Here is a 144,179-nt window from a genome sequence, read left to right as displayed (position 1 = left end):
TAGCTGTTCCAGTCCGGGAGACGAGAGTGGTGAGACCATCCTATGTGTTAGTTAATACGGGATCAATCAGTGGTTTGCTACTATCATGTCTGCTTGGAATGGAAAAGGTGAACTCACATTCCGAGATTTGGATTTCATAACTCCAGTCATTCTCCCAATAGTGGAACACCTTAACTTATAATCAAGACACATTTCCAGTCTCATATCATGTCTCTCACCGTTCAGAACATAGATATGGGGAGACTGAGGCACAAATTTGTTACCTTATCCTTAGCAGTCCAGATTCAACAACTATACAAATTAGACATGATTGTTTGGCTTGGCAGTAATAGACCTAAACTACAGACTTATTTGCACTAAGTCCTATTAACCGCAGTCATTTTCAACTTTCACTGCATCTCTTTTCCTAGACTCTAAAGCACAGTTGTCATCCTGGGAGTAAATTAGTTTAAGTTTGAACTGTCTGTCATTCGACAACAATTTTCAGGAGAAGGTTTTGTGTGATGGAATAGTAAGCAGTATTCCACAAAAATTTTTTTTAAAAAAAATGGCATAATACAAAACCCCACAAAAAAAACACCCAATTCACTTGTGCACTAAAACATATTTTTATTTGTAGCTATCCAGTGCTGTTTAGTTGTTTTTCTTTAAAAAAAAAAAATCAGTACTTTTGTTGTTGTTGTTGTTGTTATTGGCCACAAAAGGAAATATCATAATGCAAAACAAACCTGAAGCAATTACATGAAGTCCTGCTGTGGTGGAAAGTGAATGCCTTTCAAACATCAGAAGACGTCTGTGGGTTCCATCTATATCTTAAGCTTTCAATGCACCATGCCGATTCAAATCACATCAAAAGAAAATTCATTACTGGAGGGACCTTATAGATGTGTCAGCTGACCACCGTAGACATCACAGCATCTATTAAAACAGTATTTCGAATTCCATTAATGCCAACACAGGACAGAGCTGCTTTTCAGCTGGTATTCAGTTTGTAACATTTCTGTTCAGTAGCTGGTTACGATACTGAACTACTCATTCAGATGACATTTTATGTTATAAATGGTAGATAGTTGCACTTAGAGATATTATATTCAAAAGCAGCCAGTGTGTTGAAAATATGACAGCTTTCTGCATAGCATTGTTGTTTTCTACAGTTCTTGTGTAAAGGGGCTTGACAAAACAACTTTTAGATTGATTGTTTTATTTAAAAGTATGCATAAGGTGACAATTGCATAAGTGATTTTTACATTGTAGTAATTTGAGAGAGCAACTGTCAGTTATTATGCTTTGTAGAAGAAACGTCTGTTGAAAACAGATTGTGTTGACAGTTTTTACAGTTGCTGCATCTATTTGTATACAGTAAATGATCGACAACTGTGTTCGTTTGGGTTCTTCCAAGTGGGTGTCTGTGTCTTAATTAAATTAGTCGAGTCAAAATACATAGGACAGTGACATTATAAAACAACAGTACTGTACCGAGGTTAAATCCTACAGCTTTCATGTGTCTATCCATGTAGATATCTACTGTGTATTCTCTAGAACAGTCATGCTGTATCCACTCAAGGATCAATTTAATTAAAAGATGCTGCTTGAGTGAAAATTATGGGGATATAACAAATGTGTGCCATAGTGTCTAATTTGCAGGGTTTCAGGGTGACGTGAAGATAAGGTTTTCCGGATTTTTGTTGTGAATTCTACTCTCAAAAGCAGAATGCTGTAGAGTCTGCACCCCACGGGCAGTGAAGCCAAGCCTGACAGATGACACGATCCAGAAGTTCTGAAATGTGCTTAGAACACACACAAAAATAAAAGACAAAGAAAGGTTGCAGTGGTATACCTTTAGATATGCATTTGGTATTTCAAACTGTTTTGCCAGTAAAATATGGAATGTGAAGCAATTATTGTCAAGATGTAGAGGGTAGACATTTTAGGTCAAAGGCTTTTTGAGTACTGCGTATACTCACAAAAAGACCCTTCCCTCTAAAGACCTCAGACCACTCTATAAAACAGATATAAAACTATATGTTGGAGTGAAAGGAAAAGAGGGACCACCCAAAAAGTTTTTTGGTCTGTTTTTTTTATTTTTTATTCCCCAACAATAATAAATAGTTGGTGTGATCTAGCTGTGGTAGAAGAGTTAATAACTCAGTATACTGTAGATGGAACCAGTGATTAGGTACACCCACCCCTGTGTGTGTGTGTGTGTGTGTGTGTGTGTGTGTGTGTGTGTGTGTGTGTGTGTGTGTGTGTGTGTGTGTGTGTGTGTGTGTGTGTGTGTGTGTGTGTGTGTGTGTGTGTATATATATATATATATATATATATATATATATATATATATAATTATTTGTCTTTGTTGCATTGTTATGTATGGTTTGTTATTTTAAAACACATTGTTTTATTAGATGGGGTTAAAATTCTCCATCCATGCTAAACTCGTGTAGAATGTGACCATCTTCAGATTGAATCATTTATTGATTATCTGGAAATGGTAAAAGCCTGCAGCTTTGGTTGAGCGAGGTTGGTGTTCAGAGTGGAGAACAAGAGAAATGAGTCGTGAGATAAAGAAAGTAAGAATAAAAACAATTGCTACTCATGCTGGCTATAAACCAGCATGTTACTTGTTTTTTATCTGTTTGTTTTGGCCATGTGCCTTTTTGTTTATGAAAAGTGTTTTGTTTAAACATTTTATTTAATAAATAAATATGAGCGCATTAGCGACTCACCCCCACAGTCCTTGTGTGCGCTTGTATTTCCTGGTCTGTGATGTCACCACTAAGCCCAACTGTGACAGAACCCCATATTTAGCACTATTTGATGAAAACCGCAGCACATGAATATGAGTAAGGAATGGGCTTTTAAATTTTTATCAACATCTGTTTAGGAGATGATGGCAATGGATCTAAGAGTAATTCTTCTGAAAGGAAATCCCCCAAAACCACAACCCCCTTAAATCACATTAGTCTTTAAAGCTGTGTGCAGGTGATGTCTGTCAACACATCATTAGTGCTGGTAAAGAGAACAGAGAGGAGGATAAATTTATCTGTGGACAAAGTCTTCAAAAGCACTTGGTCTTAAGGGCAGTGGGTCCCAGTTTTGGTTACCTTATTGGTCTTGCTGTACATTCTCATGTGTTTCTTGAAAGATGCATTTAAAGTCAAGCGTACTTTCATTCAGAAACGGTTATGAATATTCCAACAACAACCTTGCTTAATGAGAAAACAGGTTTGTATATTTAGACTATGAGAGTGAACCTATAGCCTGTGTTCCTAAATTCAATGCTGAGAAGCAACAACTCTTAAAATTGTTCCTAAACTCACCATTGAGAGCTAGTGATACACAGCGTTGGCTCAACGCTGACTCAACAAACTCATCAACTCTCAGAGCTGGTGAGCTGCTCAACAGAAAGATGGTGACAACCACGATTAAGCCGCTTTATAAAAATTATGAATGTGATTTAAATGTAGATACTGATACCATTGTCCGATTTCAAAATGGTAATTGTTAATATACACACATGATTTAATTTATTTATGTATTATTGTATAACAAATAAGACGCAGCAAATACAGCATATTTAATAAAAACTTGTATTTAAGATTTTGTAATATTCTTTTTAGATTCTGAAGCTGCAGGTCGATATGCAGAATTGCTAATTTTAAATTTTACTGTTTACTTTAGGAATGCAACAAGAGTGCCTAAATACCCGGCAGTGTTGTGACAATAGCGACATTTTTGTTGAGTCAGCGCTCAACTGTACCGTTGAATTTAGGTACACAGTAATACTTACAGTACTAATTTGCAGATTAGTTTGAATTGGTGTGCCAGTCAACTATATAACACTTACACTGCAAATAATAATATAATAATTGTATTTAAATCCAATATTATTATGGTACATACTTTCAGCATGATTTCCTTTTATTTACACTTTACATTTCAGTGTTTAAATATCTAATTAGTTTTGAAATATAGAAACTGGCTATCACTTTGTTAGGCGTAATTAAGTGTGGACTCATATTCTTTACAGAAAGGTCTTAATGCAAAATAATAAATCATTATTTTAAATGGTTCTATAAATCTGTTTCTGAATACAATTTTCAAATGTTTTATTATTATTCATCCCTATTTGTAGGTTTGTTTTGTCTCAAAAATCAGTGGAGGTAGGGAAGGTAGGGAAATTATTTTGTCTTTTTGGGCTTTTTCAAACAAACACCAGAACATACCATATTAAACAGTAAGACAAACCTTATTTCCACTTGTCGTATGGCTGGCAAATTGCCTTAAGTTTTAATGTTCTGGAAAACCAATAATGCTGTGTCATTGTGAGACAAAGACACATATACAGTAGAACAGGGTTTCCTAAGCCAAAATATTTGATTTGACTCTTTACGATAATTGCTAATGGTAGGTAACATACTTTAAAGCAGTGGGGGTGGGGGGTAGGAATGAAGTTGCATAGCAGTAATCGTTACCAGCACTATTGTAAGTTTAATTGAGAGTGGATGTTGGAGTTCTAGAGCTGGGGGATTACTGGGATCACCCTGGTGGCAGCAATCAGAATAAATGCCTAGTTAGGTGATACGGGTCTGTGATCCAAAAAAATACCTTAATCAGTGAGACTGTACGGTACTTTCAACTTTTCCAGTGCATGTGTGAAAGCTGACGTCAGTTCGAGACTCTTCTATGTGCAAACGGTTTAAAATGGAGTCTTACAATTGCCTGGGTTAAAAGTCAAGTGTTGACAGTCAGGTTATCATGTTATTTATGATGGCTGGCTAATATTATCCAAATTACTGAAATATTGAAGGAACCTTGCAAAGTAAAGTACATGTACAGTAACTGAATTTGTGAAACAAGGGAGGATGTACACCTTGATTTTGCTGAGTAGAAAATATTTTAGCTTTATAAAAGACATCCTGACAGTAGGTATCAGGTATCATGTTACAATTATGCAATTTTCCATTGTTGTACATTTTTATTATAAGAAAAATGAAACCAATGAAAATATTTGTACAACGGACTCAATGGTGTGGTTTGATATGTGTCTTATATCTTAGAGCCACATTATACTGTCCTGAAAGGTTACTTTGAATGATGCTGCTTTTCTCTAGTATAAGGCAACAATCTTACAGTTTTTGAGCATTTATTTACATTTTATTTTATTACTCCCTTTGTATAGTGCTTTTTAATGTGCTAGTAATAAATTGTGCACTGCCCAACTGTGAAAAACATAAATAATAATTTGTATAACTATTACATCATTTGTTTATGGTCTGTGAATTGCAGTGTTTCTGTGGGTCCACATTAACATATTGTCTTGTTACTATTGTGGTTTAGTTCGGTAGTACATGCACATGTGTTATTGTTTAAGGCACTCCCACTGTTTATTGTATTATTATTATTATTTTTATGACAACATGCAGACTTTTCCTATATTCATTAATAAGGCAATTTTTCTACTTTTTGTTATGTTCAGAGCAGGATAAGTACTCTAAACTGTTTTTGTAAAATATACTAATCAGATCATAGAAAATTGTCTAAAGATGGCACAACAGGATGAAATCGTGCACAATTCTTGAGTTTTAAAAGAGCATACAGTATATACTTTGGTAATGCTAGTCTATATAGTATGGTTATGGTAAGATATTTTGTGAATTTGGTTAGATGTGTGTATTATAAAAGGTAAGTAACCCAAAGCTACTCTGTCACCTGCATTAAACACAGGGTGAATGTTTTATACAGGCATGTGTTATGTTATTATACATATACCATGTATGGAAATATCTTTAACCTCTGTTCTAGCTAGTCAATTCCTAAATCACTTAATTTCCACCTTAAATGACCTTAATTTTATCATTTTATCAATGTTAAGGTCAATTTCTCAATTGACTTTAATGCTGTTTTTAAGGGGAAACCAAGTGATTTTTTCTTTACTTTTCACGTTTAAAAGAGGGGTTTAACCCTTAACCACCCCTTAACCGTGGGTTCAGTGAGGGTTTAAGAGGTTTATTAAAGTATATGGTGCTAACAAAATAATTCCAGTGCTCTTACCTAATAGATATTGCAATAATGTTGTTGGTATCAGATTTTCCTATATGAAAAACACACACACACACATTATGGTAAAGGGGAATGCAATTTTAAACTGTTGGAAAGGAATATTTATCAAAAATTCCTTGCAGATACTTCAGTGCTGTACTTCTTGTCAACTTCTTAAAGTCTCAGGAAGGAATTAACTCGGCATTGAAAACACATCAGTCATACTCAAATGCAAGCCAATGCATCTAGCTTCTGGGAGATTTAGTTATTTTAAAGGAAGTAAATGGCAAACATTTAGTGTACTTTGTTTTATTTTGTAAGTTAGTTTTTTTTTGTTTTTTTTGTGGAGAAATGTACATTTAAAAAATGCGCTCAGGTCATCGTCACAATTGTTTTTCCTACAAGCACTCAAACTCCCAAAAGCAACTGTTGTGTGTCTGATGCGTTCCTTTAACAGGAAGTACAGTATGAAGATTGCAACAATTTTAACAGCATTATTACATTTGTGGGCAGACTTTGATCCCAATTGCAGCTAGTATTGTATCATGTTGGCAGACTCTGCACACATCAAACTCCTAACCAACATTGCATAGCTGAGAATCACTGCATAGCAAACAGATGGGTGGAAGACATTTGATCAAGTCATTATTTGTAACTCACCGGAAAGCATTTTCTTGTGGTGGAACCCTTGGAATAAACCTAATTTGTATTACTGGAATAATAACAGTAAGCGAGTTCATTCTAGGCACTGTGGGGAAGAGTATTAAAGACCAGGGTTTGGCCACAGTTTAACAATTTAATAATATTATTTTATTGCCAGGATCAAGTTTTTTACCAAATCAAAAAGAAAAAAATAAACAAACAAGCGTTCTATCTTCCATGCACCTTTATCAGCAAGGCAAGCACAAGCACACTCAACTCCTGCATAACACCAGGCCCTTCTCTCACTCTTTCAGCTTTTATACCATGATCAATCAGATCAACTAGTTGCTCCCTAACAAGTAACTAGCGCTGCCTTTGCAAATTCACCAATTCGCCAATTAAGTCCCCTAAAGACGTAACCCTTGTGATTTTACCATGAAACCATAACCTTCTCACGCCTGGACTCCAAGCTTATTAAGCCAATTAAGCGTCAAAAGCTTGCAGAGAGGGAAACACAGTGAAAAACAACTTAAATTACCATGACACATATTAATAGGTTTGCTATGAACCAGGTTGGTAGACAGGGTCCTATACCCTGTCACAATTACATTACATTGTATTATTTTGTGTGTGTGTTCTGTGTGTGTTTTAAAAGACACTTCTGCATTTTTTGTTTAATAACACTTGTATGGCTATTTTTGAGTAGATAGTGTATCTCAGAACAGGGCTCTGGTTTGACAAACAGATAGCATCTAGTTGGCAGGGAAGCGTTCGGGACATCTAGTAGTATATTCCTGTTATTCTGCAACTAGACTATTGATTATAGACTAATAAAGTTTATATGTGGTTGCAATCTTATACACTGTCGGGCCCATATATATATATATTATATATATATATAATATATAGATATATATATATATATATATATAGTGTTTTTTGATTGATTGTTGGTATAATAAAGTGGCCTGAACCTACTACAACTACTATGAGTGATGATCTGTTCTTCTGTTTTTTATGCTTGCAAGTGATTTGATTCTGATTATTTTATATTACTGTTTTTTACTGTAGTCTGATAAATCATGGTAGATTATAATTGGATGAATATTAAATTACTGTTTATCGTACCTGATTAAGCAGCTGTCCCAATTAAACAAGAGGCATTTGAGACGCCCTTAGTCACACTTTTTTATGCAATTTACGCAAGTCACAGTGTAATCACGTACACTGCACTGTGCTTTGCAAACCTGTCTTGCTCTGAAAAGCGATCTCCGTTCATCATTTCATAATACTGTACTTCATCTTGAAGCTAACAACAGCACTTTGGCAGAAACATTTTGATAAGAAAACTGCAAAGCAGCAGCTCAACCTGGATTCAGTGCTGCACCGAGTGACACACGCAAGAGAAAACAAATGTTACTTTTGTTTTAAATTTGTGTATGTACATACACCTGTTTACACACTAGTTTCTTTTGAAATGTTTCTTTTATTATAGTTTTTTTTTTCATTTTTTGAAGTAGTGCTTTATATGTGGTAAGTTAGAAAATAAACCCTTTTATGTTTAATTGCTCAGAGTTTCGGCTATGCAGATGACGTGCTTGAATAAAACTTTTGAGTTGTATCCCATAGTTTGTCTTTCATTTTAATATTGATGTTGTTTAAAATGTAACCATCATAATGACTGCTGCTGCGGTTTTAGGTATGAGTATAACCACAGTGGTTCTAGTGTTAAATGAAGTGATGTCCCACTTAAATGACATAAATAGCATTGGGGAAAATCCTTCTCCCAGAGTTATATACCATTTAAGCATAAAAACCCTGATTATCAGTATCCCGATTAGGCAGCGCCAACTGTATGTTGAACGGGGCTAATCATTACAGAGAATAGAACATTTATTTAATAAATCCAGCATTTTCACTGGCTAAAACAGCTGTAAAGAATAGGGAAGCTGGGCAGTTGACCAACAGGCTAGTAGGAGAAACAGTCAAATGTCAATTTGCTCTTAATTAAGCATCTGGCTCCTTCTTTCTGATAAACATTTTTATGTGGAATGTGGCTGGTTGGTATTTTTTCAAATGGATGTTATAATCCCCACATCTAAAACAGGTCACATAAAATACAAACAGCAGCAGCTTTAATTCTAACCAGCTGCTGGGAAAAACTTTACAAGTACTGGATTAAACCATTTCCTATTTTGTTTCTGCGGTTTACATTTTGGGCGCATGCTGCATAGTGCTTTCTAAATTAAAAAAATGCAACCCAAAAGACTTGAAGTGTTCTCTTTACTTTAATACAGTGGAACTTCATATAGCCAAGAAACAGAATGTTTGCTTGGCTGTTTAAATTTATAATATATATATATATATATAAAATATATATATATATATAAATATATATATATATATATATATATATATATATATATATATATATATAGCAGGGCAGGAGCCCTGCACATGAAGAGTGGGTTTTGTGTGTTTATATTGTAAATAAGTGGGTAAATTGTTGTGATTAATTTAATATAGTACCTGATGCTCCTGGGATAGCCTGCCTGCTGTGTGTGATTGCCAGCTGTGGATAATCAGCAGGTAGGTGTGTTCCAGCACGGCATCGGGTATAAAGAGGTCCTGTTTGTTCACCTCGGGGCTGCTGCAAAGCCACGGACAACGGGCAAAAGATCGTCCACGCTACCCGGACATGGAGACCTGACTGTGTAATCCTGATCGCCGTGAGAGTAACCTGGGATCAGAAGTGAAACCACTGACGGCCCTGCTAGTAGTCGGAGTCGGGGTTTGTTTATGATTGAACAGAAAAGATTAGTTCAGGGATTGTAAATCCCACTAATGTACAGTGAGCGAGGTGTATAGAGTGGGACCTCCATGTCTTAGGGAGTAGCGCACGCCGTTGTTACGGCACCTTTATTTTGATAGTTTTTTGTGCTGTTTTATTTGGCATTATTTTTTGTACAGCTTGCTGTAGCAGTCCTCTGTGCGTTACCATTGTTGGTAACATCACATGACCATTTCTATTTACTTTCACTTTCTGTTTGTGTTAATAAATCCTGCGCGCCTGTGCCAGCGTTTCAACCGACAGAACTAGAGGACGCCAGTCAGTGAAGTCGCTTACGTGTGTGGAAGCAAGACCCTGTTACAATGTATATATATATATATATTATATATATATATATATATATATATATATATATATATATATAATATATATATATTGTATTATAAATGTATTTGTGTTCATCAGCTGTGTCTAAGACATGCAACCAGGCTATGCACAAGAATGTCAGGGAAATACATACTAATCATACAATAACACCTAACACCAACCTGACAAAGCATAATATGTTCAGGTACCTGTAAATTCTGTAATGTTGTCCCAAAAATGTATTTGTGTGTCTGGGGTCTCTGAATGGCTCATGTGGTAAAGACATGACCTGCGAGTCATACAACCAGAGGAGTACAGGTTTGTGTACTGGCTGTGCAAAGTTAGGGATGTAAAATCGACTGGGACTCGTTGACCTCACAACAGCGGTCCATACTGGCCATGCAGTCTGGGAAGCTCATGCCCACACTTACAGGGCTGATCGTTGTCCTACAGAAGCTGGTAGTTTGCAGACATCTACTGTTGAGCTACTGGGTATAAAGAAGCAATTGACTTGGTGGTGGGTTCAGAGGATGCCCATTGACCTTCAGTTCTCCTGAGTTGTAATGTAGTGTAACATAAATTATGTAACATAAGAAGTAAAACAATTCCCATCTTCTGTTTTAAATGCTGTAGTTGTTTTAGCTTTGCATGCACACTGTCCTTTTTACATTTTTAAAAAAATATTTATGTGAGGGATTTTTGCCATTGGTTTTATTGTAAAAATAGTATAACCTGTTGTAAGCTTGTAAATGTATTTAATTACAAGAAACTGAGAGACATAAAGCTTGTTGCGTGTAGTACTTGAACATTCGGCATTTGTTTGATATTTTGAACTTAAGGTGGCATTGTTATTATACTGTATACTTGACTTGTTTATCTGCTTTGAGATTTTTCTTAAACCAATTATATTACTTTTTTAAAAAAAGTTTATAAAAACTTTTTAAAACTATTTTGATGTATGGTTGCTTGGCTTCTCCCAGATAAAAGAGCTTGTGCTGGAATCAACCACTCAAGGTCCTTGCCCTCAGTAAACACAAGGTGGCGAAGTCAAATTATCATTATAGTTGTAGCTTATTTAAATACCTGTACACTACATACTTGTGGCAGGGAAGAAGAGCCCTTCATGTAATCAGGTGGCAGGGCAAAACAGCCCTGCTGGTAAATATATTACTGTGGGTTTATTTAAAAGGGAATGGTATTGTTGTACAAAGGGACTTATTTCCATAAAATGAATGTCCATATTTTTTCTTTAAGTACATTAACCAGCCCATGCTGTAGTTTCTTTTTGTATTTGTTTATGTTTTTTTTCAATCTTTGTTTTCTTCCATTTCATTTCGTTCCTCATCTACTGTTATGTGTCTATTCTTGCTGATGCACTTATTTTATTTATTTATTTATTTTCAGGTGGACTGCTGTCTTCACTCAGAAAGTTGGTGTTGTACAAGTTATGTGGGTGGAATTTCATCCCCAAATATATTAAATGAAATAGGTGAAATGTCACTCATTTTTGGCAGTGGTTTTGTAACTAATAACAAATAAAATGGCAGTTTGTCATGGAATTTAGAATGTAATGATATTATGTATATATATATATATATATATATATATATATATATATATATATATATATATATATATATATATATATATATACATATATACGTGTGCCATGCAGGTTGTGATGCTGTTCAGCCAAACAGAGTTTGTTATTTTGTGATCACACCATGTAACAATTTTTTTTGTTTGTTTGTTCTTGGGTAGTAAGTGTTATTTCCTAATTGCTTATGCCTCAAAAGTATAGAAAATGGCTATTATTCCCCACAAAGTTTGCTTTTGTGACCAGGGCAGGTAAATTTCAAAATATCACTATTTCCAATGAGAAAACGGGCGAATTTGTGTCTTTTCGTTCATATAAAGTCAGAAAAAAACAACATATGAATCCAAATTAACATGTATTTATACTAAACTAATACAAAAATGACTACAAAAGATTTAGAAGTGAGTAGTTTTTCGAGATTTACGATTATACTGTAAATTTACAGTGTAATCGTAAATCTCGAAAAACTCAAATAAAATAGTGATATTTTGAAATTTACCTGTCCTGGTCACAAAAGCAAAGTTTGTGGGGAATAATAGCCATTTTCTATACTTTTGAGGCATAAGCAATTAAGAAATAACACTTACTACCCAGGAACAAAAATTGTGTTACATAGTGTCATCACTGTTGAAGTGATGGGCTACTGGAAATGCAGTGGTGTTAATGCTTCTTAAGTGTTCTACAAACCGGTCTGCTAAATCCCCTTTAGTTTCTCCAATATATAATTGGTTGCATTTCTTGCAGATAATGCAGTAGACTATTCCTTTAGAGGTACATGTAAAATGTTCATGAATGTTGAATGTCTAATCTCTGTTTCAGAATGCATGTATTTACAGGTGTTACATCGTGGTCTACTATATGGATATGTGCCTTTCAAAGGTACCCCAGAAGGACGAATAGCACTGTGTACCACATATTCTCTTATATTCGTGTCTCTTCTATATGACATCAAGGAGGGGTCTTGAAATAGGCGATGTAAATGGGTCTTGTTGTAAAGTTTCTTTGCACAATTGTCTGTATCTTTCTTTTGGTATGGTGGTAAGTGAGGACCAGAGGGATTCTATCATTGTCACACAATTGAATGGCTTGATTATATTTACCTTAGATCAGTGTTTCAGAAAAAAGGAAAAGCAGTTTTACATTAATATTCTTTTTTTCCCTTTTTAACGCATAGTATATAATACTGGAAAGCAAGAAAAGAATGGAAGGAATAGACAGATACACTGTAGTCACTGCTTTATCAGCTGCCTAGACATTCTCTAAATGCTTGCCTCAGCAGCAAATTATATTGCTCTTTGTGCAGATTTAAAGAAAGGTCAGTATTGAAGTCTAGGTGCGGCTGCAGGCCATTAACCTCTGGAGGGTTGGCTTTCAATCAGTTTAGGTCACAAGTGAAAGGATTTTGGTGGCCTACACAGGTAGAGAAGGTGTAGAAAGTCCTCAATTAGGCTGTGATTATATTATTTTAAGAAAAAATATGTTAAAAAGCTGTTTACCAGCATCAAAAGTATGTGCTATATGGTATTTAAAATATATGAGACTACTTTATAACAACATTCCTTAAGGGAATGTTTTTCAAAGCTAGCCTTGTATCCCTTTATTACCAAACTCACTGATGAAGTACACTTTCATCCCCACTGGTCGGAGGTCAACATCTTTCAGGTCAGGTCAGGTCTTTCCATCACTTAAAAGATTTTTTAATCATTTCTGATCCACCACAATTGTATTAGAGAGCTCATGCTAGAAGATTCCAGTTTGCACTGTAGAGTTTCAATACTCACCTGAAAACTGGTACATAGGCTTTGCGAATAACATTTTCTTTTAAGTTTTTCAAGAATAGCTTACAAAGAACATTGATATGGAGGACAGTTTTTATGTTTATTTTTTGTAAGGAGAGGATAACAGGTTTAAAGGTTGGTCTGTTGGATGATCACAGGCTTAAGCCATTAACCTGAAAAATAAACCATTAATTTGTTTTGCCACTGGGTTTGCTTATTAAAAGCGGACAAGCTAAATGTTGCAAAAAAAACATTCTGACTGAACAACCAACTCCTTTATAAAAAATAAAAAATAGATTCATAAATAAACATACAAAGCTTTTAACTCCAGTTGAAACTTTTGTTTGCTGAAACTTCTTCAAATATTTAGTTTGAATTTTACTCCCATAGTAAAATGATTGTGCAAAACTACCTGACAGCACAGTAAGGCTTGCAAGCAGAACTTTCTTTAACCTAGTTTAGTACCAGATACCATTTTAAAAGGAATATATATATATATATATATATATATATATATATATATATATATATATATATATATATATATATATATATATATACATGTGTGTGTTTATATATATTGTGATGTGATGAATTCTATATTGAGTTCATGGAGTGGACAAGCAAGTATAGTGTTAGCTACAACCATTTTAAAGCAAATGTCTCTTTAAAAACACATTTTTATTTCCATTAAAATCCCTTTCCAAAGATTTTGTTTAATTTTACTGAATATTATGATAGATCACGGGTGGTTACCTTTTAATGAATCTTAAATAGAGAGCCCTTTCTCTGTTGAAAAATTTACATTTATGTGTATAAAGGTGTTAAACATTACATATACATTGTCAGTGACAATACTGTAACACCCACTTTTGTAGAAGTGTACATATACCCAGATATTTTGAGTACATTTCCTTTTCATATATTTAGGTCCCCTGGATGGTGCTTGGACAATTGTGTGCCGCCCCCTAGGAACCCCCAGTCATGGCTGACAATGACATAGCCTGGAACTTTTAATAGAAGAAGTTTGTAAACATTCACATTTATATAACCCCTCACTTAAAGAATATAGAGATGCCCAAATAATAGAAACCGCTTTGGTGTGTATTACCGGTATTCTGAAAAAATAGAAAAGGACTTGAAAGAATGTATAGCCCAGTGGAGTGTGACTTGTGAAGAACAAGACAACCCTGAAGTAAAGAGTGGAGTTGGAAGCTTGTGGCCACACTTTGCTGAGAATTGCCAGTTACTATGTGCAGTGTGACTGCAAGCCTTTCTGCAGTTGTCACTGGCATCGCATGTGTGTTTTTGCATTGAAGCAAAGGCCTGTTTAACAGATTGTTAAATATTTCACCTGTCATTCTAAAATACCTAAAATATCACTCACTGTCATATACCCGCATTTCTCTAATTAATGTATAAAATTCTCTTTTTTGCATTCTCTGTTGTTTGAGAGGATGGATGAACCAACAACGTTGCCTGATTTATTTTAAGCCTCTTATGTAAGAGGTACAGTTCAAACTCATCACATCTCCAAAAATGTAATTTTTGTTCAATTTCGTGAATGCAATTTGTATTTAAAGTATGTACGACAGCAGGGCATTCAAAGTGCTGCGATCAAATGCTTCCTTCGTGCAGAAAATAGTGAATCTGCACAGCTTTTATAGCTGTCTGCAGCCGATGTATCGCATTCATCTGCGACAGAAATATGAACCGGCCCTAACTCCCTTGAGCTATTAATCATTACTGATACACAATGAAATCAGTTGCACTGTAATTTAACAAATAATCATAAACACAATTCCATATATTAGGCCAAACTATTTTTTTTTTTTCAGATTTATTTTTCTTGTAATACTTCGTAACCCCAAAAAATAGAATGGAGTTTGTAGCATGATTATATGCTGAAATTAACACCATACAATTTTGTATTGCTAATGCATAACTAGAAGATATGCTTGTCTAGTTCCCATTGATTTATATGAGCAGTTTATAAGGCCGTATCTTTATCATCACTTACAGGATAGCATGTTGTCAAGGTTTGCACCGGGGAAATAAATCAAAGAGTCCTGGCGCAACATAAGAAATGCCATTGGCAATAATCTGTGGAGGGTCCAGACTGAATTTAAATCAGAAGGCTGTCATGAATTGTTCAGGTGAGACTATTTTAATGGAATCAAAGAACCAACTAAATAGCATTAATCCTTTGCCACGTATATAAAGCAACCATAATTTCTGTACTAAACCTCTGTCGCTATGCCCTAGAATGGGGTCATTCCATGTTATATTCAACATTCTATTCTGTATATTGTATGATGTTTTGTGGACTAAGGAGTACATTGTGGTCTATTAAATGCACTGCGCATTTCGAATGAGAGTATCAATGACTGATTCCCATTGTTCGAAGGGCTGTGAGTAGGTGTTGGTAGTATTCACTTTATAATAAAAATATACCATATTCCTATTTAGCAGTGAACCTATATATATATATATATATATATATATATATATATATATATATATATATATATATATGTATGCTATATGCTGTATTACCCTGTTGATCCATCCATCAATTTACGTATTATTTTGGTTTAAAATATCATTTTACAAGCCCATCAAAAAATAAAACTGGATGTATGGTAAGAATTGAGTTGCCATTTTTAGACATCATTTATAGCTGTCATTCATTTTTTTGATAAGCTGTGACATGGCTAAAAGTTATATGGCCCATGTGTAATCTGTCACATTTAAACATGTAAATTCTTCTGTCTCAATTACAGCTACTAAGCATTTAGAATATCCATAAACTATAAACATTTAAAATCTCTTGTATTTATTGTTTTTGTATCATATTTCAATTGCATATTGTTTCAATTCCCATCCAATATTAAACAATCCAATATATGTATAATGTGCCAGCACCAGTATGTGTGTGCATTCAAACACCTGACTGGGTTCCAGCAACTTTCTGCCAAATATAGGCTCATGTGGAGAATGTAATACAGAGATTGTGTTGCTTGTTTTTCAAGATGCAATCGTCAACATTAGTGATTTTTTTTTTTTATTTGGTATTATTTATTTTTATTTTGTAATACTTTATACTCCTTACAAAATGAAAATGTACATGTAATGGCTTTGCAGCACACCCCTATGAAGACCATTAAAAAGAGTGATCACCTTTTTAATTAGTTTTGCTTTTGAATGTAACATAGGTTGGAGAAAAATATGTAAGCTGATTGTTGGACAAAAAATCCTGGGATGTATATGAGTGAAATCTAAGGTTAACTTTAAATGTGATAGGATAGGATATTTAAATGTGATCATCCCAACCCAAGGGCACTGTCCTTTAGAGTTGTAATATATAGGAAACTCTTGTCATATGAGGGAGGCCTTCCTCTCAGTTGTATCTAAAGCATCTTGTTGATTAAAAACATGCCTGCGGACTTTAAGATGTCTATATCTTAATGGCTGTTTTATTCAGGGCACAATACGCAGAATGTCATCAGGGTTTGGAAGTCAGACAAGGTACTAATGAATATTGCATAGATACCAAAATAGAGCTTAGAGTGTCATGGCTTAATACGCTTGGTGATTTGAGCAGTTCATCACCTATGCTTGTTAACTGTCTTCTGTTAGACAGATAGAAAATGATCCAGGAAATCACAGGCTCACTGAAATGAATAGGTTTTCACTGCATCGTAAGTCTTGGAGAGATCAGTAAAAGTCACATCAAGAACCTGCTTACATAGGGTAACAGCTGAGGCAGGAAGATTTAGATTTAAAGTGGGGTTGATAAAGTTTAATTAAACTTTATTCGTACAAATGACTAGTGATTTGTGGAATACATTTTCAAGTATCTTGTCAAAAGCTAGAAGCAAAATAAATAAGCCTGCAGTTCAACACTCTTGTAAGTGGGTGTGGCAGGACGAAAGCCCTAAATGTAAATAGTCTCTGTGTGTGGTATATATAGGGTTGGGAGGGAGGGGGTTAAAATTAAAGGGTGTGGGACCACCACAGATGCGTGATTACAGACAGCAAATCGGACATGCACAATCTGTATTGTAAAAACCTTTAACAAACCTGTAGCATTGAAACACTTTGTTTACTCGCAGTTTACTGCTTCTTACTGTTTGTCAGGGTCAAAACTGGAGGACTGACTCTTAACTTTGCAGTTATCCGTTATTAAGGTAAACCATCCAAAACTTTAAACTACAGGGATTAAATCAAGGGCCTTCATCAGTAATGGTAAACCAATAGAGTCAGTGGTCCAAGTCATTATGATAATTAATATTTTGAATCTGGCATTAGCATGAAGTTGTTATGGAGAGTCACAGCAGCTTGGGCAGAGCCTGTTAAACATATGTTTAGAAATTCAATCACTTAAACAGAGCCACCAAAAAACTATGGATAATAACATAGCCTCATAGAACTATAGGGCATAATTTTCAAATGTTTGTAAATGATAACTCCAGTGTTAATCAACAAATCGTTATGTAGCATTGATTTTGGCATTTTCAAGAGGTCCTTACGCCTATCTCGTTATTAAATAATCTCGCTAACGTGATTTCCGAAATTATGTTGATTGAAGAAATAATGTTAATATCTTAACAAGCATTTATTTTGTTTGCGTGGGAATTTAAAAGCAAATCTGTGTTAATTGTCATATTTATCAGGAGTTAATTTGCACTTGGAAAATGAGGGCTTAATTAAAGAAAGAGTATATAACTCACCTTGAAACAGACATTTAACAGACCACGGCTGTGACGCCGACGATACAGAGAGAGTGTACAGGACCAGGGTTAATTTCTTACAGACTACCTTGATAATTAAATATTTGTAGTTATGAAAATAGTTTAGCATTTTCTGTACTTGTGGTTATGAAGGAGATTTGTTCATTTGTTTTAAAAATTTGTAACCTTAAGCCCAGAACACACTGCCGATAGCATCGCAGGAAGGGATGCATGGATGCATAAAGTACAGTGGCAATGGGCAAATCAATAGGTGTAAAGATAAGGCTATGGCAGTAATAAATATCTACAATTTTGCCTAGAACTTAAGGCGACGTGATTGTGAAAACCACATATGACTGGAGACATGCATGTATTCTCTCTCTCTATTAAACACACACACACACACACACATACATACATACACACACGGCATTCATTTGGTTTGTATATAATGTGTATGCCAATATTTTTTGAAAACAAGACATGACAGCCCCACATTGTACCTTTTAACCATTGGACAAAATATTTACAGAATACTTAAAAACTGCTGCTATAATCATGTTTCATTTATTATCCTTGTCATTAAATTATACTTTTTTTTCCATTTTCAATTAAGGTAACCTATACTGCGTCACCCAAATGCTTATAAAGTCTGCAAAAACATCGCAGAGACAGCAAACAGTAGCAGAGAAAATGCATAATTAAAGGAATTCACCAAACAATAAACTAGAAGCAAATTGTGTATTGGGTTAGGAAGTTATATCAGAATTTTAAAAGCTTAGTAAATGTATAATGAAGTGTTACATACATGGTATGTATGTATAATAACTTACAATTACAAACACAAATGGTACTTCAGACATATTTATTGATAGTCTACAATCGTACATACTAAAATACATACAAAAATAGATGTCAACATACGAAAATAAATTCCATCCAATATTCATAAGAACATTTGGCCCATCTTGCTCGTTTGGTTGTTAGTAGCTTGTTGAACCCAGAATTTCATCAAGCAGCTTCTTGAAGGATCCCAGGGTGTCAGCTTCAACAACATTACAGGGAGTTGATTCCAGACCCTCACAATTCTCTGTGTAAAAAAGTACCTCCTATTTTCTGTTCTGAATGCCCCTTTGTCTAATCTCCATTTGTGACCCCATGTTCTTGTTTCCTTTTTTAGGTTGAAAAAGTCTCTTGGGTCGGCACTGTCAATACCTTTTAGAATTTTGAATGGTCGCCACATAGTCTTCTTTGTTCAAGACTGAATAGATTCAATTCTTTTAGCCTTTCTGCATATGACATGCCTTTTAAACCCGGAATAATTCTGGTCGCTCTTCTTTGCACTCTTTCTAGAGCAGCAATATCCTTTTTGTAGCGAGGTGACCAGAACTGAACACAATATTCAAGATGAGGTCTTACTAATGCATTGTACAGTTTTAACATTACTTCCCTTGATTTAAATTCAACACTTGTATATCACAATGTATCCGAGCATCTTGTTAGCCTTTTTTATAGCTTCCCCACATTGTCTAGATGAAGACATTTCTGAGTCAACAAAAACTCCTAGGTCTTTTTCATAGATTCCTTCTCCAATTTCTGTATCTCCCATATGATATTTATAATGCACATTTTTATTGCCTGCATGCAGTACCTTATACTTTTCTCTATTAAATGTAATTTGCCATGTGTCGGCGCAGTTCTGAATCTTGTCTAGATCATTTTGAATGACCTTTGCTGCTGCAACAGTGTTTGTCACTCCTCCTGGTAATGGCTCATGGTATTTCTTTTCTTTTTAACCAAAAAAAGATTGCAAAATGCACATTAAAATAGTTGCATATAATACACTGTGGCAAAATATCCCCTTGAGGGTAAGTGACTAGTGGGGTTTATTTTGTATTTATTTATTATTATTTTTAATCCATGCAGTGTGATTTTTACTCACATGCCAGATCGTAAATCAGCATTTTATATGTGAAGTGTTTTTAATAAATGGCTAACACTGTATATTAAGATATTGCTTATGTTTTATAAAGGTATAATATATGCTTAATAACTATATTATAGAATGCTAATAAAGCATTATAGATGATTTATAACCATGTAATAGCCATAGATAGAATTACATTTTTATAAAGGGAACAGTTTTTAGCCATATAATCTACTTTGGGATGTTTAATCATAATTTTGTCTATGGCTATTGCATGGTTATAAACAATCTATAATGCTTTATTAATACTCCATAACATGATTCCTAAGCGTCTATTATACATTTATAAAATATTAATAAGCAGCACCTTAATATAAAGTGTTACCAGTAAGGGTGCATTCTGGATGACAAAATGCACAATTTTAAATAAAGTTTACAAACTATACACAACATAGATATTCCCATTATTTTTTATTCCCATTTGACTGCTGCTCGCTCATTGGAAAGCCACCTCCCTGTTCGCTAGTAGTTTCCATAACAGCGAATTATGCTTCCATTCAGTTTTTGAAAATCCTTCCCTTAATTTCCTCTGTTAACCTTGCATTAAAAAAAAATGTAATAATGCTTTTATTTTTTTTTTTAACTTACTAAATAATGTGTTGAAATGGAACAAGCAATATATTACATCAGCATATCAAAGTGTGGTTGCTACTTGAACTGTAAGGCTTAAAAAAAAAAAAATTACTAAATTCCCACCACTATATAAAGCCACCTTTTAAGAGTTCACTTTTCCTCAATGCATTATGGGTTCAGACAGTTCACTTGACATTCTGAAACTGGCTCATCCACCACTTTAATGCAAATCTCCAAAAAGCCCACTGTAGCGACAAACAGGAAATTGTGCCTAGAAATATTAACAGCAGAAGGATATGAGATACCACTGCATACCGGGGAAACAGAAGCCTCACATGTAATGCCTTTTTTAATTAAACATAAGAAAAAGATCATCAACAGGGGCTATAAATGTCAGAGTTTCACCCCTTTAAGCTGACATTTCCTCAACAGATTAAGACAGCAATCACATGCAGTTCTGTGAAAAGAAAAATAGTTTTGAAAAATACCAAACAAGAAAACAAATAAAATATCAAACAAGGAAAGAATGAAACACATAAGAGTTTGAGTAAAGACAGCTTGAGTAAAGCGATATAATCAAATTGCAAAATGTGGTTTGAGCAAATGCACGGTTCCCCAACAGATTTTAAAGATGCTACTCAATATACGAATATCAATTAATTGCATGGTGTTGAAAATGGGCATCACATTAAATACAAACATTTTAATACAATATTTTTTTTTTTTATTGCATGAACATAAAATCAGTAAATTATATCTATATCGTTATTTTTATATAGCACCTTTCATAGTGGACCATCATCACAAAATGCATTACAGAGGTAGGCTGTGAACTGTGTAGTATATGCTGAGTCACTTACAATAGGACATTGATTTAACATCTCATCCGCAGGATGGAGCACAAGGAGGTTAAGTGACTTGCTCAGGGTCACACAGTGAGTCAATCAGATTTGAACCAATGACCTTCTGAGTACAAGCCCTGGACTTTAACCAATGGACCACACTGCCTCCTTAAACAAAAACACATTGGAAATGTGAATTTATCAAAAGTCCCCAGTTATTTAAAGTGGAGATAAAAACACATGCCAAGTTTCAAGAAAACATTGGGGCAACCTTGCCCAGCACCAAGCAAATAGGCACAACTGTAAAAGCGGTGGGGGTCAAGGTACCTGAAAAACACAAGCCAAGCTAGGGGTAACCTTGGCCCCCATCAGTTTTACAGTTCTGCCTATTTGGTGTGTGCTGGCCAAGGTTGCGCCCAATGGTTTCTTGAAACTTGGCTTTTGTTTTTGATATCTCCACTTTTTTCACATTTCCAATGTGTTTTTGTTTCAGATATCACTTATTTTTTCACTTAATGGATATGTATATAATGTGTGTGTGTGTGAGTGTGTGTGTTTGTGTGTTTGTGTGTGTGTTTAAGTATAATGGCAAAAGCATTTGAGTGCAAACTTATAAGATTTTGATAGAAATGGTGCTTTTGACTGATTTACTTTTGCTGCATCAATACCCTGAACGCACATGAACTATCCTTGCTGTATAGAGAGTCAGGCAGTTCTCATGCTTTGCTGACAACTCGGTGCAAGGAACTACCGTTCCTCTCAATTTATAACATACACGTTATTGATTCATTATTTATGCAGGAAGTTAACCAATTGACCGTGGCCTCATTTGCAAGGGGGTTGTGGTAAGCAATTTAGCAGGATAGTGAACTCAAACATTAAACTTCAGGAGAGTTTGAAATAAAATTCCTAATGTTCTCGGCTTGTTACTTAGAAAATACAGTTTTTGAGGGAAAAACTAACACAATTAAAAATAGTTTGTTTTATTCATATTATAAGACTACTGTATACCCAGCATTTAAACAGCAAAATGTCATTCCATGTTTGTTTAATCGCTGTTTTATAAGTGAAAGAAAGAAAAGTACTTTGTCCAAATTAGAAATAATCGGACAATTGAAATTCATTCCGACTGTAAAGGTGCTCCAGAGATGGTCCAGAGATGCTCCAGCAGACGGAAGACCAAAAAAGCTGTCTCTTCTTTTGTGTTTCGCTCTTTGCTTTTTGATATTTTCCATTTCGCAATTTGAGCAAAATAATTTATTAAATAACCTTTCATTTCGTTCTTTTGATAATTTGTCAATGCCCAAATCCCCAAATGATTATTTGTGTCGGTCATTGACCGAATCCTAACTATGAGTGTAACATTATATATACAGTAGGTCAGACCGATTATTCAACTAAAGATATGATTGCACATTAATTATTTTAATAATTTAATCATGCATTCTGGGTAGAAAGGGAAATGCATGCTGCTATTTAGGGAAGTGCTGATTTGCAGTACGCGCTCTCTCTTCCCAGAAGTGCTAGGACACTGTGGTTTTAATAAAAAGGGGTTCTAGAAGAAGTAGCCAGATTTGCCACAGAAAAAGAGCTTTTGCATGAATCATTCAGCCTATAAGCACATGGGATCTAAGACTTGTAGTGCAGAAGCAATTATCAATCTAATATATAAAGCTACTTTAATTAAAGAAGTCTTCAATTTTCAGTGGTTGCTGCACATATAGCATTTCTGCACATACTGTGCTGTAAACTGATCACGTCTGTCAGCTCTGGTAAAGCGTCAGGATGATCTTGGTATATTTTCCATTTAACCAAAATAATTCCATTTAAAGACTTCCATAGGCTTATGAATTGATAATATAACTTCCCAAACATAACACAAAGCACATTCCCAACCCAGCAAACTAAATTGGCTTTAAGACTGGTGTTCAGCTCCAACAAGTACTGTTTCCTCAGACGTCATACATATCTTCTGTCTCTGTTCATTTCTCCTGGGCATTAATAGCTTTGACTCTATAGCCTGTATCGTTCAGGGCAGACGGTAATTGAGTTACACCATAAATTGTAATCTTCACAGGGGTAAAAGTTAGTCTGGGCTTTGTTCAAAACACAGATTTCCAACTGAACCAAATTGTGTGGGTTTGTTGTGAGGACTAATGTCTAATATGGACAAAGATGAGACCAAACTCATTAGATGGAAGACCACTGCATTATGCCACTGCATGCAACAAGGGGTTTGTGGTCAACACTTATATTATTATTGAACAGGTGTTGTGGGAACACCCATAAAACACACCTTGATTTTATGTATATGCTGAAATACCTTTTCAAGCACTTTAGTTAAGAAAACACGCACACGCTATTCTTAACTTTTTAAGTGACGCAGCTTTTGTGTTCCACCAAGCAGGATTTGAAATGTGTCACCTTTTGACCAAGAAGGAGGTGACACTTATTTAACCAGTAATATAAACTTCCCCAGTTCATAAAAGACATTAGAGCATCCTGTAGAAGTCAGCCAAATCCTATTTACACAACGAGACAGCAAACTGTGGCTGTTTTATTGTGCTAACCACTTTTTCAATGAGGATACCAAAGAGGATTGCACTCCTATCATATATCATGCTTTCTGTTCATTCAGGGATTTTTATGGGACCACATGGAAAGTATATAATTGAAAGAAGAGATATTTTCCAAGGATTTTGCAGCAATTGAAAGATGTTTTTTGTAGCTTTGATCACCCGCCACTGGACAGTTAACTCTTCATTAACTTTCAAAGAGGAGTGCTGTAATGCAAAATCACAATAATACTGCTATGACTAATAATAATAACAACAATTGGAAGGGATCAATGGTCATATTTTGGATGGGCAGATCTTCAAGGCAATTCCATCAGTTTCATTTTAAACAACAATGTTTTCCTTCTGTTGTTAACGTATGTTAAACAAGCAAACAATTAGCAAACAAACTCTGTTAGTCTAATAAAGTCCTACACGCTTGGAGCAGGAAAAATTACAGTTGTGCATAATTTCAATTGAGAGAATAAATAGATACAAACTCAAAGGGACTTTATCTAACACAGCAACTTACATGACTTTAAAACACCCAAATAAAAAAAAATGTTAAGGTAAAATATAAGTTCTCTATTGTAGTTATATCATTGTGAAGGCACAAGCCAAAACGTTTATTTACTTGTATTGTTTTATCACTTTTACCCTATCATTTATTTGGTAGAGTACTTAGCAAATAGGTATTCAGCCCCAGTAATAAACACATTCATGTACAGTATATACTTATGCAGTGGCAAATTCAAATGGAATTTCTATTCGCTACTAAAATAAACTGAAGACTTTGGAAAGACTTCTAGTCAAAACCTTTGTCAGTGAATGTTCTAAGTTTCTTTTAGAATAGTGAAATGTAATATAAGAGAGACTGGTGTTTCTAAATGTGTTTCACAGCCTGTGCATTTCTTTGTTTGCTGAGACATCACTTATTTTAAAGCTTCAGTGTCCCACAATCTGTCACTCAGTGTCACAATAAAACTGGGTGACCATTTACAAGATTCTTCTGTAATTTACCCTTCTGTTCACTGTTGGCTGTCCAGCTGGTTAGGATGCTGAAGATACAGTTTCAGCAGTAGGGGTATATGTTTTCTTACCTCTCAATAGCCGCCTTGTCATTTTGTCACTGTAATTTAAACAGCTGTGCTTCTGATAACACATGCAGCAGCATGAGGTTATTTATATCACCTGCACACTTTGCTGTAGCCCAGGAAGCTTAACGCAAATGGTAACAATGTTGTCAGAATTGTGTTTTTGTTACATTTACCAGAAATGTACAATGTTGATCGTTTTAACACAAGCTTATAATATAACAACCTTCCTAAATAATAATAAATAAATAAATAAATAAATGACTATATAAATAAGGCACTGCAGCTTAAAATGGCAGTATTGTGGCAAAGCATCCCACATTTGCAAATATTTTCCATCTAGTATACACTACCTGCTAGGAGTATACAATCTATAAAGGGGAATGGAACCCTTCAAAATTAGTACTACCCATCTAGAAAAAATTGAGATGTAATGGATGCTTACAGAAACCATTTAATCTAACTGCCACCATTATCATTACAATATGGTGCTCAGATATGGAGATTTCTTGTGACCAACTGTAGTTTCACTCAAGAATTTCCAATAAAATTGCTTGTTATCATGTGGATTACAGGCACTTGGTTTTAGCTAACATTGGTCAAGTCTCCCTTCAAAAGTGAGGGAGATAAAGGCAGTGAAACTGTGGACATGTAATATATATATATATATATATATATATATATATATATATATATATATATATATGTGTGTGTGTGTGTGTGTGTGTGTGTGTGTGTGTGTGTGTGTGTGTGTGTGTGTGTAAAGGCTCAGCAGCCGCCGTCCGTATACGTCGAATATATAAATGCAGATAAAGACATTCTCACAAAATACCCAGGCCTCACTGACGATTGAAAAGGAGCTGCTTAGGAATCTGTACTGCCTACCAGATTTCTACAGTTTATACACTGAGGTGTTTCTGAAAAAAGATTTCAGTAGTAAATTAAGGTAAGCACATGTCTTTTATAATCGCAGTGCATGTTAGAAAATGTTTTTATGCAATGTGAAAAGTAGTTGCATGCCTTGCTAAAGAAGTCATGGCACGTCACTGTATACTACTGTAATTCATTATAGGGCCTTATACAACCTGAGTAAAGTAGTTTGCATCAGTGCATTCTACACCTTCAAGAGTGGTATTGTGCTTATAACGTGGCTTCATGTTTAGTAAAATTAAACATATTCAATTATTTTTTTATTTAACTTTGTGTGTCTCTCAACCCTTATAAAACGTTACCTTTGTAAAGTTGTTGTATAATTTTACAGTACAGTAATACCATGGTTCGTCAAGTCTGTTGAACAGCTTGAGGTTGAGATTCAAAACCAGTCCAAGAAATGTATTAATATTCAAATTTGAATAATAAGTAGCTATGAAAAAGTGAAGGATCTCTAAATGCCAGTGGATAGTCAGTTATTTCAGCTATTGGCAGTATAGCGCTTTAATGTTTGAAGGTGATATATACTTGGCAGTGCAGCTGTAGTGAATTAATACACACCTTATGATGAAGCAGGGTCCATTGAAATGAACAGAAGGTCAGTCCTTAGCATTTTATAAAATACTAATGGGCTATCCTGAAACCTTATCAGAGTTTTTGGTAGAGTACAGCATTACCCCCTTTAAGAAATTACTTTCAAGACATGGTTAGTATCCCTTTAATGTGCAAAATATTTGATGTTTTATTACAATTTGCAGAAAAATCACTTTCTATTCAATAATTCCATTTGTTTAAATAATTTAATTAGCACATATTGAATATACAAGAAAATAGATCAAAGCATAGTACAGTTTCAGACAGTTTTCAGTCTGCTCTTAGTTATGAGTGATTCTTGCTAGAACAAAGAAATGAAAGTGTTCAGGACTACACAGCAGAGAAGGCAGCCAGCCCCACTCATTCTTAAAATAACTGCTTTAATCATGCTTGTTGGCTGGCCTGTGTGTGTGAGTGTTCTTTCTGCCATTCCTTGCAAAAATAGATTAGTGCTGGGAAAAATAACTGAATATTTGAAAAAAAACGTTTGATATATATTCTGTGGTAAATGTGCCATGTTCATATTCATTCATATAACAGAATAACAAAAATGCTTGCCAAAACTTATGTCTGAAATAAATAACACACATTCTACTGCAGATGGGTAATTTGTAATGACGTGTCTGGTTTATTTATTTTTAAAAGAATATTTTCATAATATGGTTGGAATAATATTTTTTTGTTTTCCAGTTAGTTGAAAATGTAAGAATATTTGTTCAAAATTTGAAAGAATATTCAAACATAAAAAATCACGTTTGTCCCATAACTAAAATAAATTAAGTGCTATTTAGGTAAGTTCTTTATAGTAAGGACATAAAAAATTAAACTACATAATAATTAAGAGAAGAATGCAAAACAGTCCTATCCTGGGTCAGATCTTATCTTTCTGACAGGTTTCAGTTTATCTCTATTGGAGAGGCATTATCAGAAGTTGTCTGTGGTGTTCCACAGGGCTTCATTCTAGGTCCCTTGATGTTTTCATTATATCTGCTATAATTAGGTGATATTATCCACAGACACGGAATGAACTTCCATTGCTATGCTGATGATACCCAGCTATATCTGTCTCTAAAGCCAGGAATTTATTCTGCCTGGGTGTTATTAGCTACTTGCCTTACAGACATCAAGCATTATGCTTGTGGGTTTACAGAACCAACTAAAAGGAAATGTAGGATTACATGAGCTTGACCCTTGCAGTCTCTCATCAAAACTTAAACATCTTTAATCCTGATTTCTCATTTGAGACTCACATTAGGGAAGTTACTAAAGTATATTTTTACCATTTGAGAAATATAACCAAACTTAGACTAATTATTTTTGTATCCGATCCCAAGAAACTAATGAATGCCTTTATTTTATGTAGAATTGAATATTGTAATGCACTTTTTCTGGTGTCCCAAAATGTGTGGTATCCCGTTTGCAGCTTGTTCAGAATACCACTGCTAGAATTGACTAAAACCAGGAAAAGTAAACATATTACCCCTGTTTTGGCCTTTTTACACTGGCTCCCAGTGCAGTATAGAATTGATTTTAAGATTTTACTGTTAACTTACAAGGCCCTGAATGGATTAGCAGCTAGTTATTTGCAGGAGTTACTGACTGTATCTTCCAAACCCGACTCTGAGATCACAGGATGCGGGGCTACTGATTACACTATGTAACACAATTTTTGTTCCTGGGTAGTAAGTGTTATTTCCTAATTGCTTATGCCTCAAAAGTATAGAAAATGGCTATTATTCCCCACAAACTTTGCTTTTGTGACCAGGACAGTGATATTTCAAAATATCACTATTTTCAATGGGAAAACGGGCAAATGTGTGTCTTTTCATTCACATAAAGTAAAAAAAAAAAAACATATTAATAAATTTATAGTATAATCGTAAATCTCGAAAAAATACTCACTTCTAAATCTTTTGTAGTCATTTTTGTATTACTTTATTATAAATACATGTTAATTTGGATTCATATGTTGTTTTTTTCTGACTTTATGTGAATGAAAAGACACACATTTGCCCTTTTTCCCATTGGAAATAGTGATATTTTGAAATATCACTGTCCTGTCTGTCGATGTTCAGTAAGCTCTTCTAGACAGTTATTAATGAAGTAAACTACAGTCTAACCAGTGTTTTGAAACTATTCCTTTTTTAATTGTAAAAAGAGAAAATGACTACATGTCTGATTTATTTCAGTCAAATACATCTATTTTCTTCATTTTAAGCCACTCCAGTGTTGCTCTGGCAGTGTGCTTTGGATCATTGTCCTGTTGAAAGACAAATTTCTTCAGCAGTTTGAGTTTTTTGGGGTGCAGGTTTTTATCCAGGATTTCTCTGTATTGTGCGCCATTCATCCTCCCATCAATCCTGACAATATTGACAGTCCCTGCTGCTGAAAAGCATCCCCATATGATGCCACCACCACCATACTTTACGGTGGGGATGGTGTTACCCCGCTGGTGTGCAGTGTTTAATTTGCACCACACATACCGCTCAGCATTCAGGCCAAAAATTTCCACTTTAGTCTCATCAGACCACAAAACGTTCTGCCACCTAAGTGCAGTATCTTCTAGGTGACGTTTTGCAAACTCTTTGGGGGAAAGGATATGTTTTTTTTTCAGCCAGGGCTTCTTCCTTGCCACTCTCCCATAAAGGCCATTTTTGTGGAATACCTTGGAGATGCATGTTTGCAAGATGCATCTACCTGTTACAAGTCAGTTTCAATCACTAACGGCAAGATACATCACCAAAGGGCCAGTAGTCTAAACTGTGGTAGTCCAAACAAGGACAGGCCAATGTGGGCTGGCTGCAAAGTCTTCTGTCAAGTATCGAATGTGAGTGATCCAGCTCCAGACCAGGTTTGCATACATTTCTTTCTTTTCTTTTTATTAATTAATGCTTTCACTCATCCTCTCCCTCTCATCACCACCCTCTCCTGTAGGCTTTTCTACTTAATTTCCTCTACTGCTCCCAATCATGACTAACTTTAATATCCTCTCGTTCCTGTCCTCTGGCTTCTCCCTGCCTCCCCCCCTGCACTCTCTCTGGCACCCTCTGGAATTGGTGCTCAGCATCCAACAAAGCTGATGCTATCTTTGCCTTTGCCTCACCTCTCTCTTGACTTCCTAGCTCTCACTGAAACCTGGCTCACCCCTGATAACACTACCATTCGGCCACCCTTTCCTCTCTCTATGTCCTGTCCCACTCAACTCACCCCTCTTGATCGGGTGGGGGAACAGGATTTCTGCTCTTTCCCTCCCTGCTCTTTTCTGTCTCCCCTGCTCTCCCTCTCTCTCTGTTAGCACCATTGAGTCTCACACCGTTGAAATCACCTCTCCTTCTCGTCTCTTCCTCATTGTTCTATACCACTCTCCTGGACCACTTACTCACTTTCTTGATGAACTTGACTTCCTCCTCTCCATCCACCCCTGTTGTTCTATTAGGTGACTTCAACATCTGCTATTATCTTTCTTCACCCCCCCCCCCCCCCCCCCCAGTCCCCACTGCAGGCCATCAACTGGCCCGCTTCTTCACCAGAGACTGCTTTCCCCCTGTCCTCTCTGTCACTCCTCTCGATAGCTCTGCTCACTAGAGCTCCTTCTCTCTGTCATTCCCATCCCTTCTTGCTCTGCCGACCCCCTCTGTCACCTTCTGTCGAAACTTCCTTTCTCTCTCCCTTGGTCTTCTCCTCTGCTGGTCTCACACCTCTCCTTTATAAACTCCTTCTCCCAACTCTGTAGACTTGGCTACGTCTACCCTCTTCTCCTCCTTCACCTCCTGACTCGACTCTCAGCACATCTCTACTATGGCACACTCCTGTCGCTTCTTCCTCAGCAACATACACTGAATTCAAATTCAAAACTGTTGTACTCACCTATCGCTGTCTCAACCTTTCTGCTACCCCCTATCTCATTTCTCCTTACACCCCCTCTCACCCCCTCTGCTCCTCCACCACCTGCAGATTATCCCCCCCTCCTCCGCTCCCCCGCTCCCCCGCTTCCAGATCCCACTCTTTCTCCACCCTTGCCCTAGTGGTGGAACGATCTATCCATAGCTATCCAGACTACTCAGTCCCTGACCACCTTGCGGCGCCTCTTCAAGACACAGCTGTGTAGACCACATCTTTAAACCTCACAATGCTCGACTATACTGGACTATATGGTACCCACTTAATTTTAAGTGCTTCCTGTATCTTGTACTTGATTTTACACTTCTAGGTATCCATATTCACATTTTTTTTGTAACTGCTCTTATTTGAAATCATTCTCATCCACTTTTCATACTTACTACCTGCTCTTAATGGGCTTTACTCATATAAGCAAATACTTTTAGTCGAACTTGCGCTTAAATATCAGTATTTACTGTATTCTTTATTTTGCGCTTATTTGAATTTGACCTTATTTTCTACTGATTTTACTGAACCTTATTTATACTGCGACCTAGAGTCTAGGGAGAGTCACTTACAACAACATATCACCCAAAAGACAGAGCACAAGGAGGCAAGTGACTTGCTCAGGGTCAGTGAGTGAGACAGGATTTGAACCAGGGACCTCCTAGGTACAAGCCCTTTTCTTTAACCACTGGACCACACAGCTTCCTTATAACTGTTTATCTGTAATGTGATTTTCTGTAATGTTTATATTATTGAAAATTGCTATATACCATTTAGAAGGGTACTGTATAATATATATGTATAAGCCTGTGTTGGAAACATCAGGTAGCAGAATGTCTTTTTGATCATATGACAACACAACACAGGCAGATTGTGTACCAATAGCTAAAAATATATAAATAAATAAAAACGAATATTGGCAAGATCTGCTATATGTAGACACCAATTATGTAAATTAAATTAAGTTTAACAATGTTCTATTACTATTCTGGGAAGTGTGAAAACTGTAAGAATTAACACACTTATCATGACAGCCAGTGTGCCTCAGAGGTTTAGGAAAAAGCATGTACTAATCTGAACAGAGAACAGATGGGAGAAATTGGCAAAGATTAATGTCAATAAAAATAAATTAGATCTGCAAAAAAGAGATTAAACATGTACATGTCTTTTAAATTGGGCTTGTTTTCCCAATTAATTACAAATCCCTCCTTTGCCACTGATTAAACTGAATATAGAATATAGCACATTGCATGTGAACTTCTAAAACCTTGTGCATTAACAGAATGCGTGCTGCTGCAGTACCTGTTCCACTGTGTGTTTATTTATTGCATTATAAACCAATGGTTTGCGAATAAGAGACGTGCCATCTGCTGCAATGGACAAATCATATCAAAACATTATAGAGAGCAATTTGTTGTCTTTTGAGTAACTAAAGTGTAAAAGTATTAAAGTACTGCATAGCAAGCATTACTCTTTATAAATATATTATACCCCATGAATTTATTTTTGTAGCAAATTGCTAAGTTAAAAATTGTATTCATAAACACTGCAACTTGCCATTAATATATAATTTAAAGACTTACATTTCTAAAAATAATAGTTTTGTTTGCAATATGTAAATACCTTATTGCATTTGAAGATGACTGAAGTGTTATATCTGTGTAATTTGTTTCAAGAGATCAATTACTAAAATATAATGATATACAATATGATACAACTATCAAGAGAATCCTGTCGCTTCAGAAATTATGTATTGATACAGAAATAAAAACTTTACAATACAGTAGCAATACTGTTGTGCAGTTTGATTAGATTTTTATTCTGGTTGAATATTGTCTTCCCTCAGAGCCCCTCTCAGGTCTCTCCTATAAGACAAAGAAATGTTGGATGCTGTGGTCATTACCTGCTAGATAACTGGCCACAATGGTAATATGGTGTCCCGTGCTGATGGAAAGGGCCTGTGAGGTGTCCCCTGTCACATTTTATTTTGTTTTAGTTTAGCAGGAATAAAGCAGAAATCCATATCTCTGTAAGCAGTGGTTAGTTTGTAAACTGAAAGGTACTGAATCTTATAATTAAGGAAGAGGGGTATTATTTTTGTTTCTAGAATGAATGTACTGACCTTGATTTGCAGTAGCTCCCATAATACAGTACCCTTCAAATTATTATCGGCTAGGGTTTTGTGCCTTATTTTTGGTGTCGGTTACCATGTTTTATCAACATCTTTAGGTCTGAACAATACCAGTGGCAGGCCTGTTAATCTCATGAACAAGCTTTGTTGTTAACACTGTTGTTGTTAAGGTTAGTTTTTTGGTGTTTTGCCATTGGGATATAAAAACAAAACTGGTCATTGTCTTACATATATACTTGCGTCCTAAGGTATATCGTTGCAGTACACTTTTGACATGACATTCATGGTACAGGAAAGCATTTATTTATTTATTTATTTTGTACATCATATATAGTACATTTCTGCAAAAAAAAAAACTTGGTAGTGGTAAGATTAAAGGAGAAGATGTGCCAGCATTGATTGAAATGTTTGTGTAAAATGTAATTGTAGCAGGGAAATCTGTCTTCCCAGTCTTCAAGCCTGAAGACCATGTTTTTGTTTCATTATTTTGTTTGTTTAATTGTTAACACTAAACATGTGCAAAAGCACTGAAATCAACAACTTATTCGCATGACTGCTACCTTTGCCTGCCTGACTATCAACTGCCAGGTTATAAGGCCTTTAACAAAAAGCTAATTATCCGACTGCTGCAGAGGCTATCAATGTCATTAAAATTGTTTTTGTGTATGAAAGCTTTTTCATTTGCATTATATTTTGGACTGGGTAGCTTAGGCTGCTTGAAATCAATGTCACTGTTTAAGTTTCTAGATTCCAAAGCAGTGCTTTTAGAGGGCACCTATTCAGAACCCGACTGGTTGAGATGATTTGTGAAGTATATGAAGGGGTGCTGGTCAACTTTTACCTAGCTAGCCCAACTAGCCTTTATGCTACTTCAGATATCTTCCCCAAGACAACTGAGACTACGTGATTTCATAAGTTGACTTTCAAAGACAATCAGCTACAAAAATTGACTTCATGTTTTTTTCCCATATTGAGTAGGAGCTGCATAGCTGTGTATATTCAGTTCCTCGGAACCATTTAATTTACAGCTGAAACAGTTTGTTTATATTTGAGTCTCTTTTGTCATTCCAATTCATTCATTATATAAATGTAACTATAGTAATTTTCAGTACAACAGCAGCTTATCTAAATACGGAAATAAGAACACATTTATAAATGAATATGAAGAGTCTGTGTCATGCAAGTGCGACTTAATTCCTGGGTCGCACCAAGTAGCTGTTTTTGGAAGTTAAACAGCATTGGTCTTTACAATCTTGTTGCATTAGAGAGGAAATTTGGCTTGGATAGTTCTCATTAAGCCTTACTGTACTCTAGTACCCCTACTGTCTAGGTATCTAATTAATCAAGACAGTGACTTCCCAGGTTGGTTCCTTGCCTTGTTCAGTTGCTTGGTCAACCTGATCAGTAAGTAAGTTGCTGAAATGAGTCAGTCGAGACACTTAACTGCAGCTGAGATCAGGAGTGGAAATACAAAATAAAATAATTCTATAAATCTTACCTGTTGTGCACCTCCGTTCCTTATGTAGCTCTCCTCCATGTGTCGTTTTGAAAGAAGCACATGTTAAAGTACTTTTATTAAAAAAATGTATTATATCTCACACCATATTAGATAAAATAATGATCTCAGTTTGCACAACTTTCTTCCAGATAGTTTGTTATACTTTCCCCTGTATAAGGCCACTTTTCCTCTAATACTGTGTCTTCTAAGCTTCTTCAGCAGACTGAATGTGTACCAGTTATCCAAGGTCATTTTAGTTTTTAAAGTGACATCACTTTAATGATGTTTATATAAAGTTAACATGACAATTACAGTATTGCCAAGGATTATTATTTTTTACTCCTGGGCAATTCATTGGCGATTTTAGTACAAGAAATTATTTCTGATCCCTTATGTAAACTGACCTTTAGACCAAAGTCATCTATGCCAAGCACAAACAGATCTGAGACTTGTTACGACATGGTGGTATGACATCTGGCTTTTGGGTGCAGTGAAGCCTTAGTTTGATCCCAGACGCCTGGTAGAATTCACATGCTGGGTTGGGAGTTGTAGGGATTGTATGAGATTAAGGGAGGAAATAATTAGCAAGAATAAAACATGATAAATATAAAATCCCTTCAATTTGACTGGTGATAGACTATTTTTTTACAGAGGTTTCATTTATGTGTGGGTGCACTGGTCATAAAATGACATATATAACAGTTTGGCTTATCCCCATTGTAAATGGCCACATTGCAAGAATGTTGTTCCAATTTGTAAGATACAGTACTTCACAGAACACATGAAGAAGGAAACCCTAAGCAGCACATTTGAAGAAAAAGTCTGGATTGTCTCAATGTATATTATGAGTTTACGAAATGAATAAGGAAACTTTGATGCACATTTTTGGTTGTAAATCAAATATAACTGGAAATAAATTCAAGTCAAACAGCTGCATACGATTATTTACCCTTTGCTATTTAATGATAAAATATAGGCTGCAGTTGGATATCTTTTGATGGTGACCAGGTCTCATTGCCTAATAGGGATGTCACATTTGGCTGCAGAACAAAGTCAACCAAGTTTTGAAGACAAACTTCAGATTGTAATTGTAAATTATGTTAAATTCAAGTGGACCCGCTAGGATACTACACATTTAAAAAAAAAAAAACACAAAGTCTGAAGCTTTGTACAAGAACACTGTTTTTTATGATCACATAGTCCTGTTTCAATATTGTTGGTAAATCTTGGAAGACATTTCAAGTGGACCAAATTCTTGGGAGACTAAATTACAGATGAGTATACATAAACCACATGAGGCAGAAAAGGGCCCTAGGGTACAAGTCATGTGCATGCAAGAGAAGAGCAGAGTAACTCATGTCCACAGTGAGAGTATATCAAAAGCCTTTGACATCAATTTTCTCTATGTTGAGGATGATCTTGTATGATTTTAAAACTTGTTTCAAGGTCTTTCCATCAATAACTTGATGTAATCTCCCCCCTTGGTCCACTTCAGCTGAATGACCCAAGAACAAAATGAAGATTGTTGTTAATAGTTCACAGTGATGGAGATTTTTATTTAGAAGTCTGATAAAACCATCCCATAACTGTAACCCTTTAAAATTATTTTAAACACATTTTACAATATATATTATAATATAACAGTGTTTTTAAGCACACACAAAGGCACATTTTCGGAGAGATATAATGCTAACAATATAATGTGAAAAAATATATAATTATCAAGAAACTACTCAAAATAATAATGTTACTGCTCATTGCTGCAGCTATGTTTATGTTGACTGTTGCATGGTTTCATTGCTCTCAGAAAATGTGCTTTTGCACTCTCTTCAATATGAGGTCCAAGCTGTTATATTTATTTGAATGCTTTCTGTCTAAAACCAAGGATGCCACCATACAAAATGTATATTTTGTTGCAGTACCAAAGCGTTTTCTGTGAGATGATAAAGCTGTTTTAATGCTGTTTGGTTGTAAAACGTTTAATCAAAGACATTATAATAATAATAATAATAATAATAATAATAATAATAATAATAATAATAATAATAATAATAATAATAATAACAACAACAACAATAATAATAATTTAATTCAAATGTGAAAGGGTTCATGACAGCCATTTTAATGATGTCTATAAAGATTGTAATTTATTTTTAATGCAATTGTAATGCAATTTTTTAAGTGATTTTATTATAGAAATCAACATACATAGTAATTGTTTTAATTGAGAGGATATTTTTAAGCTGATAAATACTAAATCAAAATAAAAGATTATGCAGGAAAGGGTAAATAGTTCCATATAATCCCACCTAAAAGATTTTAAATGCATTTCAAATCAAAACACATGTGTCTATTGGCTAGTCATCATTTTGCCATAGAGAGGCAATACCTTATAAAAAGCAATTAAAAGGTATTCATTATTAGACCCATTAAAAGGACAACTAATTTGAAGATGACCCCCTGTGTACAGTCCCAGTAATGACAGTATGTGAGTGGAACAGCACATGTTGCAATGTGTCCAGGTTTACAATTTGGATGTATTTTGTTGCCCCTACTGTTCTAGTTTAAAAATCACTCTTCAACCACCCCAGACTGATCTACAGTACTACTGTAGATTAATCTACTATAGTTTGTAAAAAAAAATAATGTTTTCTACTTACTATTGGAAATGACCGTTCGTGATTACAATTGAAGAGTGCAAGTACATATCATCCCTAATTATCAGGAGTTCAGACTTTTCTTCCCCCTCCTGAATGCTGGGGAGGTTTGGGTCTCTGCTGTTCATGAAGTTACCAGTGCTATCAACTGGTACTTTTTGGATAAACTACATTAATTGGCAATAAAAAAAAAAACAAAAAAAAAAAAACACTTGATACTAACAAAACCTTTAGGATTATTTAACTTTTAATGAATGGTATGTGGAAGCAGGGCACGTCTTTTTCTGAATCTGGTAAATGCTGGGAAAGATGTCCATCTTCTTGTGGATATGCTCTGTAAGAATGCAAAAGTGTACTGCTGCTATCCGAGCGGCTCATTTGCTTTCTTTAGCGTTCTCTCTCAGATTGATTTTGTCTGCCTTTGTTTTGTAGTGTTCCTCTGGCAAGTTCCGTAATTGCTCAGCTGCCTGGAATGAAATTGAGAGAATGAACAAAATAAAAAGTGCAGCTGTTAGTTTTTAACCTTTATAAAGCAACTGCTTCCTGAAAATATAGCTTCCTTGTAGAAATACCAGCCATGCAGTTGACAAATACCTATTTTCATTGGAACATTTTTTTTTTTGCATTTAGTTTTCTACTGACTTTTAATTGTGGATTCACGAACACGTAGTCAAAAGCCAATATTGTTACCTGGTAAATGTCAAAAGCAAGTAATGAGAGGGCGTAATTAAAAAAAATAAAAACTACTGTTTTGCAAGTTATGCATTGTTGATATAATAATGGCTCAGTAATTCCTAAATTCTTATGAACGATTCACTCATTAGGGATTCCCCAGAAGATAATCCCTCTCCTATATTGTACATATTTGAATCTCACTGGGTAATCCTAGTATGACGAGACAACACAAGTCCTCTAATCAGCGGCAAGGAACCGTTGAGCTTAGATGAGCCGAGCGGTCTCTTCTCGTTGCTAAATGTTCTGATATTTTTAAATCCTTTTTGCAAAATGTGTTTCTCCACACACATTCAGAAATACAGAACTCTTAGAAAGTACATTCAAAACAAATCTTTCAGCCACCACACTCCAGCTGGAATAAATGACCAATGAAAATTCCAACTGCCTGTCAGCTTATCTCCCATTCATGTGCAAAATAATTTATTACTAAAGATAACGGATGGAGAAATTAAAATAGTTTGAACATGTCTTTGTTTGACCCATGTAAGCTGTTTGCCTGATATAAAAGACAATGAACTATGAATGAGCTATCTGCAGACAATGTATCTCACGTAATGTCACACAAGTAGCAAAAGACATATGAATACGTATGGTGTGATGCAGCATCATTGCCAAACTCAAAACAGCAAGAAGCATTTATATTATCGGCTATCATCCCACTGATTAATTTCCTATTGCAGTTTAGAGTGTGTTTTGAATCATTTCTTCATCATCAAGTCATGTTTTGTTTTGTTTGAAAATTTCAGTTCTTCCACTGCAAGTTGTACTTCTTTTAAAAACTTTCTGACATCTTTATGGAAGAAAGCGACCTTCTTAAACATTCATCTCTCCTACTATAATTCTGTCTATTGTACTGAATTTCCTACCAAGACACAAACACAATTCAGTAGAGTCAATTATCCAATCTTTGATCAACCATTCACGTGATGAATTACGTGTGGTGTATTACACACACAGCTTCTGCTGCTAAAACTGCTACGAGATTTAGCTGCCAATAAAAGGACCAGCAAACTCAGGCAAATGAAAGTTACAGAATTATTAAATTGTTGCAGTTAAACAAATTAAAACAGTAACCTCTTCTTGATTTTTCTTCTATTTCCTCAATAAGGACTGGAGATCCTGTCTATGTTATTGATTTACTTTCCAACAATCAAGACTTATTTGACAAGCATGATAAAGCCTCATTATCATAACGTCTACTATTATCATAATGCCCATTATAATTATAAGATTTTAAACCATCAAATATGAAACCTGCTAAACCGCCACATAAAAAGAAACACAAATCTGAATGCCGAACACAGAAGGAAAAGACTACAAATAGAAAAGAAAAAAATGCAATAAGTACACTGTCACATTTTCTATGTACATTAAAAATATATATTCTTTATATATTTTTAAAATATTATATTAAAAATATTTCTGTAAAGTGGGTGTTCTGTTTTCTGTTAATTATGCACAAAGCAGGCAACAGCAAAAAAGGAAATGTGCTAAAGTAATTTAGTTTTAATTAAAAATCATCTTTTACAATTTTCACACTGTACAGTAATGTGTAAAATGCAGCAGCATGGTTTATTTTGTGTTACTGGTAGGCTAAAGTAAAAACAAAGTGTGCTACAGGTATTCATTTGATTTTACTACTGTATAGGCCTACTGTACAGATTTATTACAAAATGTTGTTTTCTTTGTTTTCAAATCAGACAACTCCTGTGTCCAGACAAATCCGGTTTAGCGAGCGAGACAACTGATTACGAAAAAAAATTTTATTGATTTATATATATATATATAGTATATATATATATATATATATATATATATATATATATATATATATATTTTTTTTTTTTTTTTTTTTTTTTTGAGTGACCAATTATTATTTTTATTTATTTTCCCCCTAATTTGGAATGTCCAAGTATGTTATTTTTCTCCCCACACAGCACTGACATTCTAAGGGTGTGTGAGCGTCCTCTGATCTCACAAGCCTAAAGCCAGAATCTCTTTTACGCAGTGCAATCCGGAGCCGAGGTGGGCACGTTACTTTTTATTCATTCTTAATGTGCTTGGTGTGTGGCCAGTAGGGTTTGGTGTTGCGTGATAAGGATAAACAATCCCTGCCGGTTTCCCATCCCCCAACCCTCGGGGGCCCCACCAGTTTGGCCGTCAAAACTGTGTGACTCATCCTGCTCTCCGAGCGGCAGAGCTTTAACTGGAAGAGCCCCTCGGGGACCTGATGACAACCTTATTGATAGAAAATCAATATTTCTGATTTGGGGGTGAAGGTGGGGGGGTTGGAAAATCATCCGAGCAGTTAAAAAAAGATTAATACAGAAGAGTTGTATGCACATAGACCTCTCTACAAACCACTTTTAAAGAACAAACCATCTAAAACTTGTCCAAGAAATATGAACAGGAATCTGAAGCATTCTTCAACAGAATTATCAGGTCCAATGAGTCTAAAATAGAACTTTTCCTAAATGGACCACAGCATCTTTGGAGAAAAAGAAAAGGGAAAGCCTTTAATGAAGAAAACCTTGTACCTACAATTAACCAAGGAGGTGATTTGATCATGATATGAGTATGTTTTAGACACTCATGTGATTGAAGATTGAATGAATGTAGCCATGTATCAAAACATTCCACAAAGTATAATGATACCATCTGCTTGTGTGCTGATACAGACAGTTTATCTTCCAACACGACAACGGCCCAAAGCATACGGCTAAGTCAACTCTGGAGTTCTTAAAGAAAATGAAGACAAAAGTTCTACAATGGCCTTCACAATCACTAGTTCCCTTTCAAGTCGAAAATAACCATGAAGGTATGGGACATTGCCGTCAGGCAGTAGGGATTGGCTGAGCTTTATAGCAAAGCTGCCGATAGGCCTCTGCACGAGCTGACGTGTAAGCCCGTCCCCCTGGGAGCTTACTATACGCAGTGCGCGGAGACTCTCTTCCTCTTTTGTCTTCAGCATTAGTAGCAGTAGGTTATTAGAGCTTGTCACTGATTGTACTCATTAAGCTTAGGCTTGAGAAGCTGGTTTTTGGCCCCTTCAACGAGTTTTTTTCAGTTGCACTCATTATTTGTATTTTTGGTTTATATAATTGTGTATATATATTTTATATTACATTATATATTCCTACACGCTTTGCTTCGGCATCGCGTTTTTGTTTACTCTCATGGTCTTTGTCTTTCCTTATTAATATAATTATTCTAAATATTTATTGTGTGTTTTTTGGGTTCTGTATATATTATATATTTGTTATATATATATTTTTGTTTAGGACGCGCGTTGTTGGCTTTGGCCATGCATGCATTGCAGCCTCGGTCTTGCCTCTGGCTAGACCGTGTGTGTGTGGAGTCTGCTCTGCAGCCCTATATATATATATATATATATATATATATATATATATATATATATATATATATATATATATATATATATATATGATGGGGTATATATCTATATATATTATATCTATATATATATACTGCTGTGGGTTCCCCACCGCGTGGTAGCTGTACGGCCTGCCCTACAGTCACTAAGCACTTGCTGCAGCATCCCCAAAATAAATAAATAAATAATCCCTTTTTTTCACCATTAGGAAGACTACCACCAAACACATACTCCCTTAAACACCAAGGTAAGTATTCACCAATAAGATACTGTACCAGCACTAGCGTCTCCGCTCTGCGGGTCAGCTGACGCTTAGGAGTCTCGTGCTAGCGTCTCAACGCTTGGTACTCACACTCCACGTGGTGTCAGCACTTCGGTGCTTGGTGCAGCGCTTCCTCGCTTGGGACTCGGTGCTCTGTGCTCGGAACTCTACAATTCGCCGCTCGGTGCGCGCACCTCGGTGCTCGGCACGTCACTGCTAGACGCTTTGCCGCTCAACGCGTCGCCGCTCGACGCACGCACCTCGACGCGTCGCTGCTCGACGCACGCACCTCGACGCGTCGGTGCTCAGTGCTTGACGCACGCACCCTCGATGCACGCACCTTAGGTGCTTAGCGCTCGTGCTTCGACGCTCGACGCACCTTCAGCGTTCGTTGAGCCACGCTTGACGGAGATGTCGGGCTTTCATCGCTGCGTGATCCATCAGGCAAAGCTGCCTGCCAGCGATCCATACGATGATGGCGTGTCTCGGACCAGAGCACACCGCATCCGCGTTGACGGGTAGGGCTTTTTGCCATCTCTGTGCTGGCTTCCAGGCACGCACCCTCCCACCAAAGGGCGAAGAAAGCAGTGGGTGGGCACTCTCCTTCCTCTGGGTCGTCCCACACCATTTCTGCCCCGCCGTCGTCTACGGCGACGCTGCCAGGGCGGCTGTAGCTCTCCAGGAGCCCGTCCTCCCAACTAACATCTGGTCAGAGGTCCCCCACCAGACGCGCTAAGGAACGCAGCCCCTCCCCTTGTAGGGTACGCCCCCGTTGGGAGTCTAGGTCGCATTCCAGATCGCCTTGACGGAGAGGACGCTCTCGCTCCTCTCGTCGGGATACTGACCTTGAAGTGCTGGATACCGATGACCCGACGTGGTCTGTGGTGGACAGAGCAACCCGCTACTTGGGCATCGAATGGCCTATGATAGAACTTCCACGGCGATCATTGTTCGAGTCGCCTTCAGCCCAGCCCCATCAGTCCAGGGTGCTTCTGGCATTCCCAGACTTTATTAAGAAGGTGCAGTCCACCTCGGGGGCTCCAGCCTCTGCTCCTGCGACTTCTCGCAAGGCTTCGGCCTTACCATGCAGGGGGCAAGTGAAGCTGGGTTGGCGTCCTTCCCAACGGTGGATGCTGCGTTCGCCGCGTTGGTGAAGACGCCAACATTATCGGGGCTGACAAAAGATCCTGCATGCCCCAATAAGCAGTGCAGGATGACAGAGGTACGCCTCAAAAAGGGGTACACTGCGGCCACGGAGGTGGTCAGATTGTCAAATGTGGCCAGCCTGCTGACAGTCTACCAGGCGGCACTCATTAGAGACCTGCCTGAGTGCCCTTCTGCGGCCCTCAGAAGTGAGTTGGGAACGGTCAGTCAGATGCTGGTAAAGCTGGCCCAGCTCAACGTGCGGGCTCAGGGCAGGAGCATCACGTCACTGGTGGTGGCCAGAAGGCAGCTCTGGCTCTCGCAGGCGAGAGTGCAGGAACCTGATAAGGCCCCATTGCTGGATGCCTCAATTACACCGAGACACATATTCAGTCCGGCGGTGGAGGAGATGCTGCAATGATCCGTCAAGGCGCGGGAGGCATCACAGCAAATGGCAAAAATGTGGCCAAATAAGCCGTTCCAGCCTAAGCGGCCTCAGGAACACGAATGGCGCAGGACATCGACACAGCAGCAGGCGCAACCACGGAGTAGTAAGACCTCCCCTTTAGGTCCATCAGTGCGCGGCCAACCCGCGTTTGTAAGACCGCAGCGCGGACAGTGGCACCGTAGAGGGGGTGGCAGGCCATGCCCTTGTGGCTCTGGCCAGGCCCCACGTGAACGAGCGCAGCTAAAACAGTCCTGAAAACTCCAGGCAGCTGTTAACCCTCCCCTACACTGTCCCACAGCTACAGTTCTGGCAACAATGCACCAATGACACCTGGATGCGCAAAACTGTGGTCGTAACTGCAGTGAAGGACTCGGTTCAGTCCTTAGCTCTGAATGTGGAAATACAGGCATTGCTCAGGAAGCGTGCCATTCAACAAGTAGACCCTGCTCTAATCGACCAGGGGTTCTATTCCAAATAATAATAATATTTTGTGTCCTCCCATTAGGTCTGTCACTAGCTCCTCGAACCATTTCGAAATGTATGGATGCCATCCTAGCTCCCTTTGCAGGCTTAAGGCTTCCGACTGCTGAACTATCTGGACGACTGGCTCGTCTGCGCGCAGTTGAAGGAGTAGTTGGCACAGCACACAGTGATGGTTACAGACCATCTTCAGCGGCTAGGTCTGAAGGTCAATTCAGAGAAGAGCCGCCTCGTGCCAAGCCAACAGACCGAATTCTTGGGTCTGCATCTGGACTCAGTGTCCACGGAAGCGACCTTGTCGACACAAAGCGTTGCCTCGCTGGAGTGGTGTCTCTCCCTAGTCAGGTTAAGAGAAACAGTCAGCATGGAGCTGTGTCAGCGCATGCTGGGATTGATGGCTGCCGCCTCGCAAGCCCTTCCCTTGGGCTTATTACACCAGAGACCTCTACAGGCCTGGTTCAATGCCTTCGCGTTGCATCCGCGGAAAGACTGGGCCCTCTTAGAGGGGTGCCGGTGTCGGACATTTGCGCGGCAGCCAGTTGGGCTGCATCACATACTTTTATGAGGTTTTACCGGTTAAACGTACTGGATTCCTCTGCTCGACTATTTGGAGCATCTGTACTACACTCTGTGGCACCTCAGGATGCCAACATGGTGTTGACTATTCCACCTTAGGACAGGTGTCATTGCGAGCATAGACGCTGAGGCGCAGCTCTGCATATGCATAGATTTATTGCATACGCAGTTGCGTTATGACGTAAGTCTGTCCTACTGCCGAGAATCCTCCCTCGCAACGGCTTGGGTACACTGTTCCCATACCTTGATGGTTACTTTCGACTTGAAAAGGAACGATAGGTTGCGGATTGACCCAGTTTTCCCCAACAAGACTTAACATACTGGTTAGGAATTATCATATGTGCCCGAAAGCCGTAATAAAAGCAAAAGAAGAACACACGAAATTCTAAAGCAGGGGTGCCAATACTTTTTATTGAATACTTTAAATGAAATACGTTTCTTGTTTGTTTTAAAAATATTATAGTAAAATCGCTAGATATTGCTTTTTGTTTTATTAAAAAGTGGTTCAAGTTTATTAAATGCTTGTCCTTCATCTGGTACCTTGAATTATGATATAATAAGCATAGAGTGCCCATAATTTTTATTCGCCGACTGTAACAGGTAAGGAAGGCATTCAATAGCTGTGGGTTGAGCTATTGTACTAGATGCACAATTGTTAAATGGGTGGAAGCATGAAATGGTAAGGTGTGTGTAAAGTGCAATCCCTTCCCCTACCTGCTCTGGAGTAAGGTCCCTCTGTTCCTGAGCCAGCATCTCATATCCCACCATGAACTTCCGAATGGTGGAAGAGCGGAGGAGGGGTGGGTAGTAGTGAGCGTGGAGCTGCCAGTGGCTCATATCTTCTGCCAGCTGATGGCCTGTGGGTGCTCCTGTAGAAACAAGGATAAATACTTTTTAAGGCAATGGGTTGCATTGACTTGGGAGAGCCTCAAACACAGGAAAGGAACACCACAAAAGGTACAAACAAAAAACTTCATGCAGAGGACATTTGGCTCCTGTTCAAGCCCAAATCCACTTCCAACTTCAAAATGAAAGGGATATCATGTGATTTAAATGTGTTCTTTCCTGCCGCAGTCCGTAGTGCAGAATAATGTACCATATATCACAGGACAGCTCTGCAATTTAATGGCTGAATCACAGACTGTAAATCACAGCTCAGCCACTGACTCACTGTGACCCTGAGAAATAACTTGGCAGCAGGGTCACCACTGGTAATGCGACACTATCTCAGCAAGGCTATTTTGTTATTCACAGGAACGAACAATACAGGAGTACCATAGATGTCATTTAAAAACAAAGCAGCGCATCACATTTTAAAGTTAATTTGTCAGTTTCACAATTTTAAAATGTATATTCTTACATTTTTCTGCAAATCAAAATGTCCCCGTACAGGAAGCAGTAAGCTTAATAGACAAATAAAATACGTTTTGTTATGCAAGGCTCTTGAGAGCTCTATAGACTGTCTGCTGAGAAATTACAAACAAATATTTTCTCAAACCTCTTGCAGAAACATGCAACTTATGAACCTGAGATAATAATGAAGTACATACATGCATGAAGCTAAATTCATTTGGCAGGGGAAAAAAACCGTTACCATAACAATGACAAAGGTACAGTGTTGTCTGTACTAAAGTATGGATTCAATTACAACTTCCAGTGGGGAGAAAAAAAAATCTGTAAATACAGATTTCCATCCGCTTTAAATTGGACAGCAGGATTTCTCCTTATTCAATTACACAGTTGACAGGAGTTTCATGTGGAGTTACAGTCTGCGTTTTAATATGGACTGTAACCAAGGGAATTAACCGTTAAGTAATCCAATATCTCCCAATCACACTTCATGTTTTCAGGATATAAATGAGGGTACATGATCACCCCTCACATAACCACAAGGGCAAAAAAGGAGAGCAGTTGGGGGGAGCTCTTGCCAAAAAAAGCAAACACAAACAGTGCTCTTCACATGGCACAGTTAGCTCTAGTTACTGGTAACAGACCAATTAATAATAACGTGAAATCTCATGCACTAAAAAAAAAAAATCCAGCCTAACAACTTAAAATACACATTTTAAAAAGTAACTGCATTTTGCATTTTTAATTTACAATTAAACTAAAATATTGTTTCGAACAAATGTTATTATCATAACCATGGTTCCATGAAATAGAGATGTAACCATTACAGAATGGGTATTTACCTCCTAAAGACCAGAATCCTGAAAATTGTATACTAAAGCTGCTCACCGAGCCTGTGACGCAGTCATGACTCCGCCCCTGAGGTATCAAAAGGACTACGCTCACAGATCGCAGCGTAATTTTTTCATCAAGCCTGCTGCAACCATGGACACAGCGACCTTGAAGGTTAATGGATACATTTCTATTTCAGGGAACCGGGGTTATGATAATAACCTAAGATTCCTTTTCAAGTACAAAATGTAACGACTACCAAATGGATCTGTATACCCATGTCGCAAGGGCAAGATTTCCGAACGACCAGAATGCTACAACGCTAAGCCAAGAGGCTTCCCTGTGTGTTACCATTTGGAACCCCAGTAACAAGTAGCTAGGGGGAAAAAAGCTAGAAGGATCCACGACGTTAAGTCTGTAGAACCAAGTGAATGCATGGGAAGTAGTCCACACTGCTGCATAGCAAATGTCCTTGACCGATGCACCTTGGAGTAAAGCCCACAAAGTTGTCATGCCCCTAATGGAATAGGTACTTAGCTTTTCTGAGATGGCAAGTTGGCCAGCTCATAGGCAGTCCTGACCGTGTCCATTTGGACAGCTGCTGCTTAGACAGGGCTTGGCCATAGGACACTGTACCATAGCAGACATAAAACTGTTTGGACGCCTCCAACTTTTCGTCCTGTCAACATAGTATGCCAGGGCCCGAAATGGCACAGCGTATGGAGCTGTCACTCTGTCAGACTGGAAAGGAGGTGGATGGAAAGCCTCCAATTCCACAGACTGGTTGATGTGGAACACCTGCAAAAAGGCAGGATTGGTACAGAGCATGACCTTTATCCTGGCAGACTTTTGTTGTAGTGACGGCCTGCATCTCCAGAGGTGATAGCAAGCAAGAAAGCCGCTTTAAATTATAAAAAAAAATCATCCAAGCTGAATGCAGGGACTCAGATGGAGGCTTCATGAGTGCATTAAGCACCACGTTTAGCCTCCAGCGAGGAACAATGTCCTTCACAGGCTGCCTAAGCCGGCGAGCCCCGCCAGGAGGTGAGCTCCTGGGGAGACAGAATCAATCTTAACATGGCAAGCTGAAATAGCTGCCAGAATCCTCCACTCTGAGCACGCCCCTTGTAACGATAGGTAAATGTGCCGGTCTATAAAATATATTAGCTACGTGTAAATAAATAAATAAATAAATAAATAAGAAAAAATAAAAACGTCATCGCAAAATATGGGCAGTGACATAATGACTTATTGGGATTTCCGGCATTGCATGAATAAAGCTAGCACTGTTGCATGGCCGGGGTAGATGTTGCTTGGAAGGTGTATTGCTGGAGGCGTGTTTGAGCTGAGCAAGAGAGAGACGGAAAAAGAAAGAAGTTTTGAAAATATGGCAGTTCGCTACTGAAGACAGTGAGTTTAGCTGCGTTTTGCTTAGTTGTGCAAGTATAGCTGCCAGCTGTTTTAAAATGGAGTAAAGATTAATAAAGCACTATTCGAGTGAGCTGTGTTGTGGTGTTGCGGTGAGGGCTGTGGCCGGAGCTCGTGTGGAACCAGGGGGAGGCGTGTTGCTGCCGAATTTACATTGGGTTTGAGAAAATAAACTGTTCGATTTTTCCTTTCTCTTGACTGGTGAAAAAAAAATAAAAAAAATAGCCCAACTGCTCTTAAACAAATGGAAATAAGCTACTTTGGGGTGTTCCTATGCACAGATGCACTTTACTTCCTTCACTTTACTGCCTTTGACTAGTTTTTTATTGAATATTGTAAGTTAAGAATAGTGGTAGTAGTGTTAATTAAGGACAAATTATAAACAATATAGCATAATGAATGGTCTTTCTTAAATCATAATTAATTGATCACTTGGAATGCTGCTTGTGATTGAAATTAGTTGTTGGAGACAAATCATTATAGCTGTGTTATTTATTTATTTATTTGATGGATAACTAATCTATTATATGCTAAACTTATGTGCAATATATTCAGTTAGCTACTTATGTGCAATAGCTAATTATATATAATTATATATATATATATATATATATATATATATATATATATATATATATATATATATATATATATATATATATAGATAGATAGATAGATAGATAGATATATAAAACTTATTGTGTTTAATAACTTATATGAGTGCAATATAACCGGTGGTGCAATATATGACAATGGTGTGCAATATATGTATTTACTGGGTGCAATATAACCAATTAACAATGTGATTGGTCAATTGATTTAATTAACTGCAGTATATTTTAATTAATTTGTTTGTGCAACCGAGTCAGAAACCAAGAGGTCTGCTTATTATCTGTAGTACCTACATGAGACTGAGGGAAGCCTGCTTGTTAGAATGGACTAACAGCCTTCGCAATGGTGATGTTACAAAGCTTTCACCAAAACGGCATCAAGATACTGGGGTTCAAATTGCATACGGCAACAACTGAAGTGAGTATATCGGTCCTGTGCAGTGCTGCTGAACCCAGCAGCTGCTCTTGTTAGACATGTGCTGAGACAGGCCTTGCACAGTATCAGAAATAATGATAAAAGACTTTCTCAACAAAAAACAATAATTACACAATTAGATAAATGATATAAAACTTCTCATAGTACTAAATAGCAGAAACGAAAAAGAAAATAAGATCCAGCCATTCACATATCATATCACCTATTATCAAATTAAAATGTCTCCCACAACAATATAATGGGAGTCAATGGAAACAAGCTCCTGATAATATCACTTTGGTAATATATACTGTTATTTTAACGGCTTCAAGGTTAAAACAGCGTCAGTGAATTGAAGATTATGTCAACTCTGCTTATTGTCATAATGTATGTGCAGTCACTTTGAAATGATATTAAGCTTAATTGTATATTTAAAAAAAAAAAAAAAACACCTTGCATAACCAACCACAATAGAGCTTTCAGGTTCAGAGTCCTCCATACTTGTATACACCCTGATTCAGAAACAATAGCTTGTTGAAAACATATATATGTAAAAAGCTGTGGTTCTCAAACTTTTTATAGACCCCTTTTAAGTGAGATTTTGTTCTGGTTTGACCTTCCTATTAAAAAAGCATACTCAGTAATAAATGACAGAAATAAAATATATATTCATACTGCAGTTTTCCTTTTTATAAAAGCCCAGCAGTGCTGCTCTAGTCATTACATATCATAGGTCTAGCTTGTGATTTGGTTGTTTCGCGACCCCCCCCCCCCCCCATGTTTACCTGTTTGAGAGCCACTGAAGAGTCACCAGTAGGGGAGAATATGCAGCAAAGTCACCTACTGGGCATTTAATATTGAAAATGACCGGTGTGGGGCACAAAAGCTTGACTGACAGTGTACAGAGTGAGAGTCAGCAAGCCAACAAATGAATCACAGCATGGGAAACTGAACAGGGCACAACATTACTGATAGAAAAAGACTACTATTTTGTAACAAAAAGAGGTGTGTGTATGTATGTGAAGAACTATTTAAACCAGGGCGACTAATGTGACAGCCTGTTGTTTAAGTTGGCAAATGCCATTGGTGCAGTTAACAAATGTACCTCAATCACTTTTTATTTCTAAAGTGTACAATCACAAAAAATTGTATGTGGCTGCCAAACACTTGAAATAGCGAAACGTAAGGTCCACTTTGTCTTGCATTCAAAACATGAACTGCATGTTCAACTGGAGGCCTGTCAAGACATATATGACTATGTTTAGTATTACTGTTTATCAACATTTCACAGCAGCTTGATTATGTGTGTAATAGGTTTTTACAGAAATATCTTGCTTGAGAAAATACCCATTGCTGCAGTAACTGAAACCACTGATTAAAAGTCAGCCACAGCAATAGCAGATACGCATCATTTTTACATTATAAAAACACAGTACATGTTTAGCATGTACATTTACAGGGCAGTACTATCATTCCATTTTTATTCGTTTCATTGCAGTTTAGTTCATTTTTCTGTTTCAAGGAGCTGGAAGCAATGTATTATGCTTCTGTGATTTACAGTCATTATTTCTCTTGTATTGTTTTTGTTATCAATGTGTTCGATATTTCATTTTGTATGTAATTGCTCTCGTGTTATCCCTTTGTGGTACTTTTATTTGTTGATATTGCTTTAGTTTATTGATTTTTCAACTTCTGCCTTGTGTAGCTTTATCTTATGCTTTTTTGTGGTTACATTCTGTATTTAAGTAGTTAATTGCCTTATATATCTTTATGGATCGGCCAGTATATTTAATAAAATCTTTTTTTTTTTTAATTACTGAATGACTAATGTGACCTTTCCACTCTGCCTGAATAAATGATAGGTCACAATGTAACATGATTTGAACAGAATGAGGAAGGGTGTCCATTCTTAGGATTCTCTAGACAATATCAAAGCAGCTGAAATCCAGGTAGAGGCAGATTTTGATCAAAATTATTATAACTTAATATTAGAGCAACAGAACCCAGGACCATCAAATTGATTGTACCCCTCACACTGTAACAGTATGATAAAAAAAAAAAAAAAAAAAAAAAAAAAAACAGTTAAGACATTTTAAGCTAAGACTAACAGGGGAGATCTGTGCTGACTGTTTGGTGCATGTGTGGTACTGCAGAAAGGGGGCAGCAGCCTCATAGATCCGCCCATCAGTCATGGTAGTGACATGGAGAGGTGGGGGAAGAGGGTGTGTTGGCTTTCCCTCTCTCTGAGTGGCTGAGAGGCAGGCCTTGGGGGATTGTTGACCCTATAAAATAATGCTCTGTTGTTCCCTTAAGATAAAACGAGCCAGCTGGCGGAAGCTCTGCTGCTGGACCGAGCACGGCCGGAGAAGAACGAGCACTACGACAAATGAATTAAAAAGAAAAGGAATTTTTAGTAGCGAGCGTAGGACGGAGACCCGAGCCGTTCGGATAGAGACAGTCGGGTTACTGCTACCGAGTGCAGCACCTTTGTTTTGTAGTTTTATTACTGTGTTTTATTTTCTCTTTTCCTTTCGCCTTTTGTTTTCATTAATCTTTTGAGCACCTGCTAGTACGCCAGTGAATACCTGTGTTGGTAACCATATGCTCATAATTACTGTTGCCGGTATCCAGGCCACAGACAACAGCGCCCTCTGCGGGCTAAAGAGAAAATAAGGAAAACATGAAAATAATTAAACTGGGCACCAGTGCGATGTTGCAAAGAAATGTTCCATCTCCCATGTGTGTCAGTGAATTGCCCACAATGATCATATTCAATTTTGTAATTTAAAAATGACTGCCTTTAAAAACTTACAGAATGTAGGGACCACTCTGTATGAACCACATTTGTTTTTTTTTTTGTTGTTTGTTTTTTTATTATTATTATTAGATGGCCAGTCTGTAAAACCAGTTTTTCCTTCCAGTTTTCTCTTCTGTGCAATGTCAGATATTCAAAAGAACCCCATAGGCATTGTTTTGTGTCTGCTGACGACAATGCAAAATAATAACCTACTGTTCATACTCTAGCAGTTAGTGAGAGAGCCTGATGTAATAATATACTGTATTTTATAAATATTAATGCATATGGTCATTTTGAATATTGGATATATTAAAGCCTAGTGGTTACAGCCAAGAAGCAGAAGTCAAATGATCCTGGGTTCAAATCAGGGGCGCCACTATGCTGCTTGTTTATTGGGGTGCAAAAGCAATCCTTTCTCTATCAGTGGTTTGTTCTTCAGTTTATAAATCTTGCTTAAGAAAAACCTCCTAACACTGAAATATGTACATTAATCTAATAACTCATCAACAACAAATATGATCATCGTTAGTCAACTTCTTTTCTTTTCTGATTTCAAACAAAACCCATTAAGCAACTGAGTGAAAAATACTGGTCCTTTTTTCTTTTGTGGTTTTCCCAAAATGCAACATAACACATGATTGAAAACAGATTGGAAATGTTTCTTCAGATGGGTTTTATCAAGCGGTATACTATAGGCTTTTAGAAAATGAGCTGGAAAGAACATCTTTCACAAGTACAAGGAGGTAGAATATTCAACTGTACAAAAATAGCACTGAAATTGTATTGATGAATACTCATCAGATATGTAAATCAAAATACTGATGTCTCATTTGTCTGACTTGAATAAACTACCAGCATACAACAAGAAACAAACTTTTGCCTTTTCCTTGTAATATGGGTGCATAATATTACTGGCATCCCAAAACTATAATGATATTGTTTTTTTGTGCAATTGTTCCTGCTAGTGTCCATAAATACATGACTATGATGACATACAAAAGTAAAGCAACTAGGCCTGCAAATAAACTCTCAGCCCTGAATTGATTCACACAATGTCAGTTTACTGCAGGTTTGATTTTTAATTTTATTATTTTAAATAACGGCTTTGGCTTTTTTTGTAGGTCTGTGTAAACATTTCTATGATGAGGGTAAAAAAAAAAAAAGAGAATACACACAAAAAAAAAGCTTCTAAAAGTAAAAAGTTTTATTTCAACAAACTACCAGTGGGTCATTCAATAACACATGGACTGAATGTTGTCATCTTCCCCACTTCAAAATGTCTTTTGAGATCACATATGGAAGTACCTAAAAGTGTTTTAGGATGAATTCCAAAATAGCTCTCTCAATATATACACACACACACACACACACACACACACACTCATTGCTCGCCCGTTACAACATGCCTCGTTATAGTGCAGAATTATAACACGGTACTGTCGTGGCTCCCATTTCCTCCATAATGCCATTACAGTAGCCCTTTTATACTCACTATAAGGCACAACACAAAAAGGTACGGTCTCGTAACTACTGCTCCCAACTATAGCGTTATAAAGCACTGTACTATATGTAGTAGGTACAGCACTTGGTTTGCATACTGCCAATTTACATTGGCCAACATTTCTTCTGTTGCAGCTGAAATGTCTTGGCACCAAAGATTCAATTTCTCAATCCAGCTGGTAGTCTATAGTAAGCTTGTTGTACTCCTGTATCATACAGCAGGAGCCGTCGGCTGCGCTACAGTTCAGTCTGATACTTTGTGTTAAAATTTGAGGTGTCCTTTTGTTTTAATCTTTTGTTTATGCATTGTCAGTCTGATAACTGTAACTGCCTGACAATCACAGAAAATCAGTTAAGGGACTAAAAATAAAAATATTAAATACTTGCAAAATTGTTCTCCCTGATATTGCACATTTACAGTTTGTAAGATTCTTTGTTTTATCCCTGTGTGGGCAAAATGCCAAATGCACTTGTAACTAATCTGTTTCCTTTGGGAACAATTCAGGTCTTTATATAAAAAGATTACACTATTCCAATAAATCTCTTGTAGAGATCAACACTGTTGAATGAGTAAGAGAGACTCTCCAGGTAAGTGTTATCACAGAAAATATTAAGGCTTTTTATATTAGGTTTTAATGGCTTTTCATCAATGCACAGAAAACAGTATACTTTTAATACAATCAATTAAATTCAATGTTTGCCCCTCTATTCATTCTTCATTTTTAGATAATGACCTCATTAAAGTCTACTTAAGGGCACCAAGTAGGATGTCTGCATGTCTGAATGTGGGTAAAACCCCTACGGCCGGTTTCACAGACTCTGATTAGCAGTAATCTTGGCCTGCTTTAAATTAACATTAGGTGGTCCAAGATCTGTGCTTACCGATGTCTGTGAAGCTAGCTACTATTTATTTATTCATCTGACTGTATACTTGTTCATAGGCAATTTGCATATCTCATTTACAGAGAAAATAGCAAATGGCCCTTTAAAATGGTAAGCATTAAGTAATCACACAGTGGAGATGTAGCAAGCAAATTATAAAATCGCTACACTGTAAAAACAAAACAACACTAAAATACAGAGAATATGAAATATTAGAAAAAAAAAAAAAGGTAAGTATCTTAGACTCACAGAAAGTTTTTAATAATGAGTGGACAGGCACAGGTGGTCTTGGAATTCTAAAAATGGGTAGACTTAAGTGTTCTAGGATTTATATTAAGCAACCAGAATGGGCAGGCAAATCTTTCCTTGGTTAAATAAATATTTTTCTAAAGACCAAATACCAGTAAACTGCTTTACATTATTAGAAATGCGGGAAACAAGCTACTGTTGGTTGATGATTTTATAAAACATCAACAAATATAGTCTGACCTATATATCTATCTATCTATCTATCTGTATATATATATATATAAATTATTTCAAAATCTCTGGTTGCTTTGGACCTTAACAATGAAGACACTGCATATGATTTTTTAGGTGTCTTTATAACATCAGTGGCTAAAGATCTGGAACACATGTTAATCTAATTAACTAATTAAGCCAGTCATTTGTTCAATTAGGTAACTGAGAGGTCAGCTGAAGTGAAAACCAGAAGACCCTGTAGCTCTCCAGGTCCAGGGTTAGAGACTCCTGCTCTAGGGTGCGCACTTGGCTTCACCTCCTCGTGACTCACAACACACCATTTTATAACTACTGCACACTAGGGTTGGACAATAATGACATTTTCAGCTATCGATTAATGTCTGTAATTTATCATCTAATAAAATATTTTAAATTCTTGTAAGTTATCAAATGTATACTTATGCAGCATGACAATCACCAGTCTTTTGAGTTTAGCAGAAAAAATATACAGTTATCAGCAGGATTTTCAAAAGAGGCAAAACAAAGTCGCAAGTGATATCTAAAACTAGGTCGCAAGTGATTTCTAAAAGCTGATTTGGGTCACTAAGTAAAAGGCTTTCAAATGGTTTAGATAAAAGGAGTAGTGATATCCACTTGTTGACAGTGAAGTGGTTACATTAATCAGGCTTTAAAAATCACTTTGCGGCCTAGTTCTTATTTTGCCCCTTTTGAAAAATCATGCTCTATATCGGTTTTAAATTTCTGGTGGGTGCCCAGAACAAACATGATTATAAAAATACACCTATGGTAATTTGTATATATTAAAGCATTATTTAGTTTTTTCCTACAAAATGATACAAATATGTTTTTCTTATTTAAACATTTATGTTAAGAACATTTACTTTCATTAAAAAAAAAAAAAAAAAAAAAAAAAAAAAAAAATGCTAACAAATGTATTAATATAACAAAACAAAATTGCTTACATCACCTGGAAGCATTTGGTTTCTTTAATTGTGTGGCAAATCTGCCATTAAGAGAATCAAACTGGGTTTTAAAAAAAAAAAAAAAAAATACTATTAAGAACATACTGAGATGTTCATGGCTGCTTGTAACTCTCTGCTATTTATGCACCTACCCTTTTGTTACTATAGCAACGCCATAGGAACAGATATGCAGATGGTGCTGCGCACCCACTTATTTTTCCCCATGCTGTGCATAGACTGCAGTATAGGACTCATGTCATGTCTATACTGTAGTTTCAAATAAAGAAGCAACACATTGTTTAGGCCATATTACATGTTTCCATATGGTTGTGTGTTGTTTTTTTTTTTTTTGCAATCCTGTGTCAAGATATTTAATATTCAAAGTTCTACTTTTTTACAGTAATTTTACAGTGACCAAACTTTTGTGTTTTTATGTTAGAAAATGAATCATGCTTTGCCAGTGTACAACTTATTATCAAAATGAAACCATGACAGTTCAACGCATATTGTTTTCAAACATTACATAACTTCCCAATGTATGCAGTGCTCACTCAGACCATGTTTTACACCTCACACAGACAGTTCAGTGCCGCTTCCTGCTCATTGAGTCATGGACGATAATTAAGATTAATCGACAATTTGTCAATGCAATCAAATTATCGCTGCAAAAAAATTATCGTGATTATTGATATTATCAATTATTGTTACAACCCTACTGCACACCCTGTCGTGTGTTATAGCTTACACATAATAGGCATATTAGCTTTGAAACATATTAGTTTTGTTTTTGTTTTTTATCCTGTGTGTATTGTTACCATATAAAAAAATAATAATTCAGATACCAATTTGCTGCAATGCCATGTAGACATCTGTAGAACCACAGTGCGATACCCTTAGAGCAGTGTTCCTCAAAGTGGTGCCCGTGAAGCCAGGCCATCATACCCGCGGCAGCTGTTCTTAAATTATGGGTTGTGAACACATTTCTAGCGGGTCGTAACGTGGGAAAATAAATAAAGCTTTAAACACATTTTCCAACAAAAGCATCACAACAGTCTGCTGACAGTGCTACTCGCTTAATCTGGGCTTGTATGTACTCAACATATTTTCTTTTCCTCAAGGGCCTCTGTGATACAATCAAACAAAATGAATATCTGCATTTTCTCTTTGGTAGCCCAATAGTTAGATGGGTGGGACATAAAATGTGTCTGTTTCAGTTGCAGGTATTGACAGTAAGTTTAACCAATAGGAGAGTCAAATATCTGGCAAGTTTTACGCAGCTGTCCAATCATAAGCAAGCAGAAGCCGAGCACTTTGGATGACTGTTATTGTGAAAAAGAATATATTATAAATATATTATAATATTAAATTTTAATTTTTATATTATATATATATATATATATATATATATATATATATATATATATATATATATATATATATATATATATATATATATAATTTTCACCAGACAAGGGGAACACTGTAGTACATCTGGTTATGAATCCACTTTCCTTGAATAACTGTACTCCAGATGAGCGACCTTTAAACAGAGTAATGCTGATCTATATATATCCTATTTTATTTTAGTTTATTCATGGTTATCTGCGTAAACATGCTATTTAAAAATATTCACCTTGCGGATTTTATAGAAATTATTTAAAAGAATAAGCGCAGCATTCTAAGACACTGCCTGTGTCTTAGCCTTATCAGAGTGATTCAAAGAATAACTCCCTTTAATATATATATATATATATATATATTATATATATATATATATAATATATATATATATATATATATAAAGTTGTGGGGTAGGGTGTGTAGATAAATGAAAAAAAAAAAAAAAATATTTGAATGCATTTTAACTCCAGGCTATAAGGCAACAAAAGGTGAAAATTTTGTAAGGCGGTGTGTACTTTCTATAGGCACTAATACTATTTTTACAGTGCCTTGCAAAAGTATTCAGACCCCTGACCAATTCTCTCATATTACTGAATTACAAATGGTACATTGAAATTTCGTTCTGTTTGATATTTTATTTTTAAACCCTGAAACTCAGAATCAATTATTGTAAAGTGACATTGGTTTTATGTTGGGAAATATTTTTAAGAAAAATAAAAAACTGAAATATCTTGCTTGCATAAGTATTCAACCCCCACACATTAATATTTGGTAGAGCCACCTTTCGCTGCAATAACAGCTTTAAGTCTTTTGGGGTAAGTATGTACCAGCTTTGCACACAGTGTCGGAGTGATTTTGGCCCATTCTTCTTGGCAGATTTGCTCCAGGTTGTTCAGGTTGGTTGGACGACGCTTGTGGACCGCAATTTTCAAATAGTGCCACAGATTCTCAATGGGATTGAGATCAGGACTTTGTCTTGACTCTTGTTTTAGCGCTAAGTTTTGAGGGACGGCCTTTTCTTGGCAACGCCCGGGTGGTGTGATGCAGCTTCCACTTCCTGATTATTGATCCAACTGTGCTCACTGGGATATCCAAACACTTGGATATTATTTTGTATCCTTTCCCTAATCTATGCATTTGTATTACTTTATCTCTAATTTCTGTAGAATGCTCTTTGGTCTTCATTTTCCTTCAGATTCACAGCCTTACCAATGATCCTTCAACAGTGGGGTTTTTATCCAGAAAATGTGGCAGCAACTTTAATGGTTCACAGGTGGAGGCCAATGGTAAGGTAATTGTGTCCTCGTTAGGGCAATTTCTTTCATCGGTGCAAACTGGGAGCTTCCACAGCACAGGGGTTGAATACTTATGCAAGCAAGATATTTCAGTTTTTTATTTTTCTTAAAAATATTTCCCAACATAAAACCAATGTCACCTTACAATAATTGATTCTGAGTTTCAGTGTTTAAAAATAAAATATCAAACAGAATGAAATTTCAATGTACCATTTGTAATTCAGTAATATGAGAGAATTGGTCAGGGGTCTGAATACTTTTACAAGGCACTAATATATATATATATATATATATATATATATATATATATATATATATATATATATATATATATATATATACACACACACACACACACACACACACACACAGTATCAGTCAAAAGTTTGAGTACACCTGCTTGAAACCAGGTTTTTCATGATTATCTATGCTTTTAACTGCATAAACTTGTCTACAAACACTTAATATTTCATTATATGGTACATCTACTAATATATAAGCCGATAATCATAACTGAATTCCATTCAAAAATGTCATTTTTAAATGAAAATGTAAATCTTGTCAATTTCAATGAAATGGTCACCCAAAGCAAGGGGATTTCAGTCTGAAGCCCAAGTCAGTTAAAAGTCTGAAATGTGTATAACACGGTGTTAGAACACTGGCCTAAGTATTAAAGTGTCTTTGTTAGATGTCCTCTGAGTTAACTAGCATGTTACCTAATCAACCTTTTGTCACCAATTATTGTTAACAGGTGATGGTCCATGATTACTATACATATAGGTAGCACAGGCACAAGTTTGTCATTCCCCAATGTAAGGAAGCAGAAAATAGCAAAATACGCTGAGTTAAGCAAAGAAAAAAAAGACCGTCTAATTACTTTAAGAAATGAAGGTCAATCTTTAAGACAAATCACAAGAACTTTGCAAGTGTCTGTAACTGCTGTGGCCAAGACCATCAAACGATTTGAAGAAACTGGCACTTGCGAGGCCCGAACAAGGTCAGGCAGGCCAAGGGTCAGAATTAGAGAACAAGTTCATTCGAGTCTGAGAAACCGGCGATTAACTGCCCCTGAAATACAAGCTCAGCTAAAAGCTACTAGAAGTAGAAGAGATTGTGTGAAGCTGACCTAACTGGAAGAATTACTGCAAAGAAACTATTGTTAAGAGTGCAGAATAAGAGGAAGAGACTTGCCTGGGCCAAAAAACAAAGAAACTGGACATTTGAGGAGTGGAAGTCGTTCTTATGGACCGAGGAGTCAATATCTGAAATATTTGGGTCCAACTGCCGAGTATTTGTAAGACGCACAGAGGTTGAGCGCATGAGTTCACCATTTGTGGTTCCCACTATCAAGCATAGAGGATTCAAGTGTCTGGGGTTGCTTTGCTTGTGACAGAGTTGGTGATCTTTATCAAGTCCATGGCAAGCTCAACCAGCATGGCTATCATAGCATACTTCAGAGGTGTGCCATTCCATCAGGATTACGGCTATTTGGCCATCTTCAGCAAGATAATGACCCGAAACACACCTCAAAGTTGTGCAAGAACTATCTGGCGAAGAAGAAAAGTGAAGGACAACTCAATCTAATGACCTGGCCTGCCCAGTCTCCAGACCTCAATCCCATAGAACTTGTATGGGACGAACTGGACAGAAGAGACAAAGAAAAGCTACCCACAATTGCCCTGCATCTCTGGGAATTGCTGCAGAAGAGCTGGGAAGACATGCCGCGTGATTTCCTGCTGAATCTCGTTAATAGAATGCCTCGTGTTTGTGAGGCTGTTATTAAGGCAAAGGGTGGCTATTTTGAGGAATCCAAGATTTAGAAACAATTTTCAGTTTTCTTGAACATTTCTTTGATACTCCTTATGTTTTGTTTTGTATATTGTAACATGTATTTTCATTTTCAAGTATTTACAGAAATGGATTATGAAAAAAACCTAGTTTCCAGCAAGTGACCTCAAACTTTTGACTGGTACTAATATATATATAATTTGGGAACGGGCATAAATTGATTTTACTAGGCTATTTGCTGGCACGCTGACTATTGCATTTGCACGCTGACTTATCTTAAACACTGCCTTCCCGTGATTATATATATATATATATATATATATATATATATATATATATATATATATATATATATATATAAGTCAGCGTGCAATATGCAATAGTATATATATATATATATATATATATAATCAGGGAAGGCAGTGTTTAAGATAAGTCAGCGTGCAATATGCAATAGTCAGCGTGCCAGCAAATAGCCTAGTAAGATCAATTTATGCCCGTTCCCAAATTACTTTGAGGACCCCTGCCTTAGAGTAATCTTGCATGCAGAAGTTATGTGCTGTACACCATGTATTTTGTATGGAAAGTAGAAACATATACTGTTGTTAAACAGTGTTCAAGCGTCTCTTTCCAATTTCCTCCTTCAGTGATTCAACACCTGAAAAAAATCATGCAGGGTCCTCAGAGATTTTTAATTTACAATGCTCTGTAGCATCACAGCAAACTCTGAGCTTAAAATATTTTTGAAGGTACTGTGTGCACTGCATCAGCATTTTGGAAAAAAAGGATTTAGAAGTAGGATTCAATTTCTAATTAATTTAGCTGCCATTCACAGGGGTTGAGCAAATTTGAAACATTATACTGATGAAAGCATTAGTGGAAACATCTGTCTTGCCTTTTAAGTTTTACCTTACAAATGAGAACTCCATTAAGATTACATAAGACTGTTATCTCCTTGAAGTGTCCTGTAGTTATTGCCTAATAATGGAGTGAAATCTCTCTGCCATTCATCTATATTGGGATTTCAAGTCTGTTATCCTGCTATACAGTTTAAAAAAATAAAAGGTCACAAAGGCTCCCATTCACATGATACATACTGTCACTGAATGACTGTCATCAGAACTGATCCAGGACCATCAATAAGGAAACAGCTTTAACAAGAGAATGCATTGAGTGTATAGTACTGGGAAACAACAGTCTCCCAAGCTGATACAAAAACATTAACCTGCATTGGATTTGATCCATTCAGAAGATTGTCCTTGTACCTTTGGTGCTCCCTGTAGTTAATTGAAATGTCCCTTAGGCAGTTGTTTTCATGGAAAAGACTGCAAATCTAATACATTCTGATATGTTGTAGGAAGAGGTAGTGAACAAACCACATAGTGTTCCCAAAGCCAGCATATTAAAACTTGTATAAAAGGATCAATCCCCCTGAAGGAGTGACTTTTTTTTTTATTTTTATTTTTTTTATTGAGCATCACACAAAACAATCCATTACAGCGGGCAGCACTACTTGGAAGAATTCTATTAAAAGAATGCTGGACGGTAGCAGCGTTGCAGGCATATTATTCATGTCAAGTTTCAAACCACAGGAAGTACTTCCAATGCTTGAAACACTGGTCATCTCCTAACACCAGTGGAAGAAGCATCTTACATTCAGAATAAGGCAATTGGAGAGTGCAGCTCAAGGGGGGTTGCATGACTGCTAATGCAGTCCTTCCATTTTGTAGAGGTGTCCCTCTAGAGCAGTGGTCCTCAAAGTAAGGTCAAAGGTAAGACATTTTTTCTCACCTGACGTATTTATTCCAAAATGTAAAATAAAATTACACTAAAATACAGATTAATCAAATGCAACAACAGAAGAGATTGAGAGCACAGAGCAGTAGATTGTAATGACTACTACAACAATACTGCAGTGTTACAGAATATGTCAGCTGCTGCTGCTGCTGGAGCAAAATCTGGTCCCACAGGCACAACTGTGCCTATAGGCATCACAAATCAGTATGGTGACTGCCAACAAATGGAAAGACAGATCCTTTAAACCATCCTGAACATGTATTGTGTCAGTGTTTGAGTGTAGTGTGCAAATGAGTGCCTCCACTATTGCAGAACTCCAATGCTGAGGATATTCATTCCCTATGAGGATAACAACCCTAGTATACTTCAATTCCATCCACTAAACCAAGTGCAAACCAGTCTATCAGCCCTCCTATTCAGCATAACTGCTTTTTCTGTAATCTGGCATTGCATGCGTTTCTTACCGTGCCACCCCATTGAGTATGGAAACGACATCTCAAACAAATTGTCATATTTTGTCAGGAGCCTTTTCATTAGAGATGCCAGACCTAAAAAGGAAAAATCAAAATATATCAAATTACTTTCGCATTGCATCAATTTAGAATTACATTATCTGGTCTGATGTTTTCTGGGTTTTGTATTACCAGCACAAGCCACTTTGGCAGCTCTATATAATTTTCATATAATCGAAGAAAAAACTAAATATGAAAGAAACCAATTTATTTTGCAATAACAGTGTGTCTTTTTCTGTAACAGCAAAACACTTACCTGATTTAATAACATTTGCAGCTCGTATCACAGCCAAATTACATGTTTTTCAAGCACACCATTTATTTAAATCTATTTATATAGGCACAGAAAAAGGCTTTCTAGACCTATATTAGGATAGCTGTAGACCAAAGGTGTTGCTGGCTTCACTTAAATAAAATACCTATATAAAACTGATTTACATTTCATACCAACCTGGCATAAGACACATATTTTCCTTGCTGATCATTAAACAGTCTTTTCTGCCTGTGTCTCCTACTTCATAGGAACAACACAAGTGCTGCAGCTTGAAACAGATCCAAACTGTACCCAAAACAAGGACCAGGACTCTTTGTTCTTGTTGTGGCCAATACTGCAGTCTCCAGTGTTTATGTCCTGCCCAGGTGTGAATTGTGACATTAAAGTTGGTATAGCTAACAAAGGAAACCTATATGAACCTTTTATATAGGTCTTGTGTATTTTTGAAAAAGACACACGTAGGAAACATGGATTGAAATTTGAAACATGTGCTACACTAGGAGCACTTGGTTAAAGAACACTGGGAGCACTACATTAAACAATGTTCCTAGTGTTCTCGTCTTACCTTTAATAAACAGGTAAAGAAAGCAATTGCCAGATGGTGAAGATGTTAATAAAGAAAGTCACAAGCATGTTAACATATCGATTGTAATTTGCATTTACAGTTTATTTGCCAGCATGTTAAAGTAATCACTTTATAAAATAACAGCTTTTAACAGTTTTAAATACAAAAGACAAAAATGACACCCTATCAGGTAGAACAGCACCTCAACAGTCCAATGACCGTATATGCCAATGGACAAGCCCACCTTCATCTTTTGGTCAAACACAAATAGATATTTAAATATTTTTGTAGTCTTGCAGCAAATATGCAAACTGAGCACTTAATTGCTTTTTTTCAAATAGCTGTTCTCATTGGCTACTGAAGATTCTGCTGATGGGAGCCGCTCATGAATGTCAAACCCTGTCATTTCTTTACAGTCCTGATTATAGTTGTCAGAGTGAGACATATATGACTGGTGAGATAAAAGAACAATTTACAATGTAAATATTTTAAATTTACCGCAGATATTTCTCAAGCTGAATCTGCCAGAAAAAAAAAAAAAAAAAAAAAAAAAAAAAAAAAACAGAAAGACACTGGAAGATCCATCACAAGAAAGTGAGTAAAGAGAATATTTAGATTTACACACCAAAAACATGACAATATAATGTATGTAGAAAAACTGTTGTGTTTAATGTGTGCGGAGAAAAAAAAAAAAAAATTGAGCTTGTTCATAAAATACTTGGAAAATAAATACAACTTCCTCATGGATGTAAAATCCATGTATATAATTTGTTTTGACCCCGCTTGTACTACAGCAAACTACAACAGAATGATTGAGTTGAAACTTTAGAGCTGCAGTGCTCCTCTATTAAAGATGCACAAATGAATCGATCGCCGTGGCTTTATTTTGCAAGTCTCAATTAAACACTAATGGCCCTTGTGCCCACTGTGAGGCTCTCATCTCACTATATATATCAAATTACAGGTGCCTGTTTTCAGTTGCATTTAAAGTCTGTCCAATATTCCATTTGCCAAAGGTTTACTGATTGCCTACCAAGCTTAGAGATCAAAGGGCCTGCATTTCTACTAACCTGTATCTGAGTCAACCTGGGATTGTTTTATAAAAATGTGTTATTAAATATACAACGTCTTCTGAAAGGGTACAGTGGAAGTGATAAAAAAATGGGTTAATTAGGAAACTCAGTTGGCTGGTGGTGGGGATCACACCCCTTCCCACCACAATCATGTTCAGGTGCTATTTTAGCTTTCTCACAATATCAATCTAAGGAGATTGGTGTTTCATCTGTCCAATGAGGTGCAGTCTGTAAATGTGTCTGCAAGTACCAGCGGTACCAGAACGTAAAACTGCCAGCTGTAGTGGTGCATTGTATTTCGATTCAATTCTGTTTTCAATTCCAAACAAATAGGTTTAATGAGCAATGTTACCGCATTTAGACGAATACTGGATGGGGAACAATGTGGGCAGATAAACCATATTACAGGACCTGTTAATATGTATCTTTAAATCAAAGGTGATTTAACAGAGTGGTCACTATAGGCAGGTGGTCTGTCTATAATTTTTGAGGCTTACTGTGGATATATGTAGTGGTATCGGCGTTATGCTTTAGTGCAAAAGGTCCATGGTTCACGCCCACCCTCCTCCTGTGTGTGGACTGCCTCGCCCTGTGTGAGGCGCCTGGCTGTAGGAGCCGGGATCACTTCATTGGTGTCAGAAGTGGACGCAGGTACCCCGGCACGCACTCGTCTTGCTCTAGCTTGGTGAGCAAGTCCAGGGCGGACTTGAGGCTGGCAGGGGAGAGTGTAGCGTGCACGATGGAAGGCAGCAGCAGGGCTGGTAGGTTACATAATCACACACAAAGACATAAGCCCAACATACGCTCCTTGCAAAGGAACCGGCTCTTTTGTACAGCGGTATCGTCGCTATGCTTTAGTGCGAGAGGTCATGGGTTCCACCTGTGTGTGGATTGCCTCACCCTGTGTGATGCGCCTGCCTGCGGGAACCAGGATCACTAAAATATATATATATATATATATATATTAGTATCCAATATGTATATTGGCTCTTTGAGCAATAAATATATATGCAATAAAATGTTGCACGTTTCAAAAGGCACATTGTAATTTAATAAGAAATGTAATACAGTAATACAGTATACGCAGTACATAAGGCAAGCAACTGAGTATAGCAAAAACATTGCGGACTTACTTTATTGATAAATCATGAGTGATGTCATTTGTAGAAAAATATATTTTTACAGCCCGTGGGAGATTTTTTAAATCACTGTAGCCCACAAAAATCCGCTGGAAAGATGAAGAGCTGATTTAAAAAAAACAAAACTGCGAATACTTGCAGTCAATCATTTAATTTTTCCGTACCATGAGCAATTAAAAAGGCAATTTTGTTTTAGTCCTCCCTGTTGAAGGGCCAATTTAGTCCTTGGACGACCTTTATTGCTATTTTTTATTCTTATTTTTTCCTCAACGGAAAGCGAGGAAGATGACATAGGAATTCAAACAATCTACACACGTACCCATAACTTGCCTGGCAACAAATACGTCAAGATTAACTATAATTCTGAGTGGCAGAGGCTAGCCGCAAACTTTTATCATGTAGCCAATACAAATACATTGCAACTTGACAGACAGAGGTTGATTACAGGTTGAAGACACACAGAATTCCAACCATTCTGAGGCTACATTAGCCAATAGCAATAATGTATACCTTGGAAAGCATGACATAAGTTAGGTTTTTATTACTTTTACAAAATGACATGTAAGCTTTGCCTCTGTAGCCTCTTATGAGAAGCCGCCATTGATTACATTATTTAAAAAATGATGTACCAAATAAAGTTTTGCTTCTCAATACTATAATGTCTCTTATAAAACGTTCACTTGGTATGCAAAGGCTGCTTGGTTCCTGCATCTGTTAATGCAAATTTTTCTTTAATATGATTTATTTGATAAACAGACGCGTACATCTCAATGTGCCCTATATACTACAGAAGTTTCTAATTATGATAGGATATGGTTTTCATTTTTGTATTATGGATGGGTATGTGTAATCGTTTATTTGAATAATCAATTTGAAAATTCCTGATTGTTTAGAAAATTACTAATCATATAACCTATCTTGTATTGCAACAAATATAAATGATCTGAAGACACATTAAACACACTAAGCTTGCCGCTGCAGCCCAGCGTATTACAATGAATAAATATTAAATAAATAATTATTTCTTTCTATGGCTCTAAAAAAAAGCGTTCTTAAAAAGTGCAGGGTGATACCAATACTGTAGCTATGGGTAACAGAGATGGCTGGACTGCACCATTGCACATATTAAAACCACATTAAAATTATTCAATTTAATTTATACAATAGACTACAAAATAGAGGTCAATCACTCAGTCATGTCATGATCAAGGATGAATGATAGACAGATTAAAAAGAAACCAAAAATGTCCATTTTTGTCAATGTCCATCATTTATATACCTTATTTTTTTCCCCAAAATAAATGTGTTATAATAGTTAATAGTGATAAGTTTCTTTTGATGCTCGGTATAAATATGTCTTGTTGCAAATGTTATGTGCATTACAAGAAGACAGGGACCTAGGCATGTTGAGCATTACAAGACTGCTGGTTATTAAGTGGGTTTTTTTTTTTTTTCTGTGCAATATCAGCCAGCTTTGTCTACGCCTTTGCAAGTGAACTTCAGTAGTAATACAAACACTTAACATTTCATGTCTGCTTAGTGGTCATCAAGATGCAGGAAATATAAATCCCTGCAGCTACAGTTTACGAATATGTATTACATGGAAAACAAAGGGCAATGCAGCAGTACCCCCAAAAAGAGCAGACAAAGCTATCAGAGTCGAAAAGCCACCCTGAAGGAATGATTTTTAATTAACACTCTCTTACTTTGTCGCTCCTCGTTGGAGAGGTCGTTCAAACGCAGCACATGCCTCCTGGGCAGAAGCAATGTTTGGAAAGGCCATGTTGCCCAGTAAGGAACAACTACCAGCCAGTCTTCATTCTCAACCACAATTCGCTCCTGAGAAGACAAGAAAAATCACTATAAAATATACAAGTTGTTAAAAAAAAAAAAAAAAAAAAGAACACAGAGAATACTTGAGTCAACTACAGAAAATATTGGGTTATTAAGAACATAAGAAAGCTTACAAACGAGAGGAGGCCATTCGGCCCATCTTGCTCGTTTGGTTGTTAGTAGCTTATTGATCCCAGAATCTCATCAAGCAGCTTCTTGAAGGATCCCAGGGTGTCAGCTTCAACAACATTACTGTGAAGTTGATTCCAGACCCTCACAATTCTCTGTGTAAAAAAGTGCCTCCTATTTTCTGTTCTGAATGCCCCTTTGTCTAATCTCCATTTGTGACCCTTGGTCCTTGTTTCTTTTTTCAGGTCGAAAAAGTCCCTTGTGTCGACATTGTCAATACCTTTTCGAATTTTGAATGCTTGAATTAGTTGAATTTCTGAGTCAACAAAAACTCCTAGGTCTCTTTCATAGATTCCTTCTCCAATTTCAGTATCTCCCATATGATATTTATAATGTACTTTTTTTTTTTCCTGCGTGCAGTACCTTACACTTCTCTATTAAATGTCATTTGCCATGTGTCTGCCCAGTTCTGAATCTTGTCTAGATCATTTTGAATGACCTTTGCTGCTGCAACAGTGTTTGCCACTCCTACTTTTGTGTCGTCTGCAAATTTAACAAGTTTGCTTACTATACCAGAATCTAAATCATTTATGTAGATTAGGAATAGCAGAGGACCCAAGATTGATCCCTGTGGTACACCACTGGTTACCACACTCCATTCTGAGGTTTTTCCTCTAATCAGTACTTTCTGTTTTCTACCTGTTAACCACTCCCTAATCCATGTACATGTGTTCCCTTGAATCCCAACTGCGTTCAGTTAGAGAATTAATCTTTTGTGCGGAACTTTGTCAAAAGCTTTCTGGAAATCTAAATAAACCATGTCATATGCTTTGCAATTATCCATTATCGATGTTGCATCCTCAAAAAAATCAAGCAAGTTAGTTAGACACGATCTCCCTTTCCTAAAACCATGTTGACTGTCTCCCAGGACCCTGTTACCATATAGGTAATTTTCCATTTTGGATCTTATTATAGTTTCCATAAGTTTGCATATAATAGAAGTCAGGCTTACTGGTCTGTAGTTACCTGGTTCAGTTTTGTTTCCCTTTTTGTGGATCTGTATTATGTTTGCAATTTTCCAGTCTGTCGGTACCACCCCTGTGTCAAGAGACTGCTGCATGATCTTGGTTAGTGGTTTATAAAGAACTTCTTTCAGTTCTTTGAGTACTATTGGGAGGATCTCATCCGGCCCAGGGGATTTGTTTATTTTAAGAGCTCCTAGTCCCTTTAACACTTCTGCCTCAGTTATGCTAAAGTTATTTAAAACTGGACAGGAACTGGATGACATGTGGGGCATGTTGTCTGTATCTTCCTTTGTAAAAACTTCTCAAAAGTAATCTTTTTTTTTTGCTATTTTTTTTCTTCATCTACGATTTTGTCATTTGTATCTCTTAAACATTTAACCTTCTCTTTGAATGTTCTCTTGCTGTTGTAATATTGGAAAAACATTTTGGAATTGGTTTTAGCTCCCTTAGCAATGTTCATTTCTATTTCTCTCTTGGCCTTTCTAACTTCCTTTTTGACTTGCGTTTGCAGTTCTGTGTACTCTTTCTGCGTACTTTCTTTTTGGTCCCTTTTTAATGCTCTGTAAAGTGCCTTTTTTCGCTGAATATTTTTTTTTAATTGATCTATTAAACCATTTTGGCAATTTAGTTTTACATTTAGATTTGTCTATTTTAGGGATGTAATTGTTTTGCGCCTCTAGTACTACATTTTTGAAGAACAGCCATCCTTTTTCTGTGGATGTTTACTCCAATCTACTTCTGTTAGTGTCTGTTTCATACCTTCATAGTTTGCTTTTCTAAAATTGTAAACCTTAGCTTTAGTCCTTACTTTTGGGGTTTTAAAAAAACACTTCAAGTGAGACCAAGTTGTGGTCTGAGTTTGTTAGTGGTTCTCTGACCTCTGTTTTAGTTATTCTGTCTTCATTATTTGAAAAGACTAAATCAAGACATGCCTCCCCTCTAGTCGGTGCCTTGATATGATTATTTGTAGTGTGCCGCATACAATAAACTTGGTTGCTATGTCTCTCTTGTAAAACACCTTTCGAATTTCAACTGGTCAGTAAAAGAGAAAAATTGGGAAGACTTTGAATAATATTGTATTATATTATTTCTTGTCTGTTGTACTGTGCTTGTTGTAGCAAGAGTAATAATGGCGGCAGTTTCTTTTTATATGCTTTAAGAAACATTACAGGCAGTTTAGAAACTCCAAATATGACTTAGTGCGCACATGTTATGCACATTCCTCACACTATAGGACGTATGCAGCCAAAACATGGTCTGCCTAAAAAGGGTAGATAAATTGCCTTTTCACTCAAAAAAAACCCCACTCAAATTGAATACGTTTTTTTTTTTTTTTTTTTTTTTTTTTTTTTGCATGGTAACAACTTAAAAAAAGTGTACCATATGTTCACATGACTTCAGCAGTGAAGATCCAGTTTTGATGTAACCTTGCGCAATTTTCTATTACACATAAAGGCCGTACCAAGCAATTCTTTATTAACAACTGAGATCTGCTGAAAGTAGCCCTGGAGAACTGTGACCAAATAGACAAAAAGCATGCATACGGTTTAGAGACATCTTCATTCAGTATGTTCTTTTGTGAGTGTGTTATTGTGACACCTTTATTCAACTTATTGGCATATAACATTATAACTCTTTATAATTAATCTGTTTTATAAGCAAGGTTTTATCCTTGATTGCTTTAAGCTTAGATGTTTTGGTATCTTAGCAGCAAGATAAAATTCAATTCAGGTTGGTTCCACAAAGGGTTCAAAAAGGCAAATAGGGGGATTAATATCAGCTTGCTGCAAGACTAACAGAATCAATTGTTACAGAAATGCAGGAGTGGATTAGCATCTACAGAAGAATTTGTTGAACTTGTATGAGCTACCAGCATACTGGATCCAATAACAAAAACATGTAACAACATTCTACTGCCAAGAGTCTTGTACTGTCCCTGTCCCGGTATTTATTATTATTATTATTATTATTATTATTATTATTATTATTATTATTATTATTATTATTATTATGTGGGTAATGTTGTAGGGTAGCCTATTCTAAGGAGAATTTCTCTCCCTAAAAGAAAACTACATGTAAACTTAAATTCCCCCGAAAGGCACTACAATATAGCATGACAAAAAGATGAGACTTTATTTTTGCATGTAAACCAAGCCATAGAGTAAATAAAATAACATATGGGTCAGAATATAATCTTATCACACAATAATATTGTTGGTTTTGAGCTGGTAATGCACTCATGGTGGCGCCACTTACTGCCCAAAACCAACTTCAGGTTTCAGTGTGGAATTTAAGCTTGCATGTCTGCAGCTAAAATTAAACTGTGTACGTTTTCATTATAGTAACAAATCACAATCCAAAAATCAAGCATAGAAAGAAAGCCACAGATTTTGCAAATCTCAAGAGTGGTTCTGAAAATACAGCTAAAAAAATATGACATAGGTCGTAGATATGAGAATTTGTGCTAATGCATGTCTCATTACAATTGGACAGCTAGTTCTATAGATGCAAAATAATATATAAGTGACATACAGTACATATAAATGCCTCTATTGTGCCCATTGGCAAGTGATTAAAGAAAACCCAATTCAAGACAAATAAAACATATTTATTGCTACCAATGGCAAAACTCCAGAGCATTTTCAGATCACATCTGCTCTATAAAATCAAAAATGAGAGTGGTTTGAAAAAAGGTTCCAATTTGAAAATGAGATGTGTGTATGCTGTATCGTCTCCCTTTTTTGTGGCATTATTTCAAGGAACTGCTCAGAAAAAAAAAGACCAACTAACAGCGATCATCATGAGTATTCGCTGTCAGTGTTCAATAATCCTTTTCCTGACATTTTACCATTAGACGTGCTTGATAAAAAAAAAAAAAGAGCTCAGGCATTCGATATTAAAGATCCTTGAATGTCATCTATCAATCTTTCCTGCTGCTAGACAAAACCGCTTGGGAGTAATCTGTATTGGTGGGAGTGGGGGGTGTTAGCTGTCACCTAAGAGCAGTGCCAAGCTGTGCAAGCTACTAATTATTACAAATCTGAAGACTGTTATGACATGCAATTAAAATCATTAGCATATTATTTAAGTTAGTCTGCATTCTTTGATGAAATGAACTCAGTCTGGCCATCTGGAAGGCCTCCAAATGAAATAGTTTCTTCAAACATGACAATCTGACCAAATATCAACCTGCTTAAAACACTCTAGATTTATCTATACATTTCAATCACCAACTGCAAAGAAAACAACCACTTTAAGCAGAAGATGCATAAAAATGGGGGTGGTATGTAAACCAAAGAAACTGATGTTCTGAAAATAGGAAACTCAAAAACAACATTAAAACAAACCTTCAAACAAGAAATTATTAAGCCTAGTCTAGGCTAAAAATTGGACATATGAGAGGCAACAATGGATAAAAAATAACTGATTTAGTCGTGTCAACCACTAAAACAGACACTACCAGACCTTTTAACTAAATGTGGCCGTGTGGCTTTGAAGACAAGGGGAGTGTGGGGCAGATACATTGTTGATTAACAAATCCACAGTAAGAACAATTCTACAGAAACGCAAATACCATTTCATTGCTCAACAATCATTTCAACAATTTGTTAATCATAGTCTATAAAAAGGCTTGAGATTCCAGTTTAGAATTTCATCTTTGCTAAAAGTAATGAAATTATACATTAACATAATGTAAAAACAAAACATTTTCATAATTGCAAATTCACTTCCACATAAACATCCCCCTTTCTAATTTTCTGGACTGGTTCAGGAACAACAGGATTTTCATCATCACTTCAATCTCCATCAATTACCCAGACGTTAGATGTAAACTCAGCTTTTGCATTGCTGTTGTTGAACTGTTGTTCAAACAAGCTTAAAGCCCACTAAACTAGGAACTAAAGGTAAAATTACCCACAATGAGAGACAAACATTTTAACTGTTTGAACTAAGAGGAACAAAAAAAGCAAAGACCAAATCCAATTACCAAATTAACAATCAATTAGGAAGTTGTATAAACAACTGAAAATGTTGAAATTGGTAAGAAAATAATTCACAAATAAATAATTTTTGCAGATTCAACACTTACCGTTATTTATCCCTTATTTAGTTTGAAAGTGCTATTCAAGTGTCCCAGAAGGTGTTCTTGATAATTTCAACTAAAAAGTTGAATTTATTCATGTTAATTACTGTAGTTAGGGTATTTATATTGCAGCATATCACCATGGGTCGGCACTTTTTCAAAAACAGGCAAATTACTGGCAGATATCCATACGCTAGAATCTAAAAACAAAAACAGCAGACATGGAATTTATCGTAATTAACATGACCAACAAGATTTATGTAAATGTTGAGCTTTTCGGAAACCGAAGTGTATGTGAGATATTGAATGAATCTGAATCAGACACCAATGATTAATTAAAGTAGTGGAGGCAAAAAAGCAAAACTCCCTATTCTGATCGCTCTGTTCCTTCTCCCTGAACTACAGCGTTTCCCTAAATCATTTTGAAAATAAACAGTTTAAAAAAATCTCTCAAACTATTTGGGTCCCTCTTAAAAGACTTTGGGGTTAAAAGATGTTTTGTTGCTTCGCCTCATGACTTAATGCACCGGGGGTGTGTGGATATTAAAGTAGATCTCACACCCTGTCGTGCCTTATTGCTTACGTATAGTAAAGCATTGTAAAAAAAAAAAAATCTGGTTAACCATAGTAAAGGGTAGACAATGCGCTATATAGAAAAGCATGGGATGTTGCAAATGTACTGTTAAAATGTACTTTAGTAAACTTTTATATTGGTATTGTCTGGTTCATGTTTTTGTTGTTTGCAATTGGCAAATTTGTCTTTGAAATATATTTATGTTACATAATGCTGGATCACTTTCAAAAGTAAACCTGTTATGGCAACTTGTGGTGCATTTGTTTCTGCATTTGTTTTTTGTTTTTTTGTTTTTTTTAATTATTCAATAGGCAAACACCAGTCGTGGTTGGTGTTCTATCCTGGATCCTGGAAACTGCATTCCAAAATAAAAAATTAAACTTTGTAAATTCAATGACAGATGTTGACGATAAGTCTTTTCAAGACACTGAGAAAGACTTGTGGTCTAAATCAGGGGTTCTCAAACCCCCCAACTCCAACCCAACTCGCAGTGCAATATCATATGAAATTACTGTACATACTACATAGGAACGCTAAATGAAGCATGGGCACGCAAGTCAATTGCGCCAGAGCGTTTCTAAAAGAGGGGGGCAAGATCCAAGGGAGAGGGGGCTTGGGGGTCGGAATGGGTTTCAGGAATAAAGAAAAATTATATTTGTAGCCAATATAAAATGCACTTTTATTTTGAGCAAACATCTCAACTGTAAAATAAATAAACAGATTACAAAATGAAACCATGGCATAATACTACACCCACAGAGGCGAAAGTATTTAAATCATTTCATGTAAGTCATTTGTGGCACTTGTTTGTGTCTGCTTCAAGATGTTCGTTCTTTGTGAATTAAGATTTAATTTTGCCATCGGAAATGGAGCGCAGCATCGAAAACTTACACAGTCTCGGTACCACTGTCACAGGAAATTGGTAGGCCCATACTGCGTTTTGAGTACATTTCTGAAATTAAAAGGGAAGGTTAGCTGGAAATTCAATGAAGACAGAGGACCGAAGCGCCACTTTATTTATTTTTTCACATACGTAACAAATGTGACATGTGTCATCTTATATATCTATGTATAAAGTAAATTCATGTTTAAATTTATTTTTATCTTCAAGAGATCGATCGTGCCGTTTTTTTTTTTTTATTCACAATTTGAATATTTAATGAAATGTGATTTTAGCACTCCTTGACAAACATGTGCAATGCACTTTCTACAGTAAACGTTTGGAAGAGCTGTACTAACTGTGATTAATGTTCACTAAATAATAATTCAGCAGGATAGCGCTGCAGATGAAACATGATTGTATTTCTTTGGCACGCATGTTTGTTTTAAATCCACGATAATAAGCTAATTTGATTGCCATATACGTGTAATACATATAACGGGAATAATTAATACGGTTTCAGTGTTGATATACAGACTATATTACAACTGTACTGAAAAGGGGTCATACAAATTCCTGTTGCATTTTTATAACAAGAGAACACATTAACAAATGTAATTGCACTTAAAAATAAATCGTACAACAAATGCATGTCACATATACAAAATAATGCATGTATTAATTTTATTAATACATAATAATTTACAGTTCCTGGCGTTTAGAAATGTAATTTTACCTTACCACCCTCTGCAAATTACGCTATGTCATATTAAAAAGTGTTATTATTAAAATGATGTGATTTATGTCAACATTAGCAAAATACTTTTTCAGGTAAAATGTAGCTTTTAATAATGATTCTGACAACATTTTTAAGTTTAAAGCAGTTTTCTATATTTTACAATTTTATGGTAACAAATTTAAAACAAATACTGCGATCAGCCACAGTCAGATATACAGGGTATTCAAAGATTACATTTAACAGAGAGAAAATGCCAATTGGTGCAGTGAACCCTCCCTTTAAGCTCAGAAATTTGTGCATGTGCAGTAAGGAGACATCTACTTTTTAGACTCCATCTGCTTGTAGACTCAGAAACACGTGTTACTGTCTGAAAAATGTGCGTCTTACCTTTCCCACTCAACAGGATGCAGTTCTGCCAGCTGGAAGTACTATGCAAACAAACAGAGTTCACCAATGATAGTGGCAATAATCATAACATTATCCAAGGATTGTGGCAAATTGAGAAACATTGTAAAACACACTATATACAAATACAAACAAGCATCTGGAGACTTAGTAAACACGGTGGGAGGTCTGGCTTCATATTACATCCTTTACTGTTAAGGATTAAGTGTATATGCGCTGTAATGTAATGCTAAGGATCTAAAGGTCATGTAAATATATATATATATATATATATATATATATATATATATATATATATATATATATATATATATATATATATATATTTATTTTTTTTTTTAAGTATTTCTAAATGGAATGTTTTAAAGCTGTTGCTTAATCCTGAATGTACCTGTCACCAAAGGGACTGAACATTACTTATTGAAGATGCCACGCTCCCCACCTGATTTTAAATAAATGTTTAGGAGCTTACGGGCTGGTAAAAGCAGGAGACTGTCAAAGTACCTCCAGCAAGAAAAACCTTCAACCTCCTCTGCCCTTTGAGCTGAACTACCGTGAACAGTCTCTTAAAGAACTGCTTGAAAGATTTTGTCAGGGAGTCAAAATTCCTTGGTCCATTAATAAAGCCATTCAGTCAGACTCAACTGGCACCGCCAGCAAATAATCTTGGCAGTTCAAATCAGTCAAATCAATTGAAAAGCAGTTCCAGGTGAGGCTTTCCACAGTAAACTGCAGTATAAATAAACAGCAGCATGGTGGTGGAGGCATATATGTGTCATAATAAGGGAGACAGCATAAAAAACACACCAAGAAAAAGGTACAAGAAAATGAAATCCAATGTTTGTACATATTTTAAGTACAGTATGACTATACTGCCCTGCCTAAAGTCTTGAGACACCAGCCCATTGTAGCCATGCACTCCCTGTATTTACTAACTATCTTGGGATCCCAAAATAGATAATAGTCCACTCTTTAGAAATAAGCAACATTTGAATTTTTTATATTTAGGAAAAGATTTTTTATAGCCAAGGTGCTACTAATGTGAAACCAGAACATCCTCATACTTGCACAGTACAAGGACTCGCTTATAACAGATCAAATTCCCTTATATATAATTTATTACACCTTTAATATTGTTTGTATTGCTCAGCAAGGTAGAGTTTGACTGCAAGCACACATGTAAGAATGAGAGAGTGAATGCAATTAGGTGTGAATGAGGATTCATGGGCGTAGCACTTCCAATCAATACAGGGCGCCAGCTTTGAAATCTAATCAGCCTTTACATTAATGGTGAAGGGGGGGGGGGGGGGGGGGGGGGCCATTACCTGCATACAACACTTTACTTGACAGTAGAAAGGGTGCCTTCAAATGTGATTTTATTCATTATAGCATTTACTTAGCTCAGGAACAGTGCTTTGCAATCTTTAACAACCTGCTGTCAACATACCCCTAAATGAAGACATATTACGATTGTATGCTAACCAGTTATAATGCTGATGTTAATCTTTGAAGCCAAAGTTAAGACTCCTGCAATCTATACATTGTTCTGCTAAATGTTTTTCTCACGTGAATGGCTCTATGAAAAAGGTTAGAGTAATGATAACGCAGGAACAACAGGTCATGAAGCAAAAATACAGGGCTAGGTTAAAGTGTCAGTAGCGGGGTTCCAAAAAATACAGCGTTACACATCCCCAAGTGCTGCTACAACTGTTTTACACATCCCCAAATACAGCGTTACACATCCCCACGTGCTGCTACAACTGTTTAAATACAGCGTTACACATCCCCACGTGCTGCTACAACTGTTTAAATACAGCGTTACACATCCCCACGTGCTGCTACAACTGTTTAAATACAGCGTTACACATCCCCATGCGCTGCTACAACAATACAGCGTTACACATCCCCACGTGCTGCTACAACTGTTTAAATACAGCGTTACACATCCCCACGTGCTGCTACAACTGTTTAAATACAGCGTTACACATCCCCACGTGCTGCTACAACTGTTTAAATACAGCGTTACACATCCCCACGTGCTGCTACAACTGTTTAAATACAGCGTTACACATCCCCACGTGCTGCTACAACTGTTTAAATACAGCGTTACACATCCCCACGTGCTGCTACAACTGTTTAAATACAGCGTTACACATCCCCACGTGCTGCTACAACTGTTTAAATACAGCGTTACACATCCCCACGTGCTGCTACAACTGTTTAAATACAGCGTTACACATCCCCACGTGCTGCTACAACTGTTTAAATACAGCGTTACACATCCCCACGTGCTGCTACAACTGTTTAAATACAGCGTTACACATCCCCACGTGCTGCTACAACTGTTTAAATACAGCGTTACACATCCCCACATGCTGCTACAACTGTTTAAATACAGCGTTACACATCTCCACATGCTGCTACAACTGTTTAAATACAGCGTTACACATCTCCACGCGCTGCTACAACTGTTTAAATATAGCATTACACATGTAATTTTTTTTTTTTACTTTTTACACTTACAATTTTAAAATCTGTTTCAAAGCTCTTTTCAAAATGTCCACTCTAGTGCGCTAATAGCGTAAGGATTATTGCCCATATTGTCAAACAAGTAACACAACAATAGCGATCCATGATGTGGTACGGAACAGAAAAGCCAGAGCACTTGTTATGTTTTTTTTTTTTTTTTTTTTTTTTAAATCGCTCTTCCTGCAGTGATTTAGAGGACAGATCTTAAACCCCAGTGCACTAGAGCGGCCATTTTGAAAATAGCTTTGAAACAGATTCTAAACTTAAGTGTAAAAAGTTGTCAGGATGTTAACAATGAAAAGAAACATTACAGGTACTTTAAACAGTTGTAGCAACTCGTTCTTATATTTTTCGCTATGTTTTTCAGAATCACGCTCTCTACTAGTTCTTTAAGAAAATAAGAAACATAAAGCATAATAGATGCTGTTTGTAGCTTCACTGTCACTGACAGACCATTGGTCTGTGTATCAACAATATAATTATAACATGAAATTCAATAAGGACAGCCTGTCAAGGACTAAAGGTTATGTTTGTATAATGATGTACAGTTTGGGTGAGGAAATCGCAAACCGAATAGAACAGTTCGGTGTGCTCCAACTGGTAAAATAAGAGACACCCTACACACAACGTATTCACTTATATTATACAAATGTCAGACTCTGCTCTCCCATTGTTTTCTATGAAGATCAGCCGTTCTGTTATTACGCAACAACAAAACGTCAAATAAAAAGTGGCCGAGAGATAACAATAATTAATGGCACCTGCTCTAAAATCATTGCTTACTGATAAAAATGCTTCACATGGACACTCGAGCCCTTCTTTAAAAAAATAAAATAAATATTACAATGATCGTTTCGGACAAACAAAAGTAAATAAACCTATTTATTTAAAATATTCCTTTATCCCTTAAAAATCACATCTGTTGATGCCAGGAGCAACTGTTAAACATAAAAAAAGAGTTGTTTTTTTTAAAGTTCGAATTGAGCCGTATGTTTTATGCACAAGACGACATCTGTACACAGGAGAAGACGTACTGGGATCTCTACAAACACTTTAAACTCATTTCACGTACGTGAATTCTAATGCTTAAATAATGTGCAATAAACATGTGTTGCCAATATGTGATTGTCATTCACAAGGCAAAGCAAGATGGAGTCATTGGAGGAGAAGGCAACTATTTTCTGTTTTAGTATTTGAATATGAAGCTATAACATGAGGGCCATGATTTACATTGCCTCTTAGTATTCTGTATAAGGACAACAGAAGGATAATCTAGAACATTTGTATCTGTTCTCATTTCAGTACTCCCCACTGAATAATGAGTAAAACAAGCACACACAAACAATAGTTGCCCCATTAATATCAGCAACATCTGGCAGGTTTGATCAGAATCCTGGGAAGGTAATCTCATTATTTCGCAATGGCAGATTGCCAGCTGTATAAGCATGTCATTTTTTTCTTTAAGCTATCTAATTACTTATACCAGGAAAGACATCTCAGATGGCCAAAACATTTTTTGTGTTGTGTGTTACTTAAAGTGGTCTAATGGATTTTCAATGCATGCTGAATGACAGCAAAGAGCAAAGAAGAACAAAGGGTATCAAAGCAGGTACAGTCACAGACTAAATTATTGGCACCCTATGCTTATTATGCCATAATTCAGGGTAATAGATTAAGGATAAGCATTTCGTAAACTTTAACCACTTAAATAAAACAAAAAGCAAAATACACAATTTCTAGTAATTTTAACAAATAATCTTTATCATAAAACAACACAACTAATTGAAAGTATTTGTTCATGAGAAAAATAGTCACCCCTGCTTTAGTATTTATTTTTATTATGGCTTTTAAAAGTTTATGATAAGGTACCTTATTTCAGGTACATTATTTCAGTTAAAACAGATTGGATACACACTGCTTTTTTCAGATCAGTCAAAGGCTTTACCAAATCTTTGTTTTCTTCAAGAGTTGATTTAGCCATATGCTTTGGGTCATTGTCATGTTGGAAGATAAACTGTCTGCGTATCAGCCTACGAGCAGATGGTATCATTGTACTCTGTGGAATGTTTTGATACATGGCTGCATTCATTCAATCTTCAAATCACATGAGTGTCTAAAACATCCTCAAATCATGATCAAACTGTGGGTACAAGGTTTTCTTCATTAAAGGCTTTCCCTTTTTTTCTCTAAACTATGGTCCATTTTTGGGAAAGAAAGTTATATTTTAGTCTCATTGGACCAGATAATTTTTAATGCTTCAGAGTCATATTTCTTGGCAAATTTTAGATGGTTTATTTTATGATTAAACTTTGATGAAAATTGTTTAACCCTTCAAAAAGGTACAAGAGTCATATGTGCCCCACAAAGAAAATGAAGGTAAGTTTCTTATTTTTGCAATGAGGTGCACAAAACAGGGTGTAAAATGTATTGACAGGTTGGATCTTTCTTTGAGTCACTCTCAAATGTATTTTAAGAAGAAACCGTTTAAACAACCGCTCATTTCCTTGGTACATTAAGGGGTGCTTGTATTAAACATGTTTTCTTGAATTATCTTATAGTAAATGTAAAGTACCAATACTTTTGTCTGTGACTGCAAGCATTGCAAAATTAGGCCAAAGCCATAAAAAACTACGGCTCTAACTTTGCATTAAACAGAACATTATTTTTGCTTTTAAATGGCTTGCAAAATGCCAGAGGGCTTTGTTTTTTTAATTATAAGATTGATGCCAAAAACACAATCAGCTTAGAAGTGTTAGCAGAAGAGAGACAACTTACAGCCAAGCTCCCATGGTGCAATTTAGAGCCAAGCTCCTGTTCAGTTTTTGTATAGTGCAATTTCTGGCTGGAACAGTAACTTGTCCCTGCTTTAAACTAGCCGCATGGATAAAATCAGTGTGCTCTCAAGTGTTTACCTTCTGGGTTTAAATGCAGTCAGGTTGAATTCCAGTGACACCAGATAAGTTTAAATCATCCCTGTAGTTCTTCTTTTGAGATATTAATATGAATTTTCTTAATATGGATGCTAATGGATTTCAGGTAATATCAGCAGAGTTAGTAATTCAGAAATCAGCTCCCTAGTATTGTAGTTCACTCATCACAGAGTACTCATACTACTGGCTACCTGTATATCAGATTTCTGAAATTCAGGCTTAAGGCATGAGCACTTTCCTTTGCTTCCTACTTACCAAATCTACTTTCACCAAAAGTACAAGATGGCAGAACTTTGCAATTGGTGATCAGATTCGGATAGTACTTACTTCCTTTGAATTGGTTACAGGCTTACTTCCTTTGAGCTGCTGTACGGCGCCTAGAGATGCCTTTGGTGTGAATGGCGCTTTCTAAATAAAATTTGATTTTATTTCATGCAACGTAAATGTAACCACATTTGCATGTACAAAGTAAGCCATAGCTTGGGGTATAGCTGGTTCAAAACAGTTAAAATAGTGTACAGGCTTCTGGACAGTTGTTTGCGAACAAAAAACTAATAATTTGAATGAAATATATTAAATAAGAATATTGCTATTTAAAGTAAATGAAGATCTTCAACTATATATGCAAGTGTTCGTGAAAGCTTTCCCTAATGTACAATACTTGAATGGCATTTCTCACAAATTCAGTTTTTTAATGGGTGTGGTTTGGTTTGTTTTTTTTTTTTTTTTTTTTTTTTTTTTTTTTTTTTTACTTTGTAGTAGCTTAAAAAACAACTAAATTATGAAGCTCTGTCATTTTAGGAGTCACTTGCAAATGGCAATAATTTGAAACACGGAATAAATGATCTCTTTTCCATTAAGTATGCTTATTTTTGTTCCATTTGGTCAAAGTGTCAGGCTTTCAGTAGTTCCTTGGAACAGCCTTTACTAATAGTAGAAAATTGTGAGAGGTTACATCAAAAACAGGATTTTCACTGTTGAAGTCTTGTGCAGATATGGTACAGCTTTCAAACTTGTCGCCATGCAACAAAAAAAAAATAAAAAAAACTTAATTTGCATGCCTTTTTAGAGTGAGGCAATTTACCCACCCTTTACTGCTGAACCATGCTTTGGCTGTGCAATTTCTATAGCTTGAAGAATATGCATGACATGTGCGGCCTACGTCATATTCTCATGACACTATAGAGAGAATTTAGTTAGAATCTCCATGAAAACCAAGCCAATGAGTCCTTGCCCTATTTCCTTCAATAATATACATTTTTACCTGTGCCTCTGATATGCATACAGATACTGAGAAAATAGTAGTACTAAAATGAAACTTAGTTAAAAAAAATAAACAAAAAAAAACAACGGGAAGTGTTTTTCAATTTCCTCATGTAAGATATTGGGAAGAACAAAGATGGTACAATAGCCTACATTTTGACATCTGGAATTTGTGTGTTATACAAATGGTATACAAAGCCTACATTCTTATCAGATACACTTTCCAAACAAATATATAATTATCAGCATAGGCTCAGGTTCCCATGTAAAAATTCTGCTTCTGAGGATCATCATTTCTATTACAAGACAAAAAGTCCTGAAGAAGGCACCACTGGTAGCAAGTCAGAACCATTCTCTCCCAGCAGCAGCTGCTTCAGGCAATAATGAGCTCAACACTTTACTGATCGAGATTTAGGAGAACACAAAGGGATAATAGTCTCTAAAACCAAAGGGCTGTCAGTGATGGCGTTATCAAGCGAAGGCTCTGACTGCAGCACCTATATAAATCAATACGTACCACTGACAGGCGGCAGGATGAAAACACTGCCCTCAAGGGTTTGTGAGTGAAAGAGACATGAATCAAATGCAAGCCATTACAGCCTTTCTCTGAGATAGCACTGCGGCTAGAAAGATAACCACCGATACATATTAACTATATTTTAAAATTGCTAAAAGCTAATTTTTCTTATAATTTATTTATTTATTTATTTATTTTGTCAACTGCCATTATGTGAGACTTGAATTCTTCTTATTATTACTGGATGATAAACTTCACCCCGAGGAAGTCTAGATTACTTTCCACAAGTTTTTACAAAGGAGGATACGGACAACATGCCCCATGTCTACCTGTTCCTATCCGGTTTAAACAACTTTAGCATAACTGAGGCAAAGGGACTAGGAGCTCTTAAAATAAACAAATCCCCTGCATTTAAAAGGCATGTCATATGCAGGTAGGCTAAAATAAATGTAGTCTATTCAGTCTTGAACAAAGAAGACTATGCGGCGATCTGATTCAAGCATTCAAAATTCTAAAAGGTACACAGTGTCGACCCAGAAGGACCAGGGGTCACAAATGCAGATTAGATAAAGGGGCATTCAGAACAGAAAATAGGAGGTACTTTTTTACACAGATAATTGTGGGAGTCTGGAACCAACTCCCCAGTAATGTTGTTGAAGCTGACATCCTGGGATCCTTTAAGAAGCTGCTTAATGAGATTCTGGGATCAATAAGCTACTTACAACCAAATGAGCAAGCTGGGCCGAATGGCCTCCTCTCGTTTATAAAGTTCTTATGTTCTAAATATGAAGGAGTAGAATTTTGATATGAGCCATCAATCTCAACAAGTCTTGTAGTCCTTGTATTACAAATGCACAATCTAAAACAGCATTGACAGTACTGACTCCACAGACCGATACAGCCAGACTCACTGTTACCTATCTAACCACACTGCACACCTTGTTTCCAGACCATGGACACCAGATCAAAACGCAATGGAAACATATGCCAGGCCAAGTTAGTGTTTACTACTGCATTTCAAAATGGTGTTTAATTATTGTATTTTCTTATAGAGAAAGGGAACTAGGAATAATGACCTGGGTAAAAGTAGAAACTAAGGTTACTGATAATAAATCCAAAGTAATGTGTGAAGGCAAACACAAATCAATATACTGGTTCAGGTGCCATATGAACAAGCACCATTGTCCCTTACAGCCTCCCACTAGTAGCCCTCAGAAAGGTACCTTTCTCTGGATCTCCTGCTTGGCATACTCCAGCAGCATTGGCACGCCTTTATCCCTGTAGTATTCTCGTTGGCAGTGGTCCGCCAGTCTTGGCTCATTGGGAAGAAAATTACTGGCCCACACCTACAAAATAAAAATAGGTTATAGCTCATTCAGTCTGGTAACGGATTACGGGTTCAGTTAGAGGTTTGAGGTTTGGCAGGAATGCAGGCCGCATCACTGTGCGGTCAAAAATAAAGACATGCACTATTTAATTTCTTCTTTCATTCATATGGTAATGTAACCCCTTAAAACAAATAATTATATATCCTTGTCAGACTGCAAGGATTTGGCATATATTTATATAAATACAGATTGTGTGCAACTTAGTTTGTACTATTGCCCGCTAAACTGCTCTGTGGTTCCTAGACACATGCAAGTCAGCAGTAGACCGTGAAGTTAATGAGAAGCAGTCCTATTAACCCTTTCAGTGACGAGCCCCTGTGATTTTATATAGCGTTTTCCAATGTGCCAATCACAATAGCTCTCAGTATGATTTATGTTGATAAAAACAAGTATGTCAGTAACATACATAGCCTCGTTCAAAATTACAGCTATTAGTACGATGAAAATGAATAGTATAGAATATGAATTGGCAATTAAATGTTTTATCACAATTAGATAAGCAATCCTCAAGGTTAATGCAAAAATGGAGTGTGACATACAGATGGATGGGCAGACAGACAAGCTCCTATATCTCCAGAATCTGATACTCATTAACGTTTGTTAAATAGTGTTAATACCAAGATTACAATTGGGTAAGTCGTTCTCCAGATATATGCACAAATGCAAGTGCAATAAAGATGGACCGATGTACGATATGCCAGAATCGTAAGTACGACAGTCTCCATCTCCACTACATTTCCTTATAAAACAGCCAAGTGCTTTCTAACCAGCAGATCTCCCCTCCTTTCAAAGGATGATTTATTATCTATAGCAGTGGTTCCCAAGCCTGGTCCTGGTGACCCCCTGTGTCTGCTGGTTTTCATTCCAACTGAGCACTCAGTTACTTAACTAAACACTTAATTGAATTGATAATTTACTTAATTTGACCTTTTTCATTGTTTTCAGCTCAGAAACAGATTTCAAGTTAGCTACAACCCATTTTATAAGTAACTTGAACTCTGCAACTGTTTAAGAGCTGACAAGTAAAAAGGTCAAATTAAGCAAATTATCAGTTCAATTAAAGATCTAGTTAAGTAATTGAGAGCTCAGTTGGAATAAAAACCAGCAGACACAGGGGGTCCCCGGGACCAGGGTTGGGAGCCTCTGGTCTAAGCATGGGTGTTGAAGCAGACAATACATTTGGTGCCACATTCTCTAGTCATTCATACAAATATGACACTTTTAAATGTGTATCCTTACTGTGTTGGCAAGCAAATCTGTTATCTTTTGTTGCAGAGTTTGATCTACTATCACTTAACGTAATGAAAAAATACGAAAAAATAAAAATAAAAAAGGTTCCTCCTTGGCTCCAGCACTTTACAAAGACATGTACTGGTGGTTAATTTCAATACATATCTCTGCTGTCTGACACATGCCCTCTTCTCACTATTACTGATTGGTTAAACTGCAAAACAGTCCTTGCATTGTCTCAGGCACTTGCCTTTCTGACTAAAGAGTAGTGAAACTGGCAAACAGGGCCGATACACCACACGTGTACATAAACTAAAGATTTAGTCACTAAACTCAGGTGTTAGACTTGAAATTCATTCATTACATTATTAATTTTCTTTGTTGTTGCTGGCCAAGTTTATTTTAGTACATTTGGGGAAAACAGATTTACCAATGCAGAGCTTTATTACAGAACTGTCTATACTCTATGGTGTGTGACGATAAATCGTGTACCATGCTTGATAGCATACTTGAACAAAATAGTCATTTAAAAATACATCTTAAATAGTGTTTATCATAAACTCTCCAATGAAATTCAAATCCCCATTTAAAAAAAAAAACCAAAAAAGTCAAATAACATTTGATAATTGCTATAAGCTTTTAGCGCCAAACACGTAATGTAATAAAAGAGCATGTGCCTGTAGCAGTAAGCCACAAAATTATAGGTTTTTTTCAATATATTGACCAAGTCTTCTATTTGCTTGCAGTGCAATTCTATACATTGAACAACTTATAGAAAGTATCCTTTTTTGACAAAATAAAAGATTATGACTACACTAAAAAGGCAACTTTTTACATTAAATTATCAGGACCTTTTTTTATGAATATAGTTCTTATAGAACGCCACAAATTGCTGACAGTGTCAGACAGAGGTGGGAAGACAAGTTTGGGCTTGCCCCCACAAAGGTTCTGCTAAAAAAACAATCATACGATCTTGCAGGATGTCACAGTTAAGACAAATATTTGGTCTTTTTGGACAACCTCTGAAAACCTAATCCACCTGCTGCACTACCACATTTTATACTAGTGATATTTTCTGATAGTGTGTGGTAAGACATACCTTACCCACGTGGGAAGCATGTGAGACACGAGGCCATAAGCAGTCTTGCCCATCATGACTGAAACTAACTTGCAAAACAGCGATTCTGCTTTAGAGAAATTACATAATATCAGGGGTTTCAGTTTTTATAACAAATGAACAAGTCAGATGAGAAAAGGCCCACTTATACAAAAAAGTATGAACTATATATGGCAGGTGTTGATTTATTTTGTCCAACCTCTGTATTTCTGCTTCAGTACCTAAAAGCGGCATACTGAGAAATAAAACAATCACTGGAGTTTATTAATAAAATAAGCCATGCTTTAAAATGTGGTTATCATAATAATAATTTACTGTTTTGGAAATATATGTTATGCAGAAGTCCCATGGGTATATTCACGTTGCTGCATGTTTTACTGTAACTTAATACAACCTACCAGCAAGTGTTTACCAAGCAAACACTAGTTGCAATGTGAAAAGATTAACTAATATTTACATTATTTAGTATTATGCACACCCATTTATGAAGAGAATCATTGAGAAATACAATAATTGGCATAAACTAAAGGCCAAGTGTAGATTATTTAACCAACATAATTTTATGAAATTGGAATTAAATCACAAACTATTCTGAAAAGTGCTTAACACCGGAAACAGACAATCACACCGAGGGGGGTAGAGAACATTTCCTTGGCGTGCTATCTAGTTGATGCAAACATGTTATTTTAATAATCTACAGTGAAGGATTATGTGTCTGCCATTTAACTATATGAATTCCTCTGATGTGTCGTCGCCACCCCCTCCACCCCAGGGGTGAAATATCGTCCCACTTATTATACTGTAGACTGTAGGCTTTAAAACACATTGTTTTCCCTAGCTTGCCGCTTTGTTGTACGTATTCATAAATCTGTTCCTGCCCTTTTGAACCTTTGCCGGAGGGGGCTGGTACAGTCAAGAAATAATTAAATGTTTCTGATTGAACATATTTAATTCAGCCAGGTGATGTTTTGAATTCAGGTGACATTTTGACAGGAAGACCTGATGCATAACCAATGTAACACGAAAATAGCCACTCAAAACTGACTTCGGACCAGGGATACGTTAATAAAAATAGCAAAACAAATCGAAAAAAATACGTACAACAAAGCAGGTAGCTAGGGAAGGTAATGCGTAGTGTTTGACCCTAACACCTGTTCAGTAACAGACACAGACACAGTGGAAAGAAATCTGCAATTGACTTTTCGGGTGTTTCCATTGTGATTTGCAACGGTTTCAATTAATAAATAAGAGTCGAAAGGAATTCAATAAATATGTGTCAAACAAAAGAATAAAAGTGAGTAAAGGACTCTATACACCAGACACGATATGACAAACGAATGTGTCACACGACACACAGCACCACGACAAAACAAATAAAACATGTATTTTTTATACGAGCCGTTCACACTGCCTGCAAAGCGGCGGGTGACACTGAAGTGACACAAAATAAATAGGATTGGTGTCTATTTTTGCAGTTTTGTCGCGTGGCAGCTAAGGTACTGACTAATGAGGAACAGCTTCCCTTGCATGCCTTCAGTAAACAATGGCATAAGAAAAGATCATTCTTGCAGTATCAAAATACCTGGAGCTGTACAATAAAGGGCACACAAATGATAAAGTGTCAATGAGGGAGAACATCTGGCAGTGCATTTCCAGGAAACTGGATATAGCTGGTATGGATGATTTGTTTATCTTTACTGAAATAAATATTCTGAAAAGTTATTATGTGGACTAAATTTTTATTAGCTGTATAACAGGACTATCATACGTGTGATTTTTTCCAGCTGATGATACAATAACATTGTGCATACCTGTCACCACTAGTGTGAAAGGTAAGTGTCGCAGCGAAAGTACCATTTTATCACAGGGCAAACTGCATCAAGTCCAGTGTGTGCAGACCTTAACTGTGGTAAAGGTTGGATAATAATGACATTTCCAACTATCGATTGTTACCTAAAAAATGATTGCTAACATTAATTGCAACTTGTTCTCTGTTTTTCCTACATTTTGCTTATTGGCTTTTTAAAATAAAGTCGTACCGCTGTTCTCTCAACCACCACTTTCTATGGATAACCATTTTGTCTACAGGAGACAGAAGAATGAGACATCTCTTAGTATCAGTGACACTGATCCTTTTTAGCTTTAGATGGCTTAAGATACACGATTATTGCCAACAATATGATTACCACTAAGCATTTTTCAGTACAATAAATAATCAAGACTAAACTAATTGTTAATAATTTCACTATCATGTGTTGATCCAGCACTAGATGAGGTCTAAATAGACAGTTTGTATGTTCAGTATAGTTCTTGTATAGTGATATTGAACAGATTTTACTGTATTATTCTGTATAATGGTTATTGACTGGTTTTCAAAAACCAAATTTCCACATAAGATGCTTTAGTGGACTACCCTACTTAAATTGTCAATCCATATAGACATTCTGTGTGACAGAATATATAAGAAAAGCACCCTTTTACTTGTACCTTCTTTCAGTGACAGGAATAAAAATGAATTTCCAGACTGATAGAAAGGCTATTAAACTGAACTCTGCATGATGACTGTGCCATTGAGCTGGGAGGGAAAGCGATACTGGGCATCAGACAGCTTGTTTTCTCCTTCTATTTACATGTGGGCTCATATCTAAACTAAATTAAGTGACTTCAGATGTGACAGGTAACATTAAAGGCATACAGATTGGTTCACGCTCATTCAATAGACATGGAAACTGCTATTTCACACATCCTGAGTGTCTAGCAGTGCCTTGCTCAGGGGAAATGACAATGTTCCAGGGAAATGAGGCCCTGGTACTTGTTATTATTTTTGCCAGTATGAAGATGAAAAAAAAATTGAAGTTGGGAATGAGCGGAAGACAGAAATAATTTAATGGAGATTAAAGGGGAGCAACAGTACAATAGTCTTATTTCATGGACGTCTAGTCTTTGAAAACTCACCACATTTTACAAATATCTAGAAGCCCCAAACTAGAGCAGGGCTTCTAGATATTTGGCAAAACATTCATGTTTACCACTAAACATACCATCAAAGGAAAAAGTAGTACACTCTTTCATAGGAGAAGTAATGGGAAATCCAACGATCGTGACTAGGGACATCACACATTGGCAGTATAAACACGAAGAACTGGATGTGGTTAAAACTCACCACGTTAGGGTCGTAACATATCACCTCCGTGCTAGAGTCATTGTTGGCTAAGAGCAAGGTCTTAAATTGTTGATAAGGCTTTAAAAGCCCTTTCCCCATGTAGCTGTATTTATTTCTGTCTCCTCGTGTCCCAGGCTGCAGTTCCAGTTCTTGGGATGAAAGTCTGCTGCAGCTGCCTAGAGTCAAAATGTTAAAAGGGCGCTTTGGGAAGATGTGTCCTAAAGGCTCTATATAAATACAATTCTGTTGTTGTTGTTGCAAATTTCTTTTTAAACACAACTGGGATTGTAATTTCACATATGTTTAGGTACAGTATGTGTGTATATTTGTAGATTATTTCATTTTACCTTTTTAATCACAATTGTGTTTCAAATTGATTTTTGCAATAATACATATGCAGTACACAAGTGGCAGCCACAGTAATTACTACCAAAGACCATTAAAAAATAAATGGGTGAAACAATAAATTACTCTTGCTTATAATTAAAAAACAAAACATGTTAACCACATGCTAGAAACGTAACTACAAATCAATTTATGGTCAAATATCAATATGTTATTGTTCATCAAACTTCTGGTTTCAGTGTATAATTTAGGCACCCACTGCAGAGCTGTCTGAACAATTCCAGCTTTTCATGTGTGCTTAATTAGACAAACCACACTCTGTGTACAATTAAGGCTCACAGAAAAAACCTAAATGGCTTTAACAGCTCCTCGATGGGAGTCTTAAATTGTTCCCTGGGTTTAAACATCTTGCGGTATTAAAATATAATTTATCAAGGTCTTTACAGCAAAATGCAATTTGCCCCAATTATCTTTTAAACTAATCTCACACAACAAGATGGTTAATTTAAGGACCAAAAAGTGAGATTTTTTTGTCTGTTCTTAATCTTGAAACATTAATATCTTTAATAAAAGGACAATGACTATATATATATTATATATATATATATATATATATATATATATATATATATATATATATATATATATATAATGCAATTAATGATTTTTGTGACAGATCTTTTAAATAGAAAAAAGGGAGGATGGTAATTTTCCAAATAAAAGTCAGCCAGGACACTAGAGGTTGATCATGACTCAACCGTTCCTGCCCGAGCTCCATATGATTTGGTCCCAAGGAAAGATCCAACCCTTGAAAATTTACTTTTGTGCCGGTGTCAAGCCTACCAAAAAAATATTATGATGTATCCTTGATAGATTAAGTGAATAGACATCATTTAAAAGAAATAAACAAGGCTCTGCTTTAACCTGTGAACCAATGAAATTACTGTGCATTACATTATTAAGGATTCAGCAGTGCAAACATGTACTGATCTTACTTGTAAGTTGTGTTACACATCAACTTTATTTCAAATATTGTTGCAAAACTGAATTCATGTAAGCAGATATTGTTGAGTTTTGGGAATATTTTTAAGAGGCTGGTTACATGCGTTATGGATTAACTATTTCCTGTTTGCGTACAATATGATTTTTTCAGATTTGGGGAATGTTTTTTATCTTCTTATCCATTGCTGCAGGTTTACGAGCCAAGCGCTCGTAATGAAGCTGCTGAGTCAATCATTTAAGGAACTTCACATCTTATAATGAAAGTTGTGCTTATGAGTCACATGTTTATATTTTGGATTCAATTGGAAAACAAAAATCGCAATTCTGCAAAAGCAGTAACATTCTAATAAATATGTGCCCATGTTTTTATTTTTCAGTATTCAACAATGCAACTATTTAATGAATTATCCTAGGGTAGGTTTTCTATTAAGTTACTAGCGCTGAAAGGTTCATTTTGCTATAAAAGTCATGTACTCTAACATTCAGTTTCCCTATTAATTGCTGTTGTTTGCTTGTGTTTCCCTTTCAAAATTCTACCTGACGCAGTTACTACGTGCAGTACATTCCACTGAATTACAATATTTTCAAGTCTCCATGTCTGTACAATAACCTTGAGAATCCAGATCACTTAAAAGTCCTCAGTGCATTTCCAGTTCCTACTACAATTGTAAGCCATTAGAAAATTCAGCATGGTTATAATTAACTTCTCCAACCTACAAACAAAGGGCTATTTGCACAATTGATTGGTTTGTATGTTACTGTTTAAAGTTATAGAAAACCTGAATAACAGAGAATGCCTGTATTATAGCATCATCTTTCAAATACTATATCACTGTGCCACCCAGTGGTCTATTTTTTTTTATTTCAACCTTATTTAAAAACATGCTTTTAATGTCCCCATCTGTTCATTCCAGTAGTAATAACAAATGGCTGGTAGCATGGGTAGAACAACAACAACAACAAAAATCCTACAAGAATAACGCTCAAATAAATGTGTGATTTTTTTTTACTCAGAATAGTCCAACTGGGACGTGCAAGTCATTTTCAGTCACTGCCTGTATCCTACACTGTGTAATACTGGGTTAAACTGAGGCAGAAATAAAGGAAGTGACTTAAGCTTAACAAGTGTTAAGTCAGTCTGAATGGAGTTTGCCGTAGGGGTTGAACAACTACTAATTTGACAAAGTTGAACAGATCACCGCTTTAAAAAATAAATAAATAAATCATGTATTTGATCATATCTGGTGATCTATTTGAACTGTGTATGTACAGTTATACAGTTTTAAAATAAATACAGTATTTTGAAACTGCATAAAATGTCGTAAACCATAGCCACGGCCCATCCAGTTAGCACATAGGCCCACCCAAATCTACGCCTATGTGAATGCCAAGGTTAAGTAAATGTATATTTTATTTATTTATTTATTTATTTATTTATTTAAACTGTGCCCCTGAAGGTGAGAGCTGAAATTGGGACAAATAGGCTATAGAGAAAATGTTGCAGGCTTTAGCCAATCAAAGCAAAGTAATCATTGTGACGCAATGTTTGGGTGGGATCTTACACAACGAATCATGTGCAAGCTGAGTTTGATTGTCAGCTTGCGAGGCAGTTGGTTTAGATCTGTTAAGTCCCAGACATTTCCATATTCCAACTTTATTTAAAATGTGCAGTTTTTTAAGCAAACTTGCAGGTTAATTAGTATTTTTTTTTTGAAGCCACAAAAGCAACTGACATATCGTCCTCTTCCTCCGAATCTGCAAATTATTCATTTACATCCACTTCAGCCATGGGAATGGCAACATGTGAAAATAAATGTCAGAAGAGAAAATTACCAAACTGACTGTATAATTAATTTGTTACTTCATCTTTGGGAAAGTCAACCAGGGAGCACTCTAATGAAGATTTGAGAGTAATGTGGAATCATATTTTACTAGATTGTCAACTTTTGCAAATTGAACAGCCGCTTTCAAAATGATACATATGATATGGCCTCACGAAAGCCATGTCTGCATGCTTGCCAACACCGGACACATTCGGCAATAGAGAAAGTCTACTACTGGCATGTACTTGTACGTTGTACAGCGTTAATATAGATGAAGCTGAAGTTTTTAGTCTTTGTTCAACAAATAAAGCGCAAATCGACTGTGGGGAAAAATGACCCAACACTAATTTAAGTTTGAGATGATTGCCACTTGATTATCTTTCCAAATATCCACGCACTTTTAAGGCTCTTTTCCACTATGAACAGGATTAAGACAGCTGTGCTAGCCTCAATGCTGACAAGTCGCTTGAACATGCGCTCTCCTGTCGTTTGAAAGAGACCTGTGCGATTCTCTGGACTATGACTATAATTGCAATATTCAGCAGCAAGCCTTGTCGCCTTACCCTGTTGGTAAGTCATTTGCAAGCTTTCATTTTGTTTAATAATTGCTTAATGCAATATGACTGTGTTCTTGCTGGTTTGGAGACACTGCCCATTTAGCTTTTTAAAGCACATTCACTGTGCATATATATGTAAATGTATTTATGTGTCTACTTCAAACATGGGAAACATTTGACGTATTCAGGGTTTTAATGGATTTAAATCATTTTTGCAAACTATTTCTTGTGATGTCAGACTTTTAGTCTTTGCCCATCCACCCTAAGTTGGGGCCCAATGGTAAATAATCATTACCTGTGTGTCAGGTGAATCATACTCCAGTGCTCTAGCTAAAAGCAGACCTACTGAACACGAAGTGAGTAGGTACTGGGAATCAGCAGTTTATTTATTATTTTACTTTAAAAAGTCTGTAAATTCCAACTTGCACTAGTATTTAAAATGTGAGAGAAATTACAGTGCACAGGCTAATAAGACATTATTTAAATGATAAACTACAGGGTACATCACAAGGATAACAGTCCTCCTAATCTGATTTCCCAGCTCTGCTGCAACCGCAACTGCACTTCGGTTCATCTGAAACAGCACAATGACTTCACAATCACGCGACTGGCAACAGTCACTTTTGTATTTGACCAGTTGACTAATCAACCATTCATTTCTACCCGTTTGTCAAACGCCATCATTACATCCTTGAACACTCACCTGAGAATGAGGGTGTGGATTCGAGCAGCCCATCATGGCCCCTTTATTTTCAAAAATCTGAAAAGAAAGAATATTACAAAATACATATAAATTAGTGAGACCCATTAAGTTGTTTTTTTTGTTTGTTTTTTTTTTTAGTCTGTTTTGAATGGTCAAAACCCAATTTGGTTCAAAAATGTTTTATTTTTCAAAAGTAACTGTTTATTTTTTGTGTGTGTCAAGAAACCAGAATGAAAATCAGATACCCTAAACTAAATTCAACAATTCCTCTGCAGTCCAATGGGAGTGAAGCTTTTCCTTTTAGTACGGAGATGAATGCCCGTGTTCATGCTGGAGTACAAATATTTCAACACATCGGTCAGGAATGTCTGACGTCTAGTGGGCTGAGAGCACATAGGCATCACTCTTGATTGATTAAAGAAAGATGAGATGTAGGGAACAAACCTGACTTACTGCTGTAGTGTCCTGCAGGTTCCAGTAGAGGGAGCTGATGCTCCAGAGAACTGACCATGAAGATCTATTTTAATGATCTGATTAAATACTGCTGCCGTTTCCTGGTAAATAATCATTACCTGTGTGTCAGGTGAATCATACTCCAGTGCTCTAGCTAAAAGCAGACCTACTGAACACGAAGTGAGTAGGTACTGGGAATCAGCAGTTTATTTATTATTTTACTTTAAAAAGTCTGTAAATTCCAACTTGCACTAGTATTTAAAATGTGAGAGAAATTAGAGTGCACAGGCTAATAAGACATTATTTAAATGATAAACTACAGGGTACATCACAAGGATAACAGTCCTCCTAATCTGACTGCAAGGGAATGAGTCAGCGACAGTCAGTGTATTGCTGAGAATGGCATTGTGAGGTTTGTTTATCAAACCTGTCCTGTTATGGTGTGATAATATTACACTTCTCATATAATATTGGTTTGAATTAATTTTTTGGTACCTAAAATGCTGAATTAAATGGCACCAGAGAATCGAGTCCTTTGTATCCACTCTGTACAGCTGGGGCAACAGAGATGTTTGATTTGGTCAATGTGCCTTTAGTCTAATTCTGACTTTATGAACATCAAATCCTTAGTCTCTTTGAAGGGCCACCAGAAAAATTACCAAAGTACCTATGGGTCAATGATGCATTTTTTTTTGGTCCTCTAGCAACCACTAGGCTAAAACCATCAACATTCTTTGTACATAGGCCCCATTTCTAACATAATGAAATGACTTTCAATCACTGACGTCCTTGAGATTAAAAGCTTCATGTACCATTTCCAATTTTAAGCCCTGGCATTTACCTGAACCCACGGGTATGTTGCCCCCAGATCTACCACCAGCTCAGCCCATTTGTCAATGACATTTTTTATCTCAGAGACCTGCATCAGTGGGAGGGTGATATCTGACCAGGGATGGAAGCACATCACTTTACTGAAAAAAAGAAATCAGGTTCAACTGACAGCTGCAAACAGATGTATTCTTTGACTGTAAAATGATAACACTGCTTTTATCCAGGGGAAATACAAAAACACTGTAAACAGTGTAGGTGCAAGCTGGAGCCGATAATTTTTGAAGACTGATGTAGTTTGGGACAGTCTTTGAAATCAGATGTCTCCTAACAGGTTCTTAAAGTTCTTAAGATGGTCTATGGTTATCCTTTAGATTGTGCTGCCATCTTGTGGGAATGCATTGTTAAACCATTTGAGATGTTGGTGTACTTTGGGCCATATTCACAAAGAATTTACCACCTTTAAAGAAAACAAAACATTGATATTAAAACGTAATACTTTTAAATAATGGATTTGCTTTTGACTGTTCCAGTAGCATTATATCTAATTTATTAAATGTTGTACTTTTACCTATTAATAAATATAACTATCAGCTGTGGAAACAACTGTATAAAGCAAAACTCCAACCATCCAACTGGAGGAACAGAGATTTAAATTTCACTGTCACATAAATTCAGAGATAAAATGGTTTAATAATGATAAAGACATGATCAACCAATTCACAGGCCAGACACCCAAATGCATTCTATACCCTGCACAAGAGTATAAATGAAAACTATTGTGGTTATTTTTAAATGTGATTGTGAAAATGATTTTAATTATAAATAATTAATATAATAAATAAAGCCAGTAAAAATAAACTTTGCTTAAAGCTTTTAAAAAATAAATTACACATTGTACAATTAGAGTCAAAGGAGGCTAGATTTGCTTTGAAATTACATCCGGTGTTTAACATGTGGTTACATTTAAGAGAATGTTTTTTTAAAGGGAGTCCTAAAATTGAAAGTGTCAAAAAAAAAAAAAAAAGTTAAACAATAAAATGCCCTTAAGGTGACGATTATTTACTTTTTGAAGTAATATCTCAGATCTCTCTGGTGAACTTTCATGCAATAACAACCCAATTATCCTGTTGTATTTTTTTTTTTTTTTTTTTTTTTTTTAATAAGAAATGTAGATTTTTGACAGGCTACTGAATTGTCAACAAGCCTCCCCCTCCTATTTTAAATTGCAAACTGAATTGCATTGCCACTTCAAAAGATACATGTGAAGTATGTGTCCCTTGAAATATGGCAAATCATTTGATCAAAGAACTGGAACATACTGGCAAAAAGTTGCTTGGAGTAATAACTCACACCTATGCCCTTTGTGCTACTTTAAATCATGTCCATTTTAAATGTTACTATATTCCAAAAACAAATTACTAACAAATATGACGTTGGAAACTTGTCACTGCACTGTATATATGTTGAACAAAATTACATTACATACTGGTGATGTTATTTATAATATGGCCTATAGAAGCCTAGTGATGAAACCAGATGTCTTATACCATTCTGCTACAAGATTTGCCCCTACAGAATTCACCATGTCGACCTTAACAATCTGATGAATTGGCCCTCTTTATATACAAGTCTACTGAAACACTGGTATATGTTAATCTACCGAACCTTAATTGGGTAAACGGCTGCTTATTTGCGTAGTTTACTGGATTACCCTTCTATATTGTATAACTTCAGATTCAATCATTTTATTAAACTTCTTGTTCCCTGGGTATCAACAGTTTTTGTTCGTCTCTCAATTCAGTTTGCAACAGCCATATGAGTTTCAACAAAAATGTACAATTTGAACAGTTCATATCCAAGGTCACGTTAAGCCATAGGGTTGACTCATTGCTGACTGGCACTAAGTTGCTGCTGAGTTTTATGTGTTATGATTGAATGTGTTTTTTGCTCCTTATTTATTGTGTTATATGTTGTTTGCTGTGGTGTTGTGAGCCCCCTACCAGGTCATCATTGTAAATGAGAATTTATTCTCAATTGGCTCATCGGGATAAATAAAGGTTCTGATTGATTGGTTGATGATGTACATGGGACCCCTGACATTTATTCTGTAATAAAAAATAAAAAAAAAACACTGCATATGCTTGTTGCGTGTCAGTGTAAGCAGCAAGTAGCTTACATTTGCTTTAAATGTTTGCTATTACTGTTAGTGGTTCTTATTGCAATTACTCAAATACTTTTTATTTCCGCAGTAAAGGTACTTTCACTAGGAGTTCAGGAGTTGATCTTTAGTTCATGTCAACCTTTACTGCATTGAACTAAACACAACAGCAAATGTTTGGGAGTATAGTTAGCTAGTAATTAGAATTTAACAAACCATATCGATACGCTCTCAAAAAACTACATTTGAAATGGTTATTTTTGTAGACATAAATCTGTTTCTTTCAGAACTAGAAAACAACTGATGTGGAGTACATTTTTTGCCTCTGACTGACTATGGTGACATTGTTTATACAGCATCTACTTCCACTGTCTTAAAAATACTGCATTGAGGTTTATAACCAACCTGGGTTATTCTGTTCATCACTGTGATTCGTATAGATTTGCTGGTCTGACTTCATCATTTTTTATAAGGCTATCCTTGACAAAACCCCAAAATATCTTAATAAAGTGTTAACTACCTCTAATAGTACTTATAATCTTAGATCTCAGACTGTTCAAAGTTTTTCAAACAAAAAATGGACCTCAATGCAGGCAAGACATGTTTTTGTTTGGGCTGGTGATCCTAAATTGTTTCATGTAATTTAATTGACTAGTTTTTATTGGTTGTGCTCATTTGAATGTGTGTGTATGTGGTTTTTTAAGCTAAATCAGCCAAAGTGTCTTAATGTTAGTAAGCAACAGCACAATCTAGTGCTCAGCTGTGTATTACCAGCAAAAATAAAGGAAATGTGTTTCCTAAGTGGCAGATCACAAGACGGCACTGGCTCTTACTTCTAGAAAGACACAGGCTGACAACATATATCTATGGCAGGAAAGTAGAACTAAACAGGGAGCTGACAATAGTTGACACTAAGTTAGCGGGTGATTTGGTATCTAAGAAAAAAAACAGTCTCAACAGTGATGTTTGTTTAGGAGACTTCAGCAGATTTCCAACAACTTTCATGAAGAAAGTCACAAATCTTTCAGATTCAACACATCAAATCTACGCCACCCTCGCTGCCCTATGCCATGACTATATTTTGACAGGTGGTTTTTCATGTTTCAAGTACATTTTGAATAAGAAAACCTTTTTTACACTGAATGAAATAAATGAAACCTACGACATTATGACGTTCTGGTGACTACATGATTTGGGCTAAGACATTTCAGATAATGGCCAGCAATAAGACTATCCTTCTGAATATCAATATCTCAAGACCCTGCCAAAAAATCATGTAACTAAAATTAGCAGTAAGTCGCAGAGGGTTGGGGGAGCTACTGGGTCAAAACTTCTAAAACTTGTTGCACAAAACAGGTTTCACAATGAGGTATCCAGCTAAAAATACATTAAGAAATCATGTAAAAAAATGTACACCAAAAAAATCAATCTCTAACATACAATAACAGTTATTATTTTGCAGTCTCAAAGAGATGAAAGCCATTGTCAAGATCAGAAATAATAATGGTATTCCTCCTCTATGTTATTTAACTTATAAACACAAATGTAATTAGGATTGCTAATTTAATTAATTCATTTCTTATTACCATACACCCTTGGCTGCTTTCATTTGAAACAGTGAATGGTCGCCAACTCCTAAAAGAGAAAAAAATGATTCAGAAAAAACATATTTGAGTTAATGGCTACTTAACAGATTGTCATCTGCTTGCACAAACTATCAAACTAGAAATATGAGTTTTTGTTAACAAAAACAAAGCATCCCAGCAAGCACAATTTAAGAGAATTTGTCGTATCAAAGAGAATGGTTTGGAGGGATGAAAAGAAGGAAATATGAAAAAGATTGAATCGTTAATATATTCAGAGGTTAAAAACAATGTGGCACTGAAACACTTAGTCTTCAAAAGGACTCCAACTGTACTAGAACTTTGCGAGAATCACAGAATACGGTGTACAAACTTCATATACCCTTTGTCAAAGGTCTGTATCATTGATTTGGCCAGAGTTTAAACCAATGTGGCAGTAAAATAGTTCCATTTTACTGGGCACCACAGGTAATGGAACTGAAGTAAGAAAATAAAAGAATACCAGACATTAAGACAATAAATCAAAGTGTTCTTTCTCTATTCAGCTGTACCTTCAAAAGCCCCATGGCCTCAAGCCATATTGGTCAGAGATCAATTTAATTGTCAGCAACACATGTAACATCACAGGTTTATGTAATCCTGCAAATTTCAAATCAATATGTCAAATGTTTCTGAGATACAACCTTTTGTCACAGTGGAGGCAGCAGCTTTGCAAAAAAAAAACTATTTTAAAAAGGGTTAATTGTTCTTGTACTTGACCTATACATTTACAGAATATCCTCTGTGTAATGAGTAGGCGATATTTTGAAGCGTATACCCCAATATGGTGGCCATCTTAGGTCATTTTGCCCGCATAGTGTCCACAACACTGAAAATATTAAATTGTCATCTTAAAGGCTTAATGAGATATCAGCAGTAGTAGGTGTGACAGTGGATTGCTGACCCCATACAAACTCCCATTACCGAGGTGCTTATTAAACTGAATATGTGACTGTATGTGCTACACGATATATTACTCAAAATAGACTGTAAAATGCATGGTGGATATACACTGCTTCTCCTCTTTCTTTTGGACCTGTCTACACAAATGGATTTAGCATTGCTCTGGGCGGGACAGGGAATTCCTTGATTACTCTAGAAGGCTAAATGAATGTTGCATTTACTTGTGGGTCAAGTCCACCCAACAATGTTGCACTTGGGGACCTGCCAAATCTGTTTTTGTTATAACATTTTACACTAAATGCAAATTCTCCCTAGGTCACCATTATAAACATGAATATATTTAAAGCTGGTTCCAACAAAAAGAAAGGATTTCACTTTTGATTTGACCTTGTTAACAATTTATTCCGTGATCCAAAAATGATCGTTGTTTATCTAGGATAATTTAGCTGCACACATTACATCCAGAACAAAAAATATCAAAACTATAATAAAATGCTCTCACATCTTTTTATATCAAATCGTCCGCAGGAGACCGACTTTATGGACAATAATACATCTTGTTGTGAGAACATTAAAAAGAAATAGAGTTGTGTAATGAGTTCTGGGTATAATAGAGATACTAAAAGCAGTTGGAGATTGACTAACATTTCTACTTCCCCTACCAAAATCCAATTGCTACAATTTGAAAAATTAGAGATGGTGATTACCTAAGTATAGCAAAAACAGAGAACATTCACTGGATAGTCATTATACCGACCTTCTCATCTTATGTAATAAGCCTACCATTTGATTACTACATTTCCATGTATACAATAATACAATGCAATTGACAAGCAGGGTACTCTTGAGACAACAAACTGGAACCCTCTTTTAACAAATCACTCCAACAGTATAATTTAACAAAACTCGTTATATTGAAGATAAGTGAAGACATTAGGTGTATGTATTTACAGAAGGACATACAAACAGACAGACACAGGGATGCATATCCTTTCCAAAGGAGAAGTAGAGGCGATATACTGTACATACTTTTAGAGTTTTGCGTATAGCACAATAACTGCTTGGTTAAGGACCTTCTTTGCAGTTAAAAAGTATATAAAATATCTGCTTATGGCAGGCTATAATTCTAATTATCCATCAGTCATTGACAAAAGTTAACTAATTCCAGTAATCTCTCAAAAAATAAAACATAATATAATAATACAGAAACAACAATGACCCACCTGGCTCAGGAGCATCTGGCTGCAGTGCAGGGAAGTCATTATCAAACAGAAAAGTACTGTCATATTCTGGGTTTACCTTAGAATAAAAGATGAAAGCCACTCAAATAAGAAATGGTTTTGCAATTCTGAAGAAAGAACAGTTAGAGTAAACATAATTTAAGATCTCAGTTAAGATCAATGACTAAGATTTAGTTTTTAAATTATAATGTTTCTGTCTTTATAGGTTACTATAACGACTTGACAATCAAAGAGCACATGAATAGCTTTCTCAGATGATCAAGTAGGCTGCAAAAATAATTACTTGGCCACTAACAACAAAAGAATTAATCTAACCACCAACACACAAGTATGTGGCTCCATATCAAGCACCTTCTGTATACCCAGCCCTACTGAAGGCATGATTAGTTGAGTCTACTGTACCATCCCATTTGCCCTTGTGGCTCCAGGACAGAGTGGGTTAGAGAGATCATGTCGGGGGACATATTCTTCTGAGGGCTTCTCTACTTGACCCTTCCAGGGTCTTTTCATCCGGTGAGCTGAGACAAGGACCCACATATCCCTCAGGGGGTTATAGCGAATGTGCTGGTGCTCTGCAAATAGGTAGAGGAATACATTGTTGGAAAAAAAAGAAAGACACCTGCTACCTGTGCCACCACTGGCACCACTGATTAAACGTAACAATTGTTTTGGAAAGATTGCGTGACCATTCGTCAATGGCCTCTAGTCTAATTCCTGTAAAGAATATGGGGTTGGAAACTTCCACAACGTCTTGTCCATTGGATTTGACACTGACTTGAAACAGGGAAAAACTTTTAGTTATTATATAAACTCTCACTGAGTTTATATTATTATTTAGTTTATAGTATTATTTATAGTATTATTTAGTTTCTCAGAGACGTCGGGTTTAGTGGCCAAGAGTTGCGTCGCACAGTGAAGAACTTATCTGAAGCAGCAGAAAGGAGCAGCAACTGGCTGTGGTTGAGACGAAAAGATTCTGGATGGTGATCTCAAGCACAATAGAAACAAAGCAACGCTGATGTACAGGTAAGTAAGCTGGGCTGAGCTGAGTGGGGGATGGAGGGGGGTGATGCTGGGATGCCAGAATCACTGTTGAGCCCTCTTGAGGTGTTGTGGGCTAGTCAACAAAACACCAAGGATGGAAAGTGCCCAATTGAAGATCCAATCCAGATCTTCAATCCAGACGGTTGTCATGCTGATGCGCTGGGGAGACCCCACTGGGTTGATCCCCGGAGCCAGCATCACAGCCATTGTGTATGCTGATGCGCTTGGGGGGGGGGGGCAAAATGAGCTGATCCCTGGAGCCACGTTTACACTTCAGCAATCAACACCAGATAGAAGGATATCTACATCATCAGATGGATAACAACGCAAATGGATGGAGATGCAGATGGATCACATTAGTTTACTGCAAAGCTACATCTTAGTTGGTGCTTATCTTAGCGAGAGCCAAGTTCAAATCATCATGAAGTTCAACATCTACTCTCATGTAATGGAAAGCTTTCCTAAATTACACAGGAATGGTTTAAACTGTTCCAACAGTAGATTAAACAAAATTGTATAAACATGCTACATTTTTATTACTGGATATAAGTATGTAGGTGTGTACATATATCAGAAAAAACTTTTCATTCAATTGGAACGAGACCTGTCTACATTTTTAAGCACAGGTTATATTGGTAGTATCAGATATTGGGGACAGGTGCCTCCATTACACCCGTTTGTATGTAACACACATATTTTTACATGTACCTTGAAAACGCAAATTTGTCATTTAATATACTGTATCATGATTTGTTAACCTAATGACATATTGGTCTTAAATGGCACTCACAACAACTATCCTAAACTAGTTTGCATGGCCATTTCTTATGTTATACAATACTATACATATTGTTGCTATACATTGTCACCACCTTATTCGTCATACTGATTATTTTAATGTTGGGAAAATGTGTTACTGACATACTGGTACGTATTTGTTCCTGAATCATGGTTAATTTTTTTTTTTTTTTTTTTTTGCAGACCAACCCGTACAATCAATGTTTTGTTTCGTCAACTTCCACATTTTAGTCAAGGTACTGGGTGCGTTCACGGAGTCATTCTACACAGATTATGTGCAGAACCTGACCAATGGAGCCAACGACCTTCCAAGAATGATCTCCGTGAACTCATCCACTTGTATTTATTTACTTCCCAGCATTCCGAGTACACACACACATCACGAGTTTTACAAAAACAAACGTATACATAATATAAGACTGTAACCCATAACAGAAAAAAAAAACCACAACGGAAAAAAAAAATTATTTGCCCATTGCTGATTATTGTGGTGGGTGTCACTAATTTCTCGAGAAACATTCAAAGAACCTTAACGCAACAATTTAACGCAAGCACTTCCTTGTTGTACTGGTTTAATGTAAATTAAGGAATTTAGCGTAAATAAATAAAAAAAAGACGTACCTGTTTGATCAAAACTTGGTGTTTGTTTATTGCCGTCCATGTCTTGGCGGTAGACAAACTTGTCTTCTAAAGACTAGATAAAAGTTGCTCATAAAACGTATTTCTCTCGTTAATAGCAATTTGAAGCCCAGTAAAACACGACTGCTAGACTAGTTTGGTTATCCTGTCGGCGTGCAGGAAGTCACTTGAACCACTTTTTGTAGTGTGCAAAGGTTCTGGTAGAACTGCTAATTATGTTACAGTAAACAAGTGGGGCTTTGCAGGTGGATTGAGATGCACTCTAAAAAATTAGCCAATACAATAAATACGACGGTTCTAAAACCATTTTACAGCACCAGAGAATCCACTTATATTGCTGTAAAATGCCCTAAAAGGCTCCAAATGTAATTTACGGTACAATGAATAGGCAATGAAAAAAACTACTGATGTCAAGGTACCAGATTAGTGAAGCTACCAAACCATTATATAACACAGAGTGTAATGCTAAGCTATAATGGTACTAAAAAGGTATGGAATTAAATAATACATTTTAATACAATACAATTTCAACTTATTATGCGCACAACTGTCCTCATTTGATTCTTATAAAACACCGTCACTACTGCTTGTATAAGAAATGTAACATTACTGGGTACAGTTTCAGATACTTCTTCAAAAAACAAACAAAAACAAAAAAAAACATTGTAAACGATTGATAGTAAACTTTGTCACTCCTAATGTAATATAACCTATAGATTTAAAGGGGGAGGGGGGTCTCTACAGCTAGATCTACATTTGGGGAATGTTAGCAAACTGGACTGTCAACAAGAGGTTTTGGGATAAACTACATTATGAAGTCAAACGTGGAACAGTGCAGTTTTTAAGCATTTGAGCTAAAGCTGTTTCAACTTCGGGAAATAATTTGTTTGGCCTTCCAACCAGGAAGGAAAGTTGTCGCATCAGGTTCAGGGCGCTACCATTGAAAGAACCTTCACACGAGCTCCCCGCTATTGGTGGTTTTAGAAATCAGTCTTGAATCATGCTTCAGCGCCAGTCGGCGTGTAGAGGGTTACTGAAATATTGCTCAATGTTTAGACTGAAGAAGTAGGCTTTTGTGATACTTAAAGGGTTTATACTTTTGATTAATTACCGCTCCCTCGCTGTTTACACGTGACTTGTCTTAGTTGCAGCCATGACTTTTATTTCAAAAGTGTTAAAACTCGTGGTGGTGCTCGGAGTGCTGACATTGCTTGTTCTGTACATGCAGTACTGGTTGGGGAACAAACAGTATGTGTTCAACAAGGACGATGTTGCAAAGCTGGCCAAGCAGTATGCAGGCAAGTATTTAATTAACACGTTTAGATTATGGGCTAATTTTAATATGGTCGGCATTTAAATAACACAGAAACTTAACACAGTTTTTAACACGGTGTTGAGTGGTAGCCTAATCTCACAATGTTTAGTTTTTCAAACCAAGTTATAACAGTACTGTATCACATTTTTGCTACAGTGGAAAATGACGTCTCTGTACAAAGTGGCAGTAGTGGTGCAACTAAGTTTTGTCAGTTAGGACAATGCTAAACAAGTCGACTATTAAAATCTGTTAACATTAAGTAAAGTGGCAATCTGTGTTTCAGTTTAAAAGATTTAATCGTTTTAATTCTGTCAAAATTTAAATGTGTTTCCCAACACAGGCGATGTACACAGCAGATCGTAACTACTTAAATAAAGTCAGATAAAAACAATTTTAAAAAATCAGTTGTGCATTTTATGATTGTTTTGACCTTTCAATTCAATACTTGCTGGCAGAAGTGAAAGTGAAACCAAGATCTCCTTTGTGAAACCAAGATGTGAAAAAAAAATTAAATGTGTATAAACTGACTGAAAACATTTGTTGGGGCTTTCTGTTCTTTTTAGTACTTAAAAAAATAAATAAATAAGGACCCATATCGTGTCCACGCACACAATACCGGATGATAACGATAATTGCTTCGGTTTTGCACCGGTTTTCACCAGACTATTATCAGTTAAAGTAAACGTACATAGCTTTTTTTTTTTTTTTTTCTTCTAGTCATTAAAGGGTCTGCTGCAAGAGCCCTTGGGGGAAACATGTGCACGCTGCTGTTGTATTCAGATGCTGTACTGAATTGTTTCCGACTTCAATCAATATGATAATTAGCTGAGTAGTCGTTGCAGTCCATCAGAGTCAGGTATCACTGCTAAATACTGTGATTTAAAATGATCGATAAATGCTTACTTGTGCTTTGGGTTGTATGCACTGCTTTATAAATGAGCACAACCTTATAATTGAATCAGTTTTCAGTGGAAGTGGCCAGGTCTTTTATGAGCCCCCATTTAATTCACTCCAAAATTTCCGTATTTTAATAGGACTGGATCATGAGATGGCTTTCTCCAAAGTTGTGGTGGAGTTGAGGAAGAAGTATCCTGGCCATATACTTCCAGATGAGGACCTGCAATGGGTATTTGTAAATGCTGGTGGTTGGATGGGCTCCATGTGTCTGCTCCATGCTTCCCTCACAGAATACGTCTTGCTTTTTGGAACTGCAGTGGACACTGGCGGTCATTCAGGTAGGGCTGCCAGAGGCTGCTTCTCAAACAGATTTATTAATGGCCGGGTTCCCCAAGAGCTGACAAAATATCTGGTCTCTAGAATAAAGCAGAAGCGCTCCTTATATGGCCCTTTCTGGATTATATTGGGTTCAAATAATAGTGCTCTTTGCATTTATTTTAATAATATGATTTTGTTTTGGCATTCCCACTTAAGACATTGATTTTAAAACATGGGGAAGATCACTTGTGTTTTATAAATTTAAAATGGGTTAAAAGGACCAATGTGTAAATTGATAAATAGATATTTAAAAATTATATACATAATACTGGTTGGGGAAAACTTGATTACTATGTCAGACTGCAGAACTGTTTACAGTAAATTGAGGGTTTTCTACATTTTTAAACAAATTATCCTTAAATATTTTTCTGTAACATTTTGTTCATTTAGGAAAATGCATCTGTTTACAAGTTTTTTTCCTGTTGTAGAAAATCGCAAATTTAGAATGTAAAAATGTACACTGCTGTGCAAAAGTCTTAGACACATTCAGGAGTTATTAAGAAGTAGAAGGTGTAAGGCATCACCAAGACCCTGCCTAGATCAGGGCGTCCCTCCAAACTGGATGACAAAGCAAGAAGGAGACTGATCAGTGAGGCTACCAAGAGGCCAATGGCAACTTTGCAAGAGCTACAGGCATTTATGGCCAAGACTGGTCAAAGTGTGTGTGTAACAACAATATCCCAAGCACTCCACAAATCTGGCCTGTATGGTAGGGTGGCAAGAAGGAAGCCATTACTCAAGAAAGCCCACCTTGAATCCGTTTGAAGTATGCAAAAAAACACCTAGATTTTGTAGCCATGTGGCATAAAGTTTTGTGGGCTGACGAAACTAAAATGGAACTTTTTGGCCTATTGCAAAGAATTATGTTTGGCGCAAACCCAACACAGTGCATCACCCAAAGAACACTATCCCTACTGTGAAGCATGGTGGTGGCAGCATCATATTATGGGGATGTTTCTCCTCGTCAGGGACTAGGGCACTTGTCAGGATAGAAGGGAAAATGAATGGTGCAAAGTACAGAGAGGTCCTTGAGGAAAACCTGCTGCCCTCTGCAAGAAAGCTGAAACTGGGACGGAAGTTCACCTTTCAGCATGACAACGACCCAAAACACACAGCGAAAGCTACACTGGTAAATGTCCTTGAGTGGCCTAGTCAGAGCTGCGACCTAAATCCAATTGAAAATTTGTGGCGTGACTTGAAGATTGCTGTCTATCAACGCTCCGCAAGGTACTTGATAGAGCTTAAACAGTTTTGTAAAGAAGATTGGTCAAGGTGTACAATGTTGGTAGAGACCTGTCCCAACACACTCACAGCTGTAATTGCTGCCAAAGGTGCGTCCACCAAGTATTAACTCAGAGGGGTGGAGACTTATCCAATTATGATCTTTCAGTTTTATATTTTTAAAATGTAATTTTTTCCTCAATAAAAACTTTTTCCCCTTAACAGTGTGGAGTATGGTTTGTAGATAAGTGGGAAAAAAAAACCTCATTTAAATGCATGAAACACTGAGGCACTGACACAACAAAATGTGAAAAAAGTTCAAGTGGTGTAGACTTTCTATAGGCGCTGTATATTGGGGAAAAATACATGACTTACAAATTAATGAGGTCATTAATTTCCAGGTCGCTACTGGGCTGAAATCTCTGACACCATTATCTCTGGTACTTTCAGACAGTGGAAAGAGGGGACGACAAAAAGTGAAGTTTATTATCCAGGTAAGTGTTATGATAACACTTTAATTCATATGAGTTTCATGGGGTTGCATAAGAGTAACATCTGAATATTTTTTTTGTTATTTTTGTAAGTTTTTTTTTTTTTTTTTAGTCCTAAAGATAATTTTTAAAATGCACAATGAATTCAAGTGGATCACCACTGGAACAACAGGAAATGCATTGGAATTCACAGGAATTTACAAACACTATTTTAATGTGTTTTTATTGAGAGGTGCTGGACCTGTGAAGTCAGGTTGCAGGAACGTACCTGCTGAGTGTATTCAGAGTAAGTTTCTGTGACAGACATTCTGCATGAGAGCACATCTACAGTAATAATAAAAATAATAATTTTAATTAATTCAAAACTAGCTTTCAAGTAGGAGTTATCCAGACAAGGTTTTACACCAGTGTTAAAGTCCATAAAGGGGTGGAACTGCACATAAGTAAATGCTTATGACTGGCAAACTGCATAAAACATACAATAATATACACAAGTGAACATGAGTTTTGAAGACTTAGTGAGCCAGAAGCAGGGATGCTCAGCAGAATCTCATGCTATTGAATTCCTTTTTGTCCCTACAGGTGATACTGTTGTTCATGCAGTAGGTAAAGCTACATCAGTCCAGTGGAGTGCTGGTACCTGGATGGTGGAATATGGCCGAGGATTCATTCCTTCCACATTAGGATTTGCACTAGCTGATACAGTCTTTAGCACTCAGGACTTCCTCACTTTGTTTTACACGGTTCGGGTTTATGTGAAAGGAGTGCTGCTACAAGCGAATACATTGCTAACTGAGACTCTGTGGTAAAATTAAGTTTCTAGCAGACAGTGGTTTGCAATGTGTATGATAACTACTGGTATTCTTGGGATCTGCGCATTTTGTAGACAAACATGGGCAGTCTGATTGTTTTCAAGGGTAGTATGATGAACACCCTACTCTGCCAAACGATACATTTAAATACAAATTAAGAATGTTTACAGCTTCATTTTTTAAAATTTGAAGTTTTAGTTAATTTAGTTATTCAATTAAAAATGTTGAATGTGGAATATCTGGCATATCCAAAACATAAAACTGGGTGAACTCAGTTCAGTTATAAGTTGTGTATGTGGAAATATTTACTGTGTATTTTCATCTAACATTTATACTTTGGCCATGCAACATACTTTATGTTCTGGACCCTGAGCATTTCTGGGTTGCTTTAATAACATAACTGGTAACATTTTTACTAATTTTAATCAATGTATTTTTGTCTCTATTAGTATATGTTAAAGTATTACTTCCCAGTAACAGTTTGAAAGATGATTGAATAATGCATCAGACTTGTTCTACATAAATCAAAATTGTAATGTTTTGCAAATAAAGTGATGCTAATAAAATATTTGTATTACTTCCAGTGGGTAGTGCATTAATGTGGTTTTACTTCTGGCTTCCTGGGTTAAGATTTAGAAACAAATTAAATCTGTATCATGGTGTTAAATAACAATTCACACAATTCTTCATTCAGTGTGCATGGAAACTAACCCACGAGAAGGGTTGCTCTGGGATGGTCCTTTAGCAATGTGGGAAATCCCAACGGCAGCGCAGTTATCCCTAAGTTCCTCTCATACATATTTAGAATTATAACACTAAACACACAGTAATTATAGGTTTAGAGGAAAGTTTATTATGAAATATGTTGGCTTTCAACAAATATGTTACGGGGAAAAAACACAAAACATTAGTGGTGCTCATCTGATGAACCCTGAAATTACCGCAGACCTTGAAAATGTCTAGCAAGGGTAGATGGCTAGATAGACAGGAAGCATCTATGTATGGTCTTGTACGGTAAAGATGGTCACTTTCATAAGCCCTGTGTATATTTTCAAGTGTATATTAAAATCAAATCCCCCTGGATTTTAAGCACAGTTTCATCAATCTGATCAATTACTCAAGGGGAAAAAAAAAAAAATGTTTAAAATTTGTCAAGGCACTGCAATGGGCTGCCTTATTCCAATAGAAACATTGGTGCAGTTACTGCCAGCACTAAAACTGCAATAACCATGAAATATGGAGCGAAAGTAAAAGGTTAACTCTTTAATTAAGAAATTGTATGGGGGGCAGGGAAGGTTGCAGCTTTTCTGAAATGTGTTCCCTTTTTTCTGTCCTGTCAAATTTAAAGGAACGCTAAAATGAAAATAGTTGATTATGGCACTGTTTTGAAGTATACACATGTCCACTGAGCCAAATCATTTTTAGGCGGTCAGGACATGTTTATATGTGACAAGCTGGATAACTGAAATAAACTTACTGGCAAAAGCCGACATGTAAACCAATCATATTATTTTGTCTGCATGTTACAAATGTTACAAACCCTGTTTTCTAAAACCCCACTACAGACTGCAAAATATTTAAATATCTTAGAAAATAATAATACACACCCTCAAAGATTACTCAAGTGTAGTACTCTTTTTATGGGCTGGCTTTAATGCAAAAAAAAAAAAAAAAAAAAAAAACTAGTTTATTTCAACAATACCTATGTGTCACCCCATATTAATTTATATTAATTTCCAAATCTAAACTAAACTCAAAACTAAAGCAAGTATGTACTTAATATTTGGGAGACTCATTCTGGTCAAACAACAAATACTTATTTCTACACTATGTTCGCTATGTTACGGTAATGTGTTATATAAATGAAATGTGGGACAAATTTTGAAATTTCAAAAAATATATTTTTTTAGCAATATATTTAATTAGAATAATGGTAATGTGTAATGACTCGTAATAAACTTTTTTCGTGCTGTGTAAACCTTGTATTGTAATTGGTAGTCTCAACATGCTTAATAAACATATGTTGCCGTATTTAAAGTTTATATATATATATATATATATATATATATATATATATATATATATATATATATATATATAGTAAAGATATCGTTAATGGGAACACCAAAATATTTGAAAAAAAATAAAATAAAAATAACAATTTCTAAAGCAATTACCACAGTTAGGATTGTACTTGTACAAGACACGCGTATTTGTGACTCGGCGTGCTTGATTTTCACTAGATGGCAGTGCTGCATTCAAATGGTTTTCCGTCCACAGGTAATGTTATTAAGTGCGTAGTTGGTCATTGGTTAGTAACCGACTAACAGTGTTCCTTTACAAGTGTTATTGTGTGCGTACGCAAATAACTCAAGCGTAGTAGTTCCAACAGTGGAATATGCGTAACTCTGATGCATACAAAAGGCTACGTACCAAACCAAGAAAAAAAAAATCTGATTGCGGCAAGTTTTCTCCTGCTACATTTCGAATTATGATAAGGTATTTAATGTAAATTCAAAAAGGGAAAAATGACTATGGAGCTTTCCTATCAAGCAATGAAAACAGCCAACCAAGCGAGAGAGGCGGTGAGTAAGCAGTAGTACCGCTGGTACATTTTATTTCTTGTCTGAATAAACACATAGGCATTGCATCGGATAAAATAAAGAGTAGTGTCTTTGTTTTAACTACCGTACATATATCACTAACGCATTTGCAGACACGTGAAAAGAATGTGTTTTCTTAAGTGAATTAAATGGATTTTTACTTTGTAGTTAATAAACAATGTATTCTAGTGTTAGCATATTTAGGAGCTGTTATTCCACGGAGACTCTGGTAAATCGCTGACCACAGTAGCACATAAACACAGGGTTGTGTGAACTTTAAAAACTCTATATTATTAATAGAAAATGCATTTGTTTATATTGCTGCTAACTGTTTTCATTTGTTGTGAATGTGGAGTCTCACGTTGCCTTGGAGATCAATGGGAGTCACGTGGTATTTTAGCAGACACAAGTTGCCAGGGGAAAAGGCATGATCAGTAGCATGAGGCATTGACACAAATTGATTGCGTAGATCAAAAAAGATAAGTCTAAGTAGAGAGTAATAAATAGTACTGTATTGTAACGACTGTATCAATAAGCTACTAACAACCAAACGAGCAAGATGGGCCAAATGGCCTCCACTCGTTTGTAAACTTTCATATGTTCTTATTTAAAGTGTTACTCCAGAACACTTATTATTAGGCCACTATCTGTTATCAAATACTGTTTTGTTTTAAATAAAAAAAGGTATTTATTGTGTATCAGTAAATAATTGCAGTTCTGGATAAGCTTGCGAATGTAATTGACCTGTATAGTTAATGTTCTGTGACACTTAAAGAGTGTGCTTTATTTGCTTTGAAGGATGAAATGAGAGCAGAAGCCAGGCGAAAGAATCTGCTAGTTCTGATTCTCCACTACATGACACAGGAAGGGTAGGTACTGTATTAACTCAGATGTGGTTGCCACAGTACATTACGATACTTAACTACTGTAACATATACTTTATATTTAAAAAAAAAAAAACGTTTAGCTCAGTCAATGCTAAGCTAAACCCACAACATTTCAAAGATCATAATGTAGGACATTAATATCAGCACAATAGAAAAATATATTGAGAGAAACAAACTGCATAACAGCTAAACCCAATCTTTCGAAGCTGCTTTGTAAAACACAGCAGAGCCAAATTGTTAAGGTGTTAATTATGGGTTACGAACTTCGTAGCTCCAAGTGTGAAAGGATTAGATGGTGGAATTTGCAAAGATTTGGATTGTTGTCTTAGAAGTCGGAGCAGCTCAGCGAACATTGGCACCATTCTGACCACTGTAGACGACTGTATCAATATATATGTATCTGCTAGATATATATATATATATATATATATATATATATATATATATATATTTTTTTTTTTTTTTTTCATCACAGATATATGGATGCTGCCAATGCCCTTGAACAAGAAACCAATTTAGGTTTGCGTTGTTTTGAAGTTTGTGACAACATAGACTTGGAGACAATCCTGTTAGAGTATGAGAGCTACTACTTCATTAAATTTCAACGGTACCCAAAGCTTACTAAAAAGGCAGCGGAATCTGGTATGTACTGTGTTTGACTAGTCTAGTATGAGAATCAACCTAGAAATTAAAGTCCACACAATTCTAAATTGTTAAACCCCCCCCCCCCCCCCCCCTCTTAATTTGCTTTTTGAAACTTAAAATCCCTGCATGGACCTCTCACAACTACATTTCCTATCATCCTCTTGTTCACTGGTAAATCCATCTCAGTTACATATGTGAGCAGGAAGGTGATGGGAAATGTAGTTCTGAGATGTCCACGTGGGAAGCCATTTTGAGGCAAGGAATGCAATTTAAAAGTAAAAAAAGTGGTCAAAATGTAAAAAAATAAATAAAAATAAAACAATACACACACCTTACATAAACAGTTGTAGCAACACATGGGAACATGTAGCACAATAAAATAAAAAGGGCCTTATATACAATACAACTCTTTCCATTGGGTTGTATTGATATGACTGAACATATATTTGCAACAGTGAAGTGATCCAACTACTTTAATTGGTTGGAATGATCAGAAACATACAAGGCTAGCATCTAGTTAGTGCTGTATCAGTACTGTTTAACTGTATTTGAGTCTTCATCAAACCTTTTAAACTTTTTAGGAGAAAAGAAGCACCCAAGAAGTGGGGGAAAACTAAAGAGGTAATATATATATTTTCTTTTCTCACATTGAACAGATGTAGAATACAGCTTTGTTTTTCTAGCTTATTTTTTATTACTAGTTTTTATTTTCCTTTAGAACCAAGTGGTGCAAATGTTGAATTGGACTAAAGCGTAATGAATTCTGTTTTAAAGCCTGTTAGCCCCTATGCCACTCTGCGATCAGTGTAGGAGTGCTCCTAGTAGAAGACTATAAATGACATGTTTAAACTCTTGTAGCCCAGGAAGCAATAGATTTAAAAATGATGACATTTCTTTCAAAATATTGTTTTTGTTATATTTTACAGGAAACACCCTTTGAGATGATCATTTTAACATGACATCATAGTTCCTTCAGGAATCAATTATTTTTTCCATTTTATATTATATTTCAGAACCCCCAGCTGTAACTACCAGACTCTTCCCAGGATAAATCAGCCCCAGGGCACTCAACGTCCTCCATCAAAAACTACTGGAAAAAGAACAGCTGTTAGAGAAAGCCCAAAACAGGTGATTGGTAGGACCCTAGGTTAAATATTAAAGATATTCAGACACAAATGATACCAGTTGAGAATCCAAGGCAGATTCTTACAGTGGTCAAAGTAGTGCATCTCTGAAACCACCCTTTCCCTAATTCACAGCTGTAAATTCACATATCTTTTTATGTAATTTGATGTGGTATTTTACTGTTTCTGCACTTACTGGTATTTGTAATGTTTAATAAGGTCATCAGCATATTCTATCTCTGAGCAAGGTAGAACATCTACAATGAGGCCAGTATAGAAAGGGACCCCAAGAGGTGTGTATCAGAGATTTCTTCCATCAATTAAACAGTGAGTTTGTTAAAATTGCAATGAAAAATATCCAAATAAACAGAGTCACTGTTTCATGTGGAAAGAAATTACCAGTACATCCCTAGTGGTAATTTTTGTATTGGACTCATTTGTCAGTATATAAATTTCAGGCTTGCTCAGATATTGCTCCAAAGGTAAAATAAGCTGTAAACGTGACAAATGTTCACAAAATATTCACAAGTGAAAAAAAAAAAAAAAAAAAATATATATATATATATATATATATATATATATATATATATATATATATATATATATATATATATATATATATATATATATATATATATATATATATATATATATATATATATATATGAAATATACTAATAAATATTTTATAATATATAAGATTACGGTTGTTATTAAATTCTTTACCCCAATAAATAGTTTTTATAATAATAAGTATTGCTTTTTGCCAAACAATAATTTAAGCCTCTAGTTAACAGTTGTTACATATACATTTAATTAAGTTCAGACACTTAAACACCTAACTGACTTTTTTGAAAATTGATTGCATTTGTACCCATTTGTGTCAGATTATTGAGTACAGTGGTATATGTTACTTCTAGAATCAAGAGAAAAGAAAAGGTTTTGTCTGTCAAGTGTCTGGCGATTGATACAGTTTACCATACTGTGCACATTATTACTACCTTTTTATGCTAAAAAAATGTTTCCTTCATTTAAACCGTAAATAGTGTATTAATCTTGTAGGAGAACGGCTGTTCAACCCCTCCAGAAACAGCAGAGTTTGGTTTAAATGTGTCATCTCTCACTAGGAGTGGCGGAGGGGAGGGAACACAAATAAAAAAGGTAAGGTGTATTATAAATGTTTCTGTACACAGACATCACCTGTTTGGTTCAAAAAACAAAATCTGTCACCTTACATCTGTCACTTTGTCACATTAACACATTACATATACAGATATGTAAGAGTGTGATCATTGAAAATACCAATATGGTAAACTATTATTAGAATAGGCTACCACATGTCAATATACTTTTTTTTTAATCAAAAATACACAAAAGAGACTTGCATGCACATTATAAATATTGTTGTTAATTTTTTTTTATGACCTTGGTGTATGAAGGGAGCCATTTAATAATCTAGAAGACACGTTTCTAGGTCCACTGCCAGTTAAACTTTACGCCATGAGAATATTATGAGTCGTGTGTAACGAATTGCTGTATAATAAAAATGTGTTGTCTTCCACTGGCTTTACTCAAGGAGCTGAACCTCATTGACGCGCTGTCTTATTTACACAGGGCCAAGTGATTGACTTCCGTGGATTGATCCAAGATGCAATTAAAGGAGCTTCAAACGATGTAAACGGCTTAAACTGTAACCCAGATCCTTCTGTAGGTTTTAAAAAATATTCTTTTATTCAATATATTATCTAAAACCTAATAGAATAATTAGGTAGCAAATATAGAACTGCTGTTTTGTTTTTTGGTGGTGGATGTGAGTAGATTGTTAAAACATTATGTGTTACCTCTCTTTTTAATTTATTTTATATATAGGTAGACATTTAAATCCATAAAAATATGTGTTAGGAGAAGCTTCTGTTAATCTTTCCAAAGTTTCTACCTATCTAGTAAATTCCAGGTTTGGCATGGTGTTCTAAATTAACCACTTTGAACCAGTGGCAAAATTAATGTGTGTGACATATCAAAGAATCAAGTTTATTTAGCTATGTTTAATCTAAAGCCTACAACTGCAGATGATTTACGATGTCTGAACAGAGTTTATTGTGACGCTTTACTGGATACTTTTTTGTATTTGTTTCTACTTTCTATAGGAACGTCTTATTAAACCTCTCAGTGCCTTTAGTGGAATGAACAGTGAAATGAGAGAATTGGCATCTGTAATAAGCAGGGTAAGAAATGCACTGAAAATGTTTCAGAAACAGATTGAACCGAAGCGCGGTAACATGCCATGTGAAGGAAGACAGACTTTTTAAACCTTATTGACGGTTTTCTGCAGAGACTTTATAGAAAAGTGTGCTTGCAAACATCTGTAGTCACATAACTGCTTTCAACCTTACCAAATAAAACTAGTAGTTCACTAGCCAGCAATGTAATATAACTGTGACATTACAGTGAGTAAAGCATTTGTTTAAAGTCATGTTTTGAAAGTGTACATAGGATGTTACGTATTATGAATCCGATTCCAAGTTTTTAGAGGGGTGAACACACGTTTGCCACGTCTGCTTCTGCTGTCAAACCAATTCATCTTTGTTATGGTGGTATAATGTTAAAACTATCAGCATGTTGTCTTCTTTTAAAGGATATATATTTGCACAATCCAAATGTGAGATGGGATGACATTATTGGACTTGATGCAGGCAAGCGATTAGTCAAAGAAGCTGTCTTGTATCCTATTAAGGTACTGTGATAGCAAATTCTGTGGCATTGCAGTTCTTTGTGATGTTCAATCATAAGTGCATTTCTGCTGAGAGCTATAAGGAAGGAAACACAGGTAATATCTTCAAGGTGACATTAAATCCATACCAGTGTCATTCTCAGATCCAGGGTAGTGCATCTTCTCTAGATTGTGTAGTTTGAATGATCAGGAATAAAGATGTGTGGCTCAGCCCTTGGATACAAATGACAACGTTTTCTTTGGTGTTATTTATTTGGCCTCATACATTTTTGATGGTGGTAAGATCAAAATGGCTAACTGAACCTCAACTTTATTAATGATACAGTACAGTGGATTTCTACACATTTTGAATGAAGTCACTTGCTTATGTCCTCTTCCATTTAGTTAAGTACAATTAATGTGCATTATTATTTTGAACTGGTGATGATGACGAGAGCATCTCAGTCCCCTTTTAGGGCTTGTATTGTAGTGCAGCCCTAGACAGAAAGGACCTTATTTTCTAAAACATGAATACAGATGATCTCATACTAGATAATAAGATCTATGTTAACCATCTAAATAAACACCAGGTATTTGGAAAAAATTTAGTACTTTACTCACAATAATCATTTGAAAATCAGACCCAATGCTGTAAACTTACATTTAGACTTCCAGATATCTACTGGTGGTAATGTCATACTCAAGTTCCTGCCTTAAAGTGTATCATATTTTTAATTTTACAGTACCCCCAGCTATTTACTGGGATTCTTTCTCCTTGGAAAGGGCTATTGCTCTATGGACCTCCAGGCAAGTAGAGGTTAATTAATGCAATACTACAGAACTTTTAAATGTACTACATTATCATTTTATATTGGAAGAGCCCAGGTCACACATGGTAAAAGTAACGCACCTTGTTTTTATAGTAGTCTTAACCAGTCCGTTAAAGACTGGTAATGCTGAATCCTTCTATTTATAATTATTTAAAAAAAAAAAATACTTTATGACCTACAGTTAAGCATTTAAATATAACATACTTCATAAACCTGCTGTAGATGGATTGGCTTGTATTCATTTTTGAAGAGACCATCTTTGAATTTACAATACATTACAGCCCACCCTTAACATGTCCTCTATCCATCATGCACAAGGATCAATTAAGTCTTTATAAGGGGCTAATGCTATTATACACCCACAGATTTTAATAGTTTTCCTTTCCGTTTTAGGGACTGGCAAAACACTGCTTGCTAAGGCTGTTGCAACGGAGTGCAACACGACATTTTTCAATATTTCAGCATCCAGCATTGTCAGCAAATGGAGAGGGGATTCAGAAAAGCTGGTTCGGGTAAGTTGTCTGGAAACCCCTAGCAGTTCACAAACTGGCACTAGGCACCATCGCTGCACAAGAACTGGATGGATATGGGCACTGAAGTCATGAGTCATGCCTAGTTGGGCGGCAAGTTTACATTAATGATTACAGCTGTCTCTGCTTGTCTAGCTCTTAGGACTTTAGTCTACAGTGCTGCCAGTCCCAACAAAAAAAAAAAATAAACATTATGAATCAGATTATTTAAAGTGTGGTTTTCCCCTCTTTGCTCAGGTTTTGTTTGATCTTGCAAGGTACCACGCCCCTTCTACTATTTTCTTGGATGAGTTGGAATCAGTAATGAGCCACAGAGGAACAGGCCCAGGGTAAGACCCTTTTACAGTTCTGATAGTAATACCAGAAAATGGGAACCAAGTCATTCATATCCCAAAGTCATTCAGTCAATTTTGATTAGCTTTGATTTCCTGGCTTCCTGGAATGTCACTACAGTGAGCTCAAGTTTGGAATAGTTCAAAGCTATGGTTTTCTATGAATGTTTTTAGTCATATAGTTATTTTTCTTTACTAATAACTGTAACTGGGTAGGATAGTAGTTGAAACACATATTTTACTGCTAGATACTGAAGTCCTGTCAGCCACGACAGACAGTACCTTTAGGTTTTTGGCATTGTTCACGCACTATAGTTTATGCATCAGAGAGGCCTATTGCTAAACCGCAACAACAACAAAAACGATATGTAAAAAATGTTTTTTTTTTTTCATAGTCATGGTTGAGAGTTAGACAAGAACACTCACCTAACCTGTATCACAAAATAAATGTATTTCATAAGTATTAATAAAAGTTAATAAAGGTAGATGTAGCTTCAAACCACAGTGCCTATTTTGCTTATGTAGTCTTTTCTCATGCTGTGCTTACTTGTGACACCACTATGTGTTACCAGTATTGGTCTTTTCATTTAAATGTATAATTACGATTCCTACTTATTTACAATAACGGTTTGTTAACCTTTGTAATTATCTCAACTGTATTTTGTCTTTCTTGGAATCTATATTCTCTTTTCAGTCACATCATGCTAAATACTGAAATCACAAGCATTTTCACTTGTCCCTCACTTGAATCAAGTTTTTTTTTTTTTTTTTGTATAAATTTAGTTGTTGCCAATGATTTTTACCCCAGTTTTCTCCCCATTTTGGAATAGACAGTTGTGTTATTATTAATCCTGGTTCACCGCTGCAACCCCCCAGTGACTCTGGAAATGGAGGCAGAAACACACGTCCTCCAAAACATGTTCCTGCAAAGCTGTCATTTTTCACACTGTGGATCCACAGCGACCCATAGTACCGGAGTACAACACAGATCTTGATGGCTCCACTGCAAACGAGCAGGCGCCCTACCAGTGTGCAGTGAACCGTGGATTGCCCTCCTGACCTGGACGGCGCTCGGCCAATTGTGCGCCGCCCTCTGGGAACCCCCAGTCACAGTCGGCAGTGACATAGCCTGCATTCGAACCTGTGATCTCCAGGCTATAAGGAGCATGCTGAACTCCACGCAGAGCGCCTTTAGTGGATGTGCCACTTGGGAGCCCCATGAATCAAGTTGTTTAACAAATGCATCTGTTTGTTTTCACAGCGGGGAACATGAAGGCAGCCGGCGAATGAAGACAGAGTTGCTGATTCAAATGGACGGCTTGGCACGCTCGGATGATCTTGTCTTTGTGTTAGCGGCTTCCAATTTGCCATGGTTAGGAAGTCAATTAGTTAACCTTTCTGGACATAAAAGCACATGGTTACACATTCATCTAGCTCTATGACAGTTTATGAGGGTCTGAATTATAACAGCCTTACTTTGCAGTTTTTGTATTAATGCAATGTGAGATTACTTTGTATTAGGCTTTGCAGAATAAGAAATAGGAAGGGGGATTGCATTATATGTGATTTGTTTTATCCTTATTTTTTTTTTTTGCAGGGAACTAGACCATGCTATGTTGCGAAGATTAGAGAAAAGGATCTTAGTGGGTCTGCCAACCAAAGAGGCAAGACAGGCTATGATCAAACACTGGCTGCCCCCACTAAGTAACACAGGAGGTGTGGAGCTATGGACTGACCTGGACTACAGACTTCTGGGACAAGTAAAGAGCACATTTACTGACATGAACTCTTGTTCTAATGGCACACCTCTCTCTCTCTCTATATATATATTATAGTGTGTGTGTGTGTGTACAGTCACAAAAGTATTGGCACCCTATACTTGATGTAAGATTTTTCAAGAAAACGTTTATACAAGCATTTAGTGATCATTAGCCATTTATTTCTTTATTTATTTAACAATTGTTTTTATAAATTTTCCAATTTTCTCCCAATTATTATTCAACCTGGCTTACTGTGCAACCCCTGAACTAACTCGGGAGAGACAAAGACAAGCACTTGCGTCCTCCAAAACAAATGCCATCAGGTGTCTGCTTTGTTTCTCTCTGCAAGCCTACCGTTCAGCCATATCCACAGCGTATAGCATTGGAGGACCACGCAGTTCTGAATTGCGTACAGGCCTGGTCAGCCAAATGGGTTGCTGGTGTGAGGTGAGCCAAGGACTGCCCAGCTAACCTAACCCCTACCCCCCCTGGGCAGAGCTTGGCCAATTGTGCGCCGTCCCCCTGGGAACTCCCTTTCGAGTTCGGTAGTGGCACAGTTTGGATTCGAACTGGCGATCTCCAAGCTACAGGGCGTATCCTGCACTCTGGTTGGAGTGCCTTTACCAGATATGCCACTTGGCCTTCGCAATCACCAGATCTAAATTCAATAGGAATGCTTTGAACTGATCTCAAAAAAGCTGTAGCCAAACATTGTGTATCCAATCTGCCTCAGCTGAAGGAAATATCCAAGACGGAAATGGCCCAGATTTCACCAACAAGATGCCGTAATAAAAGCAAAAGGAGGGCACACGAAATAGTAAAGCAGGGTTGCCAATACCTTTGTCATGAGCGAATATTTTCAGGGAAATATGTTTGTTTTTGGATAAAGATTATTTGTTAAAATTACAAGAAATAGTGTATTTTGCATTTTGTTATTAAGGTATAACAATTGTAGAGTGCCAATCATTTTGTCTAATGTGAAAAAGTATTTGCCCCCTGTCTGATTTTCTGCATTTTTGCACATTTTTCACATCGAATTTGGTCAGATCTTTTTGTGGGTTGTAGTAGTATATAGAGGGAGTCTGAGAGAAAAAAATGACACCAAAGTTTGGTGCTTCTTTAATTTGTTTGGTGTGCAAGGTAATCAAACATGCAATCTTCAGGTGTGAAAAAGTTATTACCCAGTTAACTCAACCCAATTAAAGGGATAATTAGGGTCAGCTGTTTGAATACTTTGGTTAACAATCAGGCCTGATTTGGACCAGCCCTGCCCAGTATAAATCTGACTAGATTTGGCCCTTACCATCAGAGTAAAGTTGTCAGCACACAGCTTCTAGAGGCACATCATGTCACAATTAAAATAAATTCCTGAAGACCTCCAGAAAATAGTTGTTGAAGCCTATCAGTCTGGAAAGGGTTACAAAGCCATTTCTAAGGCTCTGGGGCTCCACCAAACCACAGTCAGAGCCATATTGTCCAAATGGAGAAAGTTTGGGACAGTAGTGAATCTTCCCAGGAGTGGCCATCCTGCCAAAATCTCTCCAAGAGCAAGGCGTAAAATCGTCCAGGAAGTCACAAAGAACCCTAGAACAACATCCAGCGATCTGCAGGCCTCTCTCGCCTCGGCTAAGGTCAGTGTTCATGACTCCACCATCAGAAAGACACTGGGCAAAAATGGGATTCATGGCAGAGTAGCAAGGCGGAAACCACTCCTCACTAAGAAGAACATGAATGCTTGTCTCAAGTTTGCCAAAAAGCACCTGGATGATCCTCAAGAGTTCTGAAACAATGTTCTATGGACAGATGAGTCAAAAGTATAACTTTTTTGGCCAACATGGGCCCTGTTATGTCTGGCGAAAACCAACCTCATACCAACGGTCAAGCATGGTGGTGGTAGTGTAATGATTTGGGGATGCTTTGCTTCATCAGGACCTGGACGAAGGATGAAGGAACCACGAATTCTGCTCTGTATCAGAGAATTCTGCAGGAGAATGTCAGGCTATCCATCCGTGAGCTGAAGCTGAAGCGCAGCTGGGTCATGTAGCAAGACAATGATCCAAGCAAGTCTACATCAGAATAGTTGAACAAGAAGTTTAAAGTTTTGGAATGGCCTAGTCAAAGTCCAGACCTAAACCACATTGAGATGTTGTGGCAGGACCTGAAACGAGCAGTTTTTGCTCGAAAACCCACAAATGTCACAGTTGAAACGGTTGTGCATGAAGGATTGGGCCAAAATTCCTCCACGGCGCTATAAGAGACTGATCAATAACTACAGGAAGCATTTGGTTGCAGTTATTGCTGCTAAAGGTGGTGTAACCAGTTATTGAGTCTAAGGGGGCAATTACTTTTTCACACGGAGGCATTGGGTGTTGCATAACTTTCTTTAATAAATAAATGAAATAAGTATCAACACTGTGTTATTTATTAACTCGGGGTCCCTTTATCTAATATTAGATTTTTGTTGAAGATCTGATAACATTCAGTGTCAGAAATATGCAAAAATGCAGAAAATCAGACGGGGCAAATACTTTTTCACGGCACTGATATACATAATTTCTAATTTAAAACATATATAATATAAAAGAAAAAAATGGACGGCATAGTTTCAGAAAGGGCCATTAAAGCACTATAGGTATGAAAAAAACATGTGCAAATGTTATGTATGTGAGAAACATAGAACATGCTACATGGTGGTGAAAATTTGTAATTGTTGTTTCTTTTTGCAAGGCTTTGAGAAGTGAAATCATAATTCCCTATACACATAAATGCATGAGAGAAAATGATAATGATATTTTCCGTGGTGTGTGTAAACTGGCCATTATTTTTCAGCAAACAGATGGTTACTCTGGCTCTGATATAAAGCTAGTGTGCAAGGAGGCAGCAATGAGACCTGTAAGGAAAATCTTTGATGCTCTGGAAAATCACAAAGGAGGTAAGCAAGTGCATCTTTTGGACATTATAGGTGTTAATTAAAAAAAAAAAAGTAATGGAGCATTGGAGCAAAGTAAAAATCTTCAGTTTTTACATGTGATGTCAGGACATTTAGTTAATTCTGCAAACACTTCCCAGTCACATCTCACAAGTGAAACTGTGAAAAGCAACCAGACTTCACTATTTTACCTTATAATTAGGGCTTGATGTTTTCGGTAATCTATAATAACTGAAAAAACACTCCCGAAGACCTATTTAGAAGATTCAGTGGTTACAGTACACAACTCTCACATTAATTCTGCAATATGTTTCTGTCATTAAGCATTAATAGGTCATTTTAAGAAAAAATAGTGAGGAAAATACAGAAATTATGAATGTATTTATGAAATAGGTAAAAATATGATTGCATATTACCTTTCAGTTCAGGATGTAGTAGGCAGTAGGCCACTAAACAAACAGTGTTGAAATAATATTAAAATAGTTAGTTTTCTGAGTTAGGTTTAGGGGTAGGAGGTTATGTTTAGGGGTTAGATTTTAGTTTGTTTTTGTTTTGTTTGAGGGACCTTAAAAAAGTAAGCTGCACGAGCACAAGGAGAGCCATAGTATTATAATTAGGGCTTCTAGTTTTCGGCTTTAACTGATTAAAAACAGTGAAGCATCCCCAATACAAAAAACAAATGAAAAAAACATCGGAAAAAACTGCAAAAGCAGTGGAAATGGTTAATTATTCACGTTGACGACCCCTTTCCCATTAAAAAATAAATGCCTTTCCCAGTGCAGCTGTGTATCTCACATTGATTTGTTCTAAATACTTTAAACCCACCCCAACTACTGAGTGGCAGCACATTCCTGCATTTAAAACAGAATTGCAAACTGTGGCGAAATGTAAAAAAATACCTACACACAAAAAACCCAGAATGTGCCTGTGACCATAAAGATTTCACAGTTAATGTTTGTATATGTATTAGTGAAACGCACATTCAGTGTATTATAGAAACTGAAAATGGGTGTGTTTCAGTGGTATTTAATTTTTAATAAACACATTTTGCCAAATAGTAATAAAAAACAATAATGCCCAGATTAACCATCCCCCCGAACTGAAAAATATATAAAAAATGAAAAATTTAAGCAGCCACTTATTTTGTTGGTTTGCTAGGAGTGCTTTTCAAAAACATGAATCCAACTCCTTTGTCGTGACCATTATGTAATCCAAAAGTTCAATATATTATATATAATATATATATATAGATATATATATATATATATATATATATATATATTTTTTTTTTTTTTTTTTTTTTAATTAGTTCAATTAATTTAGTACATACTTTTAATGTAAATATGCCAATACTTTTGCCATTAACAAATATTTGAAATTGCTTAAGTACTTTTGTTTTTGTATGAAGTTAAACAACCAGAAATTGTGTATTTTGATCTTTGTCGTATGAATTAGTGGCTAATGTTCACTAAATGCTTGTATTTAGCATGTTTTCTTAAATTATCTTATATTAAGTGTAGGGTGCCAATACTTTTGTCTGCGACTGCATTTTTCAAAATGGTGTTGGTTAAATGGTACTGACTTTAGATCAGTGTGATTTATTGTTTCTCAGCATTATTTTTGTACCTAGTCATGTTTGCAATTTTTTTTGTTGTTGTTGCTAAAGGTAAAACAGAGTTGCCCATTATCAAATTGGAGACAGTGACGACGACAGATTTCCTAGATGCGATTGCTCATACAAAACCCTCTGCAAGAAACCTGATTGAAAAATACACAGCTTGGCAGAAGGAGTACGAGTCTGTTTGAAGATTCTGTGGTTCTTTGAGCTCTACAAGTTTCAAAAAGTGAATCACAACAGCATTGCTCCCAAGGACTGAACTGGGCTTCAACAGAAAAGTAAATCCTTTTATACTTAGTAACCGAAAAAGAGGATAAAAGGACCATGAACTTAAAGAACACTTTAAATCTTTTGTAGTTTTCAGTAACAATGCTCTACTGATTTGTAACCAGGCAGGCATTTGTCAAACGCATACATCACAGTAATAATAATCACAAAACAACACTGTTGTGTGGCAAGTCAACATTATTCTGCCTCTATTGTTATACAGTGACCAAAGAATAATGTTATGTTATGTAAACAAAGCTTTTATTTTATTTTATTAAATGTTTTAATACAAAAACAATTTTCTTTTCTAACATGAATAGATTTATAGATGTCAACTCTTTCAGACATATATACCAATTTTATCTTATAAATACTACTGCCTGCAAAATCTAGGCTTCAAACACAAGGGGTTAACTGTACAAATCGTATCCCTACATTCTAATATTGCTACCTTCTGATTTGCATTGCTCTAAGGCATATACATTTTCCAGGCCTTATCCGTGAACCAGTTAAGAGGCTTCTGAACTGGATTGTATTAAGTGTAGCACTGAACCTGGAGTCTGGACTATTGAAACATGCTCCCTCAGATGTGCTAAACAATATTATATTTACATGTAACCCACTGCTACGTAAGTACTAGTTATTTAAATATACATATGTGTAGCATAGTCAGATAAAAAACTAACACGGGTATATACAATTGGTGTTAGCTTTCAGCGACAAAAGAAATAGATAAAGCCACTTTACAATATGCCCAGTACTGAAATAAAGTGACTCCTGTTCACCAGTGGGCTTGATCTGCAAGGAGATGCAGGTACTCACGGCATCTTTTACTGCCCTGTGGGTGTTTTCTGATGTATGTGGACTGTTTTTTTTCTTCATCTGTATACAAAGGTTGCATTTTTAAAAATGAGTTCTTGTGATGAAGTGTTATTTTCCTATTGATCTTTTGTAACTAAATGTCATGGCAAAATTTATTTCACAGAGAGCACCCAACTCATAATGTGGGTCCTTCATTCAATATTCTTTTCAAACTTTAAATAGGTAAAGTTCCAGCATTAATTAATAAGTTTTGGTGTGTAGCTGTTTAGCATTACATCTATCTTTATCTTAAATACCTATTTAAGACAACAGATTGTCTGCTTATAACCAGTTTTATACTTATACTTAATGGGTGCATAGTTAGATGTTTCTAAAAGAATACACTGTAATTTGTTGTTATTCACCCAACTACAAACTTATAATACTGGTTTAAATAAGGTCAATATAGGTTTCTGCACCCCCTGTGGATGGAAACCTTTAAATACATCACTGTCACGTGAATGTCCCCATTTAGATAGTCTGCTGTCTAACTCATTCTTTGCCTCATTTCCACTGCCTAGCTCTCCAGGCTTCAGCGGCCCATGACTAGCCGCCGAAATCAAAAACAACATTTCAGTGGGGTTTTTTGTTTTTTTTTCCAAACCTGGCCAACCCCAGAAATTCTTGCTGTGTGTCAAAGGTCACAGGAGGATTGTACTTTATTTTAAAGAAGCTGGTGGTAACAAATACATTTAACCATAGACTCATTACAAATAAAAAGGATTCTGGTTAAGAAGGAGAGCACAGCCAAACAACTTTGAGCGCTTAAATCTGCCTGCCACAAGCTTGAGCGCAAGTGGAGGTTGTCTGGACCAACCATCTCACGAGCTACAGGCATGCGCTCGCCACGGCCAGGGTGAAGTACTTCTTTAAATAACTGGGACACGGTAAACACAATGTTCTCTTTAAGACCATTGACAAAATCCTACATCCAGCCACCAACAGATCCATCTCCTGTTCATTCTCCTCTCTTTACCTGTCATAATTTTTCCTCTATCGGAACGAAATTGACAACATCTATTCTACAGTTTCCTGCCACAAACCCAGTTTACTACTTGACCACCTTAACTCTCCTCCGGTTGCCCCTCTTACCCTTTGCTTCTCTCCTCTCTCCATTGCTGATGTTTCCGGCTTGCTATTGAAACCTACTGTCACATGCCCCCTGGACCCCTGGCTGACTAACTTTGTCCATCTCTGCATCGATCCTTCCATTATGTACACTCTCAACCTGTCACTGGACTCTGGCTTGGTTTCTGCTGCCTTTAAGCTTGCCCGATACTCAAAAAACCTGACCTCGACCCAGCTGACTTAACTAAATTTCCATCCCATTTCTAATCTCCCTTTTCTCTCCGAAAATCTCGAAAGGGCTGTAGCCAGTCAGCTGATGAAACTTCTCACGCATAACAATCTGCTTGAATCTACAATCTGACTTCTGGCCAAATCACAGTACTGAAACTGCTCAGTTCTGGACTGTGAATGATCTCCTTCTTAATGCTGGTGCTCATCCTGTGCTTGTCCTCCTTGACCTAACAGCCACTTTTGACACCATAGATCATGGCATTCTTCTTCACCGCCTTCAGAAGTATGCTAGGATCTCTGGAACCTCTTGCCTATCCGGACGCATGCAGTCTGTTTTCTATGCAGGATGCAGTAGTGTCGCAAACCCACAGATCTGTTCTTGGGCCTCTCTACATGTTTCCCTTAAGTCACCTCATCCTCCAACACAGCCTCATGTTTCACTCCTATGCTGATAACACCCAGCTCTACTTAAACCTCAACCCTTGATGCCCTTCTGCCATGGTCCGGCTCTCGGCTTGTTCAAGACATCGAGGCCTGGATGTCTCCCAATTTTCTTCAGTTGAACATTAGCAAATCTGAACTTCTTCTAGTAGGACCTAAAACTCAACTTAAGAATCTCAATATAGCTGCCCTGAACCTCAGAAACTGTTTGCTGCTGGCTTCCCCCACAGTACGAAGCCTTGGTGTACTTCTTGACAGCAACCTCTCCTTTGATGCTCACCTCCTCCGTGGTCAAATCTTCCTTCTACCATCTTCGAAACAGCTCTCCCATAGCAGCGCCTTTCAGGCTATCAGTATCTTTGGACGTCCTTCAACTTCTGATCTCCACGCTCAGGAACGGCTGCTTCAATCCTTCAGATGATCTCACAATGGAGGTACCGTGTCTATTGCTTTCTTCGGCTTCATCCACTGTTCGGAGTTCTCTATTGCTTCTATAACCAGCTTTCAAGCGCTCGGCTTGCGACTCTCAGACCTTTCCCAGCTTCCAGGTGGTCACTTCGTTCTTCTCCCAAGGTGATCCGATATGGATCAACTCTATGGAGGTCAGTTCGTCCAACTGTCAAAGATTCACTCTTCTCTCTGCTCTAGCTCGGCTTTAACCAGGTATCTCGCTGCCAAGAGTTCTCATCCCTCAGATAGTCTTCTCAGGCCACTCAAGGACTATTATCTCCAGACACTGGTTTTCTTCCCATCTCTTCTCCCTCCTGTCAAGAGCCGGCTTTCCTTCTCAGTCTTATCCTCCTCAATTCTTCTGGATTGGAGCTGCCACCTCAGCTGCCCAACAATCGTTGGTTAGCATGCCCGGAGTGGGGGAGGTCTCTGCACCAGGTTCTACAGAGGCTTCCTTCCTCGAGGGGGGAGGTTTATCCTCTCCACTGCGCGGATGGCCTCCAATCCATAGCCTGTCCCTACGAACCTCTCAATGTCCTTTTTGTTTTCCAGCTTGCGTTTATGTGTGCAGCGTGCGGTTTTCTTTCCTGTCCCACAGGTGCAGTTCTGCGGGGACACAGGTCCATCATTTGTGAGGGTGAAGTGAGTTTCACATTCCCCCAGCCAGGCCTGTCTACGCCGCCAAGGTTCCTCGTAGGTCAGAAGGGACCCCCGGCTACACCTTTTCTTTCGCAGCTTGTGCGCTTTAGCCTCAGCTAGGCTCTAATCTATACGCCTTTTTTTACTTATCCTAACCATCTTCCCCTTTTCCTCCAGGTCCCTCCGGCATCCAGTGGGTGCCCGGCCCTCAATTCGGGGCTCACGTCTGATGTAGGTCGATTCTACGGACTGGACCTGTCTTGATCTTTTTCTTTTCCGGGTCCAGGTACCTTTCTGTCCCCCTGGGGTAGCTGGGTCTCCCTACCACCAGGCAAGCTGCCGGGACGGGTCCTCCACTGGGGGGGTGGGGTTTCCTCTATCCATGTCTTCCCCTACTCTCCACAACCGATCAAGCAACTAGCGGACCTCCAAGCAGTAGGGGACCTATCCTGTCTGTTCAACACTGTCGCCCAAGTCCCACAAGCACTCCATTCCCTTCCGCCTTTGCAAGCACACCTGTGAATTATAAAAATGCTGCTAGATTCTAAGTTTAGTATCTGAAATGTTGCTCAAATTATATCAGCATTCCTAACAACAAATTGCCTTACAATTTAACACACAACAAACACAACAACACAATGTTAAGCAATGGTAATCCATGCCCACACCTTCATATGATGTTAAACACCTTTATTTAACATTAGCTTTTGAATTTGGCATTTGAACACTGCATCTTCCAATAAGGCAGTTTTAACAGTTTTGCAGTACAACAATAACACAAAGCAGGACCTAAACAATTTTGATAGTTACATAAAACAAGTTTGTGGTTTATGTGTAACACTCCATATTTGTAAACAATAAAACATTATTTAACCAAATTGTTGTGTAATGATAAGGAGACTGATCTATATACCATTGTGGCAGGAAATGGCGTTGCGGTGACTCAGACCAGAAGGAGGAACAACAAAAACAAAGGTACGGTGCAGTAGCGCTTGCGCCGTTTATTAAAGAACAAAAATAAATAAAATATTTAAACAAATACAAAACACTTGCTCGCACAGCAGAAATAAAACAATTAAACAAAATAAATCTCGAACACAAATAATGAATCAAGGTCCGGCTGGGCAGTAGCCTTCACGGATCCTTACATTCTTTTATATTTAGTTTCTGGTCGCTCGCTCTCGTTCCTCCTCTGAACACCTACCCCGAGTGCAGAGAGCTGCGGGTATTTATACAGCTGGCCATCTCCCGATTAGCAACAAATCAGTCACATAACTAATTCGGGAGATGGCCACCTTCTGCACGAGTTTTATAATGTGGATGGGGCTTCCCATCCACGCTGCAAAACAATAACAAAACTAAAAATACAGCTATGCTGTCATACAAAATAATAAACAAACAAAACACACTGCAGTTCGCTGTCATCTATAAACAAAAATATAAAACAATAAACAAATACAAAATAATAACATGGGCGGAGGGGGGAGACCCGGTTCTAAAAATAAACAAATACGAATAAACAGCAGGGCTTTCCTACTGCCCTGTTACAACCATCTATATGGTATTTATAGGGTCTCCTGTTGTGATGCTTAGTGAAAATGCATTTAACCATTTTTTCTTACGAAACGACTACTACTGAAAGCCTCAATCAAACCACAACAATCCACATCAATAGCAGTTAATAGTGTCAGTATATTGGTCAATATGAATCATGAATAAGAAATTAACCAATCAACATAAAGGATTTGTCAAAATGACAGATGTCACCTTGTGCACACAGCGCAATTCTAAAAGTTAAAAAACAAAACCACCAGTACAATATTTGCTTTTGTGATTTAAGATGTCATGTGTAGGGTGTCTTATTATGAGAGATATAATGTCTCATAGATTGAGCAGGCAGGATCTTACAATAAAAGACATGCTACACACCTGTTGACTTATAAAATACTTTTTTTTTTCATAACAAAAGGCTTATGGCTAGATTATTATTCTTGATAAACACATACTGGTACCTGTCTTGTCAAATGGTATTTTTTTGTCTACTAATATTCTTCAAGTATTTAATCCATGCTGTCCACTATTTCCCCCTGTCAAAGAAGGTTCTCAATGTCATGGTCCACCGCTTGGGGAAAGCTGTCACAGGTCAGATAGGGCAGTGGATTTATTTTACCTTCATCTCCTTTTCGGTATTTATCTGAAAGACAACAGTTTAAGGTCATGGTAGTGCTACAGGATTGTCAGTAGTCTTGCCTTCAAAGATCACCTACAGCAGCTTTTCTTCTAGCATAGTAGAGTGTTCTCTGTTTCTAGCTATTCCCCAAATAAGGTAGCGAGCATGCATAAACCCACATACATTCATTAGGAAGTTCTTGTGAACGAGATGCAAGTCAATGACTTTCCTGGGCACAACCACATAACTTTTTATACATGTAATGTTTTATACGTGTTACCCCTATTCCTCAGAAAGAGGCATTAATACAATCCACGGTACTTACCAGTTCTCACTAATATTCCGAGCATTCCAGCATTTTGTGCACCACCAACATCATCTCTTGCATCCAGCAGTTTTAAGCAAATTCCCAAAATCAAAATCTACAATACGCTAGGATTTTGTAAATAGAATACAAAAGACTTACAGGAACAAAACAAGAGGATTTTAAAATGGATTCTGCCTAATAAAAGCATTTTTATTTTATTTTTATTTTAATTATGCTTTCATCTAATTGTGATTGAGTGATTGTTAATTTCACAGTATACACAAGAACTTGTCACTTGTCTATGTGCAATAGCCAAAAAAAGGTCCCCATCCTCAATTTTATCTATCTTCATGCAAGGGGTTAAAAATGAATGCAGGAAAACCATTTAGACGGATGCATGTTGGTAAACTCTTGTATACTGTGTTTTTTTTTTTGTTTTTAATAAAGCATTCTGTATGAGAACAAATATTATATTGGCAGGCTTTTGACAAGTATACATTGGTATTCCATTTCCTGCAACACTGCTATTCAATTAAAACTTGTGGCCTTGAACAGCCAGATAATATAAACACAGTGCCAATACATAAACTATATCTTTTATACTGTTATATGACTGCAATGTGCCCAATTAGTTTTCCCCTCACAGCAGCAACAATTCCCCACAGAGCTCAGGAGAACTTAAAGTTCAGTGGGCGTCCTCCAAACCCATGAATGAGCCAGCTTCCTTTTTTACACCCAGGAACTCTAGAGCGGAAGGCCAGCCCTGCAGGTGTCCGCCTTTGAGCTCACTGGGTGTAGATCGAAGACCCTGTCGTACAGCCAGGATACGAACCTGCGCTGTACGACATCTTGCACACCCAGGGACCCCAGCATTGCCTTTTTAACGCACTGTTTTGAAGAGTCTCCCTGGTACAAATTCAGTACACGTTCATTTGTGGTACATCTGTTCAGCTGCAGTGTTTAAGACTGGTGAATCTAACACCAAGGAAGGTATTAGCTGAACCGTTACCCTACCATCATAAAACTGAATCCTGGTGTATTTAAGTCTTCCCTAAAGGCACTGTTCATTGATAGTTGAAGTGCTCTGGAGCTAATCATATCACCACCACATAGGGATCACTAGTGTCAATTCCTAAAAGTAGTATAAAAATTGTTTAATTACCAAGTGTTATCCAGCTTTAAAACATTTCTGTGATGTCACCCTTTCATCTTTTGATTGATTAATTATACAAATATTCTACCTAAAAGTGTCTGTGTGGCTTTGAAGAGAAGGTGAGTGTGGGCACATATATTGCTGATTAACAAATCCACAGAAAACTGCTGATTCATCAACGAAACCGCAGTCAGAGCAATTCAATAGAAAAATGAATACCATTTTATTACACAACAATTATTTCAACAATTAGTTAATTATAGTACCACACATTTCAAATGTAACCATTAGAAAAGGGCTTGCGATTTCACTTTAGAATTTCACATTACATATTGCTTTTGCATTTTATGTTCAAATAGGAATTTGCTTGGAATGATATTGATCTTCAGCCATTTTAGGTTTTGCAAAACTAATCAATAATTTTTCTCTCCATTCCTAGTTCACATTCCTTTGTTGTTTGCATTAACTTTTCATATGTCACTGTGGCAGGCTGGCGAGTGGATAGAGGCCCAGAGACAGACTGCAGTTCAAAAAAATAACTATTTTATTATAAATAAACAAAAATAAAGTGCACAAGGGCAAAATAACAGATACTCAAACACAAATAAAGCAAAAACAAAACTCACAAAAATAAAGTTTCCAGGCTGGGCAATGCCTTCACTGGATTTAGAAAATTCAAAAACCACAAAACAAACACCAACCTGCTTCCTCAGCTCCCTCTCCCCAAATGAGAAGCAGAGGCCTCCTTTTATATCAGGTGGCTGGGCGCTGATTGATCGTTAATCAACCTAATCAACTAATCAACCCCAGCCACCTGAACATAATAAACCCAGGCAGGTAGGGGAAGTTAACCCCATCCCTGCCAATTTCTAAAGAGCAGAGCTTTGCTCTGCCACACACCTCCCCCCATGTACAACGTACACCGGCCGCAATCGGCCAACTCCCCCCTCCCCCCCCAAGAGTCCAATTATGTCCCTTGGGTGGGCTGTTATGGTGGGTGGTGGTGGGCGGGGTTGATGTCGGAGCCCCCAAGCCTTCTTTGGTTGAGGGAGCCCCGAATCTCCAAGGTAGCACGGCGGCGGCGGCCCGGCTCCCTCTGGTGGCGGAGGCGGCGGCCCGGCTCCCTCTGGTGGCGGAGGCGGCGAGGCGGCGGCCCGGCTCCCTCTGGTGGCGGAGGCGGCGGCCCGGCTCCCTCTGGTGGCGGAGGCGGCGACGGCCCGGCTCCCTCTGGTGGCGGAGGCGGCGGCCCGGCTCCCTCTGGTGGCGGAGGCGGCGGCCCGGCTCCCTCTGGTGGCGGAGGCGGCGGCGGCGGCCCGGCTCCCTCTGGCGGCGGAGGCGGCGGCGGCGGCCGGCTCCCTCTGGTGGCGGAGGCGGCGGCGGCGGCGGCTCCCTCTGGCGGCGGCGGCGGCGGCCCGGCTCCCTCTGGTGGCGGAGGCGGCGGCGGCGGCCCGGCTCCCTCTGGTGGCGGAGGCGGCGGCGGCGGCCCGGCTCCCTCTGGTGGCGGAGGCGGCGACGCGGACCGGCTCCCTCTGGTGGCGGAGGCGGCGGCCCGGCTCCCTCTGGCGGCGGAGGCGGCGGCGGCCCGGCTCCCTCTGGCGGCGGAGGCGGCCCCTCCCTCTCGGGCTCTGGGAGCGGCGGCAGATCCTCCTCCCTCTCGGGCTCTGGGAGCGACGGCAGCTCCTCCTCCCTCTCTGGCTCTGGGAGCGACGGCAGCTCCTCCTCCCTCTCTGGCTCTGGGAGCGACGGCAGCTCCTCCTCCCTCTCTGGCTCTGGGAGCGACGGCAGCTCCTCCTCCCTCTCTGGCTCTGGGAGCGACGGCAGCTCCTCCTCCCTCTCTGGCTCTGGGAGCGACGGCAGCTCCTCCTCCCTCTCTGGCTCTGGGAGCGACGGCAGCTCCTCCTCCCTCTCTGGCTCTGGGAGCGACGGCAGCTCCTCCTCCCTCTCTGGCTCTGGGAGCGACGGCAGCTCCTCCTCCCTCTCTGGCTCTGGGAGCGACGGCAGCTCCTCCTCCCTCTCTGGCTCTGGGAGCGACGGCAGCTCCTCCTCCCTCTCTGGCTCTGGGAGCGACGGCAGCTCCTCCTCCCTCTCTGGCTCTGGGAGCGACGGCAGCTCCTCCTCCCTCTCTGGCTCTGGGAGCGACGGCAGCTCCTCCTCCCTCTCTGGCTCTGGGAGCGACGGCAGCTCCTCACCCCTCTCTGGCTCTGGGAGCGACGGCAGCTCCTCACCCCTCTCTGGCTCTGGGGGCGACGGCAGCTCCTCACCCCTCTCTGGCTCTGGGGGCGACGGCAGCTCCTCACCCCTCTCTGGCTCTGGGGGCGACGGCAGCTCCTCACCCCTCTCTGGCTCTGGGGGCGACGGCAGCTCCTCACCCCTCTCTGGCTCTGGGAGCGACGGCAGCTCCTCACCCCTCTCTGGCTCTGGGAGCGACGGCAGCTCCTCACCCCTCTCTGGCTCTGGGGACGACGGCAGCTCCTCACCCCTCTCTGGCTCTGGGAGCGACGGCAGCTCCTCACCCCTCTCTGGCTCTGGGGACGACGGCAGCTCCTCACCCCTCTCTGGCTCTGGGAGCGACGGCAGCTCCTCACCCCTCTCTGGCTCTGGGAGCGACGGCAGCTCCTCACCCCTCTCTGGCTCTCGGGAAGGCGGCTCACCCCTCTCTGGCTCTCGGGAAGGCGGCTCACCCCTCTTTATTGGAGTGACCGGGGCATCTCCCATGTCTACCGCCAGGTAATTAACCACCATGAGGGCAACCTCTGGGAAGGAGGCCGGGTGGTGTTGTTCCTCCCACTGTTCCCACCTCTCCCCATCTCGACGCCACAGCGTGTTGATAACTATGGGGAGATCGTGGACGAGGTCTGCCTCAGGGTGCATCAACCAGTCCCAGATCTCCTGGGACGGTGGTGAAGGTGGTGGTACTGGAGGTAGTGGGGTGGCCCCTGATGCCCGGGGTGAACACGGCACCTCTTCCTGGGCCTGGTTGTAGGGGCATCCTGCCCAGTTGTGGCCGTCCTCCTCACACCGGCCACACCAGTTTGCCGGTGGCACGTCTGGGCAGGACCGCCAACGATGGTCCTCCTTCCCGCACCAGGAACACCAAGGGAAGAGGCTGGCCGGGTCCTCCAGCGGTGGCTGCAGCAGCTTACATTTCTTCAGCTGCTGCTTGTCCTGCCTTTTCCACTGTCTGCTCTTCTTTCCCATTTTTTTTCAAAAAAATAAAAAATAAATAAAAAAATACTGCTCTGAGCCTCTAGGTGGCGCTATCCCACTTCTGACACCAAATGTGGCAGGCTGGCGAGTGGATAGAGGCCCAGAGACAGACTGCAGTTCAAAAAAATAACTATTTTATTATAAATAAACAAAAATAAAGTGCACAAGGGCAAAATAACAGATACTCAAACACAAATAAAGCAAAAACAAAACTCACAAAAATAAAGTTTCCAGGCTGGGCAATGCCTTCACTGGATTTAGAAAATTCAAAAACCACAAAACAAACACCAACCTGCTTCCTCAGCTCCCTCTCCCCAAATGAGAAGCAGAGGCCTCCTTTTATATCAGGTGGCTGGGCGCTGATTGATCGTTAATCAACCTAATCAACTAATCAACCCCAGCCACCTGAACATAATAAACCCAGGCAGGTAGGGGAAGTTAACCCCATCCCTGCCAATTTCTAAAGAGCAGAGCTTTGCTCTGCCACAGTCACTTTCATGTTCTACATCTAAAACATAGTCATGACAGACATGACAACATTCCCACAATATGAGAGACAAAATTTTAACTGTTTGAACAAAGCATAAATAAGATCAAAAACCAAATCCAATTACCAAATGAACAATCAATTGAATCTCATTATCAAACAATATCAATTAGGAAGAAACATTTTAAATGGCATAAACAACTCAAAATGCTGAATTGGTTAAAAAAAAAATCTACATTTTCTTGTGCCTCACAGCACACGAACAGTGAAGTATTTTTACTGATTCAACACCTATCATTGTTTAACCCTTACATATCTTATTTATCTGGTCATTCATATTTAATGGATTACACCTAGATACTGTATTCGTCAAAGGTAAACAATTTTTTTTTTTTTTTTTGTACATCATTTCTTCAGCTTTGCTTATCAACAGTAATGTGTCTTGAAGTGTTGGGTGGCTACCTGTTATCAAGCTCATAGCACATTTCTCTCACACTTTGTTGTGTCAGGCCCACGAGTAAAGTAAGGTCGGCTCAGTCGGACAAAGACTGCAAGATAAAATACACTCTCAACTTGATTTGAGGTAAGCACTTCTAAGCATATTATAAGTAATTAAATCTAAATAAAAAAAGAGGAAAAGCCAATATTAACATACTTAATCTTGACATACTTTACGTAGATTCTGTTGTAGAGTAATCATTTAGAATTATTTGTCATTGAACATGTGATCTACTCTTAGTGAAATTATAACTGTAGTTGCTGAGAATAGGTTCCAAAGGGGGCCTGACTTATAATAGTAATCACAATTACATTTTGGCAGAATTATCAGCAATTCATTACTTTTCAATGACAATACACCTTCTCCACTTTGTAATCACTATTATTATTATTATTATTATTATTATTATTATTATTATTATAATACTATAATAACCTGACTACTAATTCAATACAATCTAGTTACTCATAAGAAATAAAGAACAGTTCCAGCTTCCAAATCTGCATTGTTAGGAGAAGAATTCTAGAACATGCTGATGGGTTAAAAATAACATTTTAACTTTAGGCTCATTTGCTGAGTATAATCCATCTGCAATCATTCACTAGCAGACATTAAAATATTGATAGGAAACAAAGCACTATACTACAAAAGCAGGAGGTTCACATTTGGCAAACAAGGGTGTTGTAATTCATTGAAAGGGTTCTGTCAGGGCGCTGTCCTCCACCAGCTGCATTGGTCTAACCTGCATATGCTCTATACCTGCATATGCTCTAATAGGTTTCTGGCTGCAGTCAGGGATGTAAAAATCTCATCTTCTGTGAGATCAAACTCCAGCTTTTTCAGTCTCTCAGTGTCCTTTTACACTCTTTAGTGGTATTGGTCACAAACTTGACAGCAACTGGTCAACAGAAACATACAAAGTACCCTTACCTGCAATAAAAATAAGCAATAATGGCCTAAAAAGGTCAACCAATGTTATACATGAAAATGTTTTTGTCCCAGAGGGGTATATACTATACCATGCATCGTACATGAACTTTCTGACATCTTCCAATACAATTAAAATAAGTTCAAAATGTATTTTCACTGGTACAGAGTGAAATTGCAGCTTTAATTCCATTTAATTAAGTTAGTTGGGTTAATTGGCACAGCTTATAGTGTATACAATTACTAGTCTTCTAGGTAAATCAGATTTTTTTTTTTTTTAAAGCAAACCAGTTTGTTCCTTGTTCCTTCAACCACTATTTGGTGCTATAGCCTATTACTAACTAAAATGATCAATGTGGTCTTTGAAGGCATTTTTTTTAAGTCTTACTTGATCTATCTGATTGTTACAGCCAACCTGCAAGGTTTATTATTATATCAGTTCAAAAACATATTTTAAGGTCTTCACACACAAACAAATCACTAAACCTGACCCAAACATACTACGATTAGGTGTGTACTCCATGTATTATGAGCAGCCAATTATGGTTTCCTAAATTAACCTTTTGTGAGCTTCTTGTGCTCCAGGTATGGCAGAGTCTTCAATGTGCAGCATTCCACTGAGATCAACCAATACTGCCTTTAATGCATGGCGAGCTGCCATACTGAGCGGAGGTGGGTAACTCTATAATATATAGACATTATCAACCTGTAGATAAAGTCCTATTTTAGATCACTTAAGTGTATACTATACTGTTATATAACTTCTCATATTGTGTAATCATCATAGACCATAATCTTTTACTGCTGCAAGTGCAACAGAAGCATGTTTGTCTCAGAGTGTGAAAATATTTACTGTATTTAAATGGTTAAACTATGAGAACATGTAGTAAATGATTATGAATTTCATTAAGTGGAAGCTTCCTGTTAACAATCTCCAGATCTCTATTCCATTTCCTTTCCAACATTAGAAATCAAATTAATCTAATCTTAATGTTATATGAAATAAAAACAAATCATAACAAGTATTAAAATCAATGTAAAGAATACATAGGACTTGTCAATTCAATTGATTAATCTTAAATACCATTAACTTACTGTAGGTTGAACACCTGACCAACTAGGCGAATACCAGAGGGTATTGCATGGCGCTGCAAAATGCTGTGGTAGCTGTTTTGGTTCAGGGTGCCACTCACTCTGTGCAAGTTGACAACTCTGGATCCAGCAAAAGAGCCCCAGACCATCACGCTTCCTCCTCCATGTTTGACAGTTGGTGTCACACACTGAGGAACTATCCTTTTGCCTACTCGACGGCGTACAAAAACCCTGCGTGATGAACCGAAGATTTCAAATTTTGATTCATCGGTCCATAAGACCTTCTTCGTCTTCAGTAGTCCACTGGCGGTGCTTCATGGCCCAGGCAAGCCTCTTTTTCTTATTTTACCATCTTACTGCCACTCGACCTGTCAAACCTGCAGCTCGAAGTCTTCTCTTCACAGTTGAAACTGAGACTTGCTTACTTTGACCAGTGTTAAGCTGTGCTTGAAGCTGTTGTCCTGTGAGCCGCCTATCACGCAAGCTGTTGACTCTCAGAAACTTGTCTTCTGATTCTGTTGTGGCTTTGGGTCTGCCAGACCTCTTCCTGTCAGAGTTTCCTCCAGTTTCCAAGTGCATTTTAATGGTGTAGGAAACTGTACTCACTGACACCTTGGCTTTCTTTGCAATTTCTCTAAAGGAAAGACCTACACTTAAGGGTTATAATGGTCTGTCTGTCTTCCTTTGTTAATTGCCTTTTTCTCGCCATTAGGATAGCAATATACTACTTCCTGCAGTACAATACTGTCCAAATAATGCTTAAGAGGGTGTAGTAACACAGTCTGTTCCAACACTGCTTTTATACAGAGGGTTTGTAATCAACAAAAGTTGGGACACCTGTAGGAATTGTTAGCATCAACTTTCAAGGCTTCATTTACTTCCATTGCTGCAGAACAGCTGTAAGTTGTTAACCCATTACTTGTTCCCTGAAAAAGGCCTTTTTGTATAACTCTGAAATGTACATGTATTGGAAAAATGGGGGTGTTCTAAAACTTTTGACTGGTAGTGTGTGTGTGTGTGTACATATATATATATATATATATATATATATATATATATATATATATATATATATATATATATATATATATATATATATATATATACACACACACACACACACACACACACACACACACAGTAGCAGTCAAAAGTTTGAGTACACCTGCTTGAAGCCAGGTTTTTCATGATTATGTATGCTTTTAACTGTACAGACTTGTCTATAAACACTTAATATTTTATTATATGGTATGTGTACTTATATAACCTGATAATCATAAGTTAATTGCATTCAAAAATTTAATTTTTAAATGCAAATGTAAATCTTGTCACTTTCAATGAAATGGTCACCCAAAGCAAGGGGATTTCAGTCTGAAGCCCAAGTCAGTTAAAAGTCTGAAATGTGTATAACACGGTGTTAGAACACTGGCCTAAGTATAAAAGTGTCTTTGTTAGATGTTCTCTGAGTTATCTAGCATGTTACCTAATTAACCTTTTGTCACCAATTATAGTTAACAGGTGAGGGTCCATGATTACTATAAACATAGGTAGCATAGGCACAAGTTTGTCATTTCTGAATGTAAGGGAGCAGAAAATGGCAAAATACGCTCAGTTAAGCAAAGAAAAAAAAAACAGTCTGTAATTACTTTAAGAAATGAAGGTCAATCTTTAAGACAAATCGCAAGAACTTTGTAAGTATCTGTAACTGATGTGGCCAAGACCATCAAACGATTTGAAGAAACTGGCACTCGTGAGGACCGAACAAGGTCAGGCAGGCCAAGGGTCAGAATCAGCGAACAAGTTTATTTGAGTCACAAGTCTGTGAAACCGGCGATTAACTGCCCCTGAAATACAAGCTCAGCTAAATGCTACTAGAAGTACAGATGTTTCAACATCAACTGTTCAGAGCAGATTGCGTGAAGCTGGCCTAACTGGAAGAATTGCTGCAAAGAAACCATTTTAAGAGTTCAGAATAAGAGGAAGAGACTTGCCTGGGCCAAAAAACACAGAAACTGGACGTTCGAGGAGTGGAAGTTGGTCTTATGGACCGAGGAGTCAAAATTTGAAATATTTGGGTCCAACCGCCGAGTATTTGTAAGACGCAGAGAGGGTGAGCGCATGAGTTCTCCATTTGTGGTTCCCACTGTCAAGCATAGAGGAATCAATGGTCTGGGGTTGCTTTGCTGGTGACAGAGTTGGTGATCTTTACCAAGTCCATGGCTATCACAGCATACTTCAGAGGCATGCCATTCCATCAGGATATTTGGGCAGGCCTTCATTCTTCAGCAAGATAATGACCCGGAACACACCTCAAAGTTGTGCAAGAACTATCTGGCGAAGAAGGAAAGTGAAGGACAACTCAATCTAATGACCTGACCTGCACAGTCTCCAGACCTCAATCCCATAGAACTTGTATGTGACAAACTGGACAGACGAGTCAAAGCAAAGCTACCCGCAAGTGCCCTATATCTCTGGGAACTGCTGCAAAAGAGCTGGGAAGACATGTCGGGTGATTTCCTGCTGAAACTTCTTAACCGAATGCCTCATGTTTGTGAGGCTGTTATTAAGGCAAAGGGTGGCTATTTTGAGGAATCAATGGATTTAGCGACAATGTTCAATTTTCTTGAACATTGCTTTGATACTCCGTATGTTTTGTTTTGTATATTGTAACATTTTCATTTTCAAGTATTTACAGAAACGTATAAGACGTAAAAAATTGTCAATTATGAAAAAAAACGAGTTTCCAGCAAGTGTACTCAAACTTTTAACTGGTACTGTATTATACACACACACACACACACAGAGTAGTCTTCAAAGGTTTGGAAACAACACCTGATGTATGACAAGGCAAGGGGTGGGGCTTGTACTGCACATTTCTTCTTGAATGAGTATGAGATGTTTACGGTCACACATGAGTAATTTGAAATGAACACATGCAAGAAAGATTCAGAAATGAAAAATAATATGTAAATCAGCAGCATGGAATATGAAATGTTATGACAAAACTGTGACAAAACTAGCTGTGACAAAACTTATTTGACTGCCAGGAGCTGTGACAAAACTTATTTGTTTGTTTATAAATATCTCCAGGCAGGTGCTGCCATTTTCAGAAATAATAATAAAATATCAAATTAAAGAAGTTTTATTCCTGTACAGAAATCTACATAGATAAATACCACGGGTCACAGTGACCCGAAACATCTTATTTGTATTCATAACCTGTTCTAAAAAAATAAATAAACAAACAACTCAAAGGTTCTGTTTTCTGTGTATAAGTTTATGACACCGACTTGGGAAAAGTCATAAAAGACTATACTGAAAATGAAAAGAAAAATAGCACTTAAGCCAATTGGAAACTAGAGTTATAAAGTATATCAAAAACGAAAACCCCGAAAAAAAAACCCAAAGATTTAAATCTCCAGACCTCAATCCCATAGAACTTGTATGTGACAAACTGGACAGACGAGTCAAAGCAAAGCTACCCGCAAGTACCCTACATCTCTGGGAACTGCTGCAAAAGATTTAAATAAACACAATTAATAAAATGAGAAAAACTGAAACTCTATATATAATGCAAACCAGTTTACCAGGTATATAACCACATCAAAGCTGTGAGGTGTCGCGTTCGCAATTGCACATACTTGTTAACTGATTACTCAGAATCTTACGCATACACAACAACATCCTTTCTCTACTTACTTTCCCTTTGCGAGGTCCTCACTTGTTGCCTGATTATATTTCTCTCAAACCCAGTCAGCCGTACCTTATCTATTTAGGCAAAACCATTCGTACAATACGTTTTCCAATAAAGTAAACCACAGCTTTATTTCAGGCAATCTCATTAGCATATGAAACTGAAAATTAATGGCAATGTTCCCCTTCACCAACAAACTTACAGCTTTTGCTGTTCCTGGTAAAAAAAAAAAAAAAATATATAAAAATATATATATATATATATATATATATATATATATATATATATATATATATATATATATATATAATATATATATATATATGCACAATGGAATGTAATTTTAAATGTTTTAAATACTTTTGAATGAATTCAGTAACTAGCTATTGGCCCTTATACAGAAACCACATTTATTACAATGTATGCCACACAACATATTTTACAAAAAATAAATGTTGCGATTTGCTTTTTGTGTTCAAGGGAGTCATGTACTGAAAAAAAAAATCCATAAGGGCTAGCTGTAATATAAATTATCCAGTCATTTTTCAGTGACTATAGTATTGCATGAATTTAAAAGCGTATTTGTATATAGGAAAACCCTAACGGAACTAGGCAAGACAGTATTAACTGTCTGCTGCTGGCTAAGGTATTCAGCCTGAATGCAGGGATATGACACTTCCATAATATTAAGAGGTCCTAAATATCTGAGGCATTAGGTTAGGTTTACCTGCATTTTGCAGGCTCTACTGCTAATAGTTTTATCATGAGAGTTTGGTCTGCCATGTCTAGACTTCCATACTGTCCTGTAGCAGCTAGTTGTAGATGATAGCACACATGTGCCTTCTCCATGGGGTGTGTGTCTATGCTGGGGTCTTTTGTCTAGCTTTGCTTTCCAACAATTAGAATGCATGGGACTAAACTGTATGGCTTTAATCTACTACACTAATTGTAGTTCAAAATTATTGTATTTGAAATTAGCTGGTTGATTCAAAGTATACTGAAAATAATGTTTTTCTTGTTGATTCCAGCGGTATTACAATATTGTATTTTGCAGGCTGGTGTGTGAATGTCAGAGTTGACACACTGTGATGAATTGAAAGCCTTTGGAGGTTTTCTCCAGTGATTGCTTTTGTGTCCTGAGTCCATAAAGGGGGGACATTACAAAGTTTAAAGAAAATGGCACCCATTGCACATCACATACAGTACAGCCACGTTACTCTGCGTGCTCTCATTTCTTTTTTTTTTGTCAGATTATGTAGCATACAGTATGGAAGACGATTGTTGGAAAAGCTAATTTAAAAAAAAGAAAATCTAATATATTTGAATTACAGCCAATCAATGACTGTGTGTCACAGATATTGAAGTCACATCAAAATCTGTTTCACCAGAAAATGCTGTACTTCTCCCTTTTAATTTTATCTGACCATGTGTACAAGCAATAGAACTTAATTCAAAATTGTCCAGTACCAGTATTTTGATGCGTACTATCTACTGATGGAACTTGAGACCACCACTCTTTTGACACAGGGTGGACTTAACCCCAGATTTCCAGATGTGAAAGGCTTCTGCACTAACCAGCAGCATCACAGTATCCAAGGTTATTTTCATTTTAATGGGACTCAGATCTGTGAATGTATGTGCTATCTACCCACTCACTATCTCCCAAAAGCAGTATTGCCTTCCAGAATATTCCTTCTGTCTCCAGTGTCAAACAGCATATGGTCCATTTAGAGAATAGACATGTTATGTATTGAATGATTAATGCTTCCCTGACTGAAAATATTCTGACATGTAATGCATTTCTGCAAATGATAAATTTGTGTTATCTTGAATTTAGATTAGGGAAAACTAATCTTAGATTAACGTAAACTCCGTTTGATCTCCCTGATAAACATATGGTTCTGATTTAACAAATTCTCGTACTTTATATATTTAGGATAAACTGTGTTGATAAATACTCCATAAAAAATGTAAATGGAATGCAGAAAAATAAAAACCTGTGTTTACAGGAAACCTGGAGTTAAAAATGTCAAATAATATTATACAAATAATGTGCAATAGAAGTTAACTGTCGGCTGTTAATAAAATTAATAACAATACTACTTTTTCACAGAATTTGTCTTTTTACACAGTAGATTGACAAATAATATAAACACCTGCTACATTATGTATCATACTACAAAAATAATTCTTATACCCTTTTTGTGATGTTTGTAAAAAAAATAAAATAAATCATTTTAACTAAATGCGTGCCAGACAAGTAAACCTAGTGGTGTAAATAAAGGTGCGTAGCACATGCATGCAGTCTTTTGGAATGTGTGCAGATACAGGTATTACTTATACTGTACATGTAAGATAAATATATTATTTAAATTAGACATTGTGACAGGGTAGCATCACAGCCCTTGCTGGCTGCCAACAGGAATGAGACAGAAAGTTACAGTTTAAGTGCGTATACTCATGTTTATTGAGCACAACAACAAACAGATACAAACAAAACATGGCATGAGGGACAAATTAAAAGGTTTAAACAAAAGAACGACACACTTGTAGGCTGGGCATTAGCCTTCACTACCAAATTGCAAAAACAATATGCAAAGCACAGCACAAACACTCACCCTCCAAAACTCCTTCAACAAACATGTGGCCACTCACCATTTAGCACTCGTCCAGTTTTCTCCCTCTGGATTCCTATGGGTGGATAGGTGAGCAGGTTGGTTGGTGTTGTGGTGGTGGTGGTCCTCTCACCCCATCTTTTGGCCATGGCAAACCTGGGCCTTCTGTCAGGGGTGCCTGTTTAACCCCTCTTGTGATCCCTGTGCTCTTGTAAGGAGGCACCCATTTAA

At 37.1% G+C, this 144,179-nt stretch overlaps 3 protein-coding genes across 4 annotated transcripts; 2 read left to right on the top strand and 1 right to left on the bottom strand.

Moving 5' to 3' along the window:
* Window positions 1-36,138: 36,138 nt before the first annotated feature.
* On the bottom strand, window positions 36,139-103,185 carry LOC121303896 (galactose-1-phosphate uridylyltransferase-like). Its single transcript, XM_041234753.1, has 11 exons — window positions 102,741-103,185; window positions 100,680-100,849; window positions 100,260-100,335; window positions 98,098-98,146; window positions 94,364-94,493; window positions 93,070-93,126; window positions 82,965-83,087; window positions 66,540-66,672; window positions 61,735-61,818; window positions 44,445-44,599; window positions 36,139-37,159 (listed from the first exon to the last, which is right to left on the bottom strand). Exons 1-11 carry the CDS (start codon window positions 102,778-102,780, stop codon window positions 37,067-37,069), a joined length of 1,110 nt encoding a protein of 369 aa, XP_041090687.1. The 5' UTR covers window positions 102,781-103,185; the 3' UTR covers window positions 36,139-37,066.
* A 498-nt stretch (window positions 103,186-103,683) lies between these two features.
* On the top strand, window positions 103,684-108,438 carry LOC121303887 (sigma non-opioid intracellular receptor 1-like). The gene is made up of 4 exons (XM_041234745.1): window positions 103,684-104,056; window positions 105,108-105,308; window positions 106,971-107,063; window positions 107,643-108,438. The coding sequence occupies exons 1-4, from the start codon at window positions 103,912-103,914 to the stop codon at window positions 107,867-107,869; spliced, it is 666 nt and encodes a 221-aa protein (XP_041090679.1). The 5' UTR covers window positions 103,684-103,911; the 3' UTR covers window positions 107,870-108,438.
* A 1,777-nt stretch (window positions 108,439-110,215) lies between these two features.
* LOC121303875 (katanin p60 ATPase-containing subunit A-like 2) lies at window positions 110,216-125,030 on the top strand. Of its 2 annotated transcripts, none has more exons than XM_041234734.1 (16): window positions 110,216-110,457; window positions 111,274-111,344; window positions 111,838-111,881; window positions 112,589-112,628; window positions 113,021-113,135; window positions 114,194-114,292; window positions 114,746-114,838; window positions 115,279-115,356; window positions 115,767-115,865; window positions 116,585-116,648; window positions 117,065-117,183; window positions 117,439-117,530; window positions 118,795-118,905; window positions 119,131-119,293; window positions 122,123-122,225; window positions 123,889-125,030. In XM_041234734.1, the coding sequence occupies exons 1-16, from the start codon at window positions 110,401-110,403 to the stop codon at window positions 124,026-124,028; spliced, it is 1,488 nt and encodes a 495-aa protein (XP_041090668.1). In that variant the 5' UTR covers window positions 110,216-110,400; the 3' UTR covers window positions 124,029-125,030. The 2 variants fall into 2 exon arrangements, with proteins under 2 accessions (XP_041090668.1, XP_041090658.1); XM_041234724.1 differs by having other exon boundaries at window positions 111,838-112,004.
* Window positions 125,031-144,179: the final 19,149 nt, after the last annotated feature.

The sequence above is a fragment of the Polyodon spathula genome, chromosome 2, assembly GCF_017654505.1.
Source record: "Polyodon spathula isolate WHYD16114869_AA chromosome 2, ASM1765450v1, whole genome shotgun sequence".
Classification (NCBI taxonomy): Eukaryota; Metazoa; Chordata; class Actinopteri; order Acipenseriformes; family Polyodontidae; genus Polyodon; species Polyodon spathula.
The sequence above is the reverse complement of the archived record's forward strand: the minus strand, read 5'-3'. Positions and strand labels throughout refer to the sequence as shown.

What these genes read in the sequence shown, in the direction of transcription:
- LOC121303896 (XM_041234753.1), bottom strand. Translation starts at nt 102,780, where the DNA reads ATGGACGGCAATAAACAAACACCAAGTTTTGATCAAACAG. An exon ending in GCCAGATGCTCCTGAGCCAG is followed by an intron (nt 98,147 to 100,259) that starts GTGGGTCATTGT and finishes TTTCTCTTTTAG; the next exon opens with GAGTTGGCGACCATTCACTG. An exon ending in ATACTCAATGGGGTGGCACG is followed by an intron (nt 44,600 to 61,734) that starts GTAAGAAACGCA and finishes TTGTTTCTACAG; the next exon opens with GAGCACCCACAGGCCATCAG.
- LOC121303887 (XM_041234745.1), top strand. Translation starts at nt 103,912, where the DNA reads ATGACTTTTATTTCAAAAGTGTTAAAACTCGTGGTGGTGCTCGGAGTG. An exon ending in GGACACTGGCGGTCATTCAG is followed by an intron (nt 105,309 to 106,970) that starts GTAGGGCTGCCA and finishes ATTAATTTCCAG; the next exon opens with GTCGCTACTGGGCTGAAATC. An exon ending in AAGTGAAGTTTATTATCCAG is followed by an intron (nt 107,064 to 107,642) that starts GTAAGTGTTATG and finishes TTGTCCCTACAG; the next exon opens with GTGATACTGTTGTTCATGCA.
- LOC121303875 (XM_041234724.1), top strand. Translation starts at nt 110,401, where the DNA reads ATGACTATGGAGCTTTCCTATCAAGCAATGAAAACAGCCAACCAAGCG. An exon ending in ATTCAGAAAAGCTGGTTCGG is followed by an intron (nt 117,184 to 117,438) that starts GTAAGTTGTCTG and finishes CTCTTTGCTCAG; the next exon opens with GTTTTGTTTGATCTTGCAAG. An exon ending in GCGGCTTCCAATTTGCCATG is followed by an intron (nt 118,906 to 119,130) that starts GTTAGGAAGTCA and finishes TTTTTTTTGCAG; the next exon opens with GGAACTAGACCATGCTATGT.